The sequence below is a fragment of the Nelumbo lutea genome, chromosome 7, assembly GCF_056320005.1.
Source record: "Nelumbo lutea isolate HS-2025 chromosome 7, American lotus-T2T, whole genome shotgun sequence".
Taxonomy (NCBI): Eukaryota; Viridiplantae; Streptophyta; class Magnoliopsida; order Proteales; family Nelumbonaceae; genus Nelumbo; species Nelumbo lutea.
In genome coordinates, this window is record NC_142690.1 from 12,513,434 (window position 1) to 12,631,290 (window position 117,857).

At 36.7% G+C, this 117,857-nt stretch overlaps 6 protein-coding genes, 1 long non-coding RNA gene and 2 pseudogenes across 14 annotated transcripts; 3 read left to right on the plus strand and 6 right to left on the minus strand.

Moving 5' to 3' along the window:
* Positions 1 to 6,664: 6,664 nt before the first annotated feature.
* LOC148845144 (uncharacterized protein At2g24330-like) lies at positions 6,665 to 15,623 on the plus strand. 4 transcript variants are annotated; one of them, XM_088953764.1, is made up of 7 exons: positions 6,831 to 7,187; positions 7,315 to 7,415; positions 7,813 to 8,088; positions 13,083 to 13,227; positions 14,155 to 14,264; positions 14,418 to 14,838; positions 15,109 to 15,623. In XM_088953764.1, the coding sequence occupies exons 3-7, from the start codon at positions 7,816 to 7,818 to the stop codon at positions 15,372 to 15,374; spliced, it is 1,215 nt and encodes a 404-aa protein (XP_088809890.1). In that variant the 5' UTR covers positions 6,831 to 7,187; positions 7,315 to 7,415; positions 7,813 to 7,815; the 3' UTR covers positions 15,375 to 15,623. The 4 variants fall into 4 exon arrangements, with proteins under 4 accessions (XP_088809892.1, XP_088809890.1, XP_088809891.1 ...); XM_088953765.1 differs by having other exon boundaries at positions 6,837 to 7,030; XM_088953766.1 differs by lacking the exon at positions 7,315 to 7,415 and having other exon boundaries at positions 6,665 to 7,030.
* Positions 15,624 to 19,001: 3,378 nt separating this feature from the next.
* On the plus strand, positions 19,002 to 28,779 carry LOC148845145 (uncharacterized). Its single transcript, XR_016101789.1, has 5 exons — positions 19,002 to 20,172; positions 27,237 to 27,338; positions 27,430 to 27,619; positions 28,077 to 28,123; positions 28,241 to 28,779. It is a non-coding gene; the product is annotated as an uncharacterized LOC148845145 (long non-coding RNA).
* A 1,511-nt stretch (positions 28,780 to 30,290) lies between these two features.
* On the minus strand, positions 30,291 to 38,501 carry LOC148845146 (putative disease resistance RPP13-like protein 1; annotated as a pseudogene). Its single transcript, XR_016101793.1, has 2 exons — positions 37,239 to 38,501; positions 30,291 to 30,424 (listed from the first exon to the last, which is right to left on the minus strand). The product of XR_016101793.1 is annotated as a putative disease resistance RPP13-like protein 1 (transcript).
* Positions 38,502 to 39,199: 698 nt separating this feature from the next.
* Positions 39,200 to 49,724, minus strand: LOC148845147 (putative disease resistance protein RGA3; annotated as a pseudogene).
* Positions 49,599 to 60,633, plus strand: LOC148845148 (protein PATRONUS 2-like). Of its 3 annotated transcripts, none has more exons than XM_088953770.1 (6): positions 49,679 to 49,863; positions 53,013 to 53,182; positions 59,107 to 59,187; positions 59,279 to 59,539; positions 59,919 to 59,962; positions 60,077 to 60,633. In XM_088953770.1, exons 3-6 carry the CDS (start codon positions 59,121 to 59,123, stop codon positions 60,257 to 60,259), a joined length of 555 nt encoding a protein of 184 aa, XP_088809896.1. In that variant the 5' UTR covers positions 49,679 to 49,863; positions 53,013 to 53,182; positions 59,107 to 59,120; the 3' UTR covers positions 60,260 to 60,633. The 3 variants fall into 3 exon arrangements, with proteins under 3 accessions (XP_088809894.1, XP_088809896.1, XP_088809897.1); XM_088953771.1 differs by lacking the exon at positions 49,679 to 49,863 and adding an exon at positions 52,813 to 52,886; XM_088953768.1 differs by lacking the exon at positions 53,013 to 53,182 and having other exon boundaries at positions 49,599 to 49,863.
* Positions 60,634 to 63,008: 2,375 nt separating this feature from the next.
* LOC148845149 (protein FAR1-RELATED SEQUENCE 5-like) lies at positions 63,009 to 73,373 on the minus strand. 2 transcript variants are annotated; one of them, XM_088953772.1, is made up of 3 exons: positions 73,160 to 73,373; positions 71,917 to 72,443; positions 63,009 to 63,344 (listed from the first exon to the last, which is right to left on the minus strand). In XM_088953772.1, coding segments are annotated over exons 1-3 (723 nt in total). In that variant the 5' UTR covers positions 73,161 to 73,373; the 3' UTR covers positions 63,009 to 63,149. The 2 variants fall into 2 exon arrangements, with proteins under 2 accessions (XP_088809898.1, XP_088809899.1); XM_088953773.1 differs by lacking the exon at positions 63,009 to 63,344 and adding an exon at positions 66,371 to 66,714 and having other exon boundaries at positions 73,160 to 73,317.
* A 7,631-nt stretch (positions 73,374 to 81,004) lies between these two features.
* Positions 81,005 to 82,249, minus strand: LOC148845151 (putative CRM domain-containing protein At3g25440, chloroplastic). The gene is made up of 2 exons (XM_088953354.1): positions 82,110 to 82,249; positions 81,005 to 81,671 (listed from the first exon to the last, which is right to left on the minus strand). Exons 1-2 carry the CDS (start codon positions 82,182 to 82,184, stop codon positions 81,123 to 81,125), a joined length of 624 nt encoding a protein of 207 aa, XP_088809480.1. The 5' UTR covers positions 82,185 to 82,249; the 3' UTR covers positions 81,005 to 81,122.
* Positions 81,005 to 85,323, minus strand: LOC148845150 (uncharacterized). Its single transcript, XM_088953353.1, has 4 exons — positions 84,845 to 85,323; positions 83,835 to 84,084; positions 82,110 to 82,517; positions 81,005 to 81,671 (listed from the first exon to the last, which is right to left on the minus strand). Exons 1-3 carry the CDS (start codon positions 85,321 to 85,323, stop codon positions 82,221 to 82,223), a joined length of 1,026 nt encoding a protein of 341 aa, XP_088809479.1. The 3' UTR covers positions 81,005 to 81,671; positions 82,110 to 82,220.
* Positions 85,324 to 89,055: 3,732 nt separating this feature from the next.
* LOC148845152 (receptor-like protein EIX2) lies at positions 89,056 to 92,472 on the minus strand. The gene has a single exon (XM_088955503.1). It carries the CDS (start codon positions 92,430 to 92,432, stop codon positions 89,274 to 89,276), a length of 3,159 nt encoding a protein of 1,052 aa, XP_088811629.1. The 5' UTR covers positions 92,433 to 92,472; the 3' UTR covers positions 89,056 to 89,273.
* Between the last annotated feature and the right edge of the window lie 25,385 nt (positions 92,473 to 117,857).

A 117,857-nucleotide genomic window follows, 5' to 3' on the forward strand; every position in this document is an offset into this window, starting at 1 on the left:
GTGAAAGTAAGGTAGCATTAGGGATGGGTCAGGTTGGGTTGAAGTTAACCCTAATCCCTAACCCTAAAACTTGGGCAGGCTGGGTTTGGATTAATTAGTCTCAGGTTGGCTTGACTTCGCTATTTTTCATGTTAATTCAATATTTGCATTTTTATGTGTACATGGCAACTTGCCTTTAGACTAAAAATTGTTAACATATAATTAATATACATGCACACATACATGATATATATGTATATTCCTTCAATGAAAAAAATATATAAAATATAGATATATACATATATGGATGCATAGTTGCATGTACTTAAATGAATAAATACATATTTATATGATATTTATACATGTAAATATGAAGTTAAGTTGAGTCTGGGTTAGTCAATGCCTCAACCCTAACCTAACCCAAAGTTAAGTTAAGTTCATACTTTTCAACCTTAACCCAATCCAACCCCTACTTTTTCATGGATTCAGACTAACCTGGCCCAAGTTGCAACCCTATGTAGCAAGAAAACATACAAAGCCAATTTTCTTAGTTTTGAGCCTATGCCTCTTCATGAGTGAGGGATGCCTACTGGCCACCTAAACTATACACTCATTGTTGGGTTACCCCAGGGGTGCAAGTTGGATACTTGATTTGATATCAGCCTAAGTAATGTGTCCATTCAAATTTTAACAAATATTCAACCCCAGCTCACCAAGTTGCATATTGCACTTCTAGCTACCCCAATATTTGCAATCCATTTGACTAGCAAAGAAAACATCGATTGTTGCTTTGAGTAAAAATTAGCTTTGCCTAAAAAATATAATCGAATTTTGATCATCTGATTTATTTATTTAATTTGTATAAATTCTTTGAGATAAGAAGGCTACAAAAATTATTGATCTAATCTCACATTGTATCTACAAGACAATCCCTAATTAACAACTTTCTAGAGTTCCTATTCCATTAACTGTATGGGCATTAACTAATCCAATTTGAAATTTGGTGGGTCTAAGCAAGGTTTTTAAAATCGAACCGGACAATGAACCGTTCAGTGGTCTGGTTCTTAGGTCAAACGATCTGACTGTTCGAATCAAACGGATGACCCGTTTTGACAAAAAAATAAAAAATGGCAAAAAACTGTTGAACGGTTTGGATAGTTCAACCGCTCGAGTCAACGGTTTATTGACCAAATCAATGATTTTTGGCCAAAAAACGGCTTTAGGGTAAAATGGAACTGGTCAGGTGATCGGTTCCTAATTTTTCCGATCCAACCATCCGATCCGGTCCAGTTTTGAAAACATTGGGTCTAACCATACCCAACTTGCAGCCCTAATTCTTATACCATGTCGTGGTAACTTGTTTGATGGCAGTCCTCTTCTACTTTTTCTTTATACCATGTCCTGGGGCTTTTTTGTTTCAGATCGTATAATTATTATGGTGATGACTCTTCCATTCTTTTGAGATTTTGACTCTTTGTGATAGATTCAGCCTCTAGTTAGAGATTTTCTTAGTAAGATTGCTTTTTCTTGGAAAGTGAAACATGTCTTGCGTCAAACAAAAAGAATGGTCTCTGCTAGGAATATCTTTTTTTTTCCCATACTAGCAACTCTTTTTTAGGTAAAATGATTCACTAAAAACATCAAGGATACAAAAGTAACCCCTTTCTACAGAAAGTCTGATGAGCAGATAAGGGGGTATCTTAGTAGCAGAAAACGTATCTCTCGTTACAGCCACCTTCTTAATTAGTTAGGCAATGAGCAATATTTACATCTTTTCTATTTACATAAAGTATATTTATATTAACAAAAAGAGTAAGAAGGAGTTGTGCTTGATCCAATAGAGCTTGTTCATTCCATCTGGTGTTTTCAGTGCTTCCTTTTAGTTTCTCTAAAATTTCTTTCACATCAGAAATGAGAACTGCCTTCTGGATACCTAGAATGAGGAGCCTTCTTAGACCACGGATGACAGCCCAGAGTTCAACTTTTGTGGAATTAGTTACCTGGCTTGGTTTTCCTTCTGCAATGCAAACATTATGGGTAGAGACCATACTAGCAACTTGGAGCTTGAACTTTTCTAGTAGCTATTGCTTTTGGTCTTGAAATTATTCAAAAATTTTCAGCTTCCATATGCCATGTTTTAAGATATTTTGGGATCAATGATGTTAAAATCTATATTTTGGTAAATCAGGACTTCATGATGAATACATTATTCACAACTCATATTTATGCCTTCTAGATGGACTAAAAACTGAAATTATCATTAGGAAAATTTGCTAACTTTTACAAATTTAGTTAATTAAATATTTTCAATGTCTCTAAGGTAATATATATCATATTAGTTCACCTCTATTTTAATGATTTACTTCTTTTAATTGCTTGCCATCCAAAGAAACAGAGGACAAACCTTCAGATTCCTCAATGGCACTCTTTTCTGCTCATTCCATTTATGTTTCTCAGACCATCCTGCCCCTTAGAATATGACTTCTGGTCAAAATCCAATGTTTGAAAGTAAGCCTAACAGAAGATCCGTTACACTGAAATACTACAATTAATTTTTAGAAATTCATGCTGGAAACTGGAATAGTTAAAACTTCATAAGGAAACTAATTTTTAGAAACAAGACTTTACATTTTTAGCATTTAAAGATTTTTTTTTTCTAGTTGTTGGAGATAGGAAGAGAGAAATCAGAGGTTTTTTTTTTTTTTTTTTTGATTTCTCTAAATAACTGATGTAGTAACAGTCACCAATATTCAAGCTTCTGGTGTTTACGGATTCACCCTATATCTCATTCCTAAGTTTTTGAAAGATTATAGTTGACATGTTTCTTGAACCAAAACTTCTGATAATTTTGTTCTTCATTTGAGATCGGTCTCATTCTTTTACCTGGTTATTATTATTCTTATTACCATTTTGTTCTTCATTTGAGATCAGTCCAATATGAGAATTTTGGTTATTGGAGGAGCTGGGTTCATTGGTTCTGTTTCCTACAATATCTTGAGTTAGACACATAACCTGTTCCTTTTGTACTCCTTTGGGTTTTGTTTGCACTGTTGTTTATCTTAATTGGCACACTGAACATGTTAGGACTTTCCAAGCGAGTTGGAGCAAGGTTTAATTAATTCTGACCCCTCGCAATTATTTTGATTTATGCCATAGTTACAGTGCATATTTTCACTCCATGTTTGACAATCTTCCAACAGGGTTTTGTTGACCTTAACTTCAGAGGTTTATAGGGACCCCCTTCAACATCCTCAGACTGAAACATACTGGGGCAATGTGAACCCTATTGGTATATTCATGTCTTATTTGTACCAAATAGTACTTCAATATTAGATATAATACATAGATGTCTTTACATGACAACCATTTCAAGGTAATTAATTTGGGATATATCTACCTTTTCAAAAAGAAAGCAGAAGAAAATCTTTTAATTCCATTATTCGATTCCTCTAAGCAAAACACAGTAATCTTTTAGCATTTCTTTTATAAAGTTTTCTTTGAGGGGGAAAACTACTACATTCTTTTCTATTTTTTTTATATATGTTTATTTTCTTAGTTTATGAAATATCATTTTGCATATTCCAGGGTTTTGAATAGCAAGAAATTTTAAACAAGTCATTGACTGGATGTGTTTTGAATACCAAGTTCTCTGAAAGTAATATATATTTGCATCCAGATACTGGATGCTGGAACTTTAAATTTCAAGTTCTCTTTTGCCAGAACTCAGAGCTTTCATTAATTGTTTCTTTTTTCATTTTTATCATTTAAGCAATTTAGTGCTTACAACAATTGCTTGATATATATCTGCTAGGATGAGAAGATCATCTATTCTACTTTGACAGGGTGTTCTGTTAGGAGTCTGAGCAATCAGATGTGTATGAATTGATCTTATGACGATCCCTCAAATGGATTCCTCTTTTGCACTCTTGGCTTTCATGGGGATTGAACACACTCAGAGACACTATGGCATTAGGCGGTTGCTACTCACTCAAGAAGATCACTCATAACCACATTGTGACTAAATGGGACCATTGTCGACGTCTTTCTCATCTCCTTGTTAGTTCAGCTATACATACCAGCCCACAAAACTAAAGTTCCAAATGCTGTCAAAAAAAAAAAAAAAGAAACTAAGTTATTTTGTATTTAATTTTAATTTGGATGAATGGGGAGAATAAAATTTTTGTATTTAATTTTTAATTTTTAATTTGGATGAATGAATGAAACAAATTACAAGTTTATTTAATAGCTGAGACTTACAACAAATTACAATCAAATTATTAATTATTTATAACAAACTCCAGTTATTTTGGCAGGTAAAAAAATTAGAGATTGCTTGGTTGCCACTATAAACATCTAGTGGCAGTCGGTGCACCCCTTTTGCGGGTAAAACCGCCGCTGAGAAATTGCCCTTTGGTGGCAGCTTTTAACTGCATCTTGATTTCTAGCAGCAGTTATTAATGTGTTTAGCGGCAGCTTGGCGATAGCCGGTAATACCTTTAGTGGCAGTTTTTAGGACTTTTAGCGGAATTGATAAAAGTCATTTTGCTGTAGTGAATTGATAATGACTATAAATTCGAATCCCAGCCTTACACACTCGATAAGTTAGTTATCGCCAGAATTAAACTTTGAGACCCTAAATGATAATCCATTCATGCAGCCTCTGATTATTAGTTACATGTATTGTGTTAAACAACAAAAACCAATATTTGTGGAAGTCATGGATAGCATAGACCCTAGGTCCAGTTATTAAAAAAGAATATTTATTACCATGTTCAATGAGAGGTGGTTTTACTTTTACGCCTTCAAGCTCCTATCGGCAATCTCTCAGCCACGAGAACAAGATCCATCTATAAAATGGCAAAATTGCATGCCACACAGACTCTAATATTTATTTGAACCCAATCCTCTGATCCAAAGAAATTAGTTTTTTTACCGATATCAACCCAACTAATCAAGCAACTTCTCACCAAAGCATGAACATATCAACATAAGTATGTTTTTTTGAACTGTATCACATTTGACATATCCATCAAAAACTATTCAATTGTAGGCTCTAATTTAACTAGATTAAAGTGATTCCTAAGTTTTTCAAGAAGTTTCAAGCAACAAAAAAGCAAAAACAATGTGTTCTTTACACATGGTCCCTCTCTTTTGTTCATTTACAGCATTTGTGCATTCAAATGGTAACTACATCAACTCATAATTATCGGTCCTCATCTGCAAGCAACAAGTATAAAGTAAATTGAAAAAACATTAGAAAAAAATTAAAATATAAAATGATCATAAAAGGAAAGAAATAAAAAACAGTGATGGAAGCGGAATGGGATTGATAATTTGGCATAAGTGGGGGCGAAATAAGTGAGGAATTCCTCTCTTCTTGTTGCTCTAGAAAATGAGCTCCTCACTTGGGGTTTTGACAACCTATGGTTGGTTTTGGTGGCATGGCTATGCTATTTCCGGTATATAAGATGCTGAACCATTTCCTAATGCTGGAGCCTTAATTATCTTATTGGAAGTATAGAAGCTTGTAAGGAAAGTGTTGAAGATCAGAAGTCAGAAGAAGCATGGCACCCAACCATTTGATCAGAAAATCTTATATATTCCAAAAAAGAAAAACATTTGATTAACATATTGATGAACTCCCGAACTTGTGGGTGAGTTGCAACAAGTGGACAGCTGCCCAATACACTTGTCCAATTTCATGCAATCTGAGCCTATAACATGTGTCTCAAATGTTAGATCTCAATCTCATTGATTGAAATAACAAATTAAATAAGGGGTAGAATTGGAAAAAAGTCAAGATTTGTCGACCAAAACTAAGAGAAACATGCTCATTTTTATTAAAAAATATAAAAAATTAATAAAATGGTTATGGATTCTTAGAAAAGGAAACATCTGACTATCAAAGACTTACAAAAGTCTCCCCGGTGATCTTATGAATGTACTTAGAGAATACTATCAAAGACTTCCTGTTTTAGTGTCTTTGTATTGGTTAATGGTCTTTTCTCTTTGTTTGGATGTATTATTTATTTTTAATTTGTTTTGTAAGGTGGATTGAGATGGTGAGATTGTGTGATTTTTACTTAGGGTCCATTTGATTTGCAGTCAGAATCAGAATCAAAATTGAAATCCTTTAGAATTAGAATCTGAATGGTTTGTTCCCATAGTATGTTTGATTCAGATAGGAATAAGAATGAGAATTGGAATTATTAAGAATGCAATTTTATTCCTGAGAGGCAGAGAATGACCACCCAACCAAACAAAATTGAAATAGCCCATTCCAATTCCGATTCCAGATCCCTATTCCTGTAAATCAAACGGGGCTTTAGATTTTTGACTTTTTGCAGGAAGTTGTCCCTTTCTGCACCATTTGGGAGGGCTTGTAGTAGCTTTTAGTGTTATATGAGCTGAGAAACCTGACTCATGATGCCATATGTTTGGTAAGAAAACCCAGAAAATTAAAAATAGGTTTCCATGAGTCAAAAAAATTCGACTTTCCCGGTGAAGCAATCTTTCCTTTTTTGGTAAGGAAGATAATTCATTAACACAAAGAATAACCACAAGCTGGAAATAGACCACACAGCAAGAGGAAAAAAACAACACAGCAACAAAGAAAAAGAGAAAATAGAAATAGAAACTGACAGACCAACAAAGTACTACAGTAGATCATTTCTAACTTTTCTTTAGACCAAATTTAGCCAACATATGGGCTACTTTGTTTGAATCTCCTGAACACCAAGTTACCAACTGAAACTAACAGACCTTCCAGAGTATTCTTCACCCACACCAGATAAAATTAACTGATAATTGTTTGACTCAAAAACGACCTTATCCAAACTGAAACGCACAACAAATAAAACAGCTTCAAGAAGAGCTTTTGCTTCAACTTCAAGGGGGGAGGAAGCACAAGAGAAGCCACACCCAGCTCCCGGTGAAGCTATCTCACATAGCTTCTCTGAAACTGAAACAGTTCAGTCTTTGCAGACCAAACGGGCTCTTAGGGGTTACAACTTAACAGTGTCGGTCTCCAAAAGGCCCGAAACGTCAAAAGGTATCGTATCGTCATTTTGTATGCCATATACGCGTTAAAACTTAACAGTTAAACTTCCGTTCCGCGTGAATTTCACCCGGAAAATGAGAAGTAAACCCAAGCCCAAGGAAACCTCCTGCACTTAAAATATGTTAATGGAGCAGAACTCGAAAAAGTGGTACCGTCCCCTCTCCTCCTCCATATCCTTTCTCTTTCGTCATTTTTTTTTAAATTAAATTTTTGATCGCAAAAGTGGTTCAACTTTCCCTATCTCTCTCTGTATCCGGTTTCATCATCAATTAAAGTAAGTGGGTCGTCCGTCCCTCGCTGGAAGAGTCTCGTTCTCGGCTCCCTTCGCTGTACGTTCTCTCGAGATCCCTGCCGATCACAACCTACATACAGCCAGGTCAGATATCTTATTCACCGCCCCTCCCTTTTCGATTCTTATTTCTTTGCGCTTTTGCTTTTCGTCCGATATCTTCTTTACTTTTCTGGATCTGTTTTTGCTGTGTCTTTGAGGTTCTTTGATACCCATTTTCTTTCTTTTTCGAACACCCTTTGCAGCATTGATTATAATTTGAGTCCTTTCTCCCGTCTTCCCCATCTGGGTATGTCTGTCTTGGCCTGATTTGCAGACCTTTTTCTAGATAAGCAGGACATACGAGTAGATGAACCGTCTTTTGAGTGGGTTCTTATCGAATAATTCATGAAAGCAGGGATTTTGATATGTTCTTGTTTTACTTGGTGAGAGTGGTTTGGGTCCCCAACTGTCATTGACTCTGATTTTTAATTTTACTGTTTAGGAAATGGCTGACGACGCCAAAGAGGGTCGAGCTTCTGGGGAAAACAATGCAGTGTCCAATGATACAAAGAAAGGGGGAGAGACTATCAAGAAGCAACGAAGAGGAATACTTTCTCGGGTTTGGGGTGGAATTTTTAGAATACGAGGGGAGGATTTTGAGAAGAGATTGGAACATATATCCAAAGAAGAAGCTTCTGTCCTTGCAAGGATGAAGAGGAGATCTCATAGTTGGCGGAGGACGGCGAGAAATATTATCGTCTTCTCTGTGGTTCTTGAGGTAAGACTTTTTGGCGCCTTATGTGCCTAATTCTGTAAGGATGGCATATTTTGTCAAGTTAATGGATCTGTGATGCTATTCCTGATCATGATATTTCACCATGACAGAACACCCCTTACTATCTTTTAACTTTGTATATAGTTTGACATTTTGTTGACTTGATGTAGATGGGGAATGGGATATAATGGACTGCAGTAAAATTTTACTTGTTCTTTCTTGTACCTGCTCAGAAGACATATATGAAAGAGGAAGATGATAAAAGAACTGGATAAGGGCAATCCGTTTTGTCAGAAGTACAAATAAATCCTTTTATTGTAGATTTTGGAAACTATGTGGCTGCAGGTAGCAGCCATGTTCTGTAATATGAATTAAAATGGAGAAAGTTAACCACTTATGAACTACAATTTGGAAGTAGTAGTGCAGGAAATTGATTGAAAGACATCATCCTTAGTTATGATATGTTGATGATATAGATGTGACTTACAAGATTTGTCAGGGACTTGAGGTGTTAGATATGGAAAAAGTCTAGAAATGTGGACAAGGCCATGCATATGCATAGACAAATAATCAGTCAGACTTGTAGTTAGGTTTATCTGTTACATTAGTGCTTTTGAATTTTATGTTTCCAAATCTAAAAGAAAAATAATCCCAATATGAATTGCATAGTATGTTGTTATGTACATTTGAGAAAGATAGACACATCTATCTATGTTTGACCTTGTTTCCAACATGTGGAATGTGCTAAGTTTTACCAAAAAAAAGGAATGTGTGTTAAGTGGCAGTATATCTCTGTCAAAGGCAACATTCTAGTAGGAAGAAACTTAAAGATTGTGGACCTTTTGTTTGATGTATATCTGTTAGTTAAGGAAAAATAAAGATCATGGAACTCCTAACCAAGGTCTATATACAACTTTTTAACTGTAGTTGCAATTTTTTATTTTTTAAGCAATATGAATGCTGAATCAGGGCTCCAGATTTACTTTTATTCAAACATTAGAGCTATTGTTAAGATCATTACAAGGGTAGAAAATATTATTTTTTGAATATAAAATGGTAGAAAATATCATTAGGAATAAGGTGGGAGCTAGGTGGCACAAAATGAACCACCCAAGCAATTGATATACGAAAGTAAAGAGAAAGCAAATATAACATAAGGAAGATGGCAGATGGGAGCACCTTCCATCACGGAAGAGAATTTTTTGTGGAAAAATAGAGATTATATGTTCACTTATCAAGGGCAGAGGAAGACTGAGCCTGAATGCTTGAGACACAGGGAAGCTTTCAAGTTTTCTCTCTCCTGCCCATGGAAACCATTGATGCTATTCTCCTCTGTTCTCTGTTTCTCTCGGTTCATTATATTGGATGTGGTGTTTTCTCTAGAATAAGATTTTGGTAAGACCTTTTTTATTTGGGGGGGTGGGGAATTCATTCGCTTTGTGCACTTCGTCTATCTGAATCTCCTCCCCTTCTCGAATGAACTCTTCCTCTGAATCCTTGCTCTCTTATCCACCAGCCTCATTGTTGCTATTCTCGTCCAAACTCATACTCATAGTTTTCAAGGTGCCAAGGTGAGGCTAGGTTACAGGGGGGTGCCTTGTTGCTTAGCCACACAAGCGATGGATCTTATTAAATAAAACAAATGAATCCCAAGGTAATTCCCTAGGTTCCATGGCAACCACTGACCATCTTTCACCAGTAATTATTCAATAAAAACCATGAATCCTAGGGTAATTCCATATGTTTCATAGACAAGATGGATGGTTCAGATGTTTTATGTTTCTAGGAGAGGAAAGATTCATGCAACTAAAGAACTCACTGCATCAAACTGCTTTATTAGCAGCAGATTGCAAATATTCTGCAACCGTTGGTATAGAAGGAAACTCTAACTTCTCTTGATCCTCAGGTTCCATCAAGTCTAGTCTTTGAGAATTGCAAGAATAGCTTCCTATTTGGATGGAGGAAGCACAACCATTGCAGGAGGTATTACTGACTCCATTGAGCCTTCAACTCCTTGGTTTGGTGAAGAAGCAAAGCAACACTTGAGGAATTAAAGCTCTCTTGTTACCTTTTCTTCTATCTACCTTAAATCCCCAACCTCGAAATTCCTTTTAATCTGAAAACCTCAATGTTCTGCTTGATTCAACTATTCTAGGTCTACACCATGCATGAAGAGTTACCCCAAACTCATCTGATAGGGATTGCACAGCAGACATCAAGATTTAAAGAAGAAAAACAGAAGTGCCAATAATTCTACGGCTTAAGAAATGGTGGTGTTAGAAGTGTTTTAGGAGAGTGTTGTACAGCAAGGTTGTTTAGTTGCATAGCTGTTAGGAGTCATTGTTTTCTGTTTTCAGTTGGTATTCCTAAGTGAAGTAAGAGTAGGCTTCCTAGTTGGAGAACCATTTGCTTTTTTATGTTATAAATATTGGTCTATTGGTTGTTTCTCAAGACAGAGTGAATAAATTTTTTCTTTTGATAAAAGGTAAGGTAAAACTTTATTCAAATGAGCCTGAAATGGCAGATTACAACCAAGGCCCCCAAGACAAGGAGCCAAACACAATTTAACATCTACAACCAAGGCCCCTAAGGTAAAATACAGAAGTTTGTTTCTTTGTGTAGATGTGTGATGCTTCCTATGTTAGGGTGAGGCCTAAACCCGCTATGAGTGATTCCTAGATTTCTTTCTCTTTAAAGTTTTCTGCTGTGCTACATCACCATCATTTTGATTTTTTCATATTTATTGTGATGCTTGATGGCTTCCACAAATGAACCTCATCTTCTGAGTTGAAGTATAACATCATTTTAGCACCTTCAATATGGCTGAAAATCTCCAGAGCCTCAACTTCTAAAGAAATGATGAAAAGAAAATTGGAAGGATAAGTAGAAAGTGGAGGCATGGTTCAAAGTATCAATACGCCTCTGTGTATCGGCAGAGGCGTATCGGTACTTAGATACACGGATTTTTTTTTTAGTTTTTTATTCAAAATTTGGTTTTTGGGGAGTTAAAAAAAGAGTATTTTTTATTAGAAAAGAGTGGGGTCCCGAAACACCTGTAAATGGGCGTATTGGGACCCAAAAGATATGATACGATACGCCCGATACAGGGCGTATTGTATCGATTTTTTGAACCTTGAGTGGAGGTTAATATTCTCATGATTTATGAAATAATGAATTAATAATTTTATGAGAACGGTTTGCTTGGATTGTTGAAATTAATGGTTTAATATGCTATTGTCTTATAGGTTTATGTCTTGGTGTTCCTTGATATGTTAATATCATTATTTTTTTTATAAAGTCCATTGCTATTTCTTCATGTTTGTACTTGCTCATTTCTATCTCAACTAGGAGAACAACCTAGAAATGTAGATTTTTAGTCATTCAGATTCATAACCTAGATAATGCCTAGGGTATGAGGCGTCTACTCCACCTTGTTACCACTACAACAATGTTTTGGTCTTAGATTTACAATATTTGGAAATTGTTCATCTGTATCACTTAGTGTCTGTTTTAATGAGACAATTTTCTTCCTAACGGTGAGCACAGTAGAATTTTGTGCATGGAGTCCTAATGGGTTCCCCCCTCCCCCACAATACACACACAAAAGAAAAGAAAAAAAAAAGAAAAACTTGCCCATGAAGAAATGATTCATAAGAAGATTAGCACCTCTGGCATGAATTAGAGGAGAGACCAATTGTTAAATCACTCTTATTCTTGCATCTAGATTTGCCAAATAGGGACTTTATAAGTGTCTTTTTATATATTGCCATGTCTTCTGTTTTTTGGCTCCTTGCTTATGGCATGGTTTACTCAGAATTGTGGCTTCCCTTGGAAATTGATGTAGAAAGCTTTCTTTGAAGCATTTGGCAAGAAAGGGAGATCTTACAGACGGATCTACTCTCATTCCATCTTGGAGATTGTTGATCTTATTGATGTCGGAATTGCACATTAGAGGGATCACAGTTGATTCTATAATGTGGTATTGGATATATATATCACTAGATACTAAGTTTTTGTTGGTCTTTAGTATTTGCTTTTTAGGAAGTCAATGAATGTTTGCCATAAAACATGGGTCGTTCTGACACTACTGGTACTGTCAAGAATACTGGTGGAGTTTCTCATACTGTTAGATCATTTTGTAGTATCCTGGTCTAATTGGTATTGGGGTCTCAACTTTCAAGTTCATCTATGTTAACAGGGTGGATAAGGGAGCATCTCCAGTGGGTCCTGGGTTCTCATGAGTGTAATATCATCTTGTAGTATTCTGGTCCAATTGCCATTGGAGTTTCAATTAGATCTTTGATGATGCCCCTTGTTCAAGGATTCAACTTTCAAGTTTATCCATGCCAACAGGGTGGAAACTCTCTTGGTAGACTGCAGCTGATGGGTGGCCCTTGAATGGATAAGGGAGATCTTCAGTCAGTCTTGGGTTCTCCATTGCATTTGAGAGGGTCCTTTATTGGTGTTCATGTTGGATAGCTTGTTATCCCCCAGGATAGTCCTGGCTTGTGGATGCCCCAGGGCAGTTCATTTTTCATCCTTGGGATAATCATATTGTATACTCTGGGCTTCTTTATTCTGTACTTTCTTTTGATCTTCAAATATATTTGTTCATTGTTGATCGGAAAAATGAGACTGGATCTCTTGAAAGATAGCACACTGTAAATACTCTGAAAGCATGGCATCCAGTTACACATCGGAAACATATCCTCACAAATTTAACATACATGATATGTGTATGGGAGATATTCCTGATGTCTGGTTGGATGCCGTGCTCTGAGATTTTTTCTTTTGGGAGATCCAGTCTTGAAAAAGAAGAGCCATCGCACTTAGGGGATACATTGGATAAACCCTTGGGCTCTTTTCATTTATCTTTATTTGACCTTTAGAGTCTATTCTTGCTTGAGGACACCTATGATGCCTTAGTAAATACATATTTTGTGTAGAAATTTTAATTTACTTGGGAGCAGTCTACTTACTACAGTTGCATTTTGCAGGTTGTTGCAGTGAGTTATGCCATCATGACAACTAGAGCACTTGATTTAAACTGGAAGATGAGGGCACTTCGGGTTTTGCCGATGTTTCTTTTGCCTGCTTTATCTTTTCTTGTTTATTCAACACTTGTAAACTTCACAAGAATGCGTAAATATCTTATTCTCTACACCTTACATGGTTTTGTCTTTTTATGATTAGATTTTTTTTTCAGTTGTAGCTCATTTTCTTCTGTAAACTGATTTATTAAATCTGTTTCAAATGATCCACATACTTTTAGTTTTTCCTTGTAATTTGTTATTATTATTACTTAATATGGATAGTAGTTCTGTCATACCTTTTAGAATACTCAATGGTTAGCTTTTTGATTTCGATGCTTATAACTTTTGTTTCTTTTAGGAGCATTTTGATTTTGTTTTGATTAGTAACTTCTTTGTTTCTTTCTTAGGTGAAAAGCATGAACATTGCAGTTTTTGAACCATTGGCTGTTCTTTGGAAAGATATTCTGCATTTGGTGATTAAATGCATCTAGTTTCTCTTGGATAGTAGTATATTGTGGTGCTTTTGAAAGATTTGTGCATCTCATTACCAATCATCTACAATTTTTTTGGGTAAATTGCTGAAACCTCCCCTGAAGTTTAGTAATTGAAATCACCTCCCTTCAATTTTCTCATATTGTTGCAAGTAGAAATTCTCTATTAAAATCCTCTAATAAGAGGCATTGAAATGTCCAAAATACCCATGCAGTTACTATTGAGGCTGATTTCTACAGGAAAGCAATACAAACTTTATGAACAACAAAAAAAGAGAATTTAAAGTTGTAGTTTTGCCTTTGAGCGATTGATATGTAGGGCAAACTTGGAAAATTCTAACAGAGGGGGTTTTGCAACTATATGAGAAATTTCAGGGAGGTGATTACAATTACTAAACTTCAGGGGAGGTTTCAACAATTTATCCTTTTTTTCCACAAAATTATTGGCTTTCCATGGAGGCATAGATACAAATTACTTTTTGTATGGATTCCTGGTTTCGACAGCACACCTAGAACCTTATATTTCATACTATGCATATCTGCAGTTGATAGGAAGGACCAGAAAACCCTTGAAAGGCTGCGTGCTGAAAGACAAGCAAAAATTGATGAACTTAAAGAGAGGACAAACTACTATACAACACAACAGCTCATTCAGGTGATGAAAAGAAGCATCATCTCTACATAACCACTGCAGTCTCTATTTTAATATTATGCTTATGCTAGTATCTTTTCAAATTATCTAGTATTTTGGAAATGCATAAATGTGTCTTCTGTATGGGGTGTTTACCGAAAGCCATTGTCAGTGCAGAGATATGACCCTGACCCAGCAGCAAAAGCAGCAGCTGCTACAGTTCTTGCGTCGAAGTTGGGTGCAGATTCAGGCTTGAAGTTATATGTTGGGGATAGTGAGTCCAAGATCAATGTTGCATCAGTATCCAGCAACGATATTGAACTTGTGCAATCTAGTGGGCTTCGAAATCGGAAAAAACCTCAAGTGAGATCTGGCAGTGCAGTAAGCACGATGATGAATCAACCCATTGATGAAACACAGCATGACTTGGGGGTTGCTGGTGCTGAGAGTCCCATGCAGAATCAAATGGTTGTTCAACACCACCCAAGATCAACCATGCAAGATGGAGGATGGATTGCTCGAATTGCGGCCTTGCTTGTGGGAGAGGATTCAACACAGTCTTACGCACTTATATGTGGTAACTGCCATATGCACAATGGTGAGTTGCTGGCATCCTTTGGTCTCAGTTTCTCCACTTGTTCTCCTTTTCTAGTACTTGGGTTCAGTCTAACAGGGGTCCCCTTACACTTGTGTAAATAATACCCATAAATATCAGAATACACATGTGATGTGAGGACGCCTTTCAGATACTGAATAGAAAATGTAGGAGATCTGGATCCCCCTTCCTTGTCAGGACACTTGGGACTGTTTCTTAGATGAAAAATATTATTTGACAGTTATTTGAATGATCCATATCCATTTACTGCAGGGCTGGCCAGGAAAGAAGATTTCCCATACATAACTTATTACTGTCCGCATTGCCATGCATTAAATAGGTCAGCAGAACAGAAAGAGCATGATAATGGCTCCAGCTCCACCAACATAAGCTCCCCAACAACCCCAACTAGTGGTGATGTAGTTAAGAGTGTCAACAGTGCCACAACAGAAAGCAAACTCATGACGAGCGAGCAAACAGTCGCTGTACCGACAGCTGAAGGGAGTGAAACCAAAGCACATGGGGATGAAGTTAATTAAAGACAGTTTTGTATGTTTGCACTTTGAAAAAACTTGCCTTTGCCTTTTCCCTTTCTTCTTTTTGCTAGATATTAGACTAGTATGATATGTTAGGTCTAGTACTTTCCTTTCTTGTTTGTGTCACTTAAAGTCACTTGACATTTTATACGATATGAGCCATATACATTACACAGTGTTCACTTGTAAGTAACTTCTCGTTTGCAAGAGTGGGGAGTTAATTTTGTAGGAGGAATTAGACTTTTTCTTCTCTGTTTTTTATTGTTTATTTTTTGAAAAATTACCTGAAAAGAATGATGGTGCCAAATGTAACTTTTAAGATTAATTTTCCTATTGTCTTGCTTTTAAGGGTTTACCCAATACGGCAGTATCCATTCTCTTCTGATATACTTGTCGTCTCAAAATCCTCCAATCCTTTTTCCTCCACTCCGTCGGCTATGGATACGATACTGATACTTGTCAAGTCAATAAATTTACGGAGGAATACAGGCAGGCCCATTGCAGAATTCTGATTTCTACTGCAAATCTACAACATTTGTAAATGTCAATTATCCTTACCCTATGCACTAATTCCTGTCGTTGAATTAGCATCAATTCCAAACTGGCACCTACCTCAACTGCACTTTGTGCCTATGAGTTCCAATCCTGGGCTGAACTGTCATTCTCCCATAAATTTATCCTTTAGGCTGAACGGCACAGTACACCAAACTAAGACACTCTGACATTCAACTTGATTGTTTCCCTTAGTTGATCCTAAACATGGTTGTTCAAAGTATCAATATGCACAATGAACAAACATTGGATATTTCTTCTACCAAGGATCAAAATTCCACTATGTATCGGTCGATATATGTATCATGTTGGAGCCTTCTCGATATGCCCCTATAAGGGGTGTTTCAGGTTGGCAAGTGGTTCAGAGGGTAGACTGGCCTTAAATCGGCCCTTCTAAACCAGTTTTGAAAAGAATAAAAAAAAAAAAACAATACTGATAAACAATATCGATGCCGGCACATTAGCCTGCATTGATATTTTGAACCCGTTAGTATCTTAGGTTTGTTCTTTGAGAAGAATCTAGGCATACAAATGTATAATTTGGTTGAAATTGGACCAAATCTGGATGAAAAAAATGGATTCATTATTTTTCTTTCGATTTTGAGGAATATGAAGTAAAGGCACTTGGCAAGCCCGATTCAGCCCACATTCTCCAAATCATTCCCTATCCCGATGTCCCTCTCGTAATTTATTTCCACAGCAGAGGTTTCATCCTCCTCAACAGTGCATCTCTACCATTCTTGCACTCATGTCCTCACGTAGCCACTAGTTCGGTGGCTTGGAGAAAGTGTAGTAGTGGAGTTGGTTGTTGAGACTGATGTCAAACAAATGGAAGAGAGAGAGGAAGAAGAAGAGAAAGGGTGTTGTCATTAGAGCTATGTTTTAGTCACTGCCTTTGCTCGGATCACTTGCATTTAAACGAGATGACGATGGTAAGTAGCGGCACTTGTAGGCTTATAGCAACGGAGAGAGAGATGCTTACCTGTATGGAATAAGCGAGAAGAGGTCGAGGAATTTCAAATAGAGTTTGGCCCCAAAATGTTGACATTTTGGTTCGTAATTTGCTTGGAAACATGTAGACCTAAAATACAATAACAATTACAAAATTGTAGCGAGGGTTACAACACCCGGTTAGAACTTGAAAAGTAAACATGTAAATTGTTGATACATCCAAGTAAAACTGGCATATTTATCCATAATTGGCTGCACTAGTATCTTTTACACATTGTTTCTAGTATTATATCATATATATAAATATTATAATATTATGCATTATATATATATTAAATACAACAATTATTTTATACATATATTAAATATTATATTTATATAATATAATATGTTTAATGTCATAAGATTGAAACCCCTCCCTCAAAAAAAAAAAAAAAAGAAAAAAACAAGATCGAAACCCAACCTGCCATTGGACTGGGCCCGGGCCCGGGCCAGAGCCCTTAGCAAGTTTAGCAATAGATATGCTAATTCTAAGCCAGCCCCAGTCCGGCCTATCAAAATTGGATCTAATTAAGGGTAGTGCTGACGTAATCATAGACACTACCGTTAGAAGTTAGAACCCAATCGGAGAGAAATATATCTCACATTATAAAATTCACAACCATGTGAGCTCATTGATGCAGCCGCCGGAGATGCACTCCCATAAAGCCCCAGGCCCAACTTTCTTCTACCAATAATACTAGAGCACAATAGGTCTACAGCATGGTGTGCCATTTCTTCAATTATGAGCTTTTACCAAAGGAGATAAATAATACTAACTTGGTTTTTGTTCCAAAGAACACCCAACCAATGGATGCAACTAGTTATAGGCCGATTAGCCTTTGCAACGTGCTCTACAAGATCATTTCCAAATAGATAGTCATGAGATTACAACCAGTGTTACAGGAGATTATCTCACCATTTCAGACAAGTTTCTAAACTCTAAAGGAGCGGCAAATTATCGACAACATTCTTGTAGTAAGGGAAGTTGCTCATATGATGAAAGCTCAGAAAAGAGGTAAAGGATACATAACCCTCAAGATTGACATGTCGAAAGCTTTTGATAGAATGGGGTGGGAATTTTTACAAATCATAAAATGAATTTTCCTAGTAAATGGTGCAATCTAATACATGAATGCATCTTCACTCCCTCTTTTTCCATCAAATTAGGAGGTGAAGCACATGACCACTTTCATCTCAAAAGGGGCCTTCATCAAGGAGACTCACTCTCCCCTTATTTATTTATTATTGGCATAAAGGTTCTCTCCCAATTGTTAAACAGTGCAGCTACTTCAGGTCTCATAAAAGGTATCAAATTATGTCGTAATGGCACACCTATCACACATCTTTTCTTTGATAATGACTGCATACTTTTCTGTAAAGTTGATCTACCGCAAATCAAGGCCCTCACAGAAATACTTCATAATTTTGAGAAGATATCAGGACAGAGAATCAATTATGGGAAATCAAACTTGATGTTTAGCAGAAATGTACCGCATCAGCATCAAAAGTTCTAGTCAAAAGTTCTCAAGGTGAGTAAATCCGTGTCCGTCACTAAATATTTAGGTTCTAGAGTGGAACTAAATGCCAAAAATCAGCTTTCCAATAAAGAATTCCTGGGCTGCATACACTCTAGAATTAATTCATGGAGCTCAAAGCTACTCTCTCAAGCGGGAAGAACCACACTAGTGAAATCAGTCATACAATCCATTCGAAACTATTCAATGGCATCTATGATTCTTCCTAATACATTTCATACCCAATATGATAAGCTCATAAGGGACTTTTGGTGGCAAGCTGAATCACATAGTGTTAAACACACTATCTTATGGCAAAAATTATGTCTTACTAAAGCAACTGGAGGATTAGGTTTAGGAAGAGTCTTCTAATGAATAGAGCTATGTTCAGCAAACAGATATGGAGGTTGTTCACACAACAGAGTAGTATATGGTGCAAATTAGTTAAGGAAAAATATTTTTCTAAATGCAATCCCTTCATGGCAAAGAAAGGGCAGCAAAGCTCTAAATGGTGGAAACAAGCTCACAGTTTATTAGCTGATTTAAAGCCAAATCTACTATGGATTGTAATGGATGGCTCATCCATATCAGCTTTTAATGATCCTTGGGTATCAATTATTCCAAGTGGAATACCGACACCAAGTCCTACACAAATAAGACTTCAAATAGATCTAGAAAGGGACCAATTGATTTGGAAAAGAACCAATTCTGGGCTTTTTGCAGTCAAATCTGTGTATAAAAGTTTTCTCTCTTTATTGCCTTCTCCTTCAGCCCCTGGAATCTGCTTTGGAAGCTTAAGATCCCTTGTAGATGCCAAGTTTTTGTCTGGAAAGCGTTATGGGGTGGTGTATTAACAAAGGACAAGTGTGCTAAATGGCTATCTCCACATGATCAAATTTGCTGTTTTTGCTTACAACAGCAAGAAACTTTTCATCATCTCTTCTTCACATGTCCTTATGCTAGGGCTGTTTGGTGTGAAGCACAGATTGGGATCAATCTAGACGCAATGGTGACGCAACCTCTGCAAAATTCTGTGTAGTGGTTTACATAATATGGCAAGCACGCAACAAGAAAATATTTGATGGAGTTGAGATGATGCCTTCTGATATAATAAGCAAAGCCAAATACTATCTCTTCGGTGATAACAATCAATTGGCAAGGGGTATGCAAGCACAACGCATTAACATGATTGGAGTAGGGAATTGTGCTACTCTTCACATAGATGGCTCATTTGACCCAAACACAAGTGCTGCAGGATAAGCTTTCGTTCTTCAAGACACCGGTAGAAACCTCACAATAGCAGAAGGCAGAAGTTGTTGGGCCGTAGAAAGTTATGATGCGGAGCTTCGTGCCTTAACTAGTGGTCTAGAAGCAGCCTCAACAGCCAATGTGATATAACAATATACTCTGATTGCCAAAAACTGGTTAATCTCTTCACAATTCACACCAGACCAAGTTCATGGGTAGAATAGATGCACTGGGCTCACATCCGGAAGCTACTGCTTAGTTTCCAATGGCCCATCTTTTTGCTTATTTTGCTTGTAAGGGTAAAGTCCATATCATTCTACTACCCAAAACCATGCAAAAAAAAAAACCCAATTAGCAATTTCCATTCCTACAATCTCTCTCTCTCGGCTTTTACTGTCACTTCAGTCTCTGTTGCTACCTCCGCAAGTCGATCTTTTGGTGCTGAAGGCTTGTTCAACCCGAATAGAGCATTCAATTTGATAATCTGAATACCTGTGAGTCCATTTTCTTTTTCTTTTTTCCTTCCTGTTATTTATGATTATTATTTTTGTAGTTCTGATTAATTTTGGTGAAAACCTCTAAGTTAGTATAATGTAATAAAAGTTGTGTTTTCGTTCTTGCATTAAAGCTTCCTTTGTGTCTCCAACCTCGAACAAATTTAGGGCTTTTAGTTTTGGTTGCCGCACTAGTCAAAGAAGAGGCCCAGAACCAAGAAACTTAGTTGTCTTCACCTTTCCATTTTTTTGCTTCTTTATTCATCAAATCTTTTTGGTTTTTGAGTTCTGTGGTCATCGTAAAGAACTCTTGGGTTTGGAGATGGGAATCTAAGATCTGGAGGAAACGTCTATATGGATTTCCAAGAGATTTTCAATTTCGAAGCAGATTTCAAGCTGGTGAAGACATTGTTGCAGAGGCTTAGCAACTAGCGGGGCGCCCTCATTGAGTTAAATTTCTTTTCGGGTTTCAGATTCGGACATTTAGTCTCACCATAAAGTATGAAATTCTGTAAGAAAATTAATTTTAGATGTTGGGTTTTAGAGATGCAGAGATTTCATTGGTCTTGATGGGGCTTTTCTTTCTGACAAGTGACGAGTAGATAGAGGATTTTGCAATTTCTGATTTGGGTTAGAGAAAATGTTGAAAATAGCAATTTGAGGCTTTATTAATGATACCAATATTCTTTTCCAGTGATGTTATTGGTTTTGAGATTTATTTTGTAGTTGGCTCCTTTTGTCTGAGACTCTGAGTTGAGATATAACCAATGCTCTGATAGTGTTTAGGAGTAGCTGGTAAGGATGATTTATAACGAAGGATTTATAGAGAATTGAATTGCCAAAGTGGTGGGTTTAGAAATTGAAAATTTTATTGATTGTTCTTTTTTTTTTTTTTTTTTTGAGTGTGTGTTTGTCTGTTCGAAAATGTTGGGGTGGATGCTAGTAGGTCGTGGATTGATGAGGTACAGTCAGCCATATGTTTCTAGTACAGATGAACTCGAGGGTGGTACATGCTTAAAAAAACCATCTTCAATTTCAAGGGCTTATATGTGGATTATTTGTTATGGAGAATGTTTATTGAACCTCCTATGGCTGTTTGATATAGCTGTTTATTTGTTTATTTGTTATGGAGAATGTTTATTTGTTTGCTTTGGTGATTGGCAATGCAATTTGATATAGCTGTTTAGGAGGATGCCCTTGTACCTTGGGATGGTGGGTATTATTTAGAATTCTGTGATTTTCTTTCAGGAGGATTTTTAGTATTTGATGATTCAAGATTCCATCATGTGAAGTGGCTATATGATGACTGTTATCATAAAAAAGTACTAAAAGGGCAGCCCAGTGCATGAGGCTGTTTCCAAGATTTGAACCCTGGTGACCCAAGTCGCAATGAAGTAGCCTAACCATTGCACCATGGCCCACCCTCGGCTAACATAAAAAAGTACTATCTTTATATTATTTAAACAGTTTCTCCAATTGCAACTCTTACTCAAAGAGAGAATCTGATTTGATCATATGATACAAAGCATATCAGTCTTCCTCTGCTCCTCATCTTTTCTTCTTTGCAATTGACTTCTACTGAAATCTCTATTTAATGTAGTGTGATTTAATGTAACTAGGATTTAAGTTCTTGCATCAATATTTCTTTTGTACTTCCAATCTTAAAATCAGGGTTATTAGTTGTTTTTTTTTAGGTTATAACTTTTATACAAGAGTTTCTTTGTATTGACTTGCCTAATAATTTAGTTCTTTCTATTAGATTTTTTTTGATAGGTAACCTCAATTCATTTCATTAATATAAACAATCATGTACAATAAGGATCCAAGAAAAGGGGTAAAAAACCCCCTAGAAAACAACAATTACAGATTAAGGAAAGACTTCATTTCCTAAAATTCCAGCTGCATATATGGGTATTGATTTCATGTTATATGCTTATATCGGGGTTCTATATCTAGATTTTGAAGTAAAATATCATTTCTCAAGACTTATTTATTGCGGAATTTAATTAATATCTTAAACCTACAGTTTTTTTTTTTTTTTGTTTTTTTAGTATAATCTGTTAAAACATACCATTTTGTATGTTTTAAAAGTTTTAATTATAGAGTACATCTAGAAAGAGTCCAGATTTAGTGCTTTTGAAATTGAAGGGGTTTTCCTTTGAACTCAAATGATTTAATGACATGTAAAAAGTATGAACCACTTGACCTGCTGCTGAGGTGCTTTTCCATTTCACTTAAAGCTTCTTATCATTTAAAAATTAACAAGTATATCGTTTCGTCTTTTCAAGATGGAACTCAACTGAAATCTGAAATGTAAAACCTTTGCTACCCTCTTTTGGAAACAATACCCAAAATAGAGCCAATGTATGGCAAGTCCACACCAAACCAGTAGCTCTTGAACCAACAAACCAAAACTGATTTCCTCTTGTTTATCAGTGGAGCTAAAATTTCTGAGGTAGGTTTCAGTGAGGTTTTCCCTTGATTTTAACACCTCAGGCAGAAACCGGTCAAGTTATCTTGAATTGTGGTTATTGTCAAAGACTGTAAGCCTGTAACTCTTGAAGAATTTTAAATTCCATAACCACACAAATACAACATTATCAAGTCATCAACAGAAGCCATGGAAAAAGTTCATTAATGGAAGTTCAGCAATCACAAAAGTCAAATTTCAGAATTGAAGCCACATGAGTTCATGTAGGATTTCAGAAAAGGAGAGTCACTTCTCCTACATTGTGCAGGCATTTACTTACAAGTTTTTCTTTCTTTGTTGCTTACAATCTTTTTTTCTTTTTTGTTTCTGCATTCTTTCACCATTTGTCATTATGTTTGGTTCTGGTTTGCTGGTTTTCATAGCAAAGGTTTCAATATAGTTACTTTGAAAAGAAGATATGTGAGAATGGAGAGAGTACTTCAACAAGGTGGGAGCTACCACAAAAATTTATTCTCTGTTTTTCTATTCCATGTCACAAATCTTATTGGCCTCCTCTCTGCATTGCTTGTACTCTCTTGTCCTTAATGTGTATACCTCTTCCAGGTGACAACCTCTCCTGATTTCTCCTCTATTGTCTCCTTACCTAGGAAGCTTGAAGAAGTTGGTTTTAGCTAGGATGGGCTCCTGACTAGAAGTTTAGATACTCATTGAAATAGATGATGGTGGTGGTGGTTTTGGAGAATATGGAGCGAAATTTAAAGGCTCTAAAAAGAGTTAGAACTGGTTATCTGACTTTATTTGATGCTTTCTATTTTTAATAGCAGAAAGTAAAATAGGGAAGAGAAAACAAGAAGTATAGGAGAAGAGACAGTTGCTGGTTAATCACTTTTGACATGGCAGCATTTGAACTGGACTTGAAGAAAAATCACTTATTCTGATGCACTGGATCCGGAGTTGATATATAAGTGATCATGCAATATATTGTGTTGTATCTAGTAAGTATTCTGTTTGACATTGGTATGGTAGGCATATACTAGGGGTCCAACATGGGTACCCAAATTGAAGATTTTACACTGCCTTGGGCTTGGGTCCATTAAAAATGTAACTTTGCATATATTGCATGGTCACTTATATAGGCTTCAAACTTATCATATACAAATATGAGAGCAGGATGGACAAGATAGAAGGGTGCATATGGAGTCTTATGTGATAAGGAGAATACCACTTTGATTAAAAGGAAAATTTTGTAAAATGAGCAATGTTGTATGGAGCAATGTTGGGAAGTCAAGACAACATGTTCAAAAATGAGTGTGGTGGGAATGTAAACATTGAGATGGATAAGTGGGAAAACTAGAAAATATAAGGTTAGAAACGAGCCTTTTTTAATGAATCTTGGAGTAGTTTCAATAGGTAATAAAATGAGGGAAAGTAGAATAGGAAGGTTTGTTATGTGCAAAGAAGACCATCTACAGAATCAGTAAGAAGAAGTGATTTGTTACAAGTTCTTGGGGCTTAGAAGAGCTAGGGATGAAGACATGGGTTGAATCAGTAAGAAGAAGGTTTGTTAATTTTTTAAGATGTTCAAGAACATTTGCTTATTGAGAATTTGATAAGCATGATAGATCCATCTTTTTAATTAGTGTGGAATTCAATAATTGAGTGATTTTATAATGGTTTTCTTAACAATTTAATAGGAAGTTAAATGAACATATAATAAACCTAACTGTCAATACATATCAATAAGCGCATATCAATGAAAATATAATAATTTTTTTGGATTGGACTAGCGACCCAACTTACATCAACACAACTTCAATCAATAAGAGCATTCACAACTAAAATATCTTCAATATATCCAACGATTTCATATCAGAGCATGTAATAAACTTAACTGTCAAATTGCAAATTCATTTGAGTTGTCCACTTGGTTAATTGGTCAAGGTTTGCTTAACCATTTTGTTATTATTAAAATTTGAATTCATAAAAGACTTATGGTTATGCTTATGCATTACAATACACTAATGACCCACTAGCTATAGATCAAATTTCATTGGAAGTCTCTGATTCAAGGTTGTGTTTGGTTTGTGGGAAGATTTTGATTAGATGGGAAAGGGAAAATGGGTGGAAATTTTTCATGTTCCATTGTTTGGTTGCAAAAGGGAAAATAGTGAGAAAATTATCCCTAGTAACAATTATTAATTAATTAATTAGTAATGCATTTATTATTTTATATTTTATTATTATTAATTATAAACATTTTAATGAAATACGTTTATAATTAATTAATATTGATAATTATCTAATTAATTATTCTTTAAGAATTAATATTGTAAAATTTATTTTATTAATATTTATTATGAATTAATTAGTAATATTATTTTTATTTATTTTTATTTTTAATTATTTTTGTTGAATCACTAATTAGATAAATAATAAAATCCTTATTTCTTTATTCATTGTTCACTTAGTTAATTAATTATTAACTAGTTTTTGAAACGTTTAATTAGTTAATAATACTTTTTTTATTATTTATTATTAATTAGATATTAATTATTGGAAATTCATAATTAAGTAGTTAATGGTTTGAATTAATTAAAATTTTACATTTTATTAGCTTATAAGTTATTAATAATATTATATTTTTTAATAACCATGACTTAATTAATAATTTCATATTTTAATATTAATTATTCATATATTATTAAATTAGTTTTCATCAATAAATTATTTATTTTAATTTATTTTAATGATATTATTAATTATCAAATAATTATTTAATTATTAAATACGAATTAATACTTTTTTTATTAATTTGATATTAATTGTTGATTAATCATTAACATTAATTAATATGCTACTTTTTATTAGTCTATTTTTTGTTTTTAATATTTTATTTATCAATAGTTATGACTTAATTAATTAATTAATAATTGTTATTAGGGTTAATTTTCGCACTTTTCCCTTTTGCAACGAAACAATGGAACATGAAAAATTTCCACGTATTTTCCTTTTTCCATCCCATCCTATCCTTTCCTATCCCACCAAAATCTTCCCACAAACCAAACACAACCTTAAATTAGAGACTTTCAATGAAATTTGATTTGTAGTTGGTGGGCCATTAGGGTATTGCAATACATACCTATAAGTCATTTATGATTTCAAATTTTTATTAATAACAAAATGGTTAATCAAACTTTGACCAGTTAACCAAATGAACAACTTGAATTAATTTGCAATTTGGCAGTTAAGTTTATTACATGCTTTGGTATGAAATCGTTGGATTTACTGAAAATGTTTTAGTTGTGAATGGTCTTATTGATAAGTATTGAAGTTGTGTTGATGTAAGTTCGGTCGTTAGTTCAATCCAAAAAGTTTATTATATGTTCGTTGATATGCTCTTATTGATATGTATTGACAGTTAAGTTTATTATATACTCATTTAACTTTCTATTAAATTGTGAAGAGACATTGTAAAATCTTCCAATTATTGTATTCCACACTAATTGAAAAGCAAGGATTTGTCATGCTTATCAAATTCCCAATAAGCAAAGATTCCTGAACATCTTAAAAAATTAGGCCCTTGTAGTTAGCAGCTCATCGAAATTTTAGGTATTTACTATTTGGATTCAGCAAAGGTTCTAGTATTAAATATGTTTGGATCAACTTTATTGACCTTGTTGTCGGAGATCTTTGGTGTTTATGGTGATGGAGAGTTCAAGTGGTGCTCATTATAACTAATTATTTGTGGCTTGAATTGTTTTCATTTGTTTTTAAGATTGTCTTGTGAAAAAGTAAAGAAGAGAAGCATCAATTTTCACTTCTACATCCCTTTGTCTGGCACGCCCTAGGTTGGGTAGCAGCCCTCGAGATTGGATAAGAGAGCTACCATCTCCTTCAACTCCCAGTTTTGTAAGTTCAACCTTGGATAAGAGGGCTGCTATCTCCTTCAACTCTCTGTCTGAGGTTGGATAGTAGCCTTAGAAACCTATAGACTATGCTCCAGGAGAAATCACACCCATGGCCTGTTGAATATGTTGAAACATGATGAAAGTTTTTCACTGGTCCAATTGTATTGGTGCTTCCAGAGATGTCATATTGGACTGAGTTGTGTATGGATACAATTACTAATTGCCATTCTTCTGAAAAGAAAATTTTGAAGTTTCGAGTTATATTACTCAAGTATGGTGGTCTTGGAGAATTATAAGAATGACATGTTGTGCTCCTGGGGTCCTTTTTCAATCCAGCATTCTTGCCAACTATATATTACTCATCTCAACTTAACTCAAGAGATCTTTGTCCCACCTATATAGATTGGCTACATGAATCCTGTTTCGCATTCTTCTCTTTCTGTCTTTGTATGTGCCTGTTTGCATGATTTGGTGGGTGAGTGTTACTTTAAGTATCAAAGCTTAGTCTGTATTGGAAGTGTTGATAAGTGGTTTTTAATCTTTGAATCATGCAAATTATGATAAACTGATGAAAAATTTCAGTTAACATAGATTCCATTTTTATCGTCACTGAAGTTATACTCTTTCATCACCCAAAAACAGCATCAGTCTCAAACCTTTCTAAGGTAAACTAAGCTCCTGCATAATTATTGGTAGTTAATCCTTATATTGATTACGTGCTGCAGAATCTGTTGAGTGACAATAAAGCGAAACCATTAGTGATGGCAAGCACACAGGCTCAAAGGCAGTTGATCCTTCAAGATGAAAATCTGGGCATTGCCATAAAGGTATTACAGCATTTTCATTATTGGTTTCATTTTGTGCTGTCAACAAGATTAATTTGGTTATTCATAACCAGATTGAAAATTTCTTTTCTAGGGCCTGATGTTGATGGAAGGAACATAAGTTCTAAAGCAACCATCAAGAAAGGCAAAGGGGGCCTTGGCAACATTACCAAAGGAGTTCAATATAGTCAAAGAAGCATTTCTACATGACCCCAGAAAATGCATAGAGAAGCAAGCAACGGCAATGGACCATTATTTTTTGGACATATTTCTTTCAGATCATGGTCATTACATGACTCTGACATGTTAGTATTTATGGAGGAGTGCTAGTTAATGAGTTTGTGCAACTGCTGTTAGTAGGGTGAAGATCAGGAGCATGGTTCAAAGTATTGATGTGCTCAAGTTTCTAAAATGATCAATTCTCTTTTCTTTTTTGTTTTTTTAGTTTCAATCAGTGCCCATCTTATCACCTTAAATGCACACCTAGTATTATTATTTAACCCTGAAAGCCGATATATATATATATATACAATCAGTATGATACGTATTTGATGCTTTCAACCATGATTGGGAGTTGACAATGATGGACATGCTTTTTCATGGGTCCCACTTTATCTTTTGGGTGAAGATGACTGAAGAGTTGCACAAACTTGCTTACTCGCATTTCTCTTATCAGAATAGCATATCTTTCGGTGTTTCCACATGAACAAGTCTTTGACTGTGTAAGCTATTCACTTGCAGATTTAATTTCTCCTGCTATATCCATGAAGCCTAAACAAGCAGCAGAGGTTTAGTATCCTTAAGTGGATTCTGGAAGTTTTTACTTTTGTTCTTTTTTTTTTTTTCAATATTCTCTACTTTTATATTTCTAAGCTCCATGCCAAGTAATATGCTTTTTGTTGCAGACTATGCTGAAGAGTCCTTGGAGCCAGAGCCAGAACTGCCATGGCCTGTATTAACTGTCTGGTTGGATTCTCCAATTCAATGGGACACTCCTCCTTCCTCCCCTTCGCAATTTGATCCAGTCGAATTTAGCCTAAAGCCAGATGATGATATCAGTGTTGGTTCCTAGGTTGCTCCAAGGATATCTGCTTGGCATGCCATAGTGGTCTCTCAATCATGAATGGCTATGAAATCAGCTCCTTGTTCAAATTTCAGCCCCAGCAACTGCAGATACTAACTGAACAATCTCTTTTGCCTTGCCATGAACCGCGCATTTTGAGTAGAAGCCAATATTATGTTGCAAACTTGTGATTTTTGAAGCTTCATTAGATCCATAGAATCATGATAAGATTTTGATAGAGGTGCATTTTGAAACGTGAGTAAAAATGTGATCGGTCAATTTATCTCATTGGTTATTTGTAAATTCCCTGGAAATTATACAAAGAGACCTTTTGTATTTCATACCCAGATGGGACATAATGCAGATGTTGCTTTGTATGAAGGCTTTGTTGAGCCCCCACCCCACTTTTTCTTTCCCTACAGCAATGAGTCCGAGTTAGTAGATAACAGTTACTTTTGTTTCCATTTTAATATTTTTAAAACGGCTCAATGGACATGGATCAAAGCATTAGTAAATAATTTAAGCACTCATAATTTAACAATGGATATGGAATTAAACAGAATGGAATAACAAAACAGGATTCATGTACCTGGGATAAGGCTTGGATAATGATTATGAAATGTGGCCAATTTCTTTATACATGAGAATGGGCAAGTTGTGGGATCTTAGACCAATCTGAGGTCCTGTTCCTGTAAACCATATTCAGCAAGACTACATTCGCTTGACTGATGATCCTGTTTTCATTTTCCCCATTTCTCCTTTTACTGTTCGGTCCAAATTACACTCAAGCTATTCCTCTACCATGAATATTTTGTATCTCAAGTCATAAATCATACTCTATGTACACTTTGCCAATGACAAACATATGCTTTCCAAATGTTAACATCATATGAAGTATCTCTCAATATAGGAACAGGGCTCAGCATGGAACTGCTGAGAATTGTCAACTGTGATACCCCTGATATGAGGTACTCTTTAATAAAATGTAGGAAACATGACAAATTTTCCCTACCGACTGTAGAAAATTGATTCCATCCAAAAAACTACCGACTCGGATGAGTTGAAGAAATAGTACAGACAATACACTCAACTAAGTTCTACTTGAATCTGTAACAATAAGATCATCTAAATTAAATGCTGTTATTCCTGGGACTCAAATTTCTGTATAGTGTGCACCTTTTGTTTCCCTGATGAAGCTGGTATGATAGGATTGCTCAAGAAGGGGAAGAAGAAAGGATAGCTCAATCCAAAACCCGCATAAAGATTTCAGTTGTAGGGAGTTGAGGTGATTCCATATCTGCCATATATCCAGTGGTGATCCAAACACCAGCATAAAAGAGTGGATATTTGTTAAAAGTTTCAAAAAAGAGATAGGAACAATCAAGCGTTGCTGATAGTCCAGGCATTACTAGAGAGATCAATCAGATTAATTTCCCACATAATGTATTTATGTGCCAAATCAACAAGTAAACGTGAATAATGGCTAATTCCCATTTCCCAACCATAATTGATACATACTGTACAATACGCTATGATAGACACATCATATTTTGAACCTTTGGTCCTAAAAACCAAGATAAACTGGCAATGTATTATTATATTTATTTTACACAAGATCTCAATATTTATACCGTAATTTTATATTGTATCCCAATGCCTCTTAAAATTGTTTTTCCAAAATTTGGTAAAACTTGATCATATCACATGTTGCTTTAGAATCTGGATTTCTGCCTGTTAAAACTTCAAACCTCCTATTGTACAAGTAATAGTTTTGTTGCTGTTGTTGCATCAACGGTTTTCGAACCACCGCCGGTTGTAAGAAATGGCCAACAGAGAGGATTCTTGTCATGCATGAGGTCTATTTACATCAAGAGTTATTGTCTTGTCATAGCTTTGATTTCTCTCCAAAAATGACCCGAGAATTTTCCAGCTGGCAATCTGATTTGGAACCCAAAATGACACCAAATGTTTCTCAATTCATTCTTGAATCCCCTTCCTAGCAGATGTTCAGGTGGGTCCTACACCGCTGGGAAAAACAAGAAATATCACCATTAGTTGACGAGCTCCGGTAGAACCAATATTTCAATATGTTCACCCCGTGCAAGGCATAAAGTGCAAATAACTGATACATGCTCTATTAAGATAAATATAGTAAAAAATCTCTGTCAATGGTATGAACAGAAATTAATTAAGACAGCTTGCTAAACAACAATATGTAGGAAAAATGACATTCATCATGTAAATTGGCTGTTAACTTGTCTGAAATGAGCATGGGAAAAAAGCGAAATGCTAATAGATGTATGCCGTAGAGCTATTTTTGTAATTTTACTTTTCCTTTTTCTATATCTCTCATGTATATTAATGGCAGATCTGCCCTTTTACAACTTAATATAAATATTTCTTTTAGGGTGTCGACTGACATAAGTAGTCACACCCACCATTCGGCTGTGTTGTCTCCCTCTCTCTTTCTCTTTCCTAGTTTTTCGATCTGACTCTGACATGGTATCAGAGCAGGTCACGATTTGATTTGCGAGTGACTACTTCCTCACCTCTTTCTTATTTGTTATCTAGAGTATTCCCTAACAGTACTTGGGAGGCTCTTGAGTGTTCTTAAATCCGATTTCTGAAGCTGTTTTTAATCAGAACTCGACAGACTCTGTTCCTGGACTATTGTGTCACCAGATTTCTCTTTCGGATTGGATCTCCCTCTAGAAGCAACGGATCAGGCTGAAACTTTAGATCTAGTGTCGCCCAAGGCAGATCTACTGTTTCCATTGGTTTGGTTTGAATCAAATTTGATCTAGAAGGGTTTTGGGCCACTTCAGAGTTCGACAGGCCCTTACAGTTTCCTTTTTTAGACATTGATTGAAAGGTACTTCATTATTCTACTGTTTTTGAACATTTCTCTTTGTGGTTTTTCTTGCTCTCGTGATTCAATGGCATCAGAAAGAATGGAAGTTCTCCCCATCAAATTTAATGGTACGAACTATACACTTTGGAAATTCAATTTCCAATTTCATGTGGAGGTGAAAGGTCTCTAGGGATATTTGGATGGATCAGTAGTTAAACCTAATGATTCGGACATCAAGGGTCTTAATCAGCGGAGAATTGATAATGCAAAAAGTGCACCTTGGATCTTAGGATCCATTGAAATTGACATTACAATTCCTATGAGAGGATACATGACTGCCTGTGAGATGTATGAGTATCTCAAAAGAGTTTATCAGCAAGCAAACACCTCAAGACAGTACTAGATAGAGGTTGACATCTTCTCCTATTATCAAGGAGAAAGAAAGGTCCAAGAGTACTATGGGTTTATTAACCTTTGAACCGAATATGAGCTTGTTCACATGGGGAATGGTCTTTTAGAATGTTGTGTGAAGTATATGAAAGAACATTTTGATAGAAGAATGATTATGCACTTCCTAATGCATCTCAAACCTAAATTCGATGTTGTTAGATCTAGTATCCCGAGTTGAGGAACACTTCCTGACTTGGATACTATTCTCGGTGAAATTCCGAGGGCCGAAACCAGATTTGTCACACAAAGTACTTTGGATGGAAGGAAGGAGTCTAACATTGATATGGTCTTTCTAGCAATAAAACCGAAATGAAAGAATGACTTTTCTAAAATACAATGCTATGAATGTAAGGAGTTTGAACATGTTGTTTCTCACTGCAAGAAAGAATACATGCACCTACTGTAAACAGGTTGGCCATATTATCACTGAATGCCCCACTCGACCTCATAAAAGAAGTGGATCAAATTAGAAGAAAGGAAGCTACAAGGCTTATCAGACAGGTGTAGATGGATCAGATGCAACATCCTCCATTACTTCCATGACTGGGCAGAATGATACCTCAAGTAGCATGTCTGAAGAATGAATTTGACAACTCATGTCCCCTGTTATTTCTTTAGCCTTCTCTTCTATGGGCCTATCTGGTAAGTCCCCTACCTACTATCCCTCACCGAACCATCTATGGTACATTGACTCAGGAGCCTCTAACCATATGACAGGGGCCACTCTTAGACAATGTCCTAAACCCCATCTCCCCAATAAACACATTGTTACTACTAATGGTGAGAAATTAGATATACTTGGATGTGATGATCTATATTTATCTACTTCTAAGTCATCTCCATTTCATTTGTCCAAAACCTTATTTGTACCTAAGCTTACCACCAATTTAATTTTTCTTAGCTAATTCATAGAGGAAGGTAACAATGTCTTATTTATTTCTGATGGTTGTTTGATACAGGACTGACAAATTGGGGAGGTGAAGGGGAAGCGGCCTACACTGGGAAGACTCTTTGCTCTAGAATTTGAGAAGAATAAAACTGTGTCTGCTTCTACTTCATGTTTGATTTCTACTACTTCTAGTTTTGAATATGTTAATTGTAATAAAGATTGACAGTTGTGGCATAAACGACTGGGCCATCCTTTTTCTAAGAAATTTGATCAATTGTTTTCCTCTAGTAGTTTGCCTGTTTCTAATGTTTCTCTTAAAAATGTGAATAAAGACTGCATTACTTGTGGCTTATGTAAGAGTTATATTTTGCCTTTTCCTTCTCATTCTGAACATGCAACAATCTCTTTTTATTTAATACATAGTGATGTTTGGTCGTCTCTAGTTGTCTCACGGATGGGTTTTAAATATTTTGTGACCTTTATTAATGACTGCACTCATTTCACTTGGGCCTATTTTCTTCGAAAGAAATATAAAGGTACTTTGTATTTCAACACTTTCAGACTTATGTTGCCACTCAGTTTAATGCTCGAATTTGTGTGCTACAAACGGATTCAGGAGGAGAGTATATTGATAGAGATTTCCAAAACTACTTAAAACAACATGGAATTCAAACCCAAAAGTCTTGTCCAGGCACCCCACAACAAAACAGGGTTGCAGAAAGGAAAAATGGGCATATCTTGAGTGTAGTCAGAACCCTTTTGCAGGATTCCCATGTACCCTCTTGGTTTGGGGTGGAGGCGGCCAACACTGCTGTGTATCTCATAAATCGTCTTCCGTTATCAGTTTTGAACAACACCTCTCCTTTTCAATCCCTTTTTCACAAATCCCCAGACCTATCAATGCTTAAAGTATTTGGATGTGCTTGTTTTGTCCACCTTCCACCCCATGAACACACAAAGTTAACTACACAAGCAGCTTTGTGCTTCTTTATTGGGTATAGCTCTGAACATAAAGGGTATCTTTGCTATGACCCTTTGGTTCGTCGTCTTTGAATTTCTTGTAATGTAGTTTTTCTTGAAAGTGTCATTTTTTGAACATATTGTGAAGTTCCCAGCTCCTTCTGTTTTTTTGCTGCATAGTTTTGATTTTACAAGTACATTGGATACTCCATTATCACCTCCGCAGCAACTTCAAACCTGCTTCAGGAAACAACGACCTTCTTTAGTCTCCATCCACCCCTCTGCTCCGCATCCAGTTGATGATCCGATCACTCCAGCTACCTCAATAAGTGTTCAAGACCTTCCCTCTGAACCTATTGCTCCTACTTTACGTTGTTCCTCTAGAATTTCTCGTCCATCTAACCGTTATGGTTATTCACCAGACCATAGCTCCTTTTTTTCCATTTTATCTACCATAGACATTCATAGATCTTATCAGCAGGCTGTAGCAGAACCACACTGGAAAGATGCAATGGATTCAGAGATTCAGGCTCTTCAGGAGAATGACACCTGGGACCTAGTCAAAGCTCCACCTGAGACATCTCTCATAGGAAGCAGATGGGTCTATTCTGTGAAACTAAAATCTGATGGAAGCCTAGACAAATACAAAGCTAGGCTTGTTGCACAGGGTTACAAACAGGAATATGGGATAGACTATGAGGAGACGTTTGCTCCTGTAGCTAAGATGACCACTGTACGACTTTTGATGGCTGTCTGTAGTCAAACAGTGGACAATTCATCAAATGGATGTCAAGAATGCTTTTCTCTATGGGGAATTGAAAGGGACAATTTACATAAAGCCTCCTCCGGGATATTGTACAGATCCACAGATTGTTTGTCGTTTGAAAAAGTCACTTTATGGCCTAAAGCAAGCTCCTAGGGCCTAGTTTGAGAAGTTCAGATCTGTCATCACTAACGTTGGCTTTGTTCAGAGTTCTTCTGATTACTCCTTGTTCATCCTAAGGCAGAAGCAAGGAGTAACGATATTACTCCTTTATGTTGATGATATACTCATTATAAGGGATGACATAGAATGAATTTATAGGCTACAATAGTTACTTAGTGAATCCTTCAAGATGAAGGACTTGGGACCGCTGACATATTTCTTGGGCCTTGAGATGAACAGAAATTCTCAAGGCTACTTTGTTAATCAACAGGAGTATGTGGCTGATCTGGTTAAACTGGCAAATCTTAGTGATTCTAAGATTGTTGACACTCCACTAGAACTGAATCTGAAACTCAGCAAAGATGATGGATCTCTCATTAAAGATCCTACCCTTTATCATCAGATAGTGGGCAGTTTAATCTATCTCACCATGACTCGGCCGGACATATCTTATGTAATTCATATAGTAAGTTAGTTTGTGTCTTCTCCGAGACAACCACACTTATCTGCAGCTCATCAGATTATAAGATATGTATGGGGCACACTATCACATGGGTTATTCTTCTCCTCATCAATCTCCCATTCATCTTATGGCCTATGTAGGTGCTGATTGGGCTGGATGCCCTGACACCCAACGGTCCACAATTGGCTGGTGTGTCTTCCTAGGAAACTCCCTTATCTCATGGAAGTGCAAGAAATAAGCTACTATGTCCAAATCTTCCACTAAAACTGAATACAGGGATATGTCTTCCGTGTGTAGTGAGATCATATGGCTTCGAGCTCTTCTATTTGAAATACTAAGTGAGCCACTATTGTCTGTTCCTCTTTATGCAGACAACATCAGTGCAATCAAAATTGCATCCAACCCCGTCTTCCATGAGCGCACCAAAAACATAGAAGTTGATTGCCACTTCATTTGCGACCTCCTTCTTGAGGGTACCATATCTCTTCTTCATGTCTCCTCTGGGCTCCAACTGGAAGACTTGTTAACTAAAGCAATGACACGAGCTCGTCATCTATTTCTCATGGACAAACTAATGCTTATTCCTAGGCATCAATTTGAGGGGGAGTGTAGTGATAGTGAAATCTAGCCATAGGGCTATTTTTGTACTTTTATTTTTCCTTTTTGTATATCTCTCATATATACTAAGGGCAGATCTTTCCTTTTACAACTTAATATAAATATTTCTTTTAGGGTGTCGATTGACACAAGTAGTCACACCCACCATTCGGCTGTATTGTCTCTCTCTCTCTCTTTCTCTTTCTCAGTTTTTCGATTTGACTCTGACATTATGTAACACTATTTTCATGTGAACATGAGAAATCCATAATCCCTAATTGAGAGGAATAAGAAATGAAACCCTTTTACATTGTTAGTCCTCTCTTTTACTTTCCCGGGGTAGGAAACTACCCTTGATGTTATCTGTACCTAATGTTTCTTTATCAAGTTCATCATTTGCCTATCATAGGGTCCACAAATCAACTTCAACTTAGCATAATCCTACATAATCAAAGATACACAGCCCATGTCTAGAGCCATAGGGAATGCTCCAAAAGCCACTGGAGACATCCAATGATGTTTAGAAAGCAAACAAAATTTTCAAATTTTAAAATTTTTTTAGAAACTTGAGGACCTCAATTTAGGTTTAAATCAGCAAGGCCTCAAAAATAACAATGTCATATCATTTAGTGGGATTGCGTTTTAGCAGACATTAGAAACTATAATTTAGAAAATAAGAAAAAATATCTGCTACTAATAGATCACCTCTATGGTTACCTGCAGCAATGGCTAAAACGCTGTAACCTCTATTAGGGGCGGAGCCAGGTTTTTTTTTTTTTTTTTGTTGGGCAGGGGAGGGGGGGAACAATAAGGACTATTAATCTATTATATTAATAATATAGGTGGGGAACTTTGAGTCATAAGAGGGGACCAAGTCCCCTTCCCCCACCCTTTTTTTACCCCTAACCTCTATAGTGCTTTATTCTTTCCCAAAGAAAACGTGCTCTGTTTCTTTCCCTTTAGTCATGATGCTCTATGTAAGACAAAGAAGAATATAAATGTAAACAGAGGAATTTTACCCTCAAAGCTTGTTCATGATATGACCAATGCTCATAGAAACAAGAAGTATAAAAAAAAAGAAAGAAAGATAACTTGAAACAGATAATACACTCATCATCATTGTCATCATGTAAGCCTTGTTCCACCTATATGGGGTCAACTACACGAATCCTCTTTTTACATTCCATTCTATTCAGTGCCATATCCATCATTAAATTACGGGTGTGTAAATAATTTTTTATTTCACCGAAGTCCTTTTTGGTCTGCCCTTAGCTCTTTTAGCTCCTTCAACTTGTAACAGATCACTTTTACTGGGTTCTGCAGATGGTCTTCCATGCATGTGACAAAACCACCTTAGTCTACTTTCTCTCATTTATCACCTATTGGAGCTACCCATGGGTTCCTTATTATGACTTCATTTCTAACCCTGCCCTTTTTAGTTTCACCAGTCATCAATCTAAGCAGCAACAGATAATAATACACTATGGAATCAATAAATTTCATAAGAATAAGAAATTAGGAACCTCAGACAAATATCTTATGTCAAAAACATAGGTGGACAACAAACAATTTTAAATAAAACAATATAAGGAAATCCATATTTTAGCATAACTTCCTTTCTAGAAACTTTCCAAATGAAAACTAATTGATTATATTGTATTATAACTCATACAGAATATACATGCAATTGCAATGTAAAGAACACCTGAACTTAATTTGTGAATGCACTTGAACTTCACCTACAGGAAATTGATTCAAATTTCTGAAATCCATTTGTTTGGAATATGAGCTATCTTAGGACAATCTTCCCTGCCTTCTTGACATCGTTTCTTTAGTAAGTCACATTTGGCATATGTAAATTATTAAGTGTGGCAGGAAGACTCTCCTCTGGAAGGGGTGATAGTTGATGGCATGCTTCAATTTGCAAATGTTTAAGAGAGGTTATAAGCCCATGTAACCCCACTAGAAGTGTCTTGGGATTTGCACAGGTGGATATTTTCAGGTGTTAAGTGTCACTGGTAGCTTCTCACCAGGAAAGGGTGAAAGTTGAGGACAGTTGCAAATGTTCAATTCTTCAAGAGATGAAAGGTTTTGTATCCCCTGGCAGGGAATTCAGATTACCACATACTTGGACAGAAAAGTGTTTTAGTGTTGAAGGCAGTTGATCTGTCAAAGACATGATTTTGGCACAGCACAAAATTTCCAAATGATGGAGAGATATGAGCTCTTGTATACCCACATCCTGCAATGTCATGAGATGGTAGCAGTGAGCCAATGATGGATTTCAGTTCCTTGAGTGCACCTAGAGGATGTAACAAGCCCTCCGGTAGGGATTTCAGCTTTCGGAAGTTTGAGATTTTCAATGAGAGAGAGGTGAAGTAAGGAAATGAGTTCAATATCCTCTCATTGCATTCATCCAACACTAATCTATGGAGAGATGGAAATTTTGGAAGGGTAGTCATCTGGGGGCAATTTATAATCATAAGCTCACTAAGGCAAGGAAATTGTCCAACTCCTATCCCATGCCATTCCTTCAAAATTTTCATGTCTTCAAGTTTTAGTGTCTCCAATGATGGGAAGCCTGTTACCTTTCCATCACCACAGAACTCATGACCAACATGCTCAAGTTCATACATGGCATCTATATACTTAAAACGTTTGAGGATTGGTAGCTGACCAAGAGATGGGAGGATTTTGCAATCGATACATTGGGAGAGATCAATCATTTCTAAATGAGAGAGTGAAATGTTTGGTGATGAATCGCCTATCCAGTTTGGGAATTTAGAGCCTTTGAGGTTTTCATGAGGTTGGAGGCCTTTGAGCACCCTTATCATCAATTTGATCCTGTGAATACAATCTACCTACATTGCAATTCTAATTAGTGAATATATGGCTTGATCTTAAGATTTTCTTCCTTCACATTGGTAATGTTGACTGAACCCTCTAGCCTATCAATAGAAAGTGTGCCTTGGAGATGCAACATGTCCTTTAGTTCTCCTATCCCACATCCATTCTCCTTACCATCAATGAACCTAGGCAATGTCTGTACACAAGTTAATCTTCCAATTTCAGGTGGCATAGAAATAAGCTGCCAAGATCCAGTTAAATCTAGATATTGTAGGTTAACTAGGTTTCATGTACCTTTGGCGGTGATTCAAGAAGTTGGTTACAATTTTTGAGAATCAGTGTTTGTAAATTGTAGACGCCACAAATTGATTCTGGTAGCCCCTTAATGTATGTACTATAAACATCAAGATTTTTTTATTTTATTTTTTTTTCTGAAGAGTAAGAAGAAAATTTCATTAAAATAAAAAGAAAACCTTAGTACAATCATCAGAGGGGGGTGATGAGACAGCACCCAGATTTTCAAAATCCAACACAACAAAGAGATAACATCATGAAAGAAAGAGATGGAAAATACTACATAGGCGTCAAAAGAAAACAATTAAAACTCCACAAAAACACGCAAACAGATGCTCGACTCAAATTTCCAAATTGACTCTAACTCTGGTAACTCAGTCATAGCAATACGCGATTCAAATCCAAGACACGTAGATACTTAAAGGTTAAGATCAAACTGTGAAGGACCTGCACATTGAGGATTTCACGTGAGAGTTTATTATGTAGTCGTAGAAATGTGCATAAAATAATGGATGCACTTAGACATCAAATGTACGTACTTGAATTGAATGTATCAAGTAGCGGTGGCACATGCTGAGCCTTTACTAAGATTCAAAATGGTTTATCTCCCTCCACTATAAAGCACATTTCCCATGAAACAAATTGTACCAAGTCATGGATCAAATCATACATAACAAATTGAGTCTTGTTAATCTTGGAAAGTTGAATGAAGGACCTCAGTATCAAATCATCAAAATACTCAGAACCTACATTTCCTTGTGTTGAGGATGAACAAAGCCTTATGCAATCCACAATGGCTCTAGTTTTTCCTTTTTAAATTCATAGCCATTGGCCCTTGGGAAATATAGAGCAATAGGCAAAACACTGTTTAATATGTGTAGGAAGATGATTATAGCTTAGTCTTAGATCTGGCAAAATTTCATTTTCATCTTCTTTTAAGTCCCATGTATATTTCAAGATCATTTAATTTCCCATTCATACTCGTCAACTTTAGCATGTAAGATTCCTCTAAGTGTTTTTGCTGCTAAAGGAAAACCTTGGAATTTCATCAGAATTTCCTTACCAATTGCTATCAGATTTGGATATGCATCTGAGTTCGAATGAACAATTGTTCTTTGCTTGAACAATGCCCAACAATCATCACTTGATAAAAGCCTCCAATCTATGCGCGGTTGTGGTGCCCATGATTGAAGAAACTTTTTCACTCTTGATAGTGACAATAATTTTGCTTCCCTTTGCTCCAGCTCTCAAAGGAAGCCTAAGAACTTAATTCTCGATCACTGTTTCTTTCATTCCATACATCATCTAATACAAATAGAAACCTCCCCCCAGCAGACTCCATGATTGATTTTGTGAGCCTTCTTACATTGAAATGATTTTGCACCTTCTGATCATTGTACACAAGCTGATATTTCCAAGGCCCCCATGCCAATTATGGAAATAATAGAAACATCATTTCCATTATATTCATCTCCTACCCTACCAAAAACACAAGATTCATCCATCAGAGAACTTGTCTGTAGTCACTCCCTCACTTCAACTGGCCTAGCCCAAATTCCCTCCCTCACTTTAACTGACCAAGTACATCCCTTTCTTTGCAATTTCCTCTAATCTTTCAGTGATATCCTTTATTTTAGGTTCTAGCCCAAGTTTAAATAGGAAATATTTCAACAAGGTAAACAATTTTTGTACTTGATTCTCTTGGCTAAATCTCAGAGGTTCTGTGCCGACCTCGTCTAGCATATCATCTACATCATTGGCGATGTCTTTAAGGTCACTTAGCCACATCTTTACTGCCATGTCGCTTAATTATCTGCCTCTCTTCAGCATCGTTGAGCAAAAACTGGATCTTTGACAAAGTTCTCAGAAGCTTCTTGAGGTCCTTACCCACCCCCAACCACAAGCCAAACTCTCGTAAGATGGGAGAGGTCAACTTTTCAAGAGCCACCTGAAAGAGCAGCAAATATAAGTGCCTACCCAACAACTTTTCAAGAGCCTAGTAACAATTCCCAAAGAAAGAAGAGGTCGTTTCTGTTGTTGGAGCAAATGGAACTCACCGCTTCAAGTGTTCCAAAAGATGAGACACCCCAACAGTCTAAAGGAAGCTCTCTCTCTCTCTCTCTACAACTAACAAGGAAAGCCCGAAAAAGCAAATGGTAGTGGTCTTTATTTTATTTTATTTTATTTTTTTGTTTTTTGAGGAAAGCCCTTCACCTATCAACTTTTCAAGCTTGAATTATTGTTCTTAGGTGACGTGCGTGACACATCCACAATCGCAAATCTTATGTAGGTTTTCTTTCCCTTCATTCGCTCAATTGTTATGTGTAGAAGGTTTTGAGCATTGAGGACAGAGTCATATTAAAAAGATAATTTTAAGAGATTTTTTGGGATAAGTTTTGATATGTATGGATACAGATAAAACCAAGTGTGAGATCGATGACAGGATACAGAAGAAAATTTATGGAAGAACTAAAATATGTATTAATTTTTAGAAAATCAATATAATAATAATAATTATTATTATTATTTATATAAATTTTAATAATCAATTTTAGTATTAATTAATGGGCATCCATTAACAATAAAAAAATTATGGTGGTGTGTTTGGTCATTTCAAACAATGAATAGGGTTCAATTCTTCTTATGTCCTATTTATAGTTTACTTAAATGTATCAATTAATAGATAAACAATTATTATATGGCTAATTTAGGAGAAGGAATAACTTTATAGTTGTTAGAGTCAATCGTATAAGGGTAGTTTGGTCATTTATCTTTTAATGAGTGACAGAGCTGCCCTTTGTATTCTAATGCAAAGACTATAAATATAAGATGGGTGGGATGAGAGTGATTGATTTCTTCTTTTTTTATCTGGATGAACCCTTTCTTTCTCCCCTCTATTCTTCTTCTTCTTCTTCTTCTTCTTTCAGACCTAGGACTGAACTAGTGTTAATCGAATCCTGGTATAAAAGCACTAGAAAATCAGTCTAGAATTCAGTTTTTGTCCTATCCTTCTTTTCTCCTTGGATCACCATATTAGACCTGGTTTTTGAAATAACTCACAAACCAATTGGAGGTTTGATAAGAGGCCAAAAAGGAGTGGCCGTGTTTCCTTCTAGGAGGTCACTATGCCTCCAGTTGCTGTGGTGATGTTTGTCTTGCTGGTTTGTTAGAAACCCTCTAACCGATGACTCTAAGATGATTAGCTTATGGACAGGTGTGAACAGAACCCTATAATCAGCTAATAGTATGGTGTGTTCTACCACTTTTGGACTGGATTTCAACTATGTAGCAGTTCTGATTGGTAGGTACGCGTATGGACTGTTTATCTCCCTATTTATGTCTGAATGTGTGTGACAACAGGAAGGTTTTTGGTGCTGAACCCTATGATAGTAGTAGCGTCTCAGCAACAGTTGTTTAATTGGTGTGATGTGTGGTACCTTTTTCTACTCTGTCTCCCTAACTCTTGCTCTCTCACTCGTCCCGTAATGGGCTCATGAAGTGCGTCTTAACCATTATTCCCGATGCTGCCTTCAAGAAAATGTCCTCTCATGCGGCTGCCTCTCTCTTATCGCTCGTCCGCGACAATGATAGATATGGTAAGCTCATAATCGATGAAGGTGGAGTGGTGCCCCTTCTGAAATTGGCTAAAGAAGGCAAATCAGAAGGTTAAGAGAATGCTACTTGGGCAATTAAGGGTCTTCTTGGTCTTGACCCGCTTCGCGTTCTGCATTCCCTTTGGCTTCTTCCTTCTGCTCAATTGACAATGGTATCCTCTACGAAGCCCTACGAAAACCCTAGAAATGGATGGTGATGGCGATGGCAGGAAAACTGTCTTCGTTATTACCAATTCTACGGCGAACCGTGGCTCTTTGGCCCTTAAGACTCTGGTTAGTGAAGTTCGAAAACCCTAGATGGCGGTGGTGGCTTTGTTGGGCGAAGGAGGTGGAGAGAGAGAGAGACGAGAGAGAACCCCATTAGGGGAATCTCTTTATTAGCATGGGAGCTCAATGGAGGGTTGATCTTGATAAGAATGTTGATTTGGGAACCGATCTTGTGTTGACGGAGATGGTGGAAGGAAGATAAAAGGAAGAGAGAGGTTAGAGGAGGAAGGGGACGAGGGTAATAGTGGGTTTTAAAAAAAATTGAACTCACGTGATGTTACATGTGTGCAAGTTTTGATGAAAGATTAACCGATGCTAATGATAAGAGTAGAGTTGATAATTGTTATATACAGTAAAAGTAGCGTTAGTCAATTTTTAAACATAAAGGTATATTTAATCAATTAATTAAATTTAAGAAATTTATCCTTAATAAAATTATAAATAAGAATAATTTTATCAATTTTAGAAGGGCATTTTGCAAAACAAATGACCAAGTTTGGTCAATTAGAAAATTATTCTATGTTTTGAAAATAACGACAAAACCGGTGAGTGGGAGAAAACATAAGCTTTTAAGACCAAAATACCAGTTTTTTTAGAAACCACACTCAAAAAACATTTTATACTAAGGCTAAAAACATCCTTCTCCAGGTTCAAGTGATTTGGGGATTTATTCTCCATCTCTCGTATCTAATTGATTGAGCATCGATACATCACTCATGATGTTGTAATAGCGCCTTGTCTTAGTTCTTGGTGTCATCCACCATTTCCATTCAGCTTTGAAAGCTTAGTATAGAAGCCTCCATCGACTTAGAGTCATTCACTTGGAGGTCGGCAACATCAACTCCATCAAGGCAATATTAGAAAATATAAATTTGTCCCCATCGTCTGTTTTCTCGTGTTTACTGTTGTCTTCCATGCTAGAATAGATGAGTGAGGATCATGACAAATGAAGCTCTCTTGTGCTCAGTTTTTTGCTTGTTTAATTTTAGTTTCATGCTTAAGTCGATTGTATGCTAAGAATTGAGCTTAATTGAGGACTCGAATGATGCAAAACAACTGAAACCTGCTTAGTTAATGAAATGTCCAAGGGAGAAAACTTTGGTTGTTGAGGGAGGGCCAACAACCTAAGTTGTTGGGAATGTTTGTGAGCATGGTATTTTAACCCATTCAATCCCTTTATAAGATTCTCAATAGCCAATAGCCCAATAACTAGAGTTTTTCCCTCTGAAGCATAAGCTTTCCTTTAGTTTTGGCTGATGGAATATTGGTTTTTCACCTTCTATATAGACATAGACTTTGTTTATTCGTTCCATCAATCCATAACTTTTGCATGCATAAGCAATTGACAATCTTAAAATTTTCATATTTAGAACGCCTAAGGAATTCCACAATACTTATACCACCACCACTCAAACAATGTATATTACCTTTTAAACATAGAGAGATTATTTATGAAAAATCTGTTATCATTCATAATGAGATTCATAGTAGTGAAGGCAATACTTATCTTGTTGAAAGTTCTAATTGCATATTTTCATTCATACTTAATTGGGTCCATATCAAAAAGCTATATTTATAAAATTCAAAATGGTTATTAAGGTGTTTAATTATGTGAAACACAAGAAACATGTTTGTACAATCAACAGAACTAATAAGAAAATACAAATTGGCATTGGAGGTTTACAACATTAATTTCCTAGTAATAAAAGGTTGGTAATAGAGAAGTGTAGTAATAACATGGAAATGATATGTGGTGCCAAAATCAAGGCTATGGCACAAGAGTTTTAAACTTACTGTGGTTTACATTCTTTTAGGAGGATTAGAGTGAATGTTAGTAGGTCAATGAAGTTTTACTATGACAATCAAATGCAATCAACATAATACATAACCCTATCCATCAGTTGGTTATTCACCAAATGTGTAGTCAAATCAAAACTTATGAATAATTGAGTCAAGCTGAACTTAAAAGTATTTATTCTTAGTTTGAGGGGTAGTATAAATAAGTGTAATTGTTTTGCAAGATGCTTGGCGTTCTAAGTAACACTTTGTTTTTCCTTTTAAATATGGATTGTACTTATCCTTTATCTATGTGTATTTTCAATTCTATACTTCTATAGGATGATTTATACTAGTAGCACCTTTTTCAAGAAAGTATACTAAAAACCATCCGGCTTGTTCAATGTTGAGTGTTTTTAAGGTTGTAAAACACCATTCGGGCTGTCCTATATCAGATGGTTTGTACACATATGAGAATCATACAAAACCATGTGGTTATGGGTTCTAGTTACATTTGATGGTGTTACTACAAGTAGATCATAGAGATAGATGTTTACATTATAATTGATGTTTCAAAATTGTAAGCAATTATCTGGTCTATTTAATGCCAAATTGTTTCTAAGTCTATAAAACACCATATATTCTCCACTATACTGGATGGTCTATGCACTTGTGAGAATCATATAGAATCATGTGGTTTATTGGGTTCTAGGTGCATTTGATGGTGTAACTACAATTAGATCATTTGGGGGATAAATCATCGAGATAGATGTTTATATTATAGTTGATGTATCAAAATTGTAAGCAATCATCCGATCTATTTAATGCTAGATAGCTTCTAAGTCTATAAATTAAACACCATCCGTTCTCCACTATACTGGATGGTTTCTAAGTCTATAGAACCATGTGGTTTATTGGGTTCTAGGTGCATTTAATGGTGTAACTACAATTAGATCATTTGGGGGATAGATATTTGCAATTATAATTGATGTTTCAAAATTGCAAACAATCATCCAATCTTTTTAATGTTGGATGATTTTTAAGTCTATAATATACTATTTGGTCTTCCATTATATTAGATGGTCTGTACACTTGTGAGAATCATATAAAACCTTGTGGTTTGTTTTGTTTTAAATAATTTGAGAGTGTAAACACTATTTTATCATCTAAAACCTTGTTGGGTCTTAGATGAATCATATGCCTAAATCTGTTGAACACCATCTGGTCTATTTCATACCGGATGATCTAAGCACCTATGAGAATCATATACACATTTGTGGTCTATTCGGTTTTAGATGCATTTGAGGGTGTAAATACTATGCGATCACTTGGTTGATCAATGTTTGCTACTATCTAATAATTGAAATTTTCAAACTTTCTTGTTAGCTTCCCTATCTCAGATGCAAGAGCTTTATATGTTTTGTTTAATTTTTCATTCATTAATTTATTAGTAATAACAAACCCGTTAGTATGATAAAAAGCTTTTGTTGTTTGATTTAATACTACTAGAAGTATCTATAGGTTTTTCTTTGAGAAAAATCTAGGCCTAGGATGAAATTGGACCAATTCTGGATGAACGAATGGATTCATTATTTTTCTTTTGATTTTGAGGAATAGCAGTGAAGGCGTTTGGAAAACCCGATGCAGCCCACATTCTCCAAATCATTCCCTGCCCCAACGTCCCTCTAATAATTTATTTCCATTGCAGATGTTTCATCCTCTTCAGTAGTGCAACCCTACCGTTCCATCACTCATGTGCTCACGTGTCCTTTGGTTTGGTGATTTGGGGAAAGTGTAGCAGTGGAATTGGTTGTTGGCTTGGTGAAGTGTAGCAATGGAGTTGGTTGCTACCATTGATGCCAAAGAAATGGGAGAGAGAGAGAGAGATGAGAAGAAGAAGGGTATTGTCATTGGTGCTATGTTTTGGTCATTGCCTCTGCTTCAGTCACTTGAATTCGAATTGGATAACGAATGGAAAGTAGCAGTAGTTGTAGGCTTGTAGCAATGAGGAGAGAGAGAGAGACGCTTACCTGTATGAAATAAGCTTAAGACGATGAGGATAGTGAGAAGAGGTAGAAGAATTTCGTCTAGTGGGAGAGAGAATAAAATTTGGGTAGGCTTTTTAAGAAAGGACTTTTTGGTCCTAAAATGTTGAACTTTTTAAAACATAACTGAATTTGCCAATTTGCTAAACTTTATTAACTTTTATGCAAAAAGCCCATTTCAGAATATATATTTTTGAAAGGTAAAGCAAATACTTCTATTTAGGCTCAGTTTGGAAAGAGTACAAATACAAATATGTATTGTGCAAATACGTATAAAATACAAGGTTTTGCACTCACATATATATATATATATATATATATTTGGACTCCTTCGAAACTGAGCCTAGACTGTGTTTGGTTGCAGTGCAATTTTATTTGCACAGCACAAATGCATGGGGTGCAAATGAAAAAAAATGCAAATTTTCATTTAATTTTGTTTTGGGTTTTACTTTATTTTGCTTCATGTGTACTACTATCAAACAAGATAAACTAAAATTTGAAACAAAAATAGGTTAAATTTACACATAAATCATTTGCATTGCCATACTTTTGCATCAGTGCAAATTTATTTGCATTGCAACTAAACACAACATTAAGGACATAATTTAGTTGAAAACTTTTACGGTTTGAACTAAGTTAACAAATATATAGAGCTGTCAATGGGTCAAATTTGGGTTGGGATAGGGTGTCCGAGTCACAAATGATTACAAATTTGGACAAAATCATAGACCCAAACCTCTTAATTAATAATCGGGTTTGACCCAATAGACCAAATTATACTGATAGTTATAATTATGTGTAAATAATAACATAAAACTTGACTTTTGATAATTTAACCTTTAAAAATGACAGTGAAATAGTAAATTATTTATATGTTAATAAATAAAGTGTTCTTAACTAAATTTATCTTATATATTATCTATCAAATTTACCATGTGAGACATAAAATGTAATAACAATTACAAAAAAAAATTGAAATTTTTTATAATAATATTAAAAAATGATCGATTTGAATCTAAACCAATTCGCAACAACCAAGAACCAGAACCCAATTATTAATTGAAATAAAATCAAATAGCCAGAACCAATGTAATTGGTTTGGTTTGATTTGATAAATCAGGTAGAACCGACCCATTGGCAGTCATATTTATATTCTTTCAATTTTTAATTTTTAAGTTGTAATAACTAGCGATGAATGAAAATGCAACAATGATCTTTAGCGGATCTTCATCTCTAATGGATTTTCCAATCTATATGATTTTGAGGACTTCTAAAGTCGCATCGGGCGATAGATAAAAGTATAACAAATCCGTAAAAAACTTCCTTTGATTTGATCCTGATGGCAGTACAAAACTCATGGCCGTCAATAGTTGAATTCTTCCAAAGATCGAGGACTCTAGAGAGTGCCTACTAGAAACAAAATTGTAACGAGTGATACAACACCCAATGAAATTTGAAAAGTAAACATGTAAATTGTTGATATACCCACATATAACTGACATGTTTATACATGCCCACGATAACTCTACCCACGTGTACTCACAACACACACTAGGAGGATAAAATGTTCTTCATGTGTGGCTGTGATGTTATATGTGGGTAAACGTAAACAGAGTTTGTGTGAGTAGGATATCCGGACTCGTATGTTTTACACATTTTGTAATAATCATACCATTCGATCCGGGTCTGGTTCCTAGGTCGAACGGTCCAACTGTCCACTTCAAACAAATGGCCTACTTTGACAAAAAAATAAAAAAAAAAAGAAGCAAAAAATAACCAAAAACCGTTGTCAAGGTTGATAGTTTGACGGCCCAGGTTAGCGGTCCACTAACCAAATCAATGGTTATTGGCAAGGATTAAGGTATCAATACAACTCCTGATACAGGGCGTACTATGACTAGATATGTATCTTACGAACAAGGTTCAAGTTATCGTTACATATCAGCCTGTATCGGCCAATACGTATCATTGTAGGACCCTTTTGATATGCCCCTACAGTGGGTGTTTCGGGGGTCTAATCGGTTCAGGGGATAGAGGGGTCCTAGATCGGCTCCCTTGAACCAGTTTTGAAAAAAATAATAAAAAAAGGTAAAAAAACGAGTATCGATTTTGAACCTTGCCTACAAGTCATGCGTATCGATACGATATGCCTTCGTATCAGGCCGTATTGCATCGTATCGGTGGATACAATCCGATACACCGATATGGAGGCATATTTGTGTCTAGTTTGACAAAATTGTACACTGAGTACTTTTGGATTGTTTTTCATCTTTAATACTAGCTAAAAAATAGTATTATGAAAATTGAAATAAATAATTTAAGATTTAATTTTTCCAAAAAATTAATAAAAACTAAAAATTATAAAAATAATATATTTCATCTACCTTAGATGATTTATATATTTTATTTTACACATAATTATATGTTAAAAATGAAAGCATAGTTATTATATAAGAATACTAAATAAATAAAAATTTCCAACAAAATTAATGGAAAACAGAAAATTATAATTATAAAAACTGAAACGAATAATTTAAGATTTAAGTTTGCCAAAAGATTTATTAAAAACTGAAAATTAAATATAGTTTATTTTATCTACCTTAAATGATTTATTTGTTTTATTTTATAATTATGTGTAAAATGAAAACATATTTTATTATTTAAAAAACAGTTGTTATTTAAATAAATTTATAAATTAATAAATATTCCCAAAACTTAATAAAAATTGAAAATTATAATTATAAAATTGAAAGAATGATAATTATTGTACAATGTTTGAATGTTCTAGAGTCATAGTATTGTTTATTGTTATATTTCTCTTCATATAACCTATTGAAGTATGCATTTCTCATGTCTTTGTATCTTATTCATAGATAATTCAGCTTTTGGTTTAATATTATTAATGTATTTATGTGATTTGTATGCATTTCACTAGCATATCCAAACATTTCTATATCTTTCTTCCGTATCCATGCATTTCAAAGGCGAATCCGTATCCGTATTTAAATTATTTGATACGATACTCAATACAAATACTTTGATCCTTGGTTATTGGCCAAAAAATGATTTTTAAGTAAAATTAAACGATCAAGTGACCATTCCCGGTTTTTCTGGTCCTGTTGTTGTCTGGTCCAGAGCCCTTAGCAAGTAAGTATAGTCGTATAGATGCTAAGCCAGCCCCGGCCCGGCCTATCAAAATTGGATCTAATTCATTTAACTCGCAAGCATAATAGTTAATTAAGAGTAGTGCTGACGTAATCATAGAGACTACCGTTAGTTAGATGTTGGAATCGAATCGGAGAGAAATATATCTCCCACTAAAATTCAAAACCCAATTACCATTTCCATTCCTACGATAATCTCTCTCTCTCTCTTCTCGGCTTTTACTGTCATTTCAGTCTCTGTTGCTACCTCCGTCAGTCGATCTTTTGGTGCTGAAGGCTTGTTCAACCCGAAGAGAGTATTCAACTTGATAATCTGAAAACCTGTTAGTCCTTTTCTTTTTTCCTTTTTGTTATTCATGATTATTATTTTTTTGTAGTTCTGGTTAATTTTGGTGAAAACATCTAAGTTAGTATAGCGTAATAAAAGTTATATTTTCGTTCTTGCATTAAAGTTTCTTCTGTGTCTCCAACCTCGAACAAATTTAGGGTTTTGGGTTTTGGTTGCGGCACTAGTCGAAGCAGAGGCACAAAACCAAAAAACTTAGTTGTCTTCGCCTTTCCTTTTTTTTTTCTTCTTTATTCATAAAATCTTGTTGGTTTTTGAGTTTTCTGTGGTCATCGTAAAGATTTCTTGGGTTTGGAGATGGGAATCTAAGATCTGGAGGAAACGTCTATATGGATTTCCAAGAGAGTTTCAATTTCAAAGTAGATTTCAAGCGAGCGAAGACATTGTTGCAGAGGCTTAACAACTAGCGGGGCGCCCTCGTTGAGTTAAATTTCTGTTTGGGTTTCAGATTCGGACATTTAGTCTCACCATAACGTATGAAATTCTCTAAGAAGATTAATATTAGATGTTGGGTTTTGGAGATGCAGAGATCTCATTGGTCTTGATGGGGTTTTTCTTTCTGACAAGTGACGACTAGACAGAGGATTTTGTAATTTCTAATTTGGGTTAGAGAAAAGGTTGAAAATAACAATTTGAGGCTTGTATTTATGAAACCGATATTCATTTCCAGTGATGTTATTGGTTTTGAGATTTATTTTGTAGTTGGCTCCTTTTGTCTGAGATTGAGTTGAGATATAACCAATGCTTTGATAGTGTTTAGGAGTAGCTGGTAAGGAATGACTTATAACTAAGGATTTATAGAGAATTGAATTGCCAAAGTGGGTTTAGAAATTGGAAAATTTTGTTGATTGTTCTATTTGTTTTGTGTGTGTGTGTGTGTTTGAAAATGTTAGCGTGGACGCTATTGAATCGTGGATTGATGAGGTACAGTCAGCCATATGTTTCTAGTGCAGATGACCTCGAGGATAGTACATGCTTAAGAAAATCATCTTCAATTTCAAGGGCTTATATGTGGATTATTTGTTATGGAGAAAGTTTCTTGAACCTCCTATGGCTGTTTCTGTTTGCTTTGGTGATTGGCAATGCAATTTGAATATAGCTGTTTAGTGCCCTTGTACCTTGGGATGGTGGGTATTATTTCGAATTCTGTGGTTTTTTTTTACAAACGTTTTTAGTATGGGAGGAAAATGTAATTGGAAATGGGAAGTGTTGACTCCTTATGCTGCTCCCAATTGTTGCCACTCTTGGGCTTCTCTTCCTTTGTTTTGTTTTGTTTTATTTTATTTTTATTTATTTTTTTTGTTTTTTGTCAGTGTGTGTGTGTGTTTTTACCTTCAGGAGGACTTTTATTATTTGATGATTCAATATTCCATCCAATGTTGCAGCTAGTGATGATGACTGTGAAGTGGCTATATGATTACTATTATCATAAAAAAAGTACTAAAAGGGCAGCTCAGTGCATGAGTCTGTTTCCAAGATTTGGACCCTGGTCACCCAAGTCGCAATGGAGCAGCCTAACCATTGCACCAAGGCCCACCCTCGCTAACATAAAAAAGTACTATCTTTATATCATTTAAACAATTTCTCCAATTGCAACATCTTACTCAGAGAGAATCTGATTTGATCAAATGATACGAAGCATATCAGTCTTCCTCTGCTCTTCATCTTTTCTTCTTTGCAATTGATTTCTACTGAAATCTCTATTTAATGTAGTGTGATTTGATGTAGCTAGGATTTAGGTTCTGGCATCAATATTTCTTTTGTACTTCCAAACTTAAAATCATGGTTGTTAGTTGTTTTCTTGAGGTTATAACTTTTGTAGTTCTTAGTATTGACTTGCCTAATAATTTAGTTCTTTCTATTGGATTTTGTTTTTGATAGGTAACCTCAATTCATTTCATTAATATAAACAAATATGTACAATAAGGATCCAAGAAAAGGGGTAAAAAACCCCCTAGAAAACAGAAATTACAAACTGAGCCCAGTAGAATTGCCCCTTATTTACCCCTTGCTTAGGTAAAGAATTAGCCAGTCCATTTGCATCCCTTGGAGCCCATTGAAATAGTATTGTCATTTTTTTTTCTTTTTTTGATAGGTAACTTTAGAAAAAATTTATTATGAAACAGAGAATATATATACATACAACCATCCCAAAGAGAGATACAACTAAACAGAGAATATATATACACATCCCACCACTTGAGTGGAATTTAGATAGTGGGATCTGCTAAATATCTTTTTTTTTTTTCTTTCTTTTCCCGTATACTTTTATTGGATCTTGGTGGCTTTAAGATGGGACTGAACTGAAATCTGAAATGTAAAACCTTCGTTACCCTCTTTTGGAAACAATACCCAATATAGAGCCAATGAATGGCAAGTCCACACCAAACCAATAACTCTTGAAGAATTTTAAATTCCATTACCACACAAATACAGCATCATCAACAGAAGCCATGGAAAAAGTTCATTAATGGAAGTTCAGCAATCACAAAAGTCAAATTTCAGAATTAAGCTGCATGAGTTCATGTAGGATTTCAGTAAAAGGAGACTCATTTCTCCTACATAGTGCAGTTATTTACTTATGATCTTTTCTTTCATTTTTTTTAATTGTCCATACCTTCACCATTTGTCATTATCTTTGGTTCATTCTGGTTCATTCTCCATATTCACCATTCTGGTTTTCGTAGCAAAGGTTTCAATACAGTCATTTTGAACAGAATGTGGGAATGGGGAGAGTACTTCAACAAAGTGGGAGGTAGCACAAAAGTTTCTTCTCTGTTTTTCTATTCCATGTCACAAATCTCATTGGTCTCCTCTAGTTTCTCACTTTCTCCTCTGCAATGCTTGTACTTTCTTGTCCTTAATGTGTATATCTCTTCCAGGTGACAACATCTCCTGATTTCTCCTCTGTTGTCTCCTTACCTAGGAAGCTTGAAGGAGTTGGTTTCAGCTAGGATGGCTCCTGACTAGAAGTCTTTACACACATTGAAATAGATGATGGTGTGGTGTTTTGGAGAATATAGTGGGAAATTTTTTTTGATCGATAATATAGTGGGGAATTTAAAGGTTCTAAAAAGATTGAGAACTGGTTATCTGACTTTATTTGATGCTTTCTCCTTTTAACAGCGGAAGTACATAGGGAAGAGAAACAAGAAGCATAGGAGAAGAGACGGTTGCTGGTTAATCACTTTTGACATGACAGCATTTGAACTGGACTTGAAGAAAAATCATTTATTCAAATGCACTGGATCCGGAGTGATATATAAGTGATCATGCAATATATTGTGTTGTATCTAGTAAGTATTCTGTTTGAACTTGGTATGGTAGGGATACTAGGGGTGCAACTTGGGTACCCAAACTGAAGATTTTACAGTTTACATTGCCTTGGGCTTGGGTCCATTCAAAATGTAACTTAGCATATATTGCATAGTCACTTATATAAGTTTCAAACTTATCATATACAAATATGAGAGCAGGATGGACAAGATAGAGGGGTGCATATACAAATGTGATAGGAGTGTACCACGTTGATTAAAAAAAAATTTGTAAAATGAGCAATGTTGTATGGAGCAACGTTGGCAAATCAAGACAACATATACAAAAATGAGTGTGGTGGGAATGTAAACATTGAGATGGATAAGTGGGAAAACTAGAAAATATAAGGTTCGAAATGAGCTTTTCTGAATGAATCTAGGATTAGTTTCAATAGTTAATAAAATGCAGGAAACTAGAATAAGAAGGTTTATTATGTGCAAAGAAGACCATCTACAGAATCAGTAAGAAGAAGTGATTTGTTACAAGTTCTTGGGGCTAGAAGAGCTAGGGATGAAGACATGGGTTGAAGTTGTGAGAAATCATTTAAGGGCCCATAATTTATCAATGGATATTGCATTGAACAAAATGTAATGGCAGCACAGGATTCACGTAGCTGACTCCAATAGGAATTCTTTTTTTTTTGTTTTGGTATGAAATGTGTATTCCTTGGTAGGATATTGACATTGAAAAAAATAATAAAACAACTCTAGAAGTTTATCAATGTGTATTCCTTTGATGCTCACTAGTAATTGTCTATATACACAACTTAGTCCAATATGACATCTTTGGAAGCACCAACACAATTGGACCAACGAAAAGCTTTCATCATGTTTCAACATATTCAATAGACCCTGGGTGTGATTTCTTCTAGAGGATTGTCTCTAGGTTACCAAGGCTACTGCCTAATCTTGGACTGGGAGTTGAAGGAGATAGCAGCCCTTTTATCGAAGGTTGAACTTACAAGATTGGAAGTTGAAGGAGATAACAAATCTCTTATCCAATCTCCAAGGCTGCTGCCCAACCTTGGGTGTGCTAGACCAAAGGATTTGGAAGTGGAAAATTGATGCTTCTCTTATCTACTTTTTCACAACACAGTCTTAAAAACAAATGAAAACTATTGAAGTCGTAGTTGTTAGTTATAACGAACCCCACTTGAAATGAACACTCCACCACCTTAAACACCAAAGATCTTTAACAAGGCCAAGAAAGTTGAGCCAAACATATTTAATATTGGAACCTTTGCTGAATCCAAACAATAAATACCCAAAAATTGACTTGATGAGCTACTAACTACAATGGCCTAATTTTTTAAGATTTTCAAGAATATTTACTTATTGGGAATTTGATAAGTATGATAGATCCATGTTTTTAATTAGTGTGGAATTCAATAATTAGAAGATTTTATAATAGTTCTCTTAATAATTTAATAGCAAGTTCAATGAACATATAATAAACTTAACTGCCAATACATATCAATAAGAGCATATCAATGAACATATAATAAACCTTTTGGATTGTATTAGCGACCCAACTTACATCACCACAACTTCAATCAATAAGAGCATTCACAACTAAAAATCTTCAATATATCCATCTATTTTATAACAGAGCATGTAATAAACTTAACTGCCTAATTGCAAATTCATTTGAGTTGTTCACTTGGTTATCTGGTCAAGGTTTGACTAGCCATTTTGTTATTATTAACATTTGAAATCATGAAAGACATATAGGTATGTATTGCAATACCTTAATGGCCTACCAACTACAGATCAAATTTCATTGGAAGTCTTTGACTTAAGACTGTGTCTGATTTATGGAAAAATTTTTGTGGGATGGGGAAGGGTGAGATGGATCATGGGAAAGTGAAAATAGGTGGAAAATTTTCGTGTTCCATTGTTTGGTTGCAAAAGGGAAAGTAGTAGGAGAATCAACCTTAGTAATAATTATTAATTGATTAATTTGTAATGTTTTTATCATTTTTTATTTTACTATTATTAATTATAAATATTTTAATGAAATATTTTTAATTAATTAATATTGATAATTAGCTTATTAATTTTTCATTAAGAATTAATATTGTAAAATTTATTTTATTAATTTTTACTATGACTTAATTTGTAATATTATTTTTAATTATTTAATGTTTTTATTGAATCACTAATTAGATTAATAATAAAATACTTTTTCTTTATTCATTATTTACATAACTAACTAATTATTAATTAGTGAATAATACTTTTTTTATCATTTAGTATTTCATTATTAATTAGATATTAATTATTTAAAATCCATAATTAGTTAGTTAGTTATTATTAATTAATATTTTACATTTTATTAGTTTATAAGTTACTATTAATATTATATTTTATTAATAACCATGACTTAATTAATAATTTTAATATTTTAATATTAATTATTCATAAATTATTAAATTAGTTTTCATTGATAAGTTATTTATGATAATTGATTTTAATGAAATTATTAATTATAAAATAATTATTAAATATTTTTCTGTTCATACTTATTTAATTAATAATATTTTTATGAATTAATATTTTATTTTTAGTTATTAATTTTATATTAATTGTAACATTAATAAATATTTTAAGTTTTATTATTAATATTTTATTTTATTAATACTTATGACTTAATTAATAATTAATTAATTAATTAAATTATTATTAGGGTTGATTTTTCCATTGTTTTCCCTTTTGCAACCAAACAATGGGATATGAAAATTTTCCATTCATCCTATCATTTCCCATCCCACCAAAATCTTCCCACAAACCAAACACAACCTTAAATTAGAGACTTCCAATGAAATTTGATCTGTAGTTGGTAGGCCATTAGGGTATTGCAATACATACCTATATGTCTTTCATGATTTCAAATGTTAATAATAACAAAATGGCTAGTCAAACCTTGACCAGATAACCAAGTGAACAACTCAAATGAATTTGCAATTAGGCAGTTAAGTTTATTACATGCTCTGTTATAAAATAGATGGATATATTGAAGATTTTTAGTTGTGAATGCTCTTATTGATATATATTGAAGTTGTATTGATATAAGTTGGGTCATTAGTCCAATCCAAAAAGTTTATTATATGTTCATTGATATATGCTCTTGTTGATATGTATTGACAGTTAAGTTTATTATATGTTCATTGAACTTGCTATTAAATTGTTACGAGAATCATTATAATATCTTCCAATTATTGTATTGCACACTAATTGAAAAGCATGGATCTTTCATGTTTATCAAATTGCCAATAAGCAAAGAATCTTGAACATCTTAAAAAATTAGGCCCTGGTAGCTAGCAGCTCATCAAGTCAGTTTTGGGTATTTAATGTTTGGATTCAGAAAAGGTTCTAGTATTAAATATGTTTAGCTCAACTTTCTTGGCCTTGTTGTTGGAGATCTTTGGTGTTTATGGTGATGGAGAGTTCAAGTGGTGTTTATTATAACTAACTACTATTGGTTTCGTTTGTTTTTAAGACTATCTTGTGGAAAAAGTAGAGAAGAGAAACATCAATTTTCCACTTCCAGATCCTTTTCTCTGGCACACCCAATGTTGGGCAGCAGCATTGGAGATTGGATAAGAGAGCTACTATCTCCTTCAATTCCCAGTTTTGTAAGTTCAACCTTGGATAAGAGGGTTGTTATCTCCTTCAACTCCTAGTTTGAGGTTGGACAGCAGCCTTAGAAACCTATCTTCTAGAAGAAATCATGCCATACTGTTGAATATGTTGAAACATGATGAAAGCTTTTCATTGGTCCAATTGTATTTGCGCTTCCAGAGATGTCATATTGGACTGAGTCGTGTATGGAGACAATTACGAGCATCAAAGGGACCCTTGGACATGTATGTGTGAACAGTGAATATGTATTGGACAATGATTTAAACGTAATAGAGTAACAATGTAGCTTGAGTCATCTAGAGAATTCATTCCAAGAATTGGTTGCTGCCGAACATATGGCTGTGCCAGAAACATTTGGCAATTTTTTGGACGAAAATTCTTAGAAACCATTCTTTTCTGAAATGATTCTGAGAATGAGAATTCCCATAATTGATGCCAAGGACCTTTGTCTCTTGGACATGAAGCTAGATTTATACTTAGCCTTTTTGTGTCAATTGAATTTGAATTTGTACAAAGGGTAGCTAGTTTTGTAGCTGACTTGTTATATTGTAGAGTCTTGTAGGGGATTATGGTGTAGAAGGAAAATCCTTTAGTGATCTAGTTGATTTTTTGCATAATGTTGCTACTATGCTAAGGGAAATAGATACCCAAGGATGTAAAGCTTATTTTTTATTTTTCCTTTCGTAATAAAAATTTCTTTTCTTTCCAAGAAAAAGGATTGATTAGTTTATTATTGACTTGCATGATATTTATGTGAAATATCCTTTTATAGTTTGTTTTTATTTTAATGTTTTTAGGGTCATTATCTATGTGATAACAAAGAACAACATGTTGAAAGAGGAAAGGAGAAGGCGAAAACAAAGAGTATGATCATTTGTACAAATATGGACAAAAGATTTTGAAGAAGATGACTCTTGAAAAAGTCAAGATTTTCTTGTATGCAACTAATAGTCCAGATTACTTGTTCCTGATGGTATAAATCTTTGGTGCTTCAGCTGACTGTAAGGGCCATTCTTGATCTAGACAAAATGGAAACCTTTTTATGGATGTTCTGTTGGAAATTCAGGTTCATCTAGGGTGTAGGACATATTGTTGTAAGAGAGTCTTGTGGCTTATTCTGGTCCTAGTTGGTCTTACAAATTATGAAGCTTTTCGCCTTTTCCCTTCCTACTGTAGCCTAGATTGTTTTAGATGCATGAATGAGAAAAGGCTGGTTGAATGTGACTCCTTGGTGCTCTAAAATTTTGTGAAGGGAATCAAAGTGGGAACGTGGAATTTGTCTCATGACGTAACGAGTGCAAGTTACTGCTCTCTATTTGTCTCTGTAGTTTTAGTGTTTGAGTGAAGTGAGTTTAGTCAGGTCCTCTTCGGCATTTCTTTATGGAGTCTGTTAAATTCAAATCCTGTTAAGGCTGTAAGAGATGTAGACTCATGAGTTACAGTGAACTCCTTAGACATGTCAGACTCAAGACTCTGATGTATCAAGGAAGAACCTGTTTCCTTTCTGGAAAGGTAGATGGGTTGGGTGGGGAAGGAACAGATGATTAATATGGAAGAGATGATAAATCTCATAGCATAGTATAGTATTGCAATGACAGAGTGTCATAGATTTTGCTACTAAGAATTTCTTATTTAAAAGTCTATTTGGATGGACAAGAGGTAGCAAAACACTTGTCAGAAGCCTAGTATTAAACTTGTCCACGTAGAGACCAGTGGGGAAGAAGTGACATGAAGAATCATTTGGAGGGATGCAAGATACAAGATTCTCTCTAGGGATGATTTTAAACTTGCCCTTTAGACAAAGGTAGAGAACAGCCATAAATTCTGTAAAGAAAAATCTTAAGTTTTATGTTATATTACTCAAGTTTGGTGATCTCTAGCTGTTCAATCCAGAATGCTTTTGGAGATTTATAAGAATGTCATGTTGTGTTCTAGGGATCCTTTTTCAATCCAGAATTCTTGCCAACTATATATTACTCATGTCAACTGAACTCAAGAGATCTTTGTCCCAACTATATAGAATTGGCTACATGAATCCTTTTTCATCATTTTTCTGTGTGTTCCTGTTTGCATGATTTGGTGTGTGAGTGTGACCTTATTTATCTAAGTTTAGTCTGTATTGGAAGTGTTGATAAGTGGTTCTTAATCTATGAATCATGTCATGCATAATATGCTAAACTGAGGAAAATTTTCAGTTAACATAGAGATTCCATTTTCATCTTCACTGAAGTTTTACTCTTTCATCTGTTGAATGACAATAAAAGCGAAACCATTAGTGATGTCAAGCACATGGGCTCAAAGGCAGTTGATCCTTCAAGATGAAAATCTGGGCATTTTCCATAAAGGTATTACAGCATGTTCATTATTGGTTGCATTTTATGTTGTCAACATGATGAATTTGGTTATCCATAACCAGATTGAAAATTTCTTTTCTAGGGCCTGCTGTTGATGGGAGGAACATAAGTTCTAAAGTAACTATCAAGAAAGGCAAAGGGGGCTTTGGCAACCGGAAAGCTCTTGGCGACATTACCAACATATCATGTCCTCAACAGGAGACACCATCAAAGAAGAAGAATCATCCAAAGGATGAGTTCAATATAGCCGAGGAAGCATTTCTACATGACCACAGAAAATGCACAGAGAAGCAAGAAGCAGCAATGGACCATTATTTTTTGGACGCATTTCTTTTAGATCATGGTCATTACATGACTCTGACAATCATTTCTCTTTGTTTTTGATGCACTGAAGTGTCTAAAACAATCATTTCTCTTTGTTTTTGTAGTTTTGATCAGTGCCCATCTTATCACTGTTAATGCACACCTAGTATTATTATTTAACCCTGAAAGCTGATATATAGCATACAATACAGTATGATACGCATTTTATGCTTTCAACCATGATTGGGGGGAGTTGACACGACAATGTTGGACATGCTTTTTCATGGGTCCCACCTTATCTCTGGGGTGAAGATGACTAAGAGTTGCATAAACTTGCTTACTAGCATTTCTCTTGTTAGAATAGCATATATTTTGGTGTTTCCACATTTCTCTTGACTGTGTAAGCTATTCACTTGCAGATTTAATTTCTCCTGCTATATCCATGAAACCTAAACAAGCAGAGGTTTAGTATCCTTGAACGGATTCTGCAAATTTTTATTTTTGGTCTTTCTTTCAATATTCTCTACTTTTATATTTAATCTTCATGCTAAGTAATATACTTTGTTTTTTGTTGCAGACTATGTTGAAGAGTCCTCCTAGGTTACTGGAATTGGAGCTGGAGCCAGAACTGCCAGTGCCTGCATTACCTGTCTGGTTGGATTCTCCAATTCAATGGGACACTCCTCCTTCCTCCCCTTTGCATTTTGAGCCAGTCGAATTTAGACTAAAGCCAGATGATGATATCAGTATTGGTTCCTAGGTTTGCTCTAAGAATTTCTGCTTGGCATGCCATAGTGGTCTCTCAGTCATGAATGGCTATGAGCTCAGCTATCTCTTCAAATTTAAGCCCCAGCAACTGCAGATACTAACTTAACAATCTCTTTTGCCTTCATGAACCGTGCATGGCACTTTAGCATTTTGAGTAGAAGCCAATATTACATTTCAAACTTGTGATCTTTGAACCTTCATTAGATCCATAGAATCATGATAAGATTGATAGGGTCCATTTAGAAACGTGAGTAAAAATGTCATCGGTCAATTTTTCTTATTTGTGATTTCCTGGAAATTATACAAAGAGACCTTTTGTATTTCATACCTAGATGGGACATAATGCAGATGTTGCTTTGTATGAAGGCTTTTTTCAGCACCCCACCCCACTTTTTCTTTCTCTACAGCAATGAGTCTAAGCTAATAGACAGCAGTTCCTTTTGTTGCCATTTTAATATTTTTAAAATGGCTCAATGGACGTGGATCAATGTATTAATAAATAATTTAGCACTCATAAATTAACATCGGATATGGAATTAAACAGAATAGAATGGAATAACAAAACTGGAAGAGTGGAACTAAGATGGAAAGTTGTATATTGAGAACAATACATGCTTGAGAGTGACGGAGCCATAAACGTGGGGGGTGAGTTTGTCTTTGAGTTGAAATTCTCCATTTTCGGGGAGTCGTGGAGTTTTCCACCGGACTTGTAAAAACCAAGCCTTTTCTCATTAATTGAATCACTTGAATTTAGTTACTTAATTCTTTTAAAAACCAAGCCTTTTCCAAAGTATTTTCAAGCAACGTTCAAAATATTGATATGCCTGATACACCGGTATGGGTGTATTGGGCGAATCAATACTATTTTTTTTAGTTTTTTTTTTTTTTTTTCTGAAACCGGTTCAGGGGGGCCGGTTTAGGTCTCCTCCATCCCCTGAACTGGTCAGACCCCCGACACATCCACTATAGGGGTGTATTGGTGGGGTCCCAGAACGATACGTATCGGCCAATACGGGCCGATATGTGATACTTTGAACATTGCTTTCAAGATTGATGTTACTTATGAATTATGATCCATTTATTAATCAAATGTATCTTGTTCGAATTTTCTAGCAACTAAAACACTAGAAAATGAACTCACATTTGGTCTCAGCAATCAAATGCAGGATGCAAAATTGTGAAAATAAATTTTCATTTCTCATCATCCTTTTTCGTCCCATCCTTTAGAGTGAAGAAGACCCAAACACGTCCAATATTAGAAAATCCCATTTCTGTTTTCTTTCACATACTAGAATACAAGTTCATTATTAGTAAATAGTAAGGGAGCGGATTGGGGTTGGTTCTACTTCTCCAAGAAAGAAAATGAATTTCAACTTAATTAGTGAACAACAAGAAACGATTACATTTTATATGATAAAGCGTGAGTTCACGGGTGTTCAGTGGAAGCAAGAGTTTAAACTCCAGATAATTAAACTTATCTAGGGAAGACACCCATCTGATTAGAGCATGGTTTTTAAAAACGAACGGGTGACCAAACCGGTCAGGGTCCGGTTACCGGTCGAATGGCCAGTCCATTCTGACAAAAAAATAAAAAAATTTAAAAATTGGAAAACGGTCAAAAACGTTCGAATGGTTAACCGGCTGGTTCAGCGGTTTACTGACCAAAATCAACAGTTTTGAGGGAAAAAGCAGTTTTGGAGAAAAATGAAACCGGTCAGGTGACTGGTTTCCGGTTTTTCCGGTCCGGTCCGGTTTTGAAAACAGTGGATTAGAGTGTTTGCTACGGAACAAGACAAGCAAAAGCATCACTCTTCTACAGGCTCCATGACCAGCCTCCATCATGTCGGTGACTCGGTGGTGCTCCTATGCTTTGCAGCATGGGCAGCTCTGATGAAGAGACCAGATATGAACACCTTCAGAGGTGTTGGTATCCTCACCTTTCAACTTCATCGCATAAAATCACAGAGTTAATGGATTCAATTCGTGTAAATGATGCCAAAGACGCCTTCATCAGTTGATTAATTATTAGGATTATAATCCACATAAGAACATGGGTGTAGAATCCCGCTATGAATCTCAAGACCAACTGAGAAGAGTTATGAAGGAGTTGATGCGGCCATATGACCTGCACAGATATACACAGGCACAGGCTTTTTAAAAGGGAGCTCATATTGACTTCTCTTTTTCTCCTTGATCTTCTATGGACCTAGGACATGGTGGCATGAGTTAGGGGATTTACATCCATAGTAAATGTTGCTTTGTATGAAAGCTTTTTTAAGCCCCGCACCCTACTTTAATATTTTTTAAATGGTTCAATAGACATGGATCAAAGTATTAATAAATAATTTAAGCACTCATAATTTAACAATGAATATGGAATTAAACAAAATGGAATACCAAAACGGAATTCATGTGCCTGGAATAAGGCTTGGATTATGATGACGAAAGGTGGTCCAAGTTCTTTAGACATGAGAATGGGCAAGTTGTGGGATCTCAAACCAATCTGAGTCCTGTTCCTGTAAACCATATTTAGCAAGACCACATTCCTCTACCATGCATATTTTGTATCTCAAGTCAAATCATGTTTTATGTCACTTTGCCAACGACAACCATATAGCATTTGCCTTCCAAATGTTAACGTCATTTTTAGTATCCCTCAACATAGGAACAGGGCTCAGCATTGAACTGCTGAGAATTGTCTACCGTGCTACCCCTGATATGAGGTACTTTGAAATGAAATGTAGGAAACAGGGCAATTTTTCCCTACCGACTGTAAAAAATTGATTCCATCCAAAAAAAACTACCGACTCTGATGAGTTGAGTAAATAGTACAGCCAATACACTCAACTAAATGCTACTTGAATCTGTAACATTAAGATCATCTAAATTAAATGCTGTTGTTCCTGGGACTCAAATTTCTGTATACTGTGAACTATGTCCTTAACTTTTTCAGATAAGTGGTGAGTGTGTTCTTCAATATCTTTCAAAACCATGTCCAGATGTTCCCGATATACTGTGCACTTTTTGTTTGCCCGATGAAGCTGGTATGATAGTTCACGGATTTTCTTTGCATCCTCCTATATAACAAGAGAGATACAATAAGAGTTAGTCTACATGATGAGAATGACTGGTCATATGGTTCATTAACTGGAGCATGTCAGGTCTCAAGAAGGGGAAGAAGAAAGGATAGCTCAATCCAAAACCAGCCTAAAGAGTTCAGTTGTAGGGAGCAGAGGTGATTTCATATCTGCAATATATCCAGTGGTGATCCAAACACCAGCATAAAAGAGTGGATATTTGTTAAAAGTTTCAAAAAAGAGATAGGAACAATCAAGAGTTGCTGATAGTCCTGGCGTTACTAGAGAGATCAATCAGATAAACCTTCTTTTATTCATAAAACCAATCAGATAAACCTTCCACATAATGTATTATGTGCCAAAATGTGAATAATGGCTAATTCCCATTTCCCAACCATATAATTGTTTGACGAGGACATGTCTTTGTTGTGTTGTAGCATATTTGGTCATTATGACCAGATTTGATGTATAAATTAATAATGGGTCAATAAGTTAGTCATGACACTATTTTCTTCAATTAATTCTTCCTTTTCTTTTTCCTTTTTGTGGAACTCTAATGATTAAATTGCAAGATGTAAAGACCAACTTCCAATCATGTAGTAACTTCTGGGAAGAAATAAATGCATCTCCTATGATCTATCATGACACAATGACATACAACTTTCATACATCAAAAGATAAGCTGCAGATTCAATGGACCAAATCTTCCAAGCAATACGATATGATGCTTTAAGGCTATTGTGGCTTTGCTCAAATGCTAAAGAAGAGTGAGGAAGATAAATGAAGACTCAAGTCTTAATAGGTCCAAGTGAACATTGTGGTCCAAAAGCCCATGCATAACTTGTTGAATCTGTTTTCATCTCAAAGATAACACGAATCAGGTGGTAGGAAGATTATTTTTTGTGAGCAATAAATCTTTTTATTAAAATAATAAAGGAGAAAAAATATACAAGAAGTCTACTGGCTTTGTCAGCCGGACTACATACCCCAAAACATCATTACTCTGAAAACCTGAATTGGCAGCCACTGAAAATATGCCGTCTTCCAAAATGTGGATAGAAGAAATATACGATCAGCCCAAAAAGTTCAATCTTAACACTAACACCCCAAACCCATTATATCTAACTAATCAAAACTCTTTTACACTCCAATTCCCTAGACTACCTTTCAAAAATAACCCAAAATTTCCAAAGAAAACCATTGCCTGGAGCCCTGGACTCTTAACTCAGCAAATCATCAATAAAATTATTTCCACAATGAAAACTGGAATCCACAAAAGTCTTACTAGAATTTTTAAAGTGCTTCCTTTTTTCAGTTTCATAAAGATTTTCATGGCAAATTTCTTTCCACCCAGAATGAAACAGATCCAGACTCTTGCCAACTTGTACTTCATTATCAACCACCCTATTCAAATTTCAAATCCTTGGTTTTTACCTTAAAAACATCATCCATCAGAGAAACAAGATCAGCACCTTGTATGTCCCTCGTATCCTCAATTTTTTTCCAGTTAACATCAACCTTTACTAGCTTAAAATTGAAAGAATGGACTATGTGCAAGCATGAAAACCCAAGATAGCCAGCTCACCACCACCACAGCATCACATTCAACCATAATATTTCTTAGATTTAACAACTTGCCAATTCTTAACCCTTATAATAATGCTAAAAGTTCTGCTTTTGAAGAGTTTCCTTGACCAACCAGACCCAAATATAGTGCTACTATAGTACCATTTTGATCCCCTTAAACACTCCACCAATACCTGACAGTCCCAGGTCCAATGCAGCCATCTAAGTTCAGTTTTATGTAGTTATTGCTAGGTGGTTCCCATTGTGTCTGAATCACAACCCTTGAAGTCAGAGGAATACCACCCTCTGAAGAGTTCATCCATAGAAAATGGTGAAAAAATGTCCAATGCCCTTGCCCAATATACACTTTGACTGTGATACTTTCAATAATATCTTACTTTATAATGCATCTTCTCCTTGCCACAAGGCCCAAAGCACTGCCATTATTGCACACCTCCACAAGATTTCCCCCTTCATCGAGGCACCAAGATGTCAGGTTAAACAAGATAATAACATCCATTGGAAGATCCCACCTACAACCAAAAAGAAAAAGAAACCATCTCCAAAAACTAGAAACAAACAAGTAGGAGATTAGTAAGTAGAATAATAGTTAATCACTTACATTACAAAGAAAACACCTTCCAACAGTGTGGAGATATGCACCGGTTTAATCTTCTTTAGCACATCAAAAGTGTTGGTTTTCTCATGAAACACCTTCCAACAGAAAGCTCTTATCTTAGGAGGCACCAGTCTACTCCAAATTTCTTTCACCAAAAAATGTTGAGGAACAGGAGAAAAAAAAACAGGAGTGGAATAAGAAAGGACTGAAAAAAAAAAAAAAGATGCATATGGGTACAGCCCCAAGGAACTGGTTTTCCAAATCCTACAATCCAGTTTAGACACAATAAAGAAAAAACTCTATTCAGAGACTCCAAGTTGAGGGCATCAGGTATCTTAAAATCCCTAGGGCCTCTCTGGAGCCCAAAGTCACAATTGATCCCCTGAGTAGCATATTTAGAAGTTGAGTGACAGGTTTGGATTTTTTTTTATTTTTTTGAAAAAAGGTAAGGTAATTTTATTTAGAAACAATATAACATAAAGCAGGGAGGGAAACAAAGCCATCCCTCCCAGGAAAAAGATCAAATCTCCCACAGGTTTGGATTTATAAGATGATAAAGAATGGAGGGTTGGGATTGGTCTTTCAAGTGTCTATCAACCACCCACACGTCCTCCCAAAATTCTCTTATTCCTCCACCAGTAAGAATTGTAGCAGATTTGATTAAGGAATTTGGACCAAGAAGTGGAAGAGTGTATTCTGTTATTGGAAAAGTTAAAAGAGACAAACATTTCTAGAGCTACAGCAGATGGATTATGGTGGAAAGAATGCAGAGAAGGAAGATTCTCAGTTAAATCCTTCTACAAGGCTTTACTGAGAGATGGTAGGGATTCAGAGTTCAGACCAGGTAAAAGGAGTGTGGGGTAACCCAGCACCCACAAGGGTAGAAACTTTTGCTTGGCTGGTGGCGCAACACAGTATTTTAACCTATGATCACTTGAAATCCAGAGGCTTGCAGCTAACAAACTATTGCTATATGTGTAACCAGGAGGAAGAAACAGCCATCTATTTATTCTTCTCTTGTAGTGTGGCAAACTTCATGTATAAGTGTTTCTCCTTTATGTTTGGGGAGAATGTCTTTCATCCTTTGGTCCCAGCAGTGTCATTCTCCGAGTGGCCAAAAATCAGAGGAAGCAAGAAGGCCAAAATCCTGTGGAGCTGTATTCCATTCGCAGTATGCTGGTCCATCTGGAAAGAGAGAAAAAGAAGGGTCTTTGAGGACAAGGCAAAGAATGTTGAATATTTGTTAGCAGGAGTGAGCAACTCGATTGCAGCTTGGGCTATCAGTCTTCCAAGGTTCGACCAAGTAAATAAGTCTGATCTGCTAGAGAATTTCTGGAGCACTCTGGAGTTGAATCCTTGTAATTTTGAGTCTTTTACAGTGTAATTTCTGATTAGTAGTTGGTTTGTCAATTAGACAACCATCTTTCTGAGATGTACTGCTTTTTTTTCAGTTTTGATGAAATTTCTTTTTTATCCTTAAAAAGAAGTTTTCAGCATTGCAACTTTTTTTTGAAGAGGATAAAGGTAATTTTATTAAAAATGAAAAAGAAAAAAGTATACAAGATGTATATGGAGGGGCCCCTACACTCAAGACAAGGGAGCTCTCTCAACCAAAACAAACCATGAACAAAACAACCAAACCCAACAAGCATAAAACACCTATAACACCAAGACCAAACACTACATTTAAAACCAAATAAAGCCTAGCCAAGGCCCATGAATAGGTAAGGCAACCCGAGAAACCCATTCAACTAGTTCTGAGAAGACAAAACAGTGAAGCCACCGACAAGGGGAAGACAGAAGGCCCAAGAAAATTACATCAAGGCTACAGATCTTCCTCTACCCTTAATGCTACGCTCCTTTCCAGCCCTAATTCTGATACTGCCGTACTGGAATGCTTTACTACCTTTATGTCATAAAAATGCTCGATAAGTTTCAACTTCCTACAGCCTGGAAGGTAATCCAAGCTGCCAGAAGACCATTCTGATCCACAGCTCTCAGATTTAGGCTCGTCTTCGGAGACCGAACTACAGTCCACATCTGAAGGGATTGTAGGGACCAAACCGAGTTCTTTTTATTATCAATAACTCTGAAAAGATTTCATTAATTAGAAGAGCAGGCTCAGGAGTGGATTAAGGCAAGAGAACTCATTTTGGTTTTGGCACACTTTTAATTCTGGACCAAAACGAGTTCTCTTGCCTTAATCCACTCCCGAACCTGCTCTTCTTGACCCATGGCAAAAGACACCCCCAGCAACTTCCCAAAGCTCATTGTATCCTCAACACAGTTATCAACTCCTTTAAGGATCGATTACTCAACTGCCGGGTCTAACCTCGTGCATGCACCATCACTAACTGAACCAGGCACTGGGAGCGGACTGAGAGAGAGTACACTTGATGCATCCCCCAAGCTAGATCGATTTGAGGGAAGGTCAGGAGAGGACGTATTGGTAGCTGGCCCTAGAATGGGCTTCAGCCTATGCCAAATGGTTCCCAATGGAACCAAAGCTTGTGACTCCACACAAGGGGGGTCCAGTAGTGTTGGTGAGAGTGGGCCAGCACCCTGAGAATGGGCCCCCACATAATACCATGAAGAGCTCCAAAACAGTAGGCCAATTGACCCTGAATCCCTGGGTGGGCTCGAGACCACACACAAAGGCCCACCTTCCAGATTCACAAGAGTCTTCTTCCCAAAACACACCCGCTCATGTTCGAATTTAAAAATCCTGCCAAAAACGCAGCTGCCGAAGGAGGAGCTATTGACAGTGGAACGATCTGAAGATTCACCGCTGATAGAGAGTTTGAACGCCCGGCGGGAGAAGGAACAGCCTCTGCACCACCATTGGAGGTAGTCCGTGGCGATACTCGACCGTGACGCCACATTGTCACGGGTGACTCCTTCATCGCGCCATCAAGCACCTACAGTGAGCCATCCGAGTGCCAGCCACGTGCTTTCATGGTGCCAACATGTGTGTCATGGGCGGGCTTTGCTTGTATTTTGTAAGGGGAACCGCCAATGGCGTAATTGTAATTACTTAGTATGCTTTTCCATTATTTTGATGTTTCATATTGTCACTCCCCCAAAAGCTTAACGTACTCTTTGAGGGGAGGTAGGTAGTCGAGTGAGCTCATAAGCGTGTAAAGGTTAAGCACGAGATCCCCTCGACACTGTACTGTGTGCTTGTGCTTACCACTGATTAATGCAATACAAGTAGCCTTTTGCTAATTCGTGTGCCTTCTTGTTGCCTTTCTGTGTGTGTTTGCTTTGTTTCGTAGGCTTACACGCCCATTTCGAGTGCCGCACGGGGCCCCAAAGATTACCCCCGTGACAACATGACGTTTTCTGCATCGTCGTTTGGAGCCGATGGTGTCTATAGAAGCGGGGGTTTCTTTATGCATGGCAGAACTCACCGCCGTCACTTGTTGAGGAACCCGGCCTTCACCTGTGCCTGCATCCTGGTATGCTTGTTCTTGGGTGACAGTGGCTCCCCTATTTAACTCACTATGGTTCAAACAAGGTAAAACAGAGCACCACTCCCCTACTTCAAAAACACAATCTTCCACCACTAAATGAAACAAGTAACTGCTGTTCAAGACGTCTAAAACAAAAAATTTTGGGATGTCTTGAACCGATCTGCTCCAAATCATTATCCGCAAAGAGTTGATCTTGCTCCAGTTTAGGTTGTTTGAATCTGCTTCAATAAAACCGCCGCAAGCATTGCCTATCTCTTTAAACACTGAGGGGCAACATACATGGAGAGGTGCCCCAAAAACTCTAACCCACCAGCGCCCATAACCAATAGCTTGCCTTTCACTGCAACCAAATGAACTCCATTTGGACAGAGCTATGTGAGAGTCGTTGAACCAGGACTTACCAGAGTGCAAAGCTCCGATCGCTTCCAACTCTGTAGGAAATAGTAGGAGCGCTTTATTTCCTTCAAACTGTCTTGCATGCATCTTTCCCGGTATCCCCCACAACCAAGAGGCCCAGTTCTCCACCTCCTTGGGTGAAGGACAGAGCCCTGGAAAGCCAGCTATTAGACATTGCCGAGGCGGTGGGTGCTCTCAGCAGTGGATGAAGAAGAACAGTTGAAGAAGAAATATACTTTGCTCTTAAACCTATCAATTATTATACTTTTTAGTAGGAAATATGACTAAGGCCTGAGGCTTTAGTGCAAATACAAGGGAAGTATGAATCTAATGCTAGTGCAAATACAAGGGATTTTAATTTTAAAGATGAATGAAAATTGGAAGATCTTATAAGAAAGCATAAGGCTTTAGACACTGCTGATGTTTATGTGCTAAAGGGCACATAAAAAAATAGATGCCTATGTGCTAAAGGGCAAAAAGGTCATCAGCAATAAATCTTGAATGAAGTGTGGAAGAAAGGAGATAAAGAAAAAGTTTGCCAATGTATCATGTAGTTTTCTATACAAATGTATTATCATTTGATCTTGTGAAAAGTCCTTTTTTCTGTTCAAATGGCCAACATTAGTCCATTTGAGCTGGAACTTAAACTATCAGGTCATCATGAAATAAGAAGTACTCTTCTTAAGAAGGAGCTGGATATTGTTATAAAATGATTAAAAGGTGTAAGTAGTGGAGGAAGGTTGGATGCACAGTTACGGTGGACGGATGGACTAGTGGGTGTAGAAGGTCCATTACGAACTTCTTAATGAACAACCCAAATGGAACTATATTTTTAACATCTATGAGCACTTTACTGTTCAAGTTGTTCAAGTTGCTTGAATCAGTTGTAATTCTCTATTTATTGGGCATAGGGGCAGTAGAGTGAGGTGCCACCATAATCAACTGGTTCTTTCTCTCTTCTAATCAGCTATCTTTCCTCTTTCTTTACCTTCTACTCTTCACACCCAACCATGTTATCTGTCATATATCAGATTCCTCCTCCTCATTCTTCTATTCTTCTTCTTTATTGTTTTATTTTTTGGAAAGATTATAATTAGATCTTCTTCCTGGACTGATTGCATGTCCAGGTCTTATTTCTCTTAATTTTTTCTTGGTCATAAGTCCAAGAAATTTTCTTTAGTAGATTATTTTTTGATAAGTAAAATAAAAATTCATTAAAATAAAAGAAGAATATGAATTGTTAGTGATAAGGCATCACCTGCTTACATGATAAAGAAAAAAAAAGAAGATGCCCAGATTCAATGGCTCTACAATGTTTTCCTCATGAAAACTTCAGATTGCAAGGTATAAAGATGAATTTTGCAGCATTGGTCGATGAAAGGAATGAATCTAGGGCAATCAGAGTAGTTACAGCCATGGTTTGTAATATTGGTGATATTTGGCAAAATTTCCCCGAAATATCCCCATTTTGCTAGGTGGTAATACAAAATTTTCCAGGAAACTTATTTTTTTTCAAATATTTTCCAATATTTTGCCGATATGTTGGCGATATATTTCATTAATAGACTATATTTTTAAGGTTTAAAATTTCAGAATATCATTGAATTTTTTTTTTATATTTCATTAAAATCATCATCTTTTTTTAAAATGTCTTAAAATAACAAATAGGGAATTGGTGATTGGATAGTTGGATTACTATTTTTGAAACAAATCATTACTAAGTCATTATGATTCAAAAGAAAAGAAAAATGCATATATCTATAAAAGAGTATTCTCAATCTAATCAAAACATGTTGTAACAAAAAAGAGAAAAGTCAAAATGGAAAGGAAGTGACATAATTAATGGAGAAAATATGGCTAAAAAATGAAAAGGGAGACTGAGAAATATACCTATTAAAATCTCTTATTTTCCCCTATTTGATTTATATGGTCTTTTGTCGTGGTTTTTTAGGTCTTAAATGTGCAATTATACTTCTAATGATCCCTTGAAGGTTTATTAACTAATTCCATGTTTCTAGAAAACTTTTTTTGACTTTTTTAGATTTTCTCAAATATCTTAGAGAAATTAGTGAAATATCCTTGATCTCTCCATCTCTACATGGTGAAATGTCCATCAATATCAGAATTGCAAACCATGGTTACAACATGTCCCCAGTGTAGTCTAATGGAATCAGCATTGGAAGTGGACTAGAATTGATGACTGCAAGCAATCCATGGGCCTGGGGATGGTCCATCTCCACTGATGAATTTATACATTTAAGGCACTTTGCAATATAAATACAAACCACACCTTACCTTTTCAAAAATGAAAAATACAGCCACTGAATTTGAAATTTCTCTTTGAGGTAAGAAAACATTAAATTCATAGCTTCAGCTTGTTCGATACATATAGCATTGGAGTAGAATCCATTATTTCTGTGTCAATACTAGGTTGCCTTTACAGATTAAAAGAGAGTTTACTAAAGTCAAATTTCTACATTAAGTACTATAATAAAAACACAAAGATAAAAGAACTCACCACAGATCGATTCTGAAGAGAACCACGACGAACCTTTGAAGAAATTAGTAGTGGATGATTATGGTCCTTCTCAAATTTTGAGATAATCCATTTCCCAGGTTTTTCTCGTTTTAGGTTGACCATTGCCTTGCAGCCTTCCCTCGTCACTGCAAGTGGCCTCTTAATTTTCCCTTTCTTAAAACCTTCTTTATTACATACAAGTCTCCGTGAAATAACAGCCCCATCAATCTTTGAACGACAGTATGTGCTTACTCGAGTGACAAATCCAACACGCCTGGCATAGGCCTCATAGAATGCCTTGGCAGTCTCTTCTGACTCAAATGCCATACCCTCATAAGGTTCCATATTTTCATCTCTTTCATGTGCAACTGGCCCAGTTCCTGCGGGATTTTCTATCACTTCGCCATCCTCACCCACATGAGGATGCCTTATGATGGAGGTCTCTATCATCTCTCCTTCATGAAGATCCCTTCCCAGGGAATTCTCTATCATCTCATCATTGTCACTCATAGGAGATCCAAGGTCCACTACCAAAAAAATATAATAGCAACCATTATATTTCAAAAGCAGATATAATACTCTTTCAACGTTAAATGTTCTGGAGGTTACCCAAAAAAATGTAAAATATTTCGAAACAACAACAAATTTTATCAAACAGCTGGTATGTGCACTGATGCAGACATGAATGCGCAGGAAATCAATTTTTTTTTTTTTTTTAAATCCCGCAATCGACTAATTGGGTGCTTATCATAGCTAGAAAGAATTTAAAAGATTTTTATTTTGGCTTTCACTGAATTGAAATGCATGAGTTCATCATCTAACATGGAATCATTTTACAGGAACGACACTTCAAATTCAAATGAGCCCATTTGGGGACTTCAAGAAGTGAACCCTTTTGTACCTTCCATTAGCTTTCCGGTGATTTCTCGACACTAGATGATCAACCCATGTTTCCAAATAATATAAAAAGACGAAAATGCAATGGTTTAAGTCCACTTGGCTTCGAAAAACACACTTGAAGAATGACAGGTGATTAAATGCGAAACTGCAGAATGTGATATTCAATCGCTTACACTAGGTACCTTGAACTATATTAGTATTATTCTGCTTCATACAAGAGTTAGAATCGATTGCAGAAATGGATTAAGAAGTTATTAAAATTTTTAAATTTCTTATCCCCCTATCTCAAAAACGAGTTAGCTTTTTCCCGGTAACAGATGAAGAGAAGATAACTAAAACTTACTTGATTTCTTCTAATTGGTGGTTCTTTGTTGACTGGTTTTTCCCCTTAAATGGAGCCAGAGAAAGAGATTCTTAGGGTTTGGGATTAATAGGAAACGCCGAAACGGAGTGTGCATTACGAAGGCTACAGGTGAACTGGTGAGAAATTACCAAGGCTATACGTGACACGTAGAAGGAATGGTTCTTTTCCCGGGAGGATGTTTGGATTTTCTCCCTTCTTTCCTTTTCCTTTATCTTCTTTTCCTCTTTCTCTTCCTTTACTTTCTTTTTCTTTTCTTTTCTTTTCCTTCCTGGTTCTGATTTTCCCAACCCAAAAATTCTAGGCTTGAGCATGGATTTTGTGTTCAACCTTGGCCCGGATCTACATAAAGCCACAAATTTTAGGGCCAGGCCCTGGCCTAATATTTCAAACCTGGCCTGATCCACATATATTTAAGCATACACATTTTTATGTATAATTTATATATATACACATGTTATTTTAATTACTGTATATTTTATATATAAATATTACAATATGACACTTATCATTTATATTATATATAATATTTTGTATTATATAATGTATAAATATGATTATATGCATGTTATATGTCATTTAATATAAAATATTATATATATGTAATATTTCATATGTGAAAGACATAGATCTGGAATCAAGCCCACCTAGGCCCAGGCTTAGGTTAGCCCTTATCATATGTGCAAAGCCCAGCCTAAGCCCAACCCAGTTCACATTCACCCCTAGGTTAAGGAGGCTCTAATACCATTTCAAGGAACCATTTATCTTAAAAGCTTAAGTTGTTAGGTGATGTTTTTGAATAGGCTTTTTGTTCTCTAACAAACTGGACTAAATGGGGTTAAATCTGCTTCTGATCCAATTATTAATTGATGCAAGTTCTAGCATCCGAATTTGACATAATTGGATTTAGGGTTAAATACGATATCTGACTTTCAGAGTCCATTGATAGCCCTATTGGGATGAAGTCTTCTTTGTTTTTAGTGAGTCTCAGTGATAGTCATGTTGAGACTTAAGTTTATTCTTACTTGTCAATTAACCTAGCATTGTAAAACATTGTTTTCTAATGAAGATTTATTTTTTCATTTCATATTGTGCATTTTGATGCATGGGGTCCATGCTTTTATTTTAGTTGATGGTGAACATTGGTACTTAATGACTTTTATTGATAATACTATTCTTAATACACGGATATATTTACTTTAATTCACTTGAAGAATTTACACAAGGAAATAAAAACTTCTCTTATATGATCTATACTCAATTTTACGTGGATGTTTACATTTTCCAATTAGATAATGTGAAACAGTTTATCAAAGGATAAACATATATCATAATTCTTATTGTAAGACACCTCAATAAAATGGTATAGCTAAATGGAAGAATAGACATTTTGTTGGAAATGGCTTAAAGCCTACTATTGCAAATGCTTGGCAAGATCCTCCAATACAATGTCTTTTATAAGCTTTTTTATCCTAAAGCTCTTCTCTTTTGCTGTTGCTCTTTTGGTCTTTGGGTGCAATTGTTTTGTTTATGACTTGTCTCCTTCATGGGATAAACTTGAATACAAGTTTATTTATTGTGTTTTCTTAGGCACCCTTTGTCTCAAAAGGGGTATAAACATTATCGCATTGAGTGATTTAAGTTTTATGTTTCGTTATATAAACCCCAATCTTATTTTTCTATTTCTCTTTAGGGAGAGATTTGTGGTGATGATAGATGAGTTTAATTTCCTAGATCTAGTTTGGTTTCTACTCCTTTTGTCCTTAGTTCTCATTCTCATACCAGTTTGTCTTATGTAGACTTATTCACAGCATGGGCTTCAAGCTCGACCTATGGACGTTTTACACTATTTTAGGCTTGGGCTTCGGGCCAAGCCCATTTAAATTTTGGCATAATCTAACCTCAAATTTGGACCACAAACAAGTCTACTCTCATCCTCAGTAGGTCATTTAATTTATCCTCTTCATGTTTTTTCTCATTCTCATCATCATTAGGTCCAATATGCATTTAAGGTGTAAAGCAACCAGAAGCTATGCAGTCAATGCCAATGGGCTGACCCTTAGGAGGCAAATCCACATTTTAATCCATCTTCTTCTAAACTAATATAATTCCTTTGCCTTCACCTCTTGTCATTGACGACCTTGATGTTCTTATTGCCCAATACAAGGGTGTCATATCATATATAACTAAGTGCGCTATATTAGAAAAGATTAATGCCATATGCAATAGCATGTTGAAACTAATTGATTTTCTAGATTAATGCCATATGCAAGAGCATGTTGAAACTAATTGATTTTCTTGAAGGAAAAGAGCCTATTAAGTTAAGTGGGTCTATACTATAAGGGAAAATTCCCGATAGGTACCCTGCACTTTAGGTCAAGTGTCCATTTAGTATCCGAACTTAAAAATGTGACAATTTAGTACCCAATTTTCGAAATGCAATAATCTAGTACCTCCTGTTAGCTAGTCATTAAGTGTCATGGAAAAAGACATAAATGCCCTTCAAGTGTCATCTAATTTTCTTTATCAACCTTTTATTAATAAAACAACAACGATCTCAACTTCCCACTAACCAAACCAAGACTGGATTTCCTACACTCGTTTGGTATGTGCCGAAGTGCACTTCTAATGAGATTGGAACACGTTGATGTTCCATTTCTTCTTCCCTCTCGTTTGTTCCTCCCCTCCTCCCTCCTCTGTGTTACAGAGAAATGAAAACAGAGAGTTTTCTGCGTGGGCTATGGGCTCATTAGAAATACATATAAATAGTCAAACTGAGAAATGTATTTCTATTTCTAATGAACCTCCCCCATAGCCCACAACCCACGAAGAAAACTCAGGACATCAACTGAGGGGCGTTTGACTAACTGCGTCAAGAAGAAAACTGCAGTTTGTATTTCTAATAGCTTGCCTTTGACTAACTGTGTCAACTGAGGGGCGGCTCTGATGAAGCGCCTTGATGTCCTGAGAGGCGGTTGTATTTCTCTCTCTTGATCAGGAGCGTCAAGCATGGGCCATGGTTGCAGCTACGGAGGTGAACTGAGAACACCACCCCTCCCATTGGCCTTGGTGGTGGTTAGTGGTGAACCTTGGCTCTTGTGTTTTCATCATGAAATGATGATCTGAACTGTTGAGAGCTTGGTTTGGGCTTTGTTTCATATTTTTAAGAAAGAAGATGATGAACGGTGTGTTTTATTTTCAAGGGTAATTTTAGTATTTTCAAAAGTTTTAAATTGCACATGAAGTCACGTGATATACATAATTGACGGTCAAGTAACAGTAAGTACTAGATTGTTGCATTTCAAAAGCTCGAGTACTAGATTGTCACATTTTAAAGTTCGGGTACTAAATTGACACTTGGCCTAAAGTACATGGTACCTATCGGGAATTTTCCCTTACTATAAAGCATAAAACTGATACAAGGCTTGTAGCTTAAGGCTTTACATATTGTATAGTGTACATTATACAGAGACCTTTGCTTCTATTGCAAAGATGAATATATGGTTTTTATATCTTTGGTAGCCAACTTTAGATGTCTATTGCAAAGATGAATATATGGTTTTTATATCTTTGGTAGCCAACTTTAGATGTATAAGTTGATGTGAAGAATGTCTTTTTGAATGAAAACTTAAAAGAAGTGTATATGATACAATCTCTAGGTTTTCAATTAAAGGGTAGTTAAGGGAATGTTTGTCGCCTTAAGAAGTCTTCTGTATAGGTTGAAGCAATCACAAAATCACAATGTACTTGATTTGGATTATTTAACCAAGCAATTTAACAAATAGGGTTTAAGCAGTGTTAGACTATACTATGTTTGTGAATAGGGAACACAAAAAAATAATTGTCCTTTTGTTTATGTGGGTGATATTGTCATCATAGGTGATTGGGAGATAAAGATTTATAAGTTGAAGTAGTTTCTTTCCTCTCACTTGGTGAAGGAAAGACATCTTCATTTTCCAAAGGAAATATGTCTTAGATCTCTAATGTAAGTAAGTTTGGATATAAACTGGTTGAGACTCCTATTGAGCCCATTCACATGTTAGGAGATTGTGGGGGATATTGTTGTTGATGCTAGAAAGTTCCTAAGACTTGTTGGTTGGTTGTTGTAAATCTCCATGACCCCACCAAACATTTCTTATATTGTTCTTGTACTCAATCAACATATGCATTTTCTAAAGTAATAACATGTTTTAGTCACATAAAGGTACTAACATATTTAAGCATCCATGAGACATTTTATTTGTTCACAATGACCACATGAAGGTTAAAGCTTATACAAATGCAAATTGGGAACTCTACATGAAGGAGTAAGAAATAACCAGTGGTGGTACGAACATGCTTCTTGAATTAGGTCTATTTTGTGACAAGTCCTATGGCCTTGTACTATGATAACAACATTGTTATTAATATTGCTTACAACTTTATTCTTCACATAAGACAAAACATATCGAAATGGACAAGCACTTTATTAGGAAAAAGTCTGAGATAAGTGACATTTATACTTTTTATATCACTTACATAGATCAGTTAGTAATATTCTCATCGAGGGAGTAATTTCCCCTACCATATTGGACTTTTTTACAAGTTGAGAATGATTGATATTTATGATCAAACTCATAAATTGATATTTATGAACCTACTAGAAGTAAAAATAAATTGTATTGTCCTAAAACATGATATATATTAGAGACCAGATTTTTTTTGGTAAAAAGAGATGACTTTATTTGCACCAATAAAAAGGATCAAGGAGATACAGATTTTCAAAACAGAGATGTTCAAATGGGTTGAACCACAATGAGAAATGGTTGGTCGCCATAAAGTAATTTCCAGGCAAAATAGCCGCCTTGGCTAGGTGGTGGGCCAGCTTGTTTGTGTCGCGCTTACAGTGCTGAAAGGTGAAAACTCAAAGTGGAGAAACGCCTTGCAAAGGCTACTGATATCCAACCAGATGTTCTTCAGGGGAGAGAACCCCGGATTTTGCTTGTTTAAAATATAATGAATCACCGACAGTGAGTCTAACTCGATTAGGATGTTATCTAAACCAGCATTTAGAGCTTCGTAGCAGCCAAGTCTTATTGCTCCGGCTTCTGCATCTAGAATTGACTGGCATCTAACTCTTTCCTCTTTAGCACTCAACACTAGACCAGTGTTACTTCTAGCGACACAAGCTAAACCAGCCCAACCGAGATCTTATCAAAACTTGCATAACAATTTACCTTAATCCAATTTGAAGGAGGGGGCATCCGGCCACAGTCTGTAACGTGGTTCACATGCGGATCTGTAGGTTGAGAGGCTGCAACCTGGGGACAGAGCTCACCCCACAGGGCTAAACTTTTCCGAACCACTACCACTGGGCTTCTGTCTATTCCTTTGAAACACTAATCATTTCTTGCCAACATATAACCGATTGGAGGGCTGCCCAGTCTGCATGATCTCCTTCTAGGTAGCTTCTACTGTCAAACCAAGTAGTTATCCACTCCAAAATGTGGTTACTATTACTCTGATCAGATCTTAATGCTAACGGGGAGTGGATCGACACAGTTCGTGCATAGGGGTAGTAGAGCAGGAGGTGTTGGACGTCCTCTGTTTCTCCACACCCCTGACATTCCGGGCTTATGTTCAATTTCCTTTGAAACGGAGAAGAGTTGGTAGCCTGATTTGAACCTTCCAATAGATATCGGCAAGCTACTTGGTAGCCTGATTTTACAGTGCATCTCCCATCACCTGAGAAATGCCAAATTAGAGAGTCCTCTTCATCAATCGAGCCTAGTGGAATAGGCATAATGTCTTTAACCTCTTCTTGGTTGAATAGTCTTGTGAGCACTACTAGGTTCCGGCGACGAGGATTTTGAAGCATGAGATCCTGAACCTTAGTGTAGTGGCAGTCTGGGGGCCGTGGGGAGTGTACTTTAAGCTCAATAGAGCGAGGGAGCCAAGGGTCCTCCCAAATGTTCACCTCACCTCAGCACCTGTACCAATTCTCCAAATAAGGCCTTTATTGAGAAGAGACAACCCATATATTAGACTTTGCCATAACCAAGAGCAATTAGTTTGGTTACCCGCTTCAATCAAAGGCCTATTTGGATGGTATAAGGCTGCAAGAAGTCGTCCCCAGAGTGTGTTTTTACTATGGATTAATCTCCAGGCAACCTTGCCCAGGAGCGCCCAGTTGAAAGCTCTCAGGTCTCGGAAACCCATCCCACCAACTGCCTTTACAAGAGAAAGCTTTGACCAGCTGATCAAATGGATCCTTTGCTCATCTCTTCTTTGACCCCAGAGGAAATCAACAAATTGGCTATTCAGTTCTTTACACATGCCTAATGGAGGCTTGAAATGGCTCATGTGGTGGAGTGGAGAAGCAGTGGCCACTGTTTTGATGAGGACTTCACGACTTTCTGGGGAAAGGAGTTTTTGTTTCCAGCCTTGAATTTTCTCTCAGGCTCTTTCTTTTATAGATTCAAAAACCTTTCTTTTACCAAATTCTCTATTTTTATGTATTGCATTTGTAAAACTTCCAAGGAAATTTGGTTTGCATTGAATGGGTAAGTTGTATATTATGACCCTTTATTTTGGGTGTAGTGACACTTAGCCTATTAAACTTTCATTTGCAACAAATACTCTATGAACTTTAGGTGAGGAAATGGGCAAGGAAAAGTATATTATCTCTTTCTCGCTCACTTTGGGTGTGAAACAAAAAGAAAGAAACATACATAAAGGGTTTATATGAATATATAAGAGAAAAGGGAAAAATTGTCACAAAAATTAAGGAAAGGGAGGTTTTTGAGAATTTAGAAATATTTAACAAGAACAGATAGACATGAGAATCAGTTTTGAAGTTTATTGATAATGCTAGCAGAGGGGGCAAAATGTTTATTGTCAATTATTTAGGGGGTCATTGTCACAAAGGAATTTTTAAGGGTCTAACTATCAGGAGTTGGATAATTAAAGTCACATAATGGAAGTGCCTTAAGGGATTATTGAAACCAAATGAGAATAATCAGTCCATTTCACAAAACCTAAGGGTACTTAAAGTACTTTGTTCTTTAAAAATATAATGGCCACATGGTACAAACAAATCTTAACGGAAAAGAGGTCTTTGTCCCGTGATGTTACCTAACAGGGGAGGGGAGGTCTTAGACCAATTGAAAAAGAGAGGGAACCTTTCAATATTTTGGAGAAACATGAGGGGGGTTAAGTTGTTTTACCTAATAATTGACCGATAAAAACAGAAATTTTTTACTTTGGTTCAATTTGGTAGGAGTATAAATATAAATATATACTGTGCAAATACATACAAAATAATACAAAATACAACGTTTTGCACTCTATAAATTTGTATTTATAATCCTTCCAAAAATGTACCGTAGAGGTTACACAAAAAATAAAAAAACAGAATTTATTAGGAGAATGATGAAGAAACATAGTGGATATAATAAGTTGAAGTGAAAAACCTTAACACCCAATTTAGAAGAAGCAAGCAAGACCATTGAAGTGAAAAACCCCACTGTCCAAAAGAAGAAATGGTGTCCACACACCAACAATTTAATTGGCAAATAATAGAATTAGGTGAAAAGTATAAGTTGTAAACCAGTTTCACAAAGTGGAGATAACTAGGAAGTAGAAAATGAAGGCTTTTCATAGAGTGGACTAGTTAAATCCGTTTCGCCCGTGCTAAATAAGCTCGTTGAAGAGCACAATTATCGGTTATACCATAAAAATACAAGGATAAATAGTTCCATAATACAATACAAGGGCATTATGGAGTTTTAGAAATTATCCAACATTCAAAAATAACAAAGTCGACCCCATAAAGTTGAGAACTTGGGATAAGGCTTGGGTAATGATAATGATGATGCATTGACCATAGAAAGTTAGAAACATAAAATTAATAAATTAGCTGATTTTCAAGATTATAACATCATCATTTCCTAGTTTAGATGTTTGTCTATCTCCTCTTTTTTCTTAACAATGATCCTGCACGCAAGAATATCTTGTCAACCTCATCAAGGTCTGGCAATCTTTCATCCTTCCCCAATGAATAATCTTTCCTGGAGTTCAAAGAAATTTGACGCAGGTGATCCTCAAAATCCTCTGGTTCTCCATTGCTTTCTATCGGAAATTTATCAAATTCATCCAAGTATAGAGGATGTTCTGCCTCCTCATCCGCCTGTTCGTCCGAATCAGTCTCAAAAATATCTGACAAAGCTTCAGAGTCTGACATTTTATCAGATTCCATCATGGAATCATCCTCAGAGATGTCATCATTTTCATCCATTAATTCTCTCAATTTATCTGACCTCTCCGGCTGCCAGTCTGAAGTGGGTTCATGGTTATTTTTGTCAATCACGGTCCCAATGCTTTCATTTACAACATCGGTTCCATTCTCATGATTCATTCTGGCCTTTACTTGAAGTAACTCCAGGTCTTGTTGAAGCCTTGGGATGAACTTTCCAACTGCACGGAGACCATCTCTATATTTGGACTTGTCCAAAGCCTGCAGATTGTAGGACAAGAAAAGCATTAGACCAAAATAATCAGTGCTGAAAAATTCATGCTTACCATCAATAAGACATTTAGTTTTCCACTCCATGGTTCAAATTAACTTAAGAAGATTTTGGTGGAAATAGTAAGTGGAACCACTCCACCATTCACATTTACCTCTTACAATTATACATATCATCCAATGCATATCTAAGCACTCAAATTTCTAACAAAGGACATGCCATCATAGAATGGAATGGTAAAATTGATTCATAACCAAATGGTTGGGACAAGACTTTGTCGAGTTCAGTAGAATTTGGTGCATAATCTGAAATGTTTTTAACTTCAAGTAATTTATATCTAATAATGCATTCAAATTCCTCAAAGAACATGCAACCCATTAATTTAAATTGCAGGCTTGCAGCCTAACTAGTAAGGATGAAATTAATACCTTCTTCCGAGAGAGAGTGATCCTAGGTGACATTATCTCGGTTGGTGGCTGTGAGTAGTTCTTCCCTCTATACATGATTATTGTGTTCTCTTCGTGTATGTCAAGAACAATTCATCCACTTAATCTTGCCAGCTCAGCTGCAATCTCTTTCACCTCCTCTGGTGTAAATGTCATCACTATCACTTTCAGAGTCTGGTGCTTTTTCCAATGTAAATGCATGTTAAGGATTACACCCTGGAAGATTCCACGCTTTCCAATGGGTACATAATTCTTGCATTTAAGATCCATCTTTAAGAAATAGAAGTGTTCCTCTGGTGTTAATATTTCTGGATCATGGGTTGCTTCCGATGACTCTTGGGGTTCGATCTTTTTTAGAGCTTCCATGAGTCTAGCCTCTTTCTTTTGAGCCTAGTACCATTACCCCAGTCAAAAGATCATATATATGTTACAAGAAAAGCAATATCATAAGAAATTATTACTCGACTTGTAAGTAAATACCAAATACTGCTACAAACATTTTATATGGGAAAGTTATGCCTATAGAAGTATGTCTTCCTTTTTTACATTTGAAGAACACCTTGCAGATGCACTCATAATTCACCAAGCAGTTTTGTGAGGTGTTTTTACATTTTAGTGGCTGTATTCATTTCTTATTGGCATCAGGGGTATAATTGTATATTTTTCTGCACTTTTCAGCATTACAAATAAATAGAAAAGGACTGCACATGCACCCAAAGTTGGTTCTTCTGCCACCATTTTTCTTCCTTCTCTCTTTTTATCTCATTCTATTTTCTCTTATTCAATCATTGAACTTCTGTTTTAGTCTCTGGTTTTATTTATGGACTATACAAGTACAGACAATGATGTTGGACTGTAAATTCAAGTGGCAATTAATAATGTTCACAATAAAAGACAATAATATCCATTAAGACCTTAATTACATGACATAATTGAAAAGTATAATATCCCTAAATACTCAACAAGAGGAATTGTTGGCAGGTTTACAAGTGTGTAATAGAGAGTAGGATAATTCTTTTATTACTATTTCTTTATGCATTGGCAGATTGGAATTCAGGGATATATTTGTAATGTGCGCCATGGTTGCAATTATCCCTCAATTCTCTTTTCTATTCTTCCTTAAGAACTAGTTAATGTCCAATTGTATGATTTCTGGAATGGGGCCTGGGCTCCATCTGATATGAGGACTTCTAAGGGATGGGGCTTTTACACCTATGTGCCAATCATAACCAGACATGGATACAGATACTGACACATACAAGAATAAAACACGCAATTCTCCAAGTTGGCATGTCCTAAACTGACAGAAACAGATATAGGTATGGAATCCCATTTAATATGCTTGTATCATGCTTTTTCTATCTGGTTTTAAAGCTAAATGTCACTTCTCAAGACTAATATCTTGAAAAATAAATTAAATACCAAACATTTACATATTTTTATAGTATAATTTGTTAAACGTAACACTTTATATATTTTAAAAGTATTAATGCTACAGAGTACATCTAAAACTGTTTATATAGTATCCAGTGTCATGTCTGATATTGGGTATGCTAGGCATGTACAGGTATCTTCGGGGTATCATAGCTGTGTATGCCACATCAATCCTGCCATTGATAGGATGTAACTTCTATAACCTACCCAATTGGTACTTTAGATTTTCTCTTTATCCAAATTATGAAAAGAATTATGGGACTGAAATCTCACCTTTCTCAATTTATACATAATCTTTTCTTCTGCTGTCATTCGTTCATATTCTTTCTTTTTCTTCCATCTGAAGTATTTGAGCCATCTTACAACTGCTCTTTTTCCATTCATTTTTTTCCTCTTCACTTTTGCATTACTATTACCATCAACAATTGCCCCAGTTTCACAATGCTCTTTAGGCCCTATAATTTCTTTATCCATGTTCAGCTTACCTGAATGAATCCAACGATGTCCAACACGGGAAAATCTTCTGTTCTCATAGGATGACCAAAGACCATGAGATTCTCTTTGTTTCTGTACATTAATTTTGAAAAATAAAACTAAAATAATAAAAAAAAAAAAAGAAAAGAAGAATTCCAGAAACATATAAATAAACTTTTCAAACCCAAATCTTATTATAACTAAAAGAGGATGAGAATATGAAACTTAGAGAAAAACAAAGATATAAAAGTTTACCAAAATTAAACAAATTTGATAAAGAGGAATGCACATCGCATGCACACATGCATCTTCATTAGTTGATCTAGAATATTATCATTAACTTCAACAATTAGTAAGCCACGTCAGATCCATGTGGAATCCACACAATATTCCAAAACAACTGCCCAAGACCAAAATACGAAAATACATAATGGGCATAGGAGGAAATCCACGTAATAAGCATATCAGTCCAAGACTACCTCAAATAGTACGGTTTAAATCAAATAGATATCTTGTTGTTGAAAATTCACAATATACAGTTAGAAGGATTTTGGTTGACACCTTCAAGAAGAAATTACATGTAAAAATTTTACAGTTAGAGAGCGATTCTGTAACAACAATTAAAAAAGAAACACGATGTGTCATGGCATAAAAGATCTTCGTAGCAATAATGTGAATATCTCTCATGTTCCTCCTCTTCGTTTAATGAATTCTGGTTAAAATTTCTCAAAAAAAAAAAAGTGAAAATCTAGAAACCCAGTTCAGAGTTCAGACCACCAGGTACCAAAATCACAGAGAGAGAGATTTACCTCCCAATAACTTTTGCTGGGGGTTGAACATAGGTCTCGACCATCACTTCAGGAGTAGGTTTGGAATCATTGGGCAACTCCGTGGTGATAAGCCAATGATTGCAATAGCAACCCTCGAACAGAGTCGTGTCTGGACGAGAGAGACGATGGTGCCTGAAAAGAGACGATGAGAAGAATAATGATCCACGAAGCCGGAGGGACAATAGAGCCATTACTGGTATCTGGACGAGAGAGGTAGAGTTTACTGGGGTTTTAGAAACCACACGAGTCATGGGGTTCAGGAAGGTAGTTTGCCATTTGAGCGCCTCTGGAGTCTGGATTGATAAGCGGCGGGGCGGAAATTTTTGTTTTTTGGTGAATTCCGTGGAGTTCGGATTCAGTCCAGGCAACGTTCGTGCATTCGGAGGATGCGCCACGTGTCTCCGAATCGTGTGAAGGGTAAAGCGTGCGAGAAACTCACGCTCCTCTCCTCTCTTCATCTCACGCTCTCACGCTCTCTCTCCCCATCCGCCCTGCGGCGACTGTACAACCATCACTGCCTGGACTGAAGCCGAACTCAAAGGCGAGTTTTGTTCCTCTCCTCTCCTCTCTATCGCAGATAAACCTCACGCTTTCTCTCCATCCACTCAGCGGTGATACGACAAACAATTATCATCGGCGGGGGGATCAACTTCAGGTTTTGATCGCAAGAGAAGGCTTATGGAAGGGGGAAGCTGATTCTTAGTATATCTTTTTCAGGTGTTTCAAGGCAGATCTGAATCGGAACTGAACCATTTCAGGAAGAAAAGATAAATCCGACAAATCGGTTTTTCAGAGTGAAAACGTGGAAAAGCAGATTCCTAAGTTTTTTTGCATGTGGTGAGAGGCAAACCCGAGACTTTTTAGAGTAGTCGATGATCCTTATATCTCGTTGAGATTTAACCAGTTTATGTTATCGATCATCCCCACTCGACTGAAGAAAAACAGATGCCAATGGAGTCCGAAGGAGAGGCAGCGGTTAGAATCGACAGCTGGTTTTGAAGCGGGTCGTGACTCCGCGTTAGAAAACTCGGTTCTCTGCAATCCGGCCATCGACTCGGTTTTCTTTAACTGGATTGGTTTGGATGGTAGCTTAGCCTTAGCGTCGAGTTCTTCCACCGTGTGAAAGGATTGGCTCTTGCGTGGGGGAGGTTTCGTGCCTCCGGTGTTGTGTTCCACCCCGGCCTTGGGGGACATGCAATGAAATTCATTGGGTGCAGTTTTCAGCGGTCGGTATTCGCACGCTTCAGCCCTTCACATGATTCAGAGACACGTGGGGCGTCCTTTAACTGCGCGAATGTTGCCTGGACGCAACGTGCCTGTACCCGCGCCACTGCCTGTCACCCCACAAACGCTCCACACTACCTCGTGATGGGGCGTTTCCGCATGCGGGGCTAATGAGACGGCCGTTAGCCCAAAACGATCTCATATTTCCTTTCTCATGTAAGTTTTAAAAAACAACTTGGAAACCCAAAGAAGACGTGGATGACTCATTATGATAAATAAATTAAAAAAATAAAAAATGGTAAAAAATCATTGAATGGGTCGATGGTTCGACCATTTGGGTCAATTAGTTGTTGATTTTTTCAATGATTTTTGGCCAAATATCGGGTTTGGGATAAAACAGAATCTGTTGTTTGGACAATTCCCAGGGTGACCAGTCTGACCATCCGGGTCAACAGCAGTTCGAAAACCTTGCTCCCATATTCCTACCCCCTTAACCTCAAATCTTGTTTGACCCTGTTCTACTCTCCTTCGCTCGAGCTCCGATCCAACTCCATCTCTGGCACCGATTGTCGCCCCACACAATGTGCGACTACCACATGTCCAGTCGCATGTAGTGGGGCGTTCCATAAGCCCCAAAACGAGCCCAAACCTCCTCTCTCTCATATTCCCACCCTCTCAACCTCAAATCAATGTTTTAAAAAACGACCCAAAAATGAAACTGTTTTGGCCATCGTTTTTCGGGTCCATAGTCCGATCGTCCAGTTCAAACGGATGGGTCGTTCTAACAAATAAATTAAAAACAAATAATTAAAAATAAAAAATGGTCAAAAACCATTGAACTAGTTGATCGTTCAGCCCAGACGGTTGAACCGTTGAGGTTGAGGGGGTGGAAATATGGGAGCAAGGTTTTCAAACCACCGTTGACCTGGACAGTCAGACTGTTCAGCCCAGGAACCATCAAGGTAACAGGTTCCGTTTTACTCCAAACTCGATATTTGATAAAAAACCGTTGAAAAAGTCAACAACCCATTGACCCAGGTGGTCGAACCGTCGATCCATTCAATGATTTTTGACCATTTTTATTTTTAATTGATTTTCATAATGGCCATCCGTTCGAACCAAACTGTTGGACTGTCGACCCAAAAACTGGTGGCCAAAACGATTCCTTTTTCGGGTAGTTTTTTAAAACATTGTATGGGAGAAAGGAAGTTTGAGCTCTTTTTGGGGCTAACGAGACAAGCTAACGACCGTCACATTATCCCCGTGCACGAAAACACCCCATTGCATGCAACTGGACATGTGGCAGTCCGACATTGTGTGGGGCATTTGTGGGAAAATAAATGATGGGGCGGAGATGCAAACTCGCATAATACTATACAAGAGAGGTGAGATGTTCTCTATGTGTGGCTGCGATGTTATATAGGTAGACGTGGGCTGAGTTTGAGTGGGCAAGAGATCCAAACTCTTTGCATAGCACTATACGACCCCACATTACCATATACCAATAACTTCTGGCAATAGTATTGACTGCCTCCATTATGGATATAAATCCCTTTGTAAAACTCCTGTAAACAGAGATAATTTTGAATACATTTGAGTTATCTCTTTCAAGATAAAGAACTTACCATTGAGATTATTCAAATGGGTTCCTGATTTTGAGCCAGGATGGGAGCCTTCAATCCTTTCAGATGTGGATTAACTTCCCTTTTCTCCTATAAATTTCTATGTTGAAGGGTTATTTTGTTCTATCGTACAAACTATGGTTATTTTGTTCTATCGTACAAACTGTAGGCGCTGTTTTAAAGTAAGGCATGATGAAATTTCTTGCAATAATAATAAGGTAAATAAAACATCAAACAACGTTGTGGATCAAAAGATAATCGGGATAGATCGTAAGGCACAAGATCCAGCTTCAAAAACCTGGAAATATAGTGATTTCGAATAGAGAGGTCGCCCCTACAAAAGGAGACTCAGGTGGATGTGGTGGTTGTAGATCCTAAATATGTAGTACTTTAAATGATATAACATATGGACCCCATTGAACAAGGGGATCCGGATGGGAAAGATGAAAATGTTGAAGTAGATTCTCCTGGTCCTGTTGAGGAGGAGGTACAGGAGGAAGGGGAAGATGGTATTCGACGAAATTACTCTAAGGATTCTGATGTACAAAACAAAGAAGCTATTATGGAAGGTGACATTGTGCCTCATCAGGTGCAAGGAAATGCTGGAATCAATGTGATCTTAAATGTAATTAATGGAAGTTGATACTTGATACTGCTATCCAGAAGGAGCCTTTCAATTAGGAATCAAGAAACAAAAACTCAAGTTTTATTTGGGAAGTGTCTTCAGCTATTTCAATACAGTCTCATCAATCAAAACCACCCCTATGAATAAACTTGGCATAAGCGTTAAATTTAGGAGATCTGGACTGTACCTGTTCCTAAATTTGAAATATTTGGAATAATTTGGTTTAACATATTCCAACAATGTTTAGAAAGTAACAATCTTCAAAATCCTGATTGTGCACAAATATCTGTTTAATTATTGTCATCTTATGACTTGAAATTTCCATGATTGACTGGGGTTGTGATGTTATCATTGTTCTTACGAGTGTAGTTAAACTTATCCAAATATATTTATAGCAGGAGACTGGAGTTCAACCTCTTCAACAAAATATTAGTTTGATCATGGTTAAACTTTTGTTTGTAACATATCCTAACTCGATTGCTATGGGCTGTGGTATATTAATACTCATGACTCAGTGCCGTGTTTCCAATACTAAATAAAATCATGACAACTGTTGTTTATACTTGAATAGTACTAAAGAGTCTGATAATCAAAATCAGGGATTTGCAGTAGTAAAATATGGTTTTCAGGCTACTCGATTCTTAAGATATTGATATGGAAAAGTTTAGTTGTCAAGCAACTGGGAGAGCAGCACTGATAAACATTTAAAAGTTATCATATACAGAGAAAACATTAATTAATATATTCAGCTTAATTACATGTACTATTTGCATTATGCACATCATGACAACGATAAATAATAACTTGCAAAAAGAAAGAAAAAAAGTGAAGATTTGAGTAGGTGTAAATATAAAACAGAGCAATAAGTTTGTAGTTAAGCAGCATGATTCAAAGCAGCATCTTTTCCCCAATTTGAAGGATTTATAACAATACACATTCATCGACGGCGACTTTTTTTCTGGGATGTGTACCTGTTGCTTCTCATCTTCAACATTTTATGAACAATTTTATCGACCAAACGGAAGTAAGCATCACTCCATGACTTTCTCATTGCCATGACAAGATAAGGTACCAAAACACCTGCTGCAAAACCCAAACCCATGCTCAAATAAAACGATGTTTCCGTGAGTAGTTGTTCACTGCCACCCTCATGCTCGATGTTCTCTTGTCTGTTTGGACCCTCATTTTGGCATTTTATAGCAAGTGGAAGTCCACAAAGACCTGGGTTTCCATGGTAGAAGGACTCGTTAAAAGTTGCCAGCTGCCCAAAAAATGGGATTTGACCTGAGAAGTTGTTGTATGATAAATTGAGATAACCCAAAGAAGACATGGATGACATGCTAGAAGGAATGGCTCCCCCCAGATCATTATTTGAAACATCCAGGGAAGACAATTCATGCATGCTTGCAATTCTTGCAGGAATTTCTCCACTGATATGATTTTCTGAAACGCTTAATACCACTAAACCAGACAGATTTGTAATCTCCTTGGGCAACTCTCCATAGAAATTATTTCTGGAAAGATCTATGCAAGTTACAAGGGAAAGAGTTTTGGTGTATGTGAGTTCAAGGCCTTTAATTGAAACAGTCAAACTCTCATCGTAATATTGTCCCCGTGGCCCATTATAGAGTATGTAATGGTTTACATTTTGCACATGAGCCATTGCCTCAAGACTGCCTAAGCTGGCAGGAATGTCGCCAGTAAAATTGTTATCCGCGAGATCCAAGACCTGCAGGGATCTTAGATTGGAAAGGTGAGAAGGAATTTCACCTGAAAATGAATTTGACCTCAACCGAAGAATCCTAAGAGCAGAGAGTCTTTCTCCAATCCAAGATGGAATGCCACCAAACAGTTTGTTATTTCCAAGATCTAGAGTTTCCAAGCTTGTGCAACCCTGCAAGGTTAATGGGAGCTCCCCCGATATCTGATTATCGCTAAGGTGCAAACTCTGAAGCTGTTTCAAATGACCCAATGACAAGGGGATCAACCCAGATAGTTTATTCTGTCTAAGATCCAAGACAACTAGTTTTGAACAGTTCCCTATGCTTGAAGGGATGCTACCCATCAAATTATTTCTTGAAAGACTGAGTAATTGCAGAAATGGCATCTTTCCAATGGAGGTGGGGATTTCACCTGTTATATGGTTACTTGAAAGGAATAGGGCTTGCAAATCAGGCAGTAATTCACCAATTTCAGAGGGAATAGGACCAGAGAATTGATTATTGGAAAGACGTAATGATTTAATGTCAGATGTTGGAAGAGGTATGGGTCCTTTCAAGTGGTTGGAGCTGAAATCAACATAGGCTAAAGATGCAACCTTAAGTGGGTTTGGCAACTGACCTTCTAATTCATTGAATGAAACATTTAATACAGTCAAACTGGAAGAAAGGTCCCAAAACCAGTGGGGTATTGTGCCTGAAATGCTAGCATTGGAGATATCCAAATGTATGAGTTCAGTTTGGGTTTGAAGCCAAGCAGGAAAAGAAGGGTCCATTTTGCAAGATCCCATACCAAGAATTTCAACGTTGAATGGAGGAACCCAGTTGGAGCTAACATTCAAAGCTAAAGAATTGGAAGAAAAGTATAAGACCACCAAATTACCTAGGCTTGAAAAATGAGCTTCAGACATTGTACCTGTCAAATAGTTCGAAGATACATCCAAAGCCACCAATTCTGGAAGCCGTCCTAAAGTATCAGCAAGGAGACTTCCATTAAATTCATTTTGTCGAAGCCACAACTCACTTAGGAGAGACAATCTCCCTAAAGATGCAGGGATAGGACCTTGGAGTAAGTTATATTCCAAAGAAAGCACCTCTAGATTCTCCAGCTGGAACAACCAATCTGGTAAAGTACCGTGTAATTTATTGTGACCCAAATCCAGGTACCTCAAACCAGACAGAGCACCTTTAGATGTGCAATGAACAAATTCTGGTAAGCTACCACTCGAGTTATTATTATGATATAAATTTGATTTTTTTAAGTTGCATGGGGTTGCCATGGAACTTGGGATTCTTCCTCTGATATTATTTCCTCTCAAATCCAGTTGTACCAAAGATGTCATATTTCCGATGGAATCAGGGAGCTTCCCATGTATTCTATTGAAACTTAACATTAGAACTTCAATTTTTCTCCAACTTCCCTTGAATAATTGTGAACAGATGGCAGAAAGATTAAAATTTTCAGAAAGATCCAAGTATTGCAAATTGGGAAGCTCAGAAACGCCAAGTGGAATCCTTCCATGCAAACCTGTGTTGTGCATTTCAATATGTACAAGGCTGGTTATATTCATGATCCAATCGGGTACTTTTGAATTGAAATCATTATGACTGAGATCAATAATGGCAAGTGAAGTAAAATTAACAGATTGAAGAGATGGAATGACGCCAGAGAGGCCACAACCGGATAAATGCAACTCGGTCAATGATGATAGCATATTTGGCACTTGGATCCATTTGGATCCTACCAGTGAGAGGTCCACTCCATTCAATGCAAGGTGTGTTAAGAAGCCAAGACCACCTATCCATTCAAAATCAACCATCCATTGAGTAAAATCTTGTGTCTGTTGATCAAGATCTGAAGAGATATCGAGATACCTAAGGCTAGAAAGATTACCCAAGCTGGAAGGAATTGAACCACTAAACCCTGCTTTTGATAGGTTTAGATATTGCAATCTCTTCAAAGAACCCAAGAATTCAGGAACTGGGGTGCCTTGAAATGTGTTGCCACTTAAGTCTAAATGTTTCAAGGACTTGAGCCTTAACAAAGCAGGATCAATCCGTCCACTTAAGTTCCAGAACCCATACCTGTTGTTGGAAGAGTCATCATAATAAGGGTCATATGGATATGGATTGTGAAGGTCGATTGCAATTACAGCTCCAGTATGGTTGTTGCAGCTCACCCCCCTCCATTGACAACAATTGCTTCCTGCTTGCCACGACGAGAGTCGATTTTCTGGATCTACAAGAGCATTTTTGAAGTTGATAAGAGCTTCCCTATCAAACTTTGAACAAAATGTTGTATCACCATTAGAGACAAATTCCCTCGACAGAAAGCAGAGAATTAGTAAAATATGAATAACAAAAGAAATCATTCTCATTTCCTCGAGCAGTTGCAACAGCTCACACACTTACTGAATTACTGTGAACTACGAAGATTGTTACTCTACCTTTTTTTTTTAATTATTGTGAGAAGTTTCAACGATGTTTAATAGATTATTTCAGGCTATGTCTTGGTCAAGGTCAATGATTTTGTTCTTCTGTTGGGTCGCAAATCAAACAGGTGGATTGACTAAGAAGTGTTGTGTGGTGCCATGTAGTCCAGCCCTGAGTCCCCCAAGACTAGATAGTATACATTTTCTCCCCATACACCACACGGCACGAGTTTTGGTGACAGATGGTGATATGAGCCGACATGGGTGGGGCTGGGGGCAGAGTACTCCATATCTGCTACAACCAAGACGTATACCATGGGGTTTACCCGCTTATTTTACACGTTTGGATGCAGGGATTGCTAACGTGTGTTAGAGTTTTTGTTGCCCGTTGTATATGCTCTAATCTTGACTCTTCTATGGAAGGCGGCATAGTATGACTCACTGCTCTGTTTCCAACGCTTCCAAAAGATCTGACCAACAAAATCAGGAGTTGGCAATAACTTGGGAAAGATAGCAATTCAACACCCATAAGCTCTGTAACCGATAAGGCAAAATGAAACTTATTATCAGTTTTGGTTGAGGTATGCCATATCAAATAAGCTGTTTTCATAGGCAATGTGGGATAGGGAGTTTTTCATTTAAGAGAAAAATCAAGAAAAATACAAATACATTTTTCTTAATAAAATAAAAAAAGAAATCTATACAAATGATCAGACTTCAAGTAATTTACGAAATAAAAAGGAAAAAAGAAAGTTATATTTTACTTTTGATCAAAGCAAATAAATTTGAAATGATGCAAATGGAGTGTAAACTTGTCAATGCAAAACTAACCCAATTTTACAATTTATGTGAATTATTTTATATTCTACATATTTGCATTGTTTCTAAATACAGCCAAAATGTTTGAATTTTTTAAGTATAATTTAAAAAATTTAAGTTTCTCAACAAATTGTTGTGGACGGGTCTTGCTCTTTATGTGGTGAAGCCGAGGAAAACATTGAACACTTGTTACTGTATTGCCCATATGGTCGGCCCTGAACCTGCGTGCTGATTGATTATCACTGTACGAGGAAAGTTGGCGACTGGCTAGCTGGTTGGTGGCATCGTTATGCAGAATTGAAGGCTTCTGGTTCGTCTCTTTTTCGTGGAATAGTGCTGTTCCGGTTTATATGGTGGGCCTGGGCCCCCAATAAACGCATTTTTGAGCTTGCTCAATTTCATCCATTTACTATCATTACTCCGGCACAAGCCCATATGCCTTCCATTACTCTAGTCTGCGTTTGTTTGCGGTGCAAAACTATATCGATGGAGTTCAACATTGATGGTTTAAAATCTATCAATCGTTGTTTTTTGAAAAATGTGGTTATTTTTGTTAATGTAGTATTTACGTCAATTATTGATGTAAAACTCTATTGTAAATGGGTTTTTATATTCATTTAGGATGTAAAATTGTACTCCATCCAAATTGATGAGACATAATTTGGTTCTCTGAATTACATTATGGTACATGGCCTTCAGATGATACCATGGCGCTAAGTAAGAGAAGCAGCTTGACAAGTCAGCCTAAAACACCTTGCCCAGGCCAACCTCTTCTACTTTGGTCGGGCCGGGCTAATAGGTCTCCCAGCATATGGCGACCTACCTCAGAGACTGGCCGAGCTGTAAGAACCTGTGGCAACCTACAAGGCAAGCCCGCTAACTTGTCTCAGAGATACATTACCAGCCCGAGATCTCCGGAGCGCTAATACATCAACCGTTAGGTCGGCCTCCCGCATCGCATGCATCAGAGTTAAACGGACGGACCATAACCCCCGCGCAGATTATATAACCAATGTAATTACTCTCCCAACTGAGCGAAAATGGCTCCATGAGAACATGAGACCTGTTGTGAGAAGACCTATGTCACTCACATCCATATAAATCCCTCATTCTTAGTAGTGAAGGTATGCACGATTAAGCTCTTAAATACTCTTGTCTACTAAAGAACTCTCAAGCAACTCTCTGATTTAAGAATCAGAGTGCCCACCCCCGGGTAAAAACAACCTGGGCACTCTAATTCTGTCTCCCTTGCATAACAAAACAGCTCAGCCATCTACAGCTTGGCCCCTGACAAGGTAATCATCCGAATCAGCGTTCAAATCACCTGACATGCGAAAGTAGTTAGATTGCGCTACATCACAAATGTTAACAAATCTGAACTGGAAGTGAAATTTTACATCGATCTTGATTTACACTACAAAAAAAATGCAAACAATGCAATCTTGGGGATTGAACCTTCTTCATAAGCCCATTGGGATAGTGGAAAGTGGAAATTTACTCCTTTGAGATGGACCAAATCGACCCATAAAATTGTCAAGATTAATTTTGAGGCAGCTGTTAGTGAGAAAAGTTCTAGAGCTAGTTAGGCATTTGGTAATTTTAGGGGTGGATTGAAGTTGAGCCGAATATTTGGCTATTCAAGCTTGGCATTTCAGAAAGCTATGAAGCTCAAGCTTGATTCGAGCTCGATTGTGAGCTAAATTTCCTATAAAAATAAAAAATTACATATAAAAATTAAGAATTCTCAAAAATTAGTTATTATTATATATATAAAAAATAAAAAGATTGATGAAGCATTTTTTGGCATCACCTTGTTATTCCGACTACTTCCTAATGTCCAATGACTCAGAGGTCGAGCTGGAGTATTTCTGCTAGATAAAGGCTTGGATGCCAAACTGATTGGATTGAATTAGGAGGCTGCTCGAGTGCCGAGCTGGGTAATTCTTCGAAGAGACCTACAAGGAAACGGTGTCAAAGGACTCGGGGCGGCTAACCCGACGAGGTCGCTCCGATGCTTAAGTTAGTACTCTTATAGTAGATCGTGAGCTAAAAAATCAGAAAGTATGAGAGCTAGAATGTACTTAATCGCATCTCTCCCTTGTGTCATTGGGGTTGGCGCCTTTATATAGGCATTGTTTGGTGTGGGCTTCACGCACTACATCCGAGGTTTCTGAGAGGTCGTGCCTAACCGGTCTGAGATCCTCGGAGGTAACTACCATGCACGTTGACCATCCTTTGGAATATTCGGTACGTGGGCCAACTTCCGAGAAACCTGGGAGCGTCGGGATATGCATGCCGAATTTTTCGGCGAGCACATCTCGCAGGTCAACGCCTGGTCCCCAGTCAAGTCGGCAAGCCCTCGAGGGAGGTCGCTCCTCGCGTCGAGGTCACTTCGACTAGTGACGAGGTGCTACAGGCTGACCCTGGACAAGGTGCTATAAGCCGACCTAAGTTGTGGTCGGCATAAAGGCAGGTTGCCAGGTCGAGGTAAAGACGAGCCGCAATCTGAGACTCCAAATCATCACTTAGGTGGTGCCTAGGTGTCATCTAACTATTCTAAGATGCCATGTGTCATAATGTCATTGGAAGGCCAAATCTGCCCCCACTCCCGAGCTGAAAGTAGCTCAGTGAAGGGAGTAGATTGCTCCTTTTGGCCCAGAATGACTGATTTGATAAGCTCGTAGTCGTAAGCGTTGGTCCAATTTGCTTCTCAGGTCGGAAGAGTCCAAGTGTTTGCAGCCTTACGTAGGACCTCACTGTCTTGATTATCGGGGCATGAGAGCGAATTCATCTGCTCGAGGAGAAGTGGAGTAGGTACCCCGAGGGCATCTACCTTATTAGGGACGCGACCATCAAGGGGTTCTACAATCCAACTAAGTACCTCAAGAGCGAAGCTTATCATGCCGTCCTCAAGAAGGGGTTCTGTGTGGTTGTTTTATCAGGTTGCTCCACCTAGGTAGACTTCGACGTAGTGTTTCTCGAGCTGGTTCTCAAAAGAGTAGTCGACGAGTTCGATGCGGAGGTAGAAACCGAGGTGGAGGTCGACCGTGAAGAGATCGGCCAAGTTTGCATCCGTTATGATGCTGAAAGCGAACTAGTCTTTCCTTTGTTTTCTTTCTTGTGCCGAATTAATCTTCCTTTCGTCGTTTCTTTTTCTCTCTTTCTTTTTCTCCAAAAAATATTCTAAGTGTGGATTCACCCGAGGTGCCGAATTGGTGGGCTGGGCATAGTTAGGAATAATCCGAGGGGCACGAACATTGTAGGGAATGTATTCGACATGTTTGCACACCAATGAATGCAAACAACTTTTTTATTTCGCCCATGCTGGAGAGGCGACTGGGGTTTAGGTTACCCCTGCCGAAGCGACTAGGGTTTAGGTTGCCCATGCCGAAGCGACTGGGTCTTGTGTGGTGTCGAGTTCTTCTGTCAACTCGCCACCATAACCCTTAGGCGTAGGGAGCGACTCGTAGTCCACTCTCCTTATTCTTGACATTGCCCATGCCGAAGGGGCGACTGGGTCTCAGGTTGTGCCAAGGTCTTTATCAGCTTGGCACCTTAGCCCTTAGGCTCTGGGAGCGACTTCGTAGTCCACTCTCCTTAATATTATTTGGCCGATGTGCGGCATGACCTTTCCACCTACGTAGGTGGTCATTCTGTAGTAACTTCTCATATGGCTGCTTCTATGTCATCCCGTGGGATTATCTTCCTGGATGAGTGCTTGCGAAACCACGACGTACATGTTCTGCCCCCCCTTGCTAGGGCATAATGTTGTTGGTGGTGTGAGCCGGTAGTTTAGGGCCACGGCTGCACTGCATCAGCCTTGTAATGACGCCGGTCATCCACTCCCACAAGAAGCCACAGGGAGCTCGACCTGCGGAAACAACTATACTAACTGTAGGTCGTCAACTCGCTCGAGAACTTTGAGGGGCTCGACCTGCAAGGACATTCGCATAGTTCGTAGGCCGCTAACTCTCGCAGGATCCACAAAAAATTCAATCTTTAAGGGAATTTACGTCACTTTGACAGAACATGAGTAACAAAAACAGTTGTAGCTCATACACTCGTAGAATTACTGTGAACCACCACGAAGATTGTTACTCTGTTTTCTTAAATTATTGTGAGAAGCTTTCAACGATGTTTAATAGATTTTAGGCTGTATCTTGGTGAAGGTCAATGTTGTTATTGGTCTTATTGGGTTGCAAATGAAATAGGTGGATTAACTCCAAAGTCTTGTGTGGTGCTATCTAGTCTACACCTCCACCACCAAGATGCTTCACATTTTCTCCCGGGTTGCCTCTTACACCACACGGCACGATTGGGTTGCACATGACATTGACATGGGCTGACATTCCTCTTCCTCTAGGCCAATGCTTGGGTCTGAGGCTGGGAGTTTGAATCCTACTTGTATAATTGAACATAGATTTTAGGTAGGACAATATACATTCGGACATGAGTCAATGCCGCGTTTGAAAATTATTATGACTTACCCACCTGGGCCGGGGCAGACTCCAACATCTGTTACACGTTTAGAATGGGTTTACTCCAACATCTGTTTTCATGTTTTCATCTATGGATTGTTATTGAAAATCATGACTCTTGCCGTGGTTTCAAATTAAACTCATGATAAGTGTTTGTCAATAGGAGCACTGTAATGCGGGCCCAATCAGAGCCCGGACCAATCCAACCCGCAATTTTGCACTTTTGGATTTTTGGTCCTTGGGTCAGTTCAAAAATTTGGGCTTTGTATTTTTTGAGATGGGCTCGGCTTTAGGTAAATCAAGCCTGATCTGACCCTATCCCAATTTGAGTCCAATCTGACTATTTACATATATATACACATTTTACATACATCTATGTATCTGTAGCCTTGTCCAACTTTATTCTAATTTGAGTTCAGTTCAACCGTTCCCAAAATTGCACGTTTACATATATGCATACATACAGATTTTCACACTTGCATACATATACAATTAGAATGGGCTGATTGAATAATCCAAGCCCGACCCCAATTAAGCACGTGAAATTTTAGTGTAGGCTGGACTAAGGTTGGACAGATTGGGCATGAGCTTGGGCTTAAGCCTTAGGCCCTAGGTTGAGCTTAAACCTAATTCATTTTGTTCAATTTGTACCCCTAAATCTATATTATATATAAAAGTGTGAATGCAATGTAAAATCTTTTCTGGACTAAAATTACCCTCTACTTCTTTATTTAAGAAATGGTACAAATGAAATTTTATTACAGCTTTAATGCCTTGATGACTACTAAAATGCCCATAATTGTGTATTTAGTCCATCTCTAATGGTAAGGGTTGAAAATGTAACTTCAATTATTACTTTCCACCTCATATAATCATCACTCATTAAGCCTTATACTTAGGTATTAATTCCCATTTCCTCTTACTAGATCCTATATTTAAGTTATTTTCACTAATAAATGCTATTAATTAGCATGATTTTCAAAATTAGACTAGACCGAATGGTTGGATCGGAAAAATCGGGAATCGGTTCAATTTCACCCCAAAATTGCTTTCTGGAAAAAAACCATTGATTTGGTTAGCAAACTGTTAACCTAGGCTGTCAAACCGTCAACCTGAGCAACTGTTTTTTGGCCTTTTGTTTTTTATTATTTTTTATTTTTTTTGTTAGAACAGGTTATCCATTCGAACCATTCGACCCAAGAACCAACCCCTAAAACGGTTCCCTATCTGGTTTGGTTTTAAAAACCTTGCTAATTAGTCTATACCAATATTTTTAACAATATAAACCATGCATTTTAAAATTAACTAAAAAACAAAAAAACATTCTTTATTCAAGTGGTGGATAAGCAATTCAACCATCCAAATCAAAGTGATCAACTTATGAAGTCATAGTTAGGTAATAAAATTTTTAAGATAAAAATAAATATTGAAAATTAAAAAATATAGAAAACTTAGACACATTATGATATTTTTATTAATCAATTTTAAAAAGTGTAATAAACAATAGTTACTTTTATTGATAATGAAAATCAAATACATAATTTAGAACTAACAGAAAATGAAATTATTTTACAATTTGGCAAAGATCAATGGTTCAACTTTTGGGTCAAATGTGTTAACTTGGATAAAGAATGATTTTGTTATGGGTTATATCATTAAAAGTACTGGACATAGATCTAATTAATAGCATTTATTGGTGAGAAATAACTTAAATATGGATTTAATAAGAAAGAATGGAAGTTAATATCTTAATTACAAGAGTTAATGAGAGGGTATTAAATGAGGTGAAAGGTATTAATTGAAATTACATTTTCAACCCTCATAATTAAAGATGGACTAAATAACAAATGTGGGCATTTTAGGTGGCGATCAATAGTGTGAAAATATCGTGGCTGGGACCATTTTGGTCTTGTCCACGGTAGAATGTGGTGTTCTACTAGGTGTGGACGGTCCCCGTTCATAAAATAGCATGGACAAGGACGAGCCACACTCCAATTTATTGTCCACAGTATTTTCTCGTGGGTGGGCCACACTATAGTGTGGACAGTTTGTGGGAAAGATTCGGTGTAACACACCTGTATTACTTTGGTTCGACTACTTTTATTTTATCTAATCTTTTAATATATTATAATTTATATAGAAATTATTTTTTAAATTATTTATTGCTAAAGATAATATTATAATGACAAATATATTTATTAATAATTACATATTAGTATTTTATTTTATTTGCTATTATTTTAAATTATTTTTGGCTTAAATTATGGTTCTTTTTCATTAATGATCGTACGGGTGCAAATGGATCATATCCAAAATCCGATCCTATTTTTGTCATATTTGGATAACCACCCGACATATTGTTGGATTGGATGGATCTGATTCGGATCACCCCTATCTGATCTGACATGATCAATTGTGTAAAATTTTCTCACAAGTTGTACATGAGATGTAAATAGGTGTGGTGCGAACCAGTCCACATTACACCTGCAGAACACTCTTGTGGGTGTAAACAGTTTCTGTCTACATAATTTGGTCCAAAGTTCAAAACAACTGTAAATTGTAGTGTGATATGGATTAATCACTGCCATAGAGTGTGGTGTGAATTCACACCCACCAATTTCTCATCCATGTTACAAAACATCTCCTCAGTCAAGAAAAGTTTCACACCCCCATTCGTACTTTTTATAATACTATGGATTGTAAATGACTACAGTGTGGCCCACCCATGTTACAAAACATCTCATCCATGTATATGTTTCAGATATGCACTAGAAATTCATACTACACAGGATCCTGGGGAAATTTCTAAGAAACATTTCCTTTTATACCTTATGTGACACAAATAAACAACTAATATACATGATGAATGTCGTTTTCTTTGTATTAGACACCACTTATTAATAAAGGCATGCGGCATTATATAGGTATATTCGATAGACGTATCCATGGGTCCATGTATGGGATTCTAGCTCTTGAAATTAGATCTTGTACATGTAACTCATGTTATATCCTCATCCATGGAACACTGGTACTGAGATTGTTTGTACATATGTTAATGTCATTGATATGTAATAGGTTTAATGGACGATGTATGTGTTTCAGATATGCACTAGAATTTCATACTACACAGGATCCTGAGGAAATTTCTAAGAAACATTTCCTTTTATACCTTATGTGACACAAATAAACAACTAATGTACATGATGAATGCCATTTTCTTTGTATTAGACACCACTTATTGGCACTACTTTTATTTTGTAACCCCATCGAATTATATTTTTGAAAAGATTCATCCATATTTTTCTCTTTTCTTTTCGACCCAATTATGTCGTCAAGCAACTAACCAAAATGAAGTTATTTCATTCCAGAGAACGTCTAAACTTTAAAGGTTGTTTAATAGATGAACTCTTTTAGAAAACATTAATAGTTCACATCATCTACATCATTACTCTGACATATATAGCCAAAAATATAAATACTTTAGCTTGGTAAGGTTGGAGAAATGAGCTTCAGACACGGTGCCTGTCAAATGGTTGGAAGACACACTAAAAGAATCCAATTCAGAAAGGCGACCTAATGTTTGAGGGAGACTTCCATTAAATTTATTGCCACTAAGATACAACGTTCTCAGTAATGGTAATCTCTCTAGAGCGGCAAGAATGGGGCCTTTGAATAAGTTACCGTCCAAATAAAGCACCTGTAAATTCTTCAGTTGAACCAACCAATCAGGTAAGGTACCAACAAATTTATTAGCTCAACTTGCAAAGGTTTGCAATGGACCTTGGGATTCTTCCACTGATGTTATTAAGAAACAATTCGAGATGCACCAAAGACGTCATATTTCCAATGGAGGCAGGAAGTTTCCCATGTATTCTAATGCCATTTTCTCCAGCTTCCCCTGAATAGTTGTGAACAGCTCGCAGAAAGATTATCGTTATAAGAAAGATCCAAGTATTTCAAATTGGGAAGCTCCGAGATACCAAGGGGAATCCTTCCATGCAATCTGTTGCGGCTCAAATCCACAAGGACAAGGCTGGTCAAATTAAAGACCCAGTCTAGTATGTTTGAATTGAATTTATTTAAACTGAGATCAATAACTGCAAGTGATGTAAAATTAATTACAGATTGAGGATGAAGAGATGGTATGACACCTGCAGAGAGGCTACACTGTGATAAATGCAACTCAGTCAATGACGATAGCATATTTGGCAGTTGGATCCATTTCGATCCTACCAGTGAAAGGTTCACTCCATTCAACGCCAAGTGTCTCAAGAAACGAAGACCACTTATCCATTCAATATCAGCTAGCCTTTGCGTAAAATGAACTGTTGGTAGCAGTAGCCGATATGGATGGAACTCAAAAGAGATATCAAGATACCTCAAACTTGATAGATTGCCCAAGTTAGCAGGAATTACACCTCTAAAACCTGCTGTGGACAAGTTTAGATATCGCAATCCCTTCAAAGAACCCAAGAATTCAGGAATTGGGATGCCTTGAAATGTGTTGCCACTCAAGTCTAAATGTTTCAATGACTTATTGAGCCTTAACAAAGCAGGATCAATATGCCCACTTAAGTTCCAGAACCCATACCTGTGAATGTCTGTGTCATATGGATATGGATTGTGGAGATCGATTCCAATTACGGCTCCAGTATGGTTGTTGCAGCTCACCCCCCTCCATTGACAGCAATTGCTTCCTTCCCACGATGAAAGCCGATTCTCAGGATCTATGAGTGCTTTTTTGAAGTCGACAAGTGCTTTCCAATCGGATTCCAAGCAATAAGGGATGCCATCAACATTAATACAGATTGATTCTCTTGACAACATGCACAGAATAAACAAAATCCCAGTAACAAGAGAAGATATTCCCATCATGTTGCTGGGTGGTTTTTACCTCAATTGCTAATTAACAACACTCGATCGATTTCTTGATCAACTTGGGTGCCAGACTTTAATGGTCTTATATATAGATTTATTTAAGAGTAGTGTTTCTTAGTCAACTTCAATTTGTATATATTTCGTTAAAAATATGTATAAAATACAAAATTACAAATTCCACTCCTTTTTTTGATACAAGTTTTTTTATAACTACTATAATTAAATAAAAGATACATTTTAAATTTAAAACATAAATTATGAAACGCGTTATAAAGACCAATCACGCACTCCCATGATTCTTTTTATTTTCTTAATCCAAAATTAAATAAACTGGAAAAACGAAGGAATCATACCAGACGAGATTCGACTCATCACAACCCCTTGTCAATTTTGGTGAATACCAAGGGATCATTGGTTATAAATTCTTTATGATGCCTTTTTGATGAATACCATCCCCCAACCCCACCCTGGTCGCAGTAGGGTTCGATCCCTGATCTCTACTCCAACGACTCAGAAATCCTACCAACTCAGTCACCATCAGTTGATACCTTTTCAGTAATATAGTTAGTTGAACTCTACTTGTTTTATCAAAAGTTATATAAAATAAAAAAAAAACGAAGACCCGTTTGGATATATAGTCTGTAATTTGTTTTACTTGTTTTTATTTGTTTTCTCTTTCACAACTTTTTTTTTCGATCTCCCGTTATACTTTACTTAGATTTTTAATTTCTTTGATGAAATACCAAGAAGTTTCTCTTTCCAAAAATAAATTCAATAAACAATTCAATAGTGGGTGGGGTGAGACACATTACCTTGAAAATGTATGTCTGATACAACAAGCTCGACCACTAAATATGATTTTGGACGGAAAAATCAATCCTCACAAGTCATCCATGAGCAAACACCGCGCGCGTGTTCCATCTTGGAGAGTAATCTAGAAAAGTCAAGGTTCCCAGCGGATAAACCTATAATTTTGTTAAGATGTAAAAAATAGTAATGGCCACCTATACTCGTGCATCCGTTGCTTGCAACCAAATAAGTTTATCCCAACTATAGCAGGCGAAGGTAGGCCACTTAACGGGATGTTTGGAATCGTGGTCATTTTTCAGAAAAACAGTGTTACATCTGATCCATATAGGCATTTTAACAAATGTTCATGTATCTCATTGTTTGGTTCAGTCGATTATTAAAAAATATGGTATGCTGGGACCCACCAATGCATGAAACATCAAATTTGGTGAACTGTTTTTCTCAACGGTTGCTGATGTGTATCTTATTTCATGCTTACCTGTCAGTACATACATGAAAAAACGGTGCTTACCAAATAGCATAGTATTGCTCACTGCCTACGTGGCAGAAGCGTTTTTTTGTGAAAAACGCATGGGTATTTTTTTCTTGAAAATCGGTCCCATAAGTGCCCATGTTTCTAAACACCATGCAAGTCATTGCAGAGTCCCATCGCTCCCATTTCTATTGATTCTCTCCTCAAAAGTATTACAATGGGGCCTTTTTTTTTTCACTCTATGAACACCATAATTCTTATGGAAAAGGACAATGCAATCCACTATAGAGGTTCAAAATCAGTCCACTACATAAGTGTGACAAACACCATAATTCTTATGGAAAAGGACAAGGAACCGGTCAAGATACCTTAACAGTTGACGAAGTCCAAAATAGTACCTCGGCCACCTTTTCCAACAAGGCCTCCCGAACTTAGTTAACAAAATACTGGGTCCAGGACTGATTATTGCCAAGAAATGCCATCCCTATGGCGAACTATCGGTCGATGTTGGCTATCGATATTCCAGGTCAGCTAGTAGACGATGAGCAGTCATGGGCTTGTGATCCTAAGGGTAAGAGGAGCGCGGTACAGCTTGACAGGATCCACCGGAAGTCCCCTTAACTTAACACTCCCTCACTTGAAATTTCTTGGTGGCCTGCGAACCTCGGGTGCCTTTGACTGGACACTTTGGTGTTGGCCCCGTCTTGGTCGTACCTTGCCTTCTTCTGGGCCGCCTTGGTCTTGGCCCCCGTCTTGGTCATACCTTCCTCCGGTTTCCTCCAAGGTGTACTTTCAGCCACACGCTTTTTCGCACTCTTCTTCCACGCGGCTGCCTCCACTAGCAGCATTGCCTTCAAGTCACCCTCCATCTTCGCAAGAATGAACCGACAACATTATAGAAAACAGCACCAAGGCTCGACCAAAGCCATACTTAGCAAGTAACAAGAGTGTCCCTACCAAAGGGGGGCAGGACTAAGGCCAACCATCACCAAGGATTCCTCCCTTACCATGGGTTTGGCATGAATTATCCCGCCCAGCTGAAGTCGATTCATCGTTGCCTTCTCTCATCACTGCTACGTGGCGCGATCCTCTCGGCCAATGTATCTAGGCTCCCCAAACCGGTTCAGAAGGACCATCCATCAAGACAACTTACAAAGAAAATTTTCTTCATCTAGTTGTGCACATACAATGGGTTGTCCACCACTTTTCACTATCAAGGTGCTTTCTCAAGGCAAATAGGCTCCAAAATATGTTCATAATTATTGAGACACCTCGAAGATGAACCATCACCAAGACAACCACTATCTTCCGGACAACATTGGGAGCAAGTTGTCTAAGGGTTAATTTGTAATGGTTCAACAATCTGGGGACTAAAGGGTGCAAAGGAAAGCACAACCCAAAATGAAGATAATTCTTGTGAACACACACTTCCCCTATAGGGCAGCACCATGATCTATTGCTGACACAAGGAACTCTAATCATATAATCCCCTAGAATAAAATACTTCTCAGACAAGGCCCTAATTTGATCCTCGCCGAGGATACTATCTAGGTTAAAACGTGGATAACACTCTAGTCTCAAGCCTCAGCCTCCTCCTTAATTGCCGGCCCCTCGGCCTCTTCGACATCTACAATCTTGGGAAATGCTAACGTATTTCCTGGGGCATCTCCTTTCGGAGGCTTGACAAATGGACGCACAAGGATGCTAATCCTTGGCCTCGTAGACCCAATACTCTCATTAAAAGACTCCATACTTTATTGGTCATGCTTGGCCCCATGAGACAAGAACCACTCCCGAAGGACCTCCACATCAAATGTCCGAGAGGTGCCCCTAGAACTACTACTATCACTCCCACTACTAATTGAAGTAGGGGAACTACAGGGATCACTCCAATTAGGAAGGGAATAGGCCTCATGATTGGAATCGGAAGTAGACATTGCAGAAGACGAGACCTTACCAAGAAAATATTTGGTTGGAAAAAGGTCTAAGAAAAATATACTGGAGATAAGATAATCTAAGAAACTTTGGGTGAGTGCATTGTGAGCAAATGGTGAAGCCTCTCCTTTCTCTACCCCATCTTTTAAAGGAAAATGAACAATAGAGATTCGCTCCATCCGACAGCCGTAAGCTAAGCGCCTCACTCATCCACACTGATAGCCTCCACGTGGCATTGACCTCAAGAGACGAAACAACACTGAGGCCCAAAGTCAATCTACCCATAGTCTCCGACTCATCCTATGCCGAATCGGCGTGACCATTCAGCCATCCGTCCCAGACGACTCCTAAAATATTGAAGCCGAGCTTGTCTCGGGCATGACTCTTCAATCGATGAATCGAATGTCCGTCTTAGATATGGCTGTCAGGCACAGGAAACGAGCACCCATATAAGGCATGGTGACTCAACTAGGATCACATTAATCAGTTCCACTCGCGGTCTACGAATAGTGAAGCTTAGTAAAGCTATCGACTACTCTCATTGATCGAAGTCCAGGCCTCATCATGAATCACTTGTAGCCCTCAACCTCAGCCTCTAGAGTGGGGGGGCAAGTAATGTAGATACGCATACTATTGCTTACACTATTGTGGTGGCTTTTGCTTCCTTTGAGCCTTTGGCTAATTTGACTATCGCAATCTTCGCCCCTGAGAACACTCTCTGGGCCTCTGATGCCTTTTCGCTCTTAGCAAACAAGACACACAACCCTCGGACCTCAGAAATTATTCCGCTGCCGATGGCTCCAAATTTGACAGCATCAAAGTCAAATTAGACAACTTCTATTCTATTGTAAAAAGAAATTGACGAATTTCTGAAAAAAAAAAAAATGCCATGTAAAACTTTAATAAATATGTTAATGACTTGGACCGCTTCAACGAAAAAACTTCTAATTCCATGCAAGTTTCAACTTTCAGGTGGTGCCCACCATATTATTCACTCTGTTGTGGCAAAAAAGAAATATTGAGTGATTGCAAATGTGAAAATAGAAAGGGATTACAAGTATGACAATGAATCGCCAAATTCTATATATGAAATTGAAAACACAAATTAGGTGGATCCCACGGATGAATAAGTCGTGATTGGAAAGTTGGAATCACAATGCAAGGACAAATAAGTGATGCCATGGAAATTGGAATCATAAATCAGTCCAAGTCTGCGTGCTATCCTATTTTCTTAATGTCAAATTAAGTTTGTGTAACCCGAAGATAATAGTAGGGACTAAGGGGTATTTCAGTAGAACAGAAATCCCAGAGAAATTTCCATTGACGTAATATCCACTCACACTCCATATATGTTTTCAATACCATGTAGTTGTAGTTGGAAACTAATAGCTAGAAAGGGATGGATAGTTGGATACGGATACGACTATATTGGAATGCAACAAATACTAACAAAATACAGGAATTAGTAAATGGATCTCACACGGACAAGAAGGTGGATTCCGCCATGAAAGAGGAAATCTCTTGAAGAATGGATTCTTATTGCCTCAATGGTTTTAAGGCTGAGCGATCCAACTTTCCAGGTCAACAACGGTTGAAAACAATTAATAAATCTAAAAGATCGTAGCAAAGGACAAATTGACGACAATGTAGTCTGTGGAGTGTGGATGGGTTGGGATAAAGTAACCTGAGGAAGTAGGGAAAGCGTCCACGACAACTGAGAGCCTTGAAAAATAAGATGTAAAGAAATCCAATTCGTATTTTTTTCTCCCTCACTTCTTTTCTCAAATTAAATAAAATGGACAAAGGAAAACCCTATATCGATCGAGGCCCACCATAAGAAAAAGATATAAGAGGTGTACAATCCTTCCCAACAATGTTAGTTTAGATTTGACAATACAACCAGCCATTTTAAATCCATTTAAATGGTTTATATATATTCAATGGAAATTAAATTTTGTATCAATAAAACAAATAAATATTTAGCAATATAGTACCGTTTACTATATTGGTTATAGAATTAAGCTTAGAAAATTAATTAATAAATCCATTTAACTTGTTATATATCTTTGTCTTCGTGTCTCCCTCTTTCTCTTTCTCCCCTTTCCTCTCTCCCTCTCTTGCTTTCTCTTCGTTTTTTATTTTCCCTCTCTCCATCTCTCTACGTTTTTTCTTAGTTAATGTTTTCAGTCTATATTTTTTCTCTCCCTTCGTTTTTCATTCCATTCTCTTCTTTATTTTCCCAACCCTTCCACAGAAAATCTCTCTGCAACTGATAGAACCCAGATTCAGCCATCTCACATTCAGGGTATTCAGCCAAATAGCCTACCGAAAATATCTCATGTAAGATAGTAGGAAGAATTGAGATAGTTTGGGGGGGCACCAGACCCAAAGGCTTCTCCAACAGGGTTGATTTGGGGTATCAATATGCTATTATATGCACGAGTATAGGGATTACACCTACCTGCATGTCAGCATTTGGGACATCAATGTGTCACCTTATGCACATCAATTTGACATTGACTTGATCTAGATGTTTGAATTGATTTGGGTGTTTTAGTAATTAATGTATCGTTTAATTGCATTAGTATACTTGGCTATGTCTTATGTAACTATATCTATATATATATTCTTCTAATTGCATTAGTATCATTTTCTTTGATCCTTGGCTTACAGACTTAATAGTTCCCTCGAGTAAACTCCAAGATTGGCCAATGACAGCTGATTCGCTAGAAAGGAAAAAACAGTGAGAAGAGCAGCTTTAAAAAGAGTCTTTGATCCTTGTCAAAGATTAAATAAATACCTCTTAACATGCTAAAAAATATAAGAATTGGGTTCTAACCAATTCATCTACCTCATCTATCATCATTTCCAATAAAGCTCAAACAGAATTAGCAATTTGGCAACGCAGAGCAATCATTTATTAAATAACTAATAGTACATGGACAAATATAACCAGAAAGCTAAACCAGTTCTATTCAAGATTCTATGGTTTATGATGGAATTAAGCAGCCACTCAAAGCTTAGTTGATTGAGCCCCTTAGCAACCGAAAGCCACACATATATTTCTGATACAACACTCTTCTATTTCTTTAGCTTAATTATTTCACTTTTATTTTTATCATGGCATTTAGATGGAGCCACCAGAAGCGGGAAACAAAACTGCACCGGAGAAAGGGGTGATTAGTATCTTCAACTTCCTGACCACACAAACAACAGCTCTGACCAGATCCAGGTCTATATGTAGACCAAAGCTGCAAACCGTCAACCTGTGAGCAAAGGATTTAATAGTAAAGAGGCTATATGTAGACCAGATCCAGATCTAACCATCCTCCAAGCTGGTGTCCACCTCCTGACCCAACAGCAGGAGTAATTTAGCAAAGCTTTCAAACTCCCAGTCCTGAAAGTTGCTCCGAATACAAAGGTACTAATGTCCATCCATCTAATCCAATTCTAAGCATGTGTGAAGTATTGTATGATATTGCTGAAACTATTCAAAAAAAATTATACATCAACCACCATACAATGATGGCACGTACATTGGCCCATATACAAAAAGAATATCCACCAACTGAAAATGGCCCAGCTTTCAAAAAAAAAAAAAAAATTAGCTGGACACCTTGAAACATTCTTTCTACACCACCCCTTCCAAGAGCTAGTTGTGTTACAGACTGAAGAAAAAAAAATTATGATGGCCAAAACAAGAAGCTGCCATCTACCAAAGTGGTATGAATTCTTGTAGTGAAAGGCCTTATTCAACATCATCTTTGTTTCTATGTTCAGAGCTTATATTAGCTCCTCTACTACCAGCAATTGCTTGTATAGGGACCCCTGACTCATCAACCTCTATTGCAGGTTCATCGGATCTATTCCAACTAAAGTCATCACTACCCAACAACACATTATCTATCAAGTTGTTATCATTGTACGGCACATCTGGTATGTCCATCTCAACATAGTCTGCACCAATAACTCCACGCATGTCATATATATCTCTAGGTTTTGTCTTGGAAACAACATACCATTCTGTATAAGTGGGATCTTGAACATAGAATACTTGTTCTGCTTAAGATGCTAATACAAATAGCTCATCTGTATGTAAGCGGCCTTTGAAATTTACCAGTGTAAATCCTAATTCATCGACCCTCATTCCTCTACCTTGAGTAACATCAAACTAGTCACACTTGAATAACAATATCTTGAAGTGTTCAAAATAATTTAACTCAATTATATCGGTGAACATGCCATAATATTCAATGTCACCCAAAACCGGGTTCTTATCTCGGGTACTAGAAAAACTGTGTCTTCACAATCACAACAATGCCACTAATTTGAGTCCTTTTGTCTTCATCATGCTCCTTGGTATGAAACCTGTAGCCATTTATGCTAACCCCATTGTATCTCTTTGCTACTAGATAAGGGCCATTAGCCAAATGTACTAAACTATTTGGCGCATGTTCAATCCCTTTGGCGCGCAGTGCCATTATCTGAATAGCATTTAAAGGACCCTATTAGAAGGAGTTCAAAAGATTATCACTCAAAACTTGTACAAAGGAAACTTAAAATGTGTTTTACTAACATGGTTCCTAAACCATTCGGAAAACTCCTTGTTGTGAGTCCTCTGCACTACATGTGGTCGTGCTCTAGGTTGTTCTCGATGTATCTTTTCCAAGTGCTTCCTACATTTGGGTAAACTAGAAGCATAAGATATTATAATAACCAAAATCATTCAACCACAAACCACAAAATATACATGACTTACTGAATGTACAGGCCAACTACACCATAATTGGTTAGAATATATAAATGTGCATTCATCATCGTCTCCTTATCTAGGCACAAATGAGAGGGACTTCCAATACCACAACCCTTGTTTGCGAATATTGCAAATCCTTCTTCCGTTTCATGAGGCCTATCTTCTTTATTTCTTAATGGCCGATTCAACCTCATTTCCACACCCATTCCTCAGCTAGCTATCCCTCTGCTATGCACCCCTCTAGCCTGCTTTTGTTTTGTACATATGATTTCAATGTGCGAAGATACCTACCCATAGATAAAAAGGAATTCATTGTCTTAACTAACAGAATAACGCAACCATTAACTTGTAAGCTTGATGAAAGTTAACATACCTCTCTATTGGATACATCCAGCGGTATCAAATAGGTCCAACTAACCTAGCCTCCTCGGCTAAATGGAAGGGAAAATGTACCATAATATCAAAAAAGGCAGGTGGGAAGATCCTTTCTAATCGGCAAAGAATTATTGCAAGTCCCTAAAGAACTTACACAGGTCAATCAAAACTGAACTAACATTTTTTGGCAACACTCTTTGTATGGGTATGGGAAGCAATTGCTGCATTAGTACATGGCAATCATGGCTTTTTAATCCCACAAGCTTGCGATTATTGACTTGCACCAATCGAGAGATGTTGGATGCATACCCATCAAGGACCTTCACACTTTGAAGCACCTAGCAAAAAGTAGTTTTCTCTTTCCTATTCAATGTATAGCATGTCGCACCCATAGCTTGCAAGTCACGATGATCTTTCAAATTATCCTTTGTCTTGCGTTCAATATTTAATAATGTCCCTAATAAACTGCCGCACACATTCTTCTCTATGTGCATCACATCCAAATTATGCCTTACCAAAAGATCCTTCCAACATGACAAATCAAAAAATATGCTTCTTTTCTTCCAATTATAGAAATTCTTTTTGTCAGTCCCATGTTGTCCTCCCTCAACATTGGATTGGATTCCCTTTCCAAGTGTGAAATATAGTCCTTCCAACTGCTCCAATGCATTCTTCCCAGTCAATGGAATAGGTGCTAACCTCCACTCCCATTCCCATCAAATGATGTTTCATCAGAATGAAACCTATAACCTTCGTCTAAGAACCAATGATGGCCCATATAACAATACTTCTGCCCATTGTCAAACCACAATGAGCATGTATCCTTGTTACACGAGGGACATGCCAAGGCACCTTTAATACTCCACTCTGACAAATTGGCATAACCAGGGAAGTCACTGATTGTCCATAAAACAGCCACATGCAATAAGAACCTTTCTTTCCTTGATGCATCATATGTTAACACACCATTTTCCCATAAGTCAGTTAAATCTTCTATCAATGGCTACAAATATACATCAATATCATTCCCTGGTTTACATGGTCCAGGAATCAATAAGCACAACATGATGTATGGTTGCTTCATACACTCCCAAGGGGGTAAATTATAAGAGAAAAAAAAACAACAGGCCATGTGCTATGAGTACTAGATAGTATCCCAAATGGACAAAAACCATCAGTTGCTAACCCTAGCCTGACATTGCGTGGTTCTGATACAAATGATGGGTGTGTGTTTTCAAAAATTTTCTAAGTTGGAGAATCAGTAGGATGCCTTAATGCCCCATCTTTCTTACGCCCCTCCTCATGCCATCTCATTAACAAAGCAGTTTTGGACGACATAAAAAGCCTCTGTATCCTTGGTTTTAAGAGGAAGTAACGCAAAACCTTTCATAGAATCTTGCTCTTGCGTTTGGATGGAGTTCCCTTCCTTTTATCTTTCGACATGGAAGTGGGTTCCCACCAAGATTCACCATAGGCTTTGCAAGTGTCCCTAGGGTAGCTAAACCATTTTCTTTCTCTCACACACACAGGGAATTCTTTTTTCTGAAAAAAAAAAAAAATCAATGTTTTGGTGGCACATGACATGTAACTAATACGCTTCTGCCTATATGACAATGCTTGGGTATGACATGGGGATACGGGTGCAATGGACTGGTTTTGGGTTGGTTTCCGTTCAAATCAAAATGTATTTGAATGGATTCGACGGACCAATAAGACATGTTGAATTTGGATGGACTGGACAGACCAATAAGAGATATTGGATTGGACCTGGTCCGCCCATAATGAATTTATATTGGATTGAGCTAATATCTGGTCCACTGACATATAGAAGATAAGAACATAGGTGCCAATGGACCAGATTTGAGTTAAAATCAATCTAAATTAATAGAAATTAATTTGAACAAATTGAACAATTTCTAGACCGGTCCAAAATGGTCTAAAATATTCATTGGACTAGATTGGACCAAGCCCATTTGTAATCGACTCACATTGGACTGGACTGGATTGGATCAAATCCAGTCCAATTGGCACCCCTACATGGGGAGACATGATTTGTTGTAAACTTTGGCAGGTACCACAAGCTTATATTTGGATAAGCTTTTGTTTTATATCTCTGAGTTGTGATTAAATAAAAATGTGAATAGCTTTGTATGCGTTTGCTAACTGTTTCTTCTAAGATCATAGGGCCCATTTGGGAAGATTAAACTAGAGTTTCAGCTAATTAAGCTAGCTCAATTGCTTTGAAGCACTCCAATTAAATATGTTGAAGCAAACAGCCCTTCAAATGATTGGGAGAATGACGGTTAAGCCTAGGATCATAATTTGTAGGTTCAAAGTACATTTGGAGTAGGTGCTAGCTCAGAATTGATGACAATTCACGGGCAGGTATGGATGCATAGGGTGTGGTTTTTTGACGTTTTGAATGTTTATATCTGTGCAATGGAAATCAGATTTATACATTAAATCTGTCCGTACTTCTCCCTAAATGATTTGGGGTCTCTGTTTTTTTTCACCAAAATATGACTTATAAATTGTCGGTGTCGGTTCACCTTGAAAATCCCAAAGCAACTCTTCTTCAGTTCCCCAACAACTGAACATTGAACATTGAAAACATTTTCTGTATGTATTTATATATTGTCATTGGCTAGTTGGGGAATTTTGTTCTCATATACTAATTGCACCATCATCTTCACCATAACACCAATAGATAATGATTTGCAAATATAAAAAGGGGAATCTTCATTTATTCTCACCTTAACAAATTTTTACTTTATCATGCAATTGGGAACAATGACACCAGGGGGAATTGATGCAATATAAGGGGAATATGGTGTCCCAAGTAAAAGTGTGGGAGTTTTAAATTGTTATGTGTATACCGTGAGGTAGATTTCACTTTGTATAAGTGTGGATACAAAGTGAAATTTTTTTTTGAACTAAAATTATCTTCTATTTCTATGTTTGAAAAAGGGTATAAAAGTAATTTTATAATAATTTTAATTGTCATCTTTAAATGGCTACTAAATAGAAGTCATAATTAGGTAATAAAAATTTTAAAATAGAAATAAATTTATATAAAATTACAAAAATGTAGAAAAATTAGGCACATTTATGATATTTTTATTAATCAAATTAAAAAAAGTGTAATAAAGAAGATTTATTTTTATTAATAATGAAAATGAAATACATAATTTAGAACTTACCAAAAATAAAATTATTTAATCAATAGTTCAAATTTTGGGTCAAATGTGTTAACATTTAATGTCGTAAATAAATAATAAAAATTAATAAAATATATATAAAAATACAAAATAAAAAATACATAAAATTTGAAAAAAAACATTTAAGTACATGTATAATATCATATAATTATCATATTAAACAAAAAATAAGTGTTGCATATCAAAATTATTTTTACACACAAAAAATACAATAAAAATATAGAAAAATAGAACATGTATGTAATTCTATATTTACACTACTATTAAAAATATGAACAAGATTATAGAACTTTCTTTTGGCTAAAATACTCATTTTTGAATTTAGTCCATATTTAATTGTGAGGTTTAAATTGTAAATTAAACTACTATTTCTCACTATATTCAATTCCCTCTATTTAAATCTTACAATTATTTAAGAAATGAACAAAAAAAAAAGAAGATATACCAAGAAGATAAAACATTACAAAAGAAGAATCTAGCCAAGCAGATAAGCCTGCCAAAGATATTTGAAACTTAACAACTCAATCTGATTATCACATATTTGGATGAGGTATTTATATAATCATATTTAGATTTTGCAATCTATATCTGATTAATAATAAAAAACAAAAATAAATAAAAAATATTTATAAAAATTTTTAGATGTATTGATCGAGCTTGAATAACCAGGTATTCATCTCAAATCAGTTTGGATCCACCGCTACTGTTGGCTGAGAAGGAAAGAAAGAAATGAGGAGGATGAGGTAGAAGGAGGAGGAGAAGAAAGATGTGACGTTCACTAGCAATGACGATGGTGGCGATGACAGTGGTAACATTTCTCCCCTATCCTTTTTGGATCTCTCTCTCTTTCACCTAGATCCGAGACCTTGCTTATCTCTCAATTTCTGTCTAATCCCCATTCTCTCTCTCTCCAATCTTAGATCTGAGATCTTGTCTCCCTCCCCCATCCCCCAGTGGTCTCCTCTTTGTTTTCATTGCTAATGCCTCCTTAAAAGAAATTAAATAATTTTTTATTCAACTATGAACCTCTAGCTACCTGGGTCAAACGATTGAGCGCAGTTCAACCACACTAGTCACCGGTTTTCTAACCAATTCAATACTTTTTTTTCTCTAAACAGTGATCCAATCCAAAAACCGGATCCAGAAACCTAATTGGTTCCTAAGTCAAACGGCCTAACCATCTGATCCAATCATTGTAATCTTTTTTCTCATCCTTATATTTTCTCTCTCTATCCTCTGATCTTGTACATCAAACATATTTTGTTGTATTTTCATTCTCCATGTTCAGCCGACGTTCTTGACAATACAATACATTTCCATTATTTATTTATTTTTTTTTTGGAAAATGGTAAGGTAAAATTTATTCAAAAAGAAAGAAAAAATACAAGAGGTTTACAAAAATAAAACCCCAAAGAAGCCCAAAACGAACCAGCTACAACCCAAGCCCAGAGCTCAAGGGCCACAAAACAACACAATAAGCACCAGCGAGGAGATCTGAAACCAAAATCCTCAACCTAGCCTAAAAACTCCCTGCCTAATAGACCTCCGAATAAAGAAAGAGCATACAGACACTCAATTAACAGCCCAAGCTATTTCTTCTTCTACCTCTTCTACCCCTTTCTCTAATGCAACGGGCTCCTCGAGGAGGAGGGGTAACAACCGGTAGATCATAACAATCCCTTAATAGTTTGGACTTCCTATTTCCGACCGGCAGAACTGACGGTGTAGAAGACACGTCTGACCAAGAACTTTCTGTCTCCAAATTTGACTCCGGCTCCGAGCTCCTTACAGACCGAGGATTATGAACCTTTACATCACAGATGAAAGAGGAACTAATCCAATCTGCAACTGAGGCTCTTGCTCCGCAGATATGGATACCCCCAGAAACTTCCCCAAATTCAAAAATTTCTCCACTTAACTTTCACTGATTCCCATCGCTTACCCATCACTTCATGACTACTATTTGGTTCCTCATCGTCATCTTGGCATTTTATAAGCAGTGGAGGTCCACAAAGACCTGGATTTCCGTTGAATGAGACTCGTCAAGTGTCATGAGCTGACCGGAAAATGGGATTGAACCAGAGAAGTTGTTGTTTGATAAGTTGAGAGAGTTCAGAAATGTCATGGACGCCATGCTAAAAGGAATGGCACCAGATTACTCATTATTTGAGACATTGAAAGTTTGCAAATTTCTCCACTGATATGGTTTCTAGACAAATTTAAAGAAATAAAACCGGACAAGGGAACTCTCCATTTAACTCATTGTTAGAAAGGTCGATGAAAGTTACAAGGGAGAGTGTCTTGGTGAATGTGAGAAATAGGCCCTTCATGGAGACAGATAAGCTTTCTTCATAATATTGTGCTACCCCATAGTGTATATGATGGTTTACTTTATGCACATGACCCATTGCTTTAAGACTTCCTAGGCTGATAGGAATGTTGCCAATCAAACTGTTGTGGGCAAGATCCAATACAGAATGCTTAGATTGGAAAGATGAGAGGGAATTCGACCTGAAAATGAATTTGATCTCAACCGCAGAATCCTAAGAAGAGCTAGGCGTTCGCCAATCCAAGATGGAATTTCACCAGAGAAATTGTTGTTTCCAAGATCTAGAGTTTCCAATTCCGTGCAATTCTGCGAGGACAATGGGAGCTCCCCCATTAACTTATTGTCGCTGAGGTGCAGACTCTGAAGCTGCTTCAAATGACCCACTGACCCGGGCATCAACACAAAAAGCAAATTCTGTCTGAGGTCCACCACAATTAGATTAGAACAGTTCCCTATGGTGGAAGGGATGTTGCCCGTCAAATTGTTTCTTGAAAGATTAAGTAGCTCCAGAGATGACATATTTCCAATGGAGGGTGGGATCTCCCCTGTTATATTGTTATTTGAAAGAATAAGGTAGAGCAAATTGGATAGTACTTGGCCGATGTTGGACGGTATGGTTCCTTGTAAGAGGTTGGAGCTAATAAAATCAACAGAAGAAGCTAATGACACTACCTTAAGTGGGTTGGCAATTCACCTTCCAATTTATTGAAAGAAATGTTTAACAAAATCAAATTGGAAGACAAGTCCCAAAACCAGTGGGGTATTGAGACCGAAATGCTTGCGTTGGGGATATCTAATACTGTGAGATCAGTTTGGGTTTGAAGCCAAGCAGGAAAAGCAGGGCCCAACATGCAAGATCCCATCTCTAGAGAGTGGAGCTTAAATGGAGGGACCCACTTGGAGCTAACATTCAAAGTTAAGGAATTGGAAGATATGTCCAATTCCTCCAATTTAGTAAGGTTTGAGAAATGAGCTTCAGACACGGTACCTGTCAAGAATGGGCCTTTGAATAAGTTATAGTCCAAATAAAGCACCTGTAAATTCTTCAGTTGAACCAACAAATCAGGTAAGGTACCAACAAATTTATTCCAACCCAAATCTAAGAAGCTCAAATTAGAGAGAGGACTTGTGGAGGTACAATTAATGGGGCCACCCTTCAAGTTGCTGCTGCAAGGGTTTGCAATAGACCTTGGGATTCTTCCACTGATGTTATTATGATACAAACCGACATGTACCAAAGATGTCATGTTCCTAATGGAGGCAGGGAGTTTCCCATGTATTCTATTGCCATTTAACTTCAGAAA

Bases quoted from the DNA above. Each gene is read 5' to 3' on its own strand.
- LOC148845149 (XM_088953772.1), bottom strand. The intron at 63,345-71,916 runs GTGAGTTCTTTT...CTTGTTATATAG, and splicing joins CTCTTCAGAATCGATCTGTG to GAGGATGCAAAGAAAATCCG.
- LOC148845151 (XM_088953354.1), bottom strand. From the start codon at position 82,184: ATGTATAGAGGGAAGAACTACTCACAGCCACCAACCGAGATAATGTCA. The intron at 81,672-82,109 runs GTATTAATTTCA...TACAATCTGCAG, and splicing joins TCACTCTCTCTCGGAAGAAG to GCTTTGGACAAGTCCAAATA.
- LOC148845148 (XM_088953768.1), top strand. From the start codon at position 59,121: ATGTCAAGCACATGGGCTCAAAGGCAGTTGATCCTTCAAGATGAAAAT. The intron at 59,188-59,278 runs GTATTACAGCAT...TTTCTTTTCTAG, and splicing joins TCTGGGCATTTTCCATAAAG to GGCCTGCTGTTGATGGGAGG. The intron at 59,540-59,918 runs GTCATTACATGA...ATTCACTTGCAG, and splicing joins CGCATTTCTTTTAGATCATG to ATTTAATTTCTCCTGCTATA.
- LOC148845152 (XM_088955503.1), bottom strand. From the start codon at position 92,432: ATGAGAATGATTTCTTTTGTTATTCATATTTTACTAATTCTCTGCTTT.
- LOC148845150 (XM_088953353.1), bottom strand. From the start codon at position 85,323: ATGAAGAGAGGAGAGGAGCGTGAGTTTCTCGCACGCTTTACCCTTCAC. The intron at 84,085-84,844 runs GTAAATCTCTCT...CTATGAGAACAG, and splicing joins CCAGCAAAAGTTATTGGGAG to AAGATTTTCCCGTGTTGGAC. The intron at 82,518-83,834 runs GTGAGATTTCAG...TAATGGTACTAG, and splicing joins TTATGTATAAATTGAGAAAG to GCTCAAAAGAAAGAGGCTAG.
- LOC148845144 (XM_088953766.1), top strand. From the start codon at position 7,816: ATGGCTGACGACGCCAAAGAGGGTCGAGCTTCTGGGGAAAACAATGCA. The intron at 8,089-13,082 runs GTAAGACTTTTT...TGCATTTTGCAG, and splicing joins TCTTCTCTGTGGTTCTTGAG to GTTGTTGCAGTGAGTTATGC. The intron at 14,839-15,108 runs GTGAGTTGCTGG...CATTTACTGCAG, and splicing joins TAACTGCCATATGCACAATG to GGCTGGCCAGGAAAGAAGAT.